Source organism: Hyperoodon ampullatus (assembly GCF_949752795.1).
Source record: "Hyperoodon ampullatus genome assembly, chromosome: 8".
Lineage (NCBI taxonomy): Eukaryota > Metazoa > Chordata > Mammalia > Artiodactyla > Ziphiidae > Hyperoodon > Hyperoodon ampullatus.
The window spans coordinates 3367830-3512008 of NC_136921.1; the positions used below are offsets into that span (position 1 = coordinate 3367830).

Consider the following 144179-nt stretch of genomic DNA (forward strand, 5'->3'; position numbering starts at 1 on the left):
TGGCCCGGCGTGCGGGCGCGAACGGAGTCGCCTGCTGGGATTTTGCATTTCCCGTGGTGGGGGAGGGGAGACGTCTGGCCCGCGGGCTCAGCTCGCAGCGACTCCCAGAGAGGCGTTAACTGCTCTGCAGCCCGCGACCCGTGACCTTCGACCCGTCTGGACGGCGCGGCTGTGCAAAGCCACTGGAGGAAAAAAGCTGGGCGGCGCTCCCCGCCACCGCCGGCAGGGGCCCAACTGGCCCCTGGTTCGGGCCCGGCGCCCGCCAGGTCCCGCGCCCACAGTGTCCGGACAGCCGGCCCTGGCTGCCCTCCTTGGACAGCTGTCCCCACCGACACGTGTCCCCTCTTCCTGTCTAACACAGCGTGTCCTCCCTTGAGCGGTCTTTTACAATATCATTAGCAGGGCCCGGGCTAGGGTGAGAGAATGAGGCATTTACTTGCCTTGGGCGCAGAATTTAAGGGGGCGTCAAAAATCTCGATAATCAAGATAAGTGATATTTTAATGCAGTCGTTGAAGGCAATCAAAAGTAATGAAAAAACCCCAAGATGGACAAAATAGCCCCATCAGCACTCCTAATTTTTCCTTCTGCCTCAGGCTCTAATATGGCTCCTCAACGGACTGTTATCCTGTCTTTAAAAATGTTCACTTTTTTCATCATGAATTTTTTGCATGGATTTTGACTTTTGCTTAAATCATGTTGTTTAAAATCGTTTCAGGTTGCATTAAAATCTTAGTTTTTTGATGCCATCTCCAGATACTCCCCACTAGCCCTGGGGCAGTGGGGTCCTTGCTTCTGGTAGTTTCTGGTGTCTGTGTGTGTAGCCTGAAGCACTGCGTTTGCTGCCAGGCAGCTCTTACATAATTGATTTGGGGCTTACATAGTTTGGATGTGAAGTGTGACGTTTTTCTGAAATCTGTCAATCTCTTTGCGATTTAATGCAGTGATTTTAATCCCATTTCAGGTTCAGAATAATGGTATTTACACAGTAGTTTTTACTTGTTTTTTTTTAAAGTCAGGACAGTGGTTACTTTTATTATTTTTTTGAAGTAAAGTCGATTTACAATATTGTGTTAGTTTCTGCTATACAGCAAAGTGACTCAATTATACATATAATATTCTTTTCTTATGGTTTATCATAGGATATTGAATATAGTTCTCTGTGCGATACAGTAGGACCTTGTTGTTTATCCATTGTATAGACAATAGCTTACATCTGCTAACCCCTTTACGTGCCTTTTATGATTTGATTATTTTAACATTTCCTTTTTTATATCTTTTAAATATTTTAACATTATTAAAGTCACATGTATTTAATGTAGAAAATTCAGGAAAATGTAAAGAAGAAAATAGAAATTCCCTATAACCCTACTTCTCCCAGAACCTCACTTTGGAGGCTACAAACGTGACATGATTTTGCTGAATTAGTCTTTTACTGTGTTGTAGAACCTGACTTTTACATTTTATTTATCACTTTTCATCTGTATTAAGTAAGATGGAGCTGTAGCAGGTAGTAGACCATGAAAATTGTCTGTATCCTCTGTTCTGTCCCCATTCTCATAAACACTGTCATGAGTTTGGTCAAAAACATGATGAAGGCTGTGATCAAAGTTAGTAACATAACAAGAAACATATTTTCATTTATGAAAGGTTTAGAATCAGTCTTGTTAGTTCCCCAACCAGTGATTTAACCCAGGCCCCCTGCAGTGGAAGTGTGTAGTCTTAACCACTGGACCGCCAGGCAATTCCCAATGTTACTCTCCTTTTGAAAGTTGGGAAAATCATCTGTTTTCATAAATTTGGATAACTGGCCTCTAGGGCTCTGAAAGAAACAGGAATGGTGGAACAAGGAAATTTTGATGAAGAAAAAAGTGAGGAGTGAGTGGTTCAGTGAATTAAGCTATGGTTTTGCTGATGGGCTTGTAACGTGGTGAACACGTTAACACCTGAAGAACACATGAAGACCCTCGAGGTTGGTCCTCTCAAGCAGAGATGAGCCTTAAACACCCAATTTTGCAACTTTCTGGGCCTTCTGTAGTAGGGGAAGAACGGAGTCTTTCTCTCTGGACTGTGAAGTGTCAAGATATTGAAGAGCATCATGGAAGGGGATGCTGGGCTCCCTCTGGAGGCCGACTTGGGAGCAGGGGACTCAGGCTAGGAACCCACACACTTGTGCCTGACCCTGTGGCTACAACAGTGATTCCTAAATTGTGCTCTGCAGAGTCGTCCCAGAAGGCTCTGAAAAAAAAAGACAGGTTCCATGATCAAACAGTTTGGGAAATTGTACCTGGTCCATTTCCCTCTTAAGGAATCCCAATGACATTCACAAGTAAATACTCCTCAACAAGCCAACCCATTGAGTGTTATAATTGAGTGTTACCGAAGAATATTTATTTATAGAATTCTCTTTACTAATATTCCTAGGAATTAGTAGTTATAGTTGGGAAACACTGGACTTATAGTAATAGTAGTAGAATAATGAAGAAGCAACATGTGCTACCATTTCTTGAGTGCTGTGCAGCAGACACTGTTGTAAGCATTGAACCTCTGGTGCTGAACAAGACTTTGACCTCCCAGCAGAGCAGAATGGTTACAGGGGCGGGCTGGAATCCTATTGCTAATTCTAATCTAGGGTCCTCCATTTCATAGTTGTGTCCCTTTAAGCAAGTTGCCTGATTTTTCTGTGCCTCGGTTACCTTAGTTATAAAAATGGAGGCAGTAAGAGTGCCCACCTCAATGGATTATTGCAAAGATTAAATATGATTGTAGATGTAGGGGAGGTAGTGACATAATCAGATTTTTTAAAATTTGAATAGATTGGAGGTGTGAAGGACACTGAACAGAGAAGACCAGGCAAGGGTACTTTGCCAATGATAATGGCCTGGTCCAGAGGAATAGCTATGGTGATGGGAAAAAGGATGGATTTGTGAGGTATTTTGTAAGTGGAATCGATAGAGCTGTGTGCTTGAGATCAGAGTGGAGGTGGGTGAGGGAGAGGAAGGGATCAAAAATAACGTGGGCTTCGGACTAGGCTGGTGGCATGGATGCTGCTGCCTTCGTAGTGGTAAGGATCTGGGGAAGAGAATCATGCAGCTGGGGCTGGGGAGTGGGAGAAGGACAAGGAATTCCGTTTCTATCAGAAGACTTGGCTTTGTAAGCTGAACTGGAGTTTGTACTTCTATACTCTGCTTATTGTCTTTTGTAATCTCTCATCAAGTAACCCTTTCCTGATCCTCCTCAGTGCCCTTTGCTGGGCCCTCCTCCTTCACCCAGCCCCTGTCAGGTTGTTCTTAGCTCTTCCTGTGCCCTCTAATTATTTACACTTTCTCCCTAGGCGAGTCTAGAAAATCCCCTCTTTGCTGATGACCCCTAAATCTACATCTCCAACCTGGGTCTCTTCCGCGAGTTCCACGCTCAGTTCTCTGCCATCCTGGAGGGATGCAGGATGCCTTCCAGTGGAGGATGAGAGATGGTAAATAAAACAAAATCTCTTGTGTGATAGACAGTGATAATTTGAGAAAAATGAATCAGAAAAGGGAATGGGAATTGTTGAGGGCTGGCAATTTTAAATAGGGTGGTCGGGGAAGCACTCACTACTCCATGCCACAGCTGTTTTTAGGTTTCATTAGCTTCTCAAACTTGATGTGGCCTAAATGGAACTCCTAAGCCCTCCTCTTTGACTTACTGTTTCTGGAGGACTACATTTCACTTTCACTGTTGCATCAGGTAAGATCTTACTGTTACGTTGTAGTGTGCATCTCAGGCATGGGGGTCGTTTCTATTATTACACATGAACCCATCTGCTAGGTGTCAAGAGATTGATTCTGCGTGAATGATTTTTTCCTAGGTACTCCTATAATATTTTAATGTGTTTATTTGACTATTCCATGCAGATAGCGTAAGTTACATTCATACATATTAAATCATATTTGGTAAGTAAACTGAAATGCTTAGGTTTTTTAAATTATTTTTTTATTTTTTGGCCATACCATGTGGCATGTGGGATCTTAGTTCCCTGAAGAGGGATCGAACCCGTGTGCCCTGCAGTGGAAGGGCAGAGTCTTAACCACTGGACCACCAGGGAAGTCCCGGTTTGTTTTAATTATACTTAAATTATTTTTCTAATTCTAAAATAAGCATGGACAAACTTAGATTTAAAACAAAGACATGCTACTGATGCAGAATCGAGTGGACATGTAGAAGCTAGTACTATGACTGAAAAAGTAAAGAAAAAAAGAGACTGGGAGGAGGTGTGGTGTGAATTTCATAATGAATATTGATTTCAGTTTTCTGGGAAGAGCAAAATGAAAGCGTGCTTTGTTACATAAAAAATGTTTAAAGGGCTTCCCTGGTGGCGCAGTGGTTGAGGGTCCACCTGCCGATGCAGGGGACACGGGTTCGTGCCCCGGTCTGGGAAGATCCCACATGCCGCGGAGCGGCTGGGCCCGTGAGCCATGGCCGCTGAGCCTGCGCGTCCAGAGCCTGTGCTCCGCAACGGGAGAGGCCACAACAGTGAGAGGCCTGCGTACTGCAAAAAAAAAAAAAAAAAAAAGTTTAAAGATAAAGATGACAATATTAAGAGAAATTTTCAGCAAATACATAGTATGATGGTTTAAAAAATATGTCCACAAATTCTTTGATACTCTTTCCTCTAATATCTAGGGATGCTGCTCTACATCCTACAATGCTCAGGACAGACACCCAGCACCCAGGAGTGATGTGGCCCAGGACGTCAGTGGTTTGAGGCTGAGAAACGCTGCCTTACAGGAATGAAAAAAGCAGCAACAATTTCCCAACAGCCACAGGAAAAGTTTTATTCTATGAAAGAAATTTAAAAATTGTGTTCTAGCTTCCTCTGGATGAGGAAGTTTGTGCAACATGGATTTGCTGTGTCTGTAAGGATTGGCACAAGGGGTACCAAACTAAAGGTTTGACTTCCTTCCGAGCCACTGATTTGATTTTTTTTTTTTTTTTTTTTTTTGCAGTATGCAGACCTCTCACTGTTGTGGCCTCTCCCGTTGCGGAGCACAGGCTCCGGACGCGCAGGCTCAGCGGCCATGGCTCACGGACCCAGCCGCTCCGCAGCATGTGGGATCTTCCCGGACCGGGGCACGAACCCGTGTGCCCTGCATCGGCAGGCGGACTCTCAACCACTGCGCCGAGCCACTGATTTGAGAAACACCATCTTCCCGGGGCTGGTGAGACAAGCAAGAGTCGCTTCTTCACCAACTGTGAGACTTCCCTAGGCTCTGGTTTCCTCATCGGTGATATGGACTTAATAATAGCATCTACCTCTTTAGGGTTTTCATGAAAATCAAATGAGTGAAAATATGTAAAAGCATCTAACTAACTGCCAGGCATGTCTAAATGATATATAAGTGTTTGCTGTCATTAGTGTTGTGAGCCAGATGGATATTTCACTGGTTAAACATGTTTGTATTAAGATGTGGAAGGAACGTTAGAGGTAAGACAATGGAGTAGACGTTTCTCTTCTGCTGGCTGGAAGGACACTGCAGGAAGTGTCACTGCAGGAGCTCCTCTTTCTGGTTCCTTCTGTTGTGCTTTCTTCCTCCTTGTTCACGGGGCACCTGTGGTGAGCAATTCAGGTCACCTGGTGGTGCTACCCTCAACCAAAATTTCTCCCAGTCTCCCAGTCTCGGCCCAAGTTTTCCTGTCTCCTGATGTCAGCCCTCTGTCACCCTGTAACCTGTCTGCCCCTAGTGAGTAGTGGCCCCAACCCCTCCAATGAGGTCTCAGTCCCAGTTTGTCGCATTCTCGGGTTCTTTGGATCCTCTTTCATCCGTAGTAGTGAATCCCCTATTATGAGTTAATCATTCTTTATATTACACTTTCCCTGTTCCAATTACTGGGTGGTTGCTGTTTTTGGAGCAGACCGATGCACTGCATTCTTGAAACAACTTGGAACGTTTAATGCTCATTAAGTAGAATTTCAAACTAAGTCTTTTGAAACCAATCATCCTAAAATGTGTTCTAACAAATCTTAGGTAAATATAGAAACCTGTGGGGAGTTGGAGCTGTCCTGGGGTTAATGCAGAGTAGGTTTCCACATACAAACATTGTTTTTTGAATATGCAGCAGCTATAGCAGGTCTGTGGCACTGACGTGTGGATTAGTGATTGGATAGTTTTATGTACGGAACACTCAAGAAGAAGATCTGAATACCCTCGGCACGAGGAGACCGAATTTCTCTTACCCAGTGACATGTAGCTTTGCGTATCCCAGCTCCAGACAGTGCTGGGGGACGGAACTTCGTGACCTCTAGCACTCTGCTGGGAATGTTCTCTTAATTATATATAATTAAGGAAAATGGAATAATTATATATTCCAATTCATGTCTAGCAGTCCACAATGGGTATAGTTATGGATGATGTATGTTATCTTGGTTTGCACTTGCTAATATCCTGAAAAGCTGGCCTGCTGAGCCAGCCTTATGTGAAGCCCAACGTATACAAAAGAGTAACTGAAAATCAGCAAGTAGCCCAACATCCTTTACTTTTGTCCTCGGAGTTACTGCCTCTACTCTGGTCTGTAACTTCTTCAGTTTACTTTTTATTCTAAGAGTGCTGATTCTTATAAGTGTTCTATTCTTATTCACTGTGAATACACCTTTTTTAAATAGAGAAAGAAAAGTGCATTGATTTGATATGCTAAAAAAATAAAAAGATGATCCAAAATATACAGAACAATTAGTATGAAATAAAGATATTTCTCAGTGGGAAAAAATAAAAACCATATTGCTGAAGTCTTTCAACATTTCACTTTTTAATTTTTCCAACAGTACACTCTTTAAAAGAAGTTAACAACTTCCAATTCCAAATATAAGGATTCAATAACGCAAATGAAAAGCTGTCATTTTCAGTGAAGCTGTTGCCTAATTACCCTGGAAAAAAGTATTCTTTTGATTGAACTGATGCAAAAATCCCTTAGAAAAGCTTCATTTTTGCCTGTAAAGAGTCTTCTTAAGGTCACTTTTACTTCTAGACCATTCCCTTGTTTCTAATGAAAGAGTTTTGCTTGGTAATGGCTTGTGGTTCCACAGTGTTTTGTGTATGAAAAGCGTAGACTAAGAGATACTACTGAAGTCGCTCAAATTGTAGATTCTGCCACAAAAGGAAGTCCCAACACTGAAACATTTCCCCTTAATGTTCAGCAAGACACATGAAAAGAAAACTCAAGTCCCACTTTCATCTTTACTTTGATCACCATTTAAAATGGCGTGAAGAGGCTGCTGCACCGTCGGAAACAGAGCTCCACGGCCCAGTGTGCTTATTAAATGGCCTGCAGGTTCGGAGCGGCTGCCCCAGCCCGGGTTGCGGTCTGCAGACAGAGGCATCTGGTTGCTGCTGGGGGTCCCGGGGTTGAGCCGGGTGCTCCCCGGGGGTGTTCTCTCAGAAGCAGGGGAAGAAGCAGTGCTCCCAGACAGCAACAGAACAGCGTGCGAAACAATGCTCTCCATCCACCCAATCATTTCCTGTTCAGAACTGGCCTTTACTGCTGGGACAAGAGGACACTCCTGTTGGCTTTCATTTTTTCCAGACGCTTCACTAAGTGGCCATTGCTCACCTCGAGCTCTTCTGTTTTGTCCAATGCAGAGCGAAGCTGGAAATAAAGGCAAAAGGCAGTGAGCTTGGATTCCAAGCCTACTGAAAAACAAATTACGACCCAGACCCACCGAGATTCTAAAAATACACATATACCGACACGTGTGTATACGTATATTTCTTAATTTAAAAAGGAACACAAGGCACAAGATTCTGGCCTCATGAGTAACTAGGGAAGTTTCCTCTTCTGAAATAGTTAGACCCCAGACAGGGCACAGTCTTGGGGATCCTGATGGTCTCACAGAAGGTGAGGCAAACAAACAAACAAGAGCTGAGCCAGACCAGCTGCGGGAGGTGATCCCCACAGCCCTGGGCAGCTGGGTGCTAGGGCTCTGCAGCCAGAAACCAAAGTGGGAATGCCTGAGGCCAGGATGATCATACACGGGCCAGGGCCACAGAGCCTGGGGTTCACAGCAGGAGCCACAACAGCAGAGAGCTGCATGGACCGTCAGGCAGTGAGGCAGAGTGGGGGTGCCCTAAGGCGGGGGTTCACAGCCCTGTGACTGTGGAGACGTGCATCATTAGAACAGAGTCTACAGTTCTGCTTCTGATCCAAAACCCTCCAGGAGGGTGGGCAGGGTCCTGGGACAGGTTAAACGACCCTGCCCTGCCTTTTACCGGCAGAGGCAGAAGCAGAAGCAGAAGCAGAAGCCCTTTTTGTAGAAATTTCCCCAAGTCAGGCCTGGAGTATAAATTCAAGTATATAAATTCAAATCAAGCATAATCTCATAAAACACCAAACACATGGTGGGACAAACCATTTGAGTCAATAGAAGCAATAAACAACAGAAATAGACCCCAAAGACTGAACGTGTTTCAGTCGTCAGTGTGGAAAACAGAACAGCTGTGTATGAAATCTTTAAAGAAATAAGGATGCAATCAACAAAGGAACCATAAACAGGAAACAATCAGGAATGAGAATACGAAACAAAAGGGGGTGAAATGGAAGATCTACAAAAACTGTACATTATGCAACATGGGGAGGTAAGGAGATGGGAAATGGAAAAGACAGACGGTAGAGAAATGCAGAGGGTCCATGAGAAGATCTGGTATCCTCTGATCAGAGTCCCAGGGGGAGGGTGGAGTCTAGGGAAGAGGAGTTACTGAAGGAGATCGTGGTTGAAAATTTTCCAAAATTTATTTAGAAAAACGACCTCACAGGTCAAAGAAACACAACATATCCCAAGCAGAACAAATATCAGTAAACCCACATTTTAACACATTAGAATGAAATGTAGAAAATCAAAGGCAAAGAGAATGGCAGAGCAGCTAGAGAGGGGAAAAAAAAAAGATCACCTAAAAAGAGTTAGAATGACAGATTTCTTAGCAGAAGCCAGAAGATGGTGGCATGATAGTTGCAATCACCATAGATAGAAAAACCACTGACAGGTGATTCTGGCCCTAAGCTCCTAATTGGCTGAACTACAATTTCCTTTATGGTGTGAGCACAGCCCTTCAGAGAGGTTTGGGCAGATGTGACAATGAATGATTCGGCCGCAGATTTCCCGGCGGTAAATCCTCCCTCTGCTCTCCCAACTAGAATATCATTACCCATTCTTTTCCTAGAAATAGCCTAGAAAATTTACCTCTCTTTGAAGTTTCCGTTTTTCAGCCTTAAGTTCATCTTCTATCTTTTCAGCATTTTCAGCAGCCAATTTATAACGTGATACTTGGCTTTCTAACCTTATGACCTGAAAGGAAAGGAAAAATCATGTGTATAAATTGATAGGCCTGTTTTCTTTCCCCGATTGCTTTACTATATTTGAGATCAAAAGGTATAACTTAATAAAATGAGAGAAAAATAGTTATGATCTAGCATTTGGGACTATTACAGAGGTTCTAGCCACGCAAGCTATTGGTTCATATTTATGAGCAAGCCAGTACTGACACCTATCAGGGACTCATTTCCTCCCTGACCCTTGTCCCAAGTGTGGTTCCTGCAGTGCAGATCCCATGACACCATCTCTCCCCGATGTGGGTCGATCCTGCAGAACCAGGCTGGTGAGGCAATGGCTCCACCAGGACCTCAGCTCCAGTCTAATCTCTCCCAGGGTTCGTGGGTGGCGAAGCAGGAAAGGGAGGAGAGAGGCAAGGGGCTCAGAGAGCAGGGTGACGGAAGGCGGCTCTGGGGTGGCATCTGCGGCCAGAGACTCAGCCTGCCCTCAAAGGCATGCTTCCGAACACGCGTCGCTTTCTAGGTGCGCGTCTCATCTTCGTCTCTACAAAAATTCCAAAAAGTTCCAGCCACATATACCTACAATGGAGGGGGTAACAGTACCTGCTTGTATCTCTCCCTTCGGTTAGGACACAGTCGGTCCCAGGGCCCAGCACGCTGGAGGCATGAGCGCCCCAAATCTAGGGACCAGAGCGAGCCGCTGGGCTGGGAGGGAAAGAGGGAAAATCCAGGCAAAAGGGACATCCCTGCATGAAGCGTTTTGTAATTAACCGATTTTTTTTTTTATTATTAGTTTAAAGAACAAACTGTCAAAAAAAAACCTAACCACATTAGGTACTTTCTGCAACCAACTGTGTTTATGAAGGATTAGTATCGATTATAACAGCCCAGATCCTAGTTATGACCTCTCCCTCCTCACGTCCTCTCCTTGTAGGAAATACACGAGAGACTTGCTGCCTTGTTTATCCCCCTTAGGACCTTTTTTGGTTCTAAAATTCTCGGCTTCTTTTTGTCCTCAGCCCTCAAGCCTTTCTAGCAAATAAAACTTCAGTTAATCCTCAGTTGGGCGGCCAGTGATTGCTTACAAGTGTGCACGTACATTTTGTTCTAATGCAGTTATCTCTTGCTCAGATTTTGCAAGTTTAAATTTGAGGTCGCTGATCTGTCTGTTGGCATCCCCTAAAGGTTGAAAGAGAAGGAAAATCTGTTAAGCTCTTGGGCTTTGAAAATGTTAAAACAATAGTTACTGGGAACCAAGCCCTTACTTTATAATCGTCTTGCCAATCTGTAAGTCCTGGCCTGTGGCCTCACAACTGAGGAGGCGCTCTTTCTCCACAGCAGGGAGAGCGCCCTTGAGCAAAGAAGGCAAAGAAATGGTAGGGGGAAGGGGGAAGGGGAGAGAGATTGGGCCTGCTTTTGTCCCCGTAAGCTTCTTTCTAGTTTACTGGCACAGAAAAATACCTTCCGATTTCCCCATACAACCAGCAGATCCAAAGACTGCATTCAGCGTAGTAAACGTGGTTTCTAGCAGCACGTCAGCTGGTGGCACCTGTTCTGTTTCTTAGGCTCAGACAGAAACATCCTTGCTCTGCCCACCTGCCCATCCTTGTTCTAGCCCACAAGGAAACATCTTTGTGCTTCTGTACTCAGGGCTTTTGGGGGGACGTTGGGAACACCGGCTGTTCCTTGCCACGATAGTTTTTCTCCTCCCGCATTAGTGCAATAAAAATCGCGCATGGCAAAGGGATTTCTTCTACACGAGGATTGACATTTACTTTGTAGATCCATCACATGCACGTCCGTCCCGTTTTGTAAGACCCCATCTTCCGGGTGCAGACTGTCTAATCTGATATTCCTCTGTCTCTCTTCCAGCTGCCCTCTGAGTTTCTTAATCTGAAAACATCCACCAATAAAGCACGTTAATTTCTCTATTCTAAATGAGACGAGAGCCTATCAGAAAGGAAGCTGCATGTAACGTAAAAGCCCACACCCCCTAAGTACAATCCCATGTTGCCTTGCAGTTATTTCGTGTGTCTCAAAGGGGCCAGAGAGACAGGGGTTCCGTAACGAAGCAGGAGAGAAATGTAGTAAAGACATCACGATCCACCAGGAAGACGGGGGAGTCTCTCCCGTTTCATAAAGGAACAAACGCAAATAAATAAATGAAAAACCTTGTGCCAGTTAGTACTCTTCTTAGAAAGTAATAGTAGTATACAGGATGAAAACGGAATTCTAGTTACTGTAACAGGCATGCATTATTTTGTAACTCTGGGCGAGAAGTTATTTCTAAGGTTGAAGTTCCTCTCGAATTCAGGAGGAGATTTTCCATAAAACAGTTCTGAGTGTTTATCTACAAGTTCATACATCAGTACACGATTCACCTTTGCTTTATTCACTAAAAAGCCAGGAAGGGCCACCCGGAGCCTTCCAGGCACAGCAGTGCTGTCCCCAACAGAACCCAAACAGGTTGTAGGTTTGCCACCTGCAGAGAGCTGGCCTCTACATAGCTTTCTTCCCTCTGAGAGAGACACACGCACACAGAGTAGCTGGAATTGCAGTTAACAGCCGTGACTGTAGAATCTTCTGCTACGTAATGGGGTGTCTCCCAGCCCTTGTTCTGTGAACCTCTCATCTCTGCGGACTTGTTGGAAGTCCCTCCCCACACCGACAGCAGCAGAGCAGACCCCCAGTGACATACAAACCATCGGTGCATATGCTGCTTTAAGAAAACAAGTACAGAAGTACCATGGACATATGTGTTTAAAAGATCACAGGCACTTCATGAGAATCCTCCCACCACACTGAGTGCCTTATCCAATTTTGAAAGAAATCTTCAAATCTTGTAAAAAGCGAGGCAAATACCTTTGATTAGGCTTACGCGGGAAAATGAGAGACATCGAGCTTCCTTAGAAAGTGATTGTGGAATAATTTAATACTACCCTGCATACGAAAAAGACCAAATAGGACAACTGTGTAGTATTTCTTGAGGCAGAAGAGATCAAGGAAGGTAAACTATAGTTGAAACAACTTGGGTCAGCTGTAACAAAGAAATACCTGCTGGACAGGGGTACTGACCACTGAGAGATTACAAAGGTGACTTTTACAGGCCAGTGGAAGAGGAAGGGTGTTGGAATGTCTGGGGAACACCCTTGCCACTCAATGCTTAATCAAGGCCTTCTACATAAATCTTTATTTTAAGCAGCAATTCATGCAGCATGTACCAAATTCAGACCAAGGCCTTGAATCTTTGGGACATCCTCTCTAAATCTGATATGATTTCTGATGTTTTACTTGGGTAAGAACACTAAGAACACTGGTTGGCTTGGTAATTATTTTCAGCCACGATGCATCAGGGGTTTCCTGATGAAGCAAGAAGCTAGAATGGGAAGGTTCCCGGTTTCAGGCGCCCCGTTCCAGAACCCGTAAAGTAATAAAAAGATCCTTACCTGTTCCAATAAGCATTCCCGTTCATCAACAAGCTTTTTCAACCTAATATCTAAAGAAATCAGAAAGATACAGGTTTAGGTGACTCCACGGACTGCCCCTTTCAGCAGATTGCTAAACTGAAGAAGGAGCATTGGGGTTAGTGAAACTGATGATGAAGGTATTATACACGTACCACAGCGAATGAGGCCACAGACAGGACGGGGGAGGAATTCAGCCAAGGGGGGGTGAACTGCGGCAACCTCCCACACATGCTTGTCTCGTCAGGGCAGCATCCGGCTGCATGCAAACAGGCTAGTCTTCTACTCTGGGTTAGCATGCAAGAGCTCTAGGACCAAACCACACTGCAACACAAGATCTCACAAGGCTTCACGGTTTAACATCATTAGCAAGGTACAAACACACTGAGCATCGGGATCCAATATCACCAGCATTTTCGTTAGCCTTGACTTCCCAAGTTTCCATCCCACGAGTGTGGATCTTCCTCATTTCTCCCAAAGACTCACCAGTGTCAGAGTTCTGACTCTGTCTATGAACCCTAAGTGTGCTGAGAGCACATCTGGGAACCTACTTTGCTGCTATTCTTTTGAGGAAGAACGCAGCAATAACTTAGGTTTCTGTCATTCTTCCCACCCCAGATACAGAAGTTTGCATATACATAAGCACCTAGAAATCCCCCAAACAACTCTCTGAAGGGGCATTGAGTGATACATTCTCCAGAGTACAGAGAGGAAACCAAGACCCAGGGAGGATTTGAGGGGCAAAATCCTACCCCAGTTTCAGGGCAAAATCAGGACGACGTGATGGTGGCGGGTGCTCACGTGTGCTGTGCCCTGTGTGCCAGGCGCTGTCCCAGCCACTCACACCACCTCCCGCGAAGCCCTCCAGGTGGGCGCTGCTGCCACGTCCCTCTTCTACAGATGAGGACCCAGGCCCAGCAGCTTTCCTAAAGCCCCAGGGCTGCACCCCTAACCCCTGCACCCACTGTTTTCCTAAACACAGCCCTCTGAGTCAGACCGGACTCCTGGCCGGAGGCTCTTCTTCCCGAGGCGGCAGTGCTCTCACACTGCCCAGGTTCTGATTAGCCGTGTGAAATGGAAATAATTCATACAAAACGCACCTTTGTTTTCATTAAAAAATCATCTATCCACATTCTAATCCAAGTTACGTGTTTTCGCTAATTGTTTTTCCAAACATCCTAAATTGCTATTTTGAAAGGCACAATAACACAATAAATGAAAATAGAAAATGTTACGCATAAGATACATTGATAATCCTTCTGAGTTCCGTTCTAATTTCCATACAAACTGCTTCTGACAGGTGTTTTATTCTGTCCCTTCCATAAATGCACCCAACACTGAAACAAAAATTAAAAATAAATTGAAAACCTGGCTCTCTTATTCAATATCACTTTTCATTTTATCTTGTATATTTTATATTCCTATATACAAAAACCACAGGCATCATAAGAAACATTGAATATATCAGAAAGTGATTTGAGGCTCACATATCTATTTACAATTTTATTGTTTTTTTCTATTAGAAGACTTCAGATATCTTAGACAGCAAGTGAAAAAATTGTTAAAATGTAATAATAGTGCTAACAATAAAAAACAAGAGTGGGCTTCCCTGGTGGCATAGTGGTTGAGAGTCCGCCTGCCGATGCAGGGGACGCCGGTTCGTGCCCCGGTCCGGGAGGATCCCACATGCCGCGGAGCGGCTGGGCCCGTGAGCCATGGCCGCTGAGCCTGCGCGTCCGGAGCCTGTGCTCCGCGACGGGAGAGGCCACAGCAGTGAGAGGCCCGCGTACCGCAAAAAAAAAAAAAAAAAATCTGACCTTTAGTCTTATAGTGAAAATAGGAAAAATGGAGAGCGACAAATGGAACTTTTAAGGAAGAGAAATTTTAAAGCAGAAGTGGAGAAGATTAAAACTAAATAGTTTCAGGAAACTGGAAAAAAGAGAGAAGCAAAATTGTTTGCTATAAAGAAAATAAGCACTGAAATAAGTCAGAGAAAGACAGTATATGTTATCACTTATATGTAGAATTTGAAAAATAAAACAAACGAATGAATATAACAAAACAGAAACAGACTCACAGATGGTAACTAGTGGTCACCAGTGGGGAGAGGGAAGGAGGGAGGGGCAAGATGGCGTAGAGGTACAAACTACTATGTGTAAAATAAATAAGCTACGGGGGCATATTGTACAGCACAGGAAATACAGTCACTATATGATAATAACTTTCAATAGAGTGTAATCCATAAAAATATCGAAACACTATGTTATACACCCGAAACGAACATAATATTGTACATCAACTATACTTCAATAAAAAAAGAATTCAACAAAGAAGTGAAAATGAGTACTGCTTTTTTTTACAGTCTTAAAAGTCATCAAGTCTGACCTGTGAAGTGAACAGTGATGCATGACTGGCAATTACTGTGATACTCAGCAAGAGTGCTGCAAACCTATACTCACTAAGCAGCCTTGCTCATCATTGGTCTCTAACACCCAAATGATAAGCATTAAAGAAAATGAAGTCACACTGTCTCGAACTCAGAGTTTTCTTTTACACTGGGAAGTTCAAATCAATTGGCAATTAAAGTTATTTTAGTAATGTTGTTAAAGGATTACATTTTTTTAAAATCTGTTTTTTATATATTAAATTCCACCACACTTTCTGGTGTGAACTTTAGAGACCCGTAGAACAAGGAACAAAGTGGCAAGGCCATACAGTCAGTCACAGGGGCAGCAAGCAAGCACCGGGACCCCCAGCCCTGCTCCAGAGGGGCTTGCGTGTTGTGACCACGTCTGTCCAGGCTGTAAAGGTCAACCACCAGCAACAACCATGGTCACTGAGCACTTACTCTCTAGTGCTTTACTGGGTCTGATCCTCACCACCACTCTAAAAGGCAGGTTCTAACCCCAATTTCAGAGAGTAAAATGAGACACAGTAAGGCTAAGTAGCTTACTCATCATAATATATTATCAGCAGGATAATTTTCATTCTGTGGGTTAATTGCACCCAATCCTGGGCCTCAGGCCTCCTCTCCCCATTGCAGAGCAAGTCACCTCCCTCCATATTCGCAAAGATAATGATCAGAAGACCGACATCTCAGGAAATCCACTGAGTGTGGTCCTTTCTCTGCTCCCTCCTTGCACTGACTTAATTTGATTATAATCCATGTGGTCAGTTTTCAACTTCCCCAGGGCTAGCCTCCCACGCCAGGATCGCCCCTCCTTCCTGTAAAAGGCAGAACAGGGACAGGCTGCTGAAGAGGTCTGTACAGATGGCAACTCCCTACGGCAGCTGCTGCTTCAGTTCAGCAGAACAGCTGAAGCCTTTCACGTCTCAAAAAATACGTTCGTCTTTGATGTAAGAGGGGCAGACGGGGTGAAAGAAGAGAGCAAAAGGGTTTTTCTCCTGAAAGACTGTCCTCCCTGTATAAGGTCAGCACACTGAATAAGCACATATTCTGAATGGAGCACACTCACAAACGCCCCTGCCTTTCCTTCTGGAGCCCGGACATTTGGAATGAATCTTACTGTTGTGTTCCCTTGTTTCGATGGCCATGGTGGCATGTCATACAAGGCGGTCTCCTAGAAAAGGAATCTATCAATGGAAGACAGGGACCCTAAACTGTCTAAACACCCAGAAGCAGCATTCCAGGGTCCTAGTGACAGTGGAAATTTAAATGTTCAGGTCATTAGGTTTTCCATTAATTGGAAATACTCAATGTTATAGAAAGTAGTCAATGCAAGATATCCCATTCTTAAGCACTCTTTTCAAAAATTTTACTGCTTCCCAACCTTTGTATGTTATAAAATAGCCTATAATTCAAAATGCTCAGGTACCTTTCCCTATTTTTTACAGAAACTCATAGTTATACTTACATACTTTGGAAGGAAGATTAACATTTTACATACAGTAGCCATGTTCTGGTTTGGGGTTGAAAAATATCCCAGCTTTTTGATTTAAAGTATCAGTGATCGATGCTTTTCTCTGTTCTGCATTATAGTGAAACCTCAGTGGTCCAGGTTCCTCTGGGGTTGCGGCTGACAGGTCACCTTTTGATTCTTTTCTGAGTCTGAATTGTTTGACATTGCGATCTTTCCAAATGGCCTTATACACTTCCACGCCTTCCTACACTGAATATACCAAAGGTAACCATTTCTTGATAATTCAGGGGCCTTCACATGCACATTAATTAATTACTATGTGGGGCTGTAATAGCATCTCGCCCTCGGAGCAGAGTAACTGATGTCCATAATGAAGGCTCTTAGATTATCAGGGATGGTTTGGCCCTTCAGAGTCCTTACCTTCTTTTTTGCTGACTTTCCAATTCTCTGCTGCTTCCACTGGAGGTTGGGTCCTACATGCTTGTTCATGGGCAGAGCGCCTTCCATATAGGAAGTGATCTACGTGTTTATTGATTAAATGAGGGATGGACACTTGAGACTGCTGGCTGGCTGGCTGGAGGGATGGGAAGCCTATAATAATGCCCTTAAATGTGCTGTTGAAAAACATGGGAAAGAAAGGAAAGAACTTAAAATGGTTTGATGATCTCACCACTGAGTGAGTTTGGCTGTTGAATCACTTCCCCAGAGGCCTTTAAAAGTAGGAAGGAGAGCTGTTTCCCAATGTGCATTCCGGTATGAACGCAGCTTTGCTAAAGTTAGAGATACCAACTTTAAAGTCCTTTGCAGCCCTTGGACTTGATTCTCTAGCAAGCCCCACAGTTTTCTATTTATATGGCACAAGTAGAGAGAACTGATCAGTCCCACTATCCTCTGCTTCAGGACACTTATGCAGAAATAGTCAATGTTTATTTGAAATTCTCATCATTCTCTTCAAAACATTCTAAGTATTGGCACCTGTAAGCAAAGCAACAAGATGGAGACCTTTCTCAACTGGGCTCTTCATCAGAACCACGGACCACAGGAGATTCTATGAGGAAAGATCTTACTCAAGGGTGGTCCAACACTAGTCCCAGTCTAGACGCCGGGAGAGAAGCTATTCACTACTGACGATGGATATTACGCAGGAGGCCTCCATAGAACCCCAACTGGGAATTAGCAACCCAGAAGTAGATAGAAGTAGATTAAAGATGATATTATGTAGCCACAGTCAGAATTCAAGTAGCACAAGAGTGATCACAGGCTTGTAAAATTATAACATGTTTTTATTTCAAATTTTGTTGAGGTATTGGTCATTTTTGCACTCAATTGTATCTTGTAACAATAATACAAAGTCATATGATCTCATAAAGTGTCAACAGCATTCAAACTGTACATTCCTCTGTAATTTTAATATTCTATAATGGTTTTTAATTTAACTTTACAATTATTTTTAAAATGTTTCTTTATATAGAAAATATATATCTTGTTCAGGAAGATCAAAACAAGAAATTTCTGGTAAGAATATACTGAAAAACAACAAATGAAAATATTTATACCAGAATACCAAGTGATTCAACTATTTAAAATATCCTGTTAGAGTCTAACCAGAAGTTTGCACAAGAATAGCATCCTTTTGTCTTGCTCTACTGAATAATGATTAGACAAATACAAAGAGAAGTAATTTTAAGGTTAAAAAAAAATTTTAGAAATGATTCTCCCTAGCCAAATACTGCAGTAGGAAATGCAATTACAACATGTATCTCTTCCAGAAAAAAAAAAAAGAAAAAAAAAGAAGTCTTTGTATAAAATGACTTTGGTACATAATTGTCATGAAGTCAAAATCTCCTACAAAATAAATTCAGGTATCCTCAAGAATGAGATCCAAAAGTATTGGTCTGAGATAAAATACTTATATGAGGTAAAGGCAAGTAAGCTATCCCTAGTGCTGTAAGATGTTTATTTGCTATCCCTAACATGATTAATTATTGTCCTAACATGCAAATCTCATCACTCAGTGACCTATAAGCTGTTTGGCCGTTTATGTACTTTTTAAATAAAATACCATACAGGTTATATTATACATATCAAGATCAAATATGAAAGCACATATATTTAAATGAGACACCTTCATTTAAAGCATACTCATAATGTGGAAATCTCAGGATACTATTTGGTCACTTCAATTAGATGTTGATACATTTGGTCAAGAATATGCACATTCATATCAGCTTAAGGCAAAAGCTAAATATTTTGATGCTGATTTCAAGCAGAAATAAAACAGTGTACATTATTGTTTGATGCTCTTGGAATGCTCTCCATTAGAACTAACTCCAATAACAGAAGTGTCCTTCTCATCTGGGTGATAACCTTAGTGATGAAACAGAAATCTACAGGTAACAGTCTATAGCTTCAAGGATTAGATAACTTGGTGGTGGATTGTCATTTGGTGTGTCTATACCAATCTAGAACATTTTCTGGGTCTCACCGGTGGAGTCTCTCACGGTTGGACTTGCTGTGCAGTCCTGGTCCCTCCCCAAGACCCTACCTCAACCTACGACAAGGTACAGTCCTCTTTGTTTCTGCCCTTCCCGTGTCCACCTCTCATCTCCTCCCTGCTTTCTGAATTAAAGTCCCCCACCTCGCCTGCTGGTGCCACGTCATCATTTTCTAGACTACTGCTATCTGAAACCTTCCTGACTGTCTGACCTAGATTTTCTGATGTCACATGCTCTTCTGTGCCTTCTGTTTGACAGGCATCGTTAATGTTCTTTGAGGGACCTTCATCTTGGAGCAGGGTGCTGCCTGGCGCTTCCTCACTGTCTGGACCTGGAGGACGGCTGGGAGCGGTGCCATCTTCTTCAGCATCATCTTTTACAGCACCTTCCTCTAACTCTTTATTACTGGCACTGGTGCCTGATGACTGAACTGTATTATCGGCAAAATCCAACGTGTCTCCATCAGCTACTGCTTTCCTTGTCTTAGTGTTTACACCAGAATCGTCTTGGTTAAGTCCTCCATACAACTCAATTTTAGGATTTTCTGGACCATCGGCATTTTTACTGCTTCCTACCGCAGTGTTCTGTTCTGGGTTTTTAGTGACCTCATTTTGTGCTTCTACAACTGGTTTTTTGTCAGTAAACTTTACCTGCTCTTCTTTCACTTCACTTAAATCTGGGTTGTGAAATGTTAACTCTTTCTGAACATCTTTGGTTTCTACAGGTGCTGGTGATTTTTTCTTCTTGTTTTTCTTTTTCTTGTTCTTCGTTTTCTTGTGCGACGAATCCAGTGCCTCTCCCTGTGGGTCATTCTTTTCTTCATCGGGCTCTTTCACATCTAGGGGTTCACTTTCAGCATCTACCGTACTTGGACCTGGCACCTCCTGAGGGCTGCTTCTGGCTTCTGGAGAACAAGGAATGGCTTGGACTTCCAGCTTGGTTGGTTTCTCATCCCTTAATTTTCTTCCCTTACCCTCCTCTTCATTGTTCTCCCCACCTACCTCTGTGCTCTGAATTGGGACCTCCTTGGGCTCAGCTACTTCCTGGTTGGTGAGTTCTTTCTCTAAATCATGCCCTGAGCTTGGGTCCAAGCCTTCTGGAGCATCTACCTCACATGTTTCATGGTGACTCACTGTGTCATCGATACCCCTTGGAGGACTTGAGGCCACTATGCCCACCTGCTCCCCCAACCCAGTGGGCCCTGCCTCCGGCACAGCCTCTGTGGGGCTCCCGCCCTGCTCCCCAGGGTCTGCACTGCTCTCCCCTCCAACTCCAGGTATTTGCAAAGCAGCAACCTCCTGACGTGGTTCTACGCTCATCTCTTCCAAGCTGGTTTCAAAATCTTCCTGTTTTTCTTTTTCCCACTCTTCTGCAGATTCTTTACTTTGGTTTTTGATATCCAAGGCATTACTGCTGCCCTGCCCAATCCTAGGACCTGGGATTTCACCATCTAGTTCACTGTTTATGACCTCACTTGACTCAACCTGCTCTGTGTTTTCAAAGAAGGAAGTGTCCTCCAGAATTTGGCTTTGAACCTGTTCCTCATTCTCAGAATTGACTAACGTTCCCGGGGAGGGGGCACTGTCTTCAGAGGTTTTCTGGTCCTCGGCAGTGTCACCAGGATGTAACACCTCTGTGTCCACACAGTCCTTTCCTGGGTCCTCTTTGGGCTGTCTTTGCTCAGTGTTCTGCAAGATTTCTCTTTTCCCCTCATTCTCCACCATTTCATTTTTCACCTCCACTTCATTGGCTCTTCCTAAAAGACCATTGAGAAAGTTGAAGGGACCCCATGATGTGGTTGACCACACAACATATATTACAACGTAAACACATGTTCTCTTTCCCAGCCAACCCCGCTCCTAAAGAGAGAGAGCCATCAGAGAAGCACGCGGACAGAAGCCTCTGCCAGTTCTGTGCGGCAAAGCAGCCATCGCGTTAGCAAATGTTGGATCAGCGGAGGCCACTGCCACCATGTCAAAGGCAAGAGTGGCTGCTGGTGCCAGCTGGGGTGAACTGACTTTCAAAGGTGAAGTTACGTTTTAACAAATAAGAAAGAGCTCTGGATCAGGCAGCCAAACTCTCCAAGATGAGGGGGTTCAGAAGGACGGAAGGCTCGTGGTCCCCATTCTCATTTCTGGATGCACACGGGGACCCCACTCCTACTCTTCCAGCTGTCAAACTGCACCGAATATCACGCAGCTCTGAGAGCAGCTTTCAAATAATTTTTAAAAGAAACATTCAGTTCACCTTAAGAAACTCAGCCTCAAGGTCAATCTCAAGGGAAGCCACTTTTGAAACAGCTCCTGGAGGTAAAAAGAACTCCACCCTCCACCCCCCCATCACTGTCTTCCTGGGGAAGCAGCCCGTGCCCTCAACACCTTGCTCCTTTCCTGGAGGGAAGGGGGCCGGTTACAGCAGGAGGGGAGCGTCTCAGATCGAGAGACCGCTTAATTAGATGTAAATCAATCAGCGATCAAAGAATTATGAATGAAAGAACCTGCTGCTGCTTTGGAACGAACAGTTACAGTCAGTTACATTTTGGATTCTCCACACAAACAACATCGCAGCATATGAGCTACCACCACGATGCTGAAAGTCAAAGCTCGGTGATTTATGACCAGCGGTCTCCAGGAAGATGGAGAGCCCGGCAGGATTCTATTCAGAGTCAGCTTTGCCTCACCCCTTAAAAATCTCTAGTATTGCATACGTTTTATAATGTACATTTTATGTTAACTAAATATTACACAAATATAAATAAAAAAATAAACATATATCTTGGGAAGTTCCTGCAATTCTTTACAGGGATATGTGATCAAAAAACACATGGAGGGCTTCCCTGGTGGCGCAGTGGTTGAGAGTCCGCCTGCCGATGCAGGGGACACAGGTTCGTGCCCCGGTCCGGGAAGATCCCACATGCCGCGGAGCGGCTGGGCCCGTGAGCCATGGCCACTGAACCTGCGCGTCTGGAGCCTGTGCTCCGCAGCGGGAGAGGCCACAACAGTGAGAGGCCCGCGTACCGAAACAAAAACAAAAACAAAAACAAAAACACATGGAGACTACTTACAAAACCGACGTTTCTAGCTCTTTAAGTGTTCATTACACAACAGTTATCAAGGATTTATAAAATGTATATTTGAACAAGAGCAGCATGATAAATTCTAGCTGCTCAGGTAGGGAACGTAAAGGTAGGATGGACATTCATCAGTTTATCTTCCCTCAGCAACTCTGACACAACGAAAAGAGCTGTGTTTCTTGAATAGTCATCAAGGTAATGAGGCACCTTCCCGGAAAACCAGTCCTGGGAAGCTGGGGCCTACAGGTCCTCTTCATGTCCATGAAGAACCTTCCAAATGGAAACTACAGCCATGGTCCCTGACCTTATCCCAGCCTCACTGTGAAAAGCTGGAAATGGTTGCAAGCAAGGCCTTACTTGCTGGCTACAACTTCAGGCCGCCCACCACATGCAGAAGGTTTATCCCAAAGCCAAGTATATTATGACAAATATTAATTGGTGAATCTTTTCAGATATTTGAAAACTGTGTAAAGTATTCCTACAATATATTGGGTTTCCCAATTTACATTCTTTCAGAAGCAAAAATGTGACATACAAAGGAACATCACCTCTGACAAAGGGGCAGACGTTTTCAGACTCTTGTTGGTAAGGAAAGCCCTCCGCAATGACCACACTCACCACCCAGGGCTCCCCGTCCATCTCCCCCACCACCCAGGGCTACTTGTACATCTGCTGTCCACAGGCACTTCAGACTCTCAAAAAGCTTAATGGTGCACAGGATTTGCAGCACTGGCTTGCAAATACAGTCAACTAACTTACTTTACAGCTCTGCTATTCTGATCTTTTGACAATTCTGTAACAGAATAAGTCACAACGCCGTGTTTGGCACATAACTGAAGAAAACCAAATACAACAGAACCGTCAACACGGTCACTTAATTTTGAGATTATTTTCCTTGTATTCACAGTCTCACTGGCAGCTTTGAGAAGCAAAAGAAATGTATTCTTAAGCCATCGGTGGTGAGCACTGAACAGAGGTACATGCCAGACAACACACGTGGGTGATGGCATTGTTTGACAAGGAAGTTCCCATGAAGTGACAGAACAAAGGGCATGCTGGGTGATTGTTAATCGATCAGTGATGATTACATCAACTCCACCAATGCATGGAAGGTGAACCAGTGCTGACCGGAAGATGCAAGGATCAAAGGAAAACAAGTACTTACCTAGCGTCCCATCCCCTGTTGTCTTGAGGGCATTTAACTCTTCCTTTGTCATCTTTGTAGAACCTTGATAGCCAACATTATTTAGAGGGTCTGAAGTCTCTCCATTGGTAGCTATTTCTGAATTTAGGATTATTCCATGTTTCTGGGAATAAAAACAGGCTCATCGTAATACTCACTAAGTGATACTAGGTTAAACTTTATTTTATAAATCATAATTTTAAAAACGCCTATTTTTCCCTAAGCAGAGGAAAACTCTACAGAGACAGAGGAGCGCTAGGCTCCACCCCTGTAAATATTCTATCAACACACGCTGATCTGGGATGTCTTCCTCCAGGGTCCTTCTTCCTTACATGATCCCAGCCACGTATTAACGTGCTGGTGACAGAACACTTTCCTCGGGCGTCCTTTGTCACTGTAGGCTGCCAGGAACTGGAGCATCAACCAGATCACTATAAAGTGGTCTTTACCTCTAAACCCCCGGCTGTGTTCTTTAAAAGGACAGAGAAGTATGTACGTGTTCTGAAAGGAATGACGAAACTTGGCTGGAAGGTTTGTTATATTCAAAAGAAATACAATTCGTGCTCGCGACACAGCAAAACACTTTAAACCCAGCGACGCTTCGCAATGCCAGGAGGCCCCTTCACCCGGGATCACCCCCTCTCTTATGCCCTCTTGCCGCCCATAGCTCTTTCTCTTCTGCTTGGAGGAATTCCCAGCCCTGTACTCACACCCTGGCGAGGAGAAGCACTGTGAATCTGAGCTCTAAGCCTGTTCCCTGCTGGCTTAACTGCTCTGGCCTTGACCCTTCATTATAAGTAGCTGACACGGATGTTTCCATTGGCTGACGCGCCAGCCCATGGCCATACCCCCTAGACTCAACACCGCCTTCCTCGGTGCCGAGGGTCCACCCAGAGCTCTGGCCCCCGCTGCTGCCCGTTGGTTTATTTTACTCAGTTTCCAGCCAGCAGCTGAAGACCCCTTGACATGGCCCAGACAGAACTTTCCTACCATCCTCGGGGTCTCCAAGTCGAACTAGCGTCAGCCACGCCACTGTTCAGCTACAGAGGTCCTTACGTTCGAGACTTTAACATAAGAAAGAAATACATTCTCTAACTTGGAGTAATGTCCTGGAGAATTTACTGGTGAGTTTGAGAAAAAATTTAGACAGCCTATCAAAAAAATTCTTGGAAATCAGAGTTGCTTTCAAGATCAGATACGCCTATAAATATCTAAAGACAACCAGCCCCACGGAATCCACGCTGACTTCACATGTCTCTTTGGGGTCAGTTAACCCGAGATGTGATTTTATTAACAGAACTAAAATCAACGACATAAAATTAATGAACACCACTATCCACACACATTCGTCCTTGAGAATCCTGGAATTTGCTGTTGTCGCCTGGATTTTTTAAAACTGTACTTTGGCTTCGTACCTTTAATTCCTCTTTCAGCACGACTACTTCTTCTCTAAGATCGTCTCGTTCACTCCTTATGGAATCAAAGAACTCTTTCTGCCTCTCTAATGCCTGAGTGTGTAGCAGAGCAAAGAGAGAGAAGATTCGCACAGGTGAGCAGACGACTTCAGAAGCAGGACTAGCAAGGAGGCTTCTACTATGTAAAAGGCTAACATCGGCAGGGCATTCGACAGACTTTGCTTAAAGATATAAACACAATGCAGTGTTAAGCTCTGCACTTAGTTTACGCCAGCCAAGAAACGTCGCTGTGCATGCTCCCTGAAAGACCTTAACGTTCTGAAGTATGCTCTCTGTTTTACACCCTCTCCTGGCTTCGTCTGCGGTTTCACGGCATAGTTGGAGAAGGAACAGAAGCCATGCACCCATTTAAGTGAGGGATAAATAAAGGAAAAGAAGAAACGTTTACAACCCCCCAGTGACAACTATTTTAGGAATTTAGACTATTTTTGTACGTTGATTCTCGGTGTTTGTTGTCACAGATAAACATAAAGTGGTCCTGAAGCAAACACAACGCACACACAGACATGCACACAAAATCTTAAATAAGCGTCGGTGAGCATATCAAAGTGAAGGCAAGGTGCAGCTTCACGATGGAAAGGCGCTGACGTTTGCTTCAGCATCTAGAGATTGTTATCAGAGCCGTGTGGAGTGAGTCGCCGTGTTTTGGAAGCCATTTGGCATCGCGGAGCACAGCCGTCACTTTATTAAGCGTGTTCTTTCTCCCTACGCGTCACTCCTAAATGCAGATGGGCTGCCTCTTCTTTCCCTGTGGAGGGAGAGGGGCTGACAGCTCCCTGGGGAGGCTCAAGGTGGGGATGCGTGAGGCACAGCACCTGCCACCTTGCAGCTTCCTCAAAGCCCTTGGAGAAAAAGCCCAGGCAACAGGGGACAGGGAATTCCAGCAGGTCTGAGCCTCCACGCATGAACTTGCCCAGCGTGCCTTCCTCACTCCTTTGATCTCTGCGCCGCTGGCTGCTCACAGGCAGGCAGGGAGCCCGGGAATGCTGACCAAAGGAGAATCTCCACGTTGGAAGTCCACTTCCAATTTGGAGTTAATGTCAATTGGGGTAAGTTCGTGTAGTCTCTCTTTTATTCGTTTTGTGTCCCACGGGGGTCACATGCAAACTCATACAAGCCATTTTGCAAACCAAAGATTCTGAAAGCATTCAATTTTCTAAGCAGACTGCCCACTTGAACAGATTTCAAAGACTTGAGAATCCTACCCCTATCTTTTTGTCTTTCCATTCTATTGTTTCCTGAAGATCAGAAATCTCCCTGATATAACTCGCCTGTTTCTGCTGTAGCTGTCGGATTTCCTGAAGAATAGGAACAGATAGAAAGAAAGCAGGTACAGGGTTAAATGGGAAGAAACTCTGCAGTGTAGACAACCCCTGAGCCAGCAAGCGCCCTTGGAGGTCCCAGCACCATTTTTCCTCATTGATCCCAAGTTCGTTCTCAGGATGCTGGGACTTTATCCTTGTCCTTTTCCCCAGCTCCAAGTGTAGGAAGAAAACCAGCTGGAGTGAAATTCTCACTTACAGGCACTAGAGTTCTAACCAAATTAAAAAAGTAAAAAATCAAGCCTGTATTAGTTTCTTTTTGTCGCTGTAACAAATTACCATAAATTCAGTGGCTTAGAACAACACAAACTTATTTTCTTACAGTTCTGGTGCTCAGAAGTTCAAAATGAGTCTTATGGTAACCCCAAGGCATGGGCAGGCCTGGGCTCTTTTCTGGAGGCTCGGGGCAGGGGAGAATCTATTTCCCCCTTTTTTTAGTTCCTAGATGTGCCCACAGTCCTTGGTCTGTGGCCCCTTCCTCACGTGGCTCTGATCTCTGCCCCCGTGGTCACATCTCCTATTCTGCCTTTGACTTTCCTGCCTCCTTCTTGCAAGGACCCTTTGGATCACTCTGGGTCCATGCAGATGATACAGGATAATCTCCCATCACAAGGTCCTTAACTTAATCACATCTGCAAAGTCCCTTTGTCTGAGTAAGGTGACATAGTCACAGTTCCAGGGATTAGGACATGGACATCTTGGGGGGCATTATTCGGTCTGCCACACCTCCTCAGACAAATAGAAAACCACCAAAGAATGAGAATCTTCACTAATAAAAGGAACTGTCTCCTCAAGCAAGGCATAGAGAATTTGCCTAAACTCAATTTTCAAGAAAACTGGTAGCTTTAGTAATGACCCAACAAGATGCTCCTAAGTCACACACAAAGAAAAAAAAAGAACAGAAAAGAAAAACAGGAAAAACTACTCACCTCAAGCATTTCTTCTCTTTGCTTCAGGGCCTCTTTCACCTCAGCAAACTGAAACTGGAGGATACTGTGGGCATGCTTTTCCCTTTCAAATTCCTATAAAGGAGAAGAGCATTCAAGTTCCAGTGGAATCACATTTTTCTGTCACTCTAGTTCACGTTCTTATGATTTACCTTTACCTGGAGCAAATCACCTGTTACCATGTCATCACAGTTTTCAAGGCCTTTTTTAAAAATAAATTTATTTTTTTTGTTGTTTTTAGTTTTGGCTGTGCTGGGTCTTCGTTGCTGCGCACGGGCTTTCTCTAGTTGTGGCGAGTAGGGGCTGCTTTTCGTTGTGGTGCGCGGGCTTCTCATTGCGGTGGCTTCCCTTGTTTCAGAGCATGGGCTCTAGGTGCACAGGCTCAGTAGTTGTGGCACGCGGGCTCAGTAGTTGTGGCTCGCGGGCTCTAGAGTGCAGGCTCAGTAGTTGTGGCGCACGGGCTTAGTTGCTCTGCTACATGTGGGATCTTCCCGGCCCAGGGCTCGAACCCGTGTCCCCTGCATTGGCAGGTGGATTCTTAACCACTGTGCCACCAGGGAAGCCCTCAAGGCCTTTTTAACAACATGAACCAGTTTCTCTGCATTTTCTAGAAGACACCCCTACGATCTACTGTAAAATTAACCTGAGGACAAACATATGGACACCAAGGGGGGAAAGGGGCGGGGGTGGTGGTGGTGTGGGGTGAATTGGGAGGTTGGGACTGACATGTGTACACTGATATGTATTAAATGGATGACTAATAAGAACCTGCTGTATAAAAAAATAAATAAAATAAAATTCAAAAAAAAAAATTAACCTGAGGAGTTGATGCAGCTGACAGTATGACCCGATTTCTTTACAGGTAAGCCGTGCCCTGGGAAGGCCCCCCAGGCTGTCTGCTGAGGGCCTGGAGGAGGCAGCTTTGCAAAAGAGCGGTAATAAAATCATCCGAGTTTGAAATACGCCGATGAATACTCTTTGGGGCAAAAAGGGATGGTCTACCTTGGCAAGTTTATCTCACTAACAGTAGGCGGTCAGCTGTGTACCTCAGAGACAAAATAGAAACAGGCGGGGGAAGCAAAGCCCTTGTCAGCACAAAGTCGCTCCCCCAGTCCAACCCTTCCCTGCATGAAACTCATCCCTGCGCCCGGGCAACACACTCTTCTGGTCTCCCACTCAGCTCAGCACAGGAGCGCAGTGCCTAATGATGGTGTGGTGCCCACCTAGCTGCCAACAGTTTAGGGAACAGTAGGGAACACCTTCCCTCGATTCGTTACCAGTTTTTTAGAAGGGATTTGACCTTAGCTCACCCTGGCATCATGTGCTCACCCACCTTCTGAAGTCTGGGAGTGACTGGACCCTCCTAGCTGTGACAAAGACATGTCTGTCAGGCTTTGCTTCGCCCATGGTCCCCACCTTGGGTCAACGTTCCAGGATCACCCCATTTCTCTGAAATTAGATTTGGGGCTTCTTGGTCTACTTCCTGATGCCTAAATGAGGGCATTCTAGGAGTATTTAGAATGCATTACAGTACTGTTCCACCCAAGTGGGTTCAGAATATGCTTTCTGCTCCTAAATTATGAATTAGTTTCAAAGAAAGCTTTCATGACATCAGGTCTCATGAAAAGTTTCTCCTTTGTTTCAGAGGTCAGTTATCAGGAACTTCATGGACAAAATTCTTCTTTAGCTTCTAACTCAACTACAGTAGTGAAAGAAGGAGGCCCTTGAGTTGTTATGGTATTTGGCTTTAACCCTTGGGATTTAGAGGATATAGCTAGTTAGAAAAAAAAAAGATAATGATACTCACAAATTAAATTTTCTATTTATCTCAGCAACTCTGAAAAATTGGATAATATTCTAGGATTTGACAAACCAACTAATTCCTTAAAACATGAAAAACAAGTTATTCCTTGCTGTCTCACAAACAACAGCTAAGCCCAGCCTTCACCAAATCAGCCTACTGTCATTAATTTCAACACACGCTCATGCTTTTTGTTGATATCGTAAGTTAACATATTAATTCCAGTGGTTCTTAATGAAAGCCCAAATAAGATTCTACCCTTTTCTGAGGTTAATGAAGGTTTTTAATTCTCAAGTGGAGTAACCGTGTCTTTTCCCAATCAGCAGAAAACAAATGATTATAATTTTCTTAAAATCCTTGATACTTGCAACTATTTCTCTCTGGTGTTGAGATAACAAAATAAGAATGAAGAAATGTATATTAACAGGAAAATCTTGAAGCATCTAATTGTGCTTTGTCCAAGCATGCTGGGTCTTTCGTAGGCACGTTTTTTCACGGTTATGATTTTACCTTACATGCAAAATGCACAAATGTCCTCCTAGTAAAATTGTCTCTAGTTTACATATTGAAATTGTGCATACCAATATTGCAAGTCCCTCAGCAAAGAGCATGGTATTCTTATTCTTATATGTTTGGGCTTCCAGGGCAAGTGGAGAACTATTGTTTTTAAAAAAACCACACACACACAAATATACACATACACATGTATAACATGTATATACCATATACCAAATATATATACATACACATACACATATTCTACCATTCTTACTTATACCATACGTATATCCTCCCATCCTTACATATATCATTTATATATATCGTCTACTATAATTACATATACCATTTATATACATATGCCTGTGTATATATATATTCTCCCATTCTTACATATACCATTTACATGTATATTCTCCTTTTCTTTTCTTTTTTTTTTTTTTTTTTTTTGCGGTATGCGGGCCTCTCACTGTTGTGGCCTCTCCCGTTGCGGAGCACAGGCTCCGGACGTGCAGGCTCAGCGGCCATGGCTCACGGGCCCAGCCGCTCCGCGGCATGTGGGATCCTCCCGGACCGGGGCACGAACCCGTGTCCCCCGCATCGGCAGGTGGACTCTCAATCACTGCGCCACCAGGGAAGCCCATCTCCCATCTTTACATACACTGTTTATATATCTATATATTCTCCGTCCTTACACATAGCGTTTACACATATATACACTCCACCCTCTTTCTCGCATGAGCACATACTTTGCTTTTCTCCTCGTACTGCCGCCTGGACTCAGCCAGCTGCTCTTCAAGCTCCAGCATCGTGTCCTTTAGCGTATCGACCTGGTACATAAAGTTTGTCTTCTCATTGTCTAGCTGAGCGTTGGAAACCATGGCCTTCTTATATTTTTCTTCAACTTCTGCTAGTGAGTCCTGCAGAAAATAGGTCATGTTATTGAACTTGTAGTAAGGAAACAAAAACACAGATTAGTTCAGTATTTTTAACAAAACCTCCAAAAACGCAGCCCTAAATTTAGACTTTATTTCTTAGAGCAAATGAGTAAGAAGAAACACATGGCAATATGAAATGCCCCAAAAGTTTCCCTTTTCAATTTGCTCCAATTCCCATGACACAGGAAATTAGTTATTAACTGTGTGTAGGGATGAAGATAATTTACAGTCATTAGGACAAGGGGGACGCTGGGTGCAAGGGGCTCTGGTCACAGAGGCAGCAGAGCCCTGGCTGTGGGAATCTGATTCTGTAGCCCATTGTACAGCTGTCTGAAGTAACCACTCAAGACTCGTGACCAGAACCTGGGACAGAGCCAGTGCTGGGGAGGGGGAGTACAACACCTGCCACCAGTGGCCCACTGTCCCCATTGGGGCTTATGAACCAGGAAAGGCTTAAGTGGAAGTTCATATGTTCAACCCATAGGAAAACTCAACAAGGTACACAGGCCTCACTGGGTAGGTCCTGGAGAGACAAAGCTCATTCCTTTGAAAAGACAACCAGGGAAAGAGGCCTGCAAAGTAAATGTGCCCCGCTCAACCCAGGGGCTCACACACCGGCAGGGCAGGCAACAGAGTACTGCAGCGTGTGGATCCCGGAGCACAGACCAGCGGGAGACGACTCCGGGAGAACAGAGAGCAGCATCCCAGGTGCAAAGGACCCTGAGCTACAGAATGGCGGGCACTGGCAGGTCAGGCGTGCGTCAGGTGCTCCCAGGAGGCTCTGCGGAGACCAGCGCTGCCCTCGCCTGCACTTGCAAACCAGGGCAAGGATTTCAGGTGGGACCAGTGATTCCTGTGCTGCTTCCATGGCTCTCTTTCCAACTCCAGTAGGACTTGAAAGCCAGAATCTTAATTTTCCCCCCTTTTTAAAGAGCGGTGACAAATAGGAAACTGATTAATTAGTCATGTGATTTGGCGCCCCTGGGATACTGAACTCAGACTGGTTTGGGGGTACTTTCTCAGGAGCTGAAAAGGAAGGAACAGATTTACCATCTCTTGCTAGACTCACGAGCTGCCCGAGCTGCCCTGTGAAGCCAGAGAATAAAGTCCCTGACACCCCACCTCACTTCCAGGGAGCCTGGCAACTCAATTTCCTGGTCGGCACAATGCAGTAATTCCACATTCTACAAGTACCGTGTATTTACTCAAATAAATCCAAGAAGATACACATTCAGACATTGCTTCGGTTAGTAAAATGGCACAGTATGCAAATAATTTGTGTGTTTCAAAAGCACAGCAACAGAACTTCCTTATCGGGAGACATCAGGTGTTTTGAGAAGCAAATTAAGTTGAAGTGCTCCTTGTATGTAAGGACTGCGGAAAGTGAAGAAAACCAAAAACCCTTCTTCAAGTGTAGGGTATGCTTCTGTGGGAAATGAGAAACTGGTTTGAAGCCAGGTGTGGTGGGGAGGTGAGTCCAAGACATGCACCAGGAAACACGTTAGTAACATCTGCTAACGAGGAGTTACAGTTCTCGAGTCTTGGTTTCAAAGCTGCCTTTGGGAAAACCCTGAGCACACACCCTCGTGCTACTAGCATTCCTGCCACTTTGAGGTCTAGAGTCTGGGGCCTCTTTAGAGCAAGCATGCAGTCTGAATGCCTTCTGTAGGATTTTTTAAAGTTAAGCTGGGTTAATATCATGAGTCCACACTTCCGTAAGCTGGTACCTTCATCTCTTTCAATCCCTGCTTGTATTTGCCTTCTACATCCTGAATCTGGTCCTTTAACTCATTGAGTTCCTGGGGGAAATGGCAAAAAAGGCAAATGATGTCAAAGGGAAAAATGGACAGAGACCACAGAGAAGGAGAGGCGATCCTCTGATTCTTTTCTACTTCTGGGCGGTTTCCTTATTTGAGTAGTTGGAGCAGCAATCTTCTTTTAACTTTTTTAAGTGTTAAAAGGAAAATAAGATGAATTTCAACACTACAAAGATGAAAATTTAGGCGTATCTCATATGGTATTTTCACACAATTTTATCGAAAGTATGTGTCTTCATATATTTTTACACAATTTTATAAAACAGGCAAATGAGCTTCTGAAAATGGAACAGGTTAATTTACTCACATTTAACAGTTCATTCAAGCTCTTTTGAGTTCTGCTCTGTGCTACATACAGTAAGATACTGAAGACAGAAATCAGCAAAGCCTTGTCCCTGCCCTTACAGAGCCCAAGGACTCTACTTTCCCATCTCGTTCACCACCACATTCCCAGGGTCTGGTGTCTGGCGTGAGCTGGAGTTGCAATAAATCCTTACTGAACGACTGAATCATGCTCACAACCCAAGACCAGACAGATTATGACTGCAGCGAACTCTACTTCAAGGCGGGAAAGGATGACCAAAGGGCTGCAGGAGGCCGAGGGACCACACAGGGAGGGACATTTCAGGAACAGCAGTCAAAACATCGTTCTTATAAAGCACAGGAGTTGGAAGGCGTCTGCAGGGGGACCTAGTCCCACTGGTCCTGATGCTTAAGCTCTTCTCTGGCCTCCCTGGCAGATGTCATCCATCTGTTCAGGTAGCACCAACGGAAGCTGGTTCCCTTTCACCAGTTTTCATTACTAGAAAACTTGTCCGTAAATGAAGCCCAATCTGACCCGGAAGCGCCTCCCTGGCCTTGGCGCTCTCTCCAGAGGACAGGAGGTCTGGTGACTCAGCCCTCCCTCTGCACAGCCTCCTTTTCAGATGCAACGTCCCTAGTTACTTTAACAAGCAGAGGCCTATTTCTCTGTCACACACTCAGTGTTGAGGATGCAACAGAGAACAGTGTCCACAGACCAGTGGGAGAAGGAAAAGTCACTAAAATACCATGATGGGGTCTACTGAAGGCATATTACGCATATCACAAAGGGAACGGAAGGGCACGCTGCAGGCAGAGGGCGGGGATGCGCGAGGGGCGGGGTGGTACCTGTCGGGGGCAGCGAGTAATCTGTGTCCAGCACCTTTCAATGCTGTGGGTGGAATGTCCACTCCTGCTCTGTGTACAGAGGTGGCTGAGCACCTCAGGGCAGCATGGTGAGGGGTCTCGCCCAGGTGTGCTGGCCCTACCGGGGCGGGGAAGTCAGGGGCGGCTCCCTGCAGGAACCAGAACCGGGCCGGGCCCGACTGTTACTAGAACACCAAGCTTAATGGGAAGGAGGGGAGACCAGACTGAGAAGAAGGAGCTGGAACTTTACAAATTAAATCCTATTTCACTTGAAGACTGATTTTCACAGGTTTCTCTAGGTCATGCGTAAGTAGAGAGCCTTACCTTGATTTCCCTAATGGAGGCCTCAGTGTCAATGGAGATGGAGGTGTCCCCGCTGCCCCTTCGAGAGGAGGTCCCACCCAGGGAGGCCAGTGTGGCTGCAGACAGGCTGGGCAGTCCACGAGACCCCTACAAAGTGGCAAACAGCAAATGGGATTTCAGCCCAAACCAAAATTATTTCTTAGTCTACTATGATGGTACCTTTACTTGAATTCACTTTCCAAATTGGAAAAATCTTTGGTGGGTTTATTATGGTGAGCAACAAAAAGGGGTTCATCTCGAGGGGCCTCACGGATCCTCGGGGTTTGTCTGGATTAACTGTAAGCTCCATGGCTGGGCCCATTGTGAATTCCTTCACTGTTCTGCAGGTTTAACACACTGGAAATGACCCCCCCCGGGGGGCCCTAAAGGTTGTGTGTTGCCTGGTGAGCCACCCACTAGTCCTGTTCATTCCATGGTGAAATTCTTTATTAAAGATCAAGCAATATATTTTCTTGTTAGTTTCATCCATACATTTCGGGACCCTCATAGTTTATAGATGACACAGTATAAAGCTCTACAGAAATTCCTTACCTTCTCTGTGAAGTCTTTTTCTGGTCTCTCTTCAACCTGGAGAAGAAAATGGATAAATATTAAATACTTAAAAGCATTAAACGGAGAATCTGGATTTAGGGGGTAAGATAATAATAAAATAAAGCATCAGCTTCCTTTGTGATTTTAAACACTCTTTTGCCATGAGACTCTCAGATACGCTGGTGTCACAGCGGTGGCCCACGGGCAGCTCAGTGAGCCTGGTTGAATTTCACCGCGTGGTTTTTCAACTTTCACAATTTCCACAGGAAGATGATTTGTGAATGAACTGAATCTGAACAGGATGACTTGACCAGTTTCTACGTGTGTGCAGGCCACAGTGTGGGACAGGACAGGCACCAGCCTCGTTCACCCACCACAGTCACTATGATCGGAACGTGAGAGTATGACCAGGGTTCTGGGGGCTGGAAGACACAACCACACAGAGTTTTAATTTTGACTATCACTAAACGTGGTCTCCAAAGCAAGAGAAAGCAGTGGAGCCAACTGCAGCTTTTCCACTGCTCCTGAGCAACTGAGTCAATGTGAAAATTCTAGTTTAAACATTTTGAGACAGACATCCAGATGTGGGGAGCTGGCTGGGGATGGGTGACGGTACAGGAGAATTTGCTGGGTGAAAAGGGGGACCCTAAGAACTTGGCTTTTCAAAATCTTTCCTGTTTTGACTGCCTCTGAACCCTCTCTTTTCCCTCCTGTAAGCAGGGGTCTCTGCGGGACCCCCAGCAGCCTGTGGAGCCCCATGACAGCACATCTGCTTCAACCCTATGGGAGACCCCTGCCCTGTGAGTGTCTGTTGGGGTCAACAGTCTGAGGCTGCACTGGTGCTATTTCTTTCTTTGCTTAGCATCCAACGAAAGGCCAACTTTCTCTTTTTTTTTTTTTTTCTTTTTTTTGGACACATTGAGGGCTCCTTTCCGAAAGCCCATGGGAAAGGTCCCAGAGGGCGAGAGAACCCTGCACCAAGTTGTCTCCAGACTCTCTGGATTTTCCCATCATGCCTCCAATCCCACCTCCTGTAGCTCAGAGGTTCTTAAATTTGAGGGCCAGGGAGTCAACTGAAGATGCCCGTGACGGGTGGGATCACACCTTTGATTCAGGAGACCTCACGAGTGAGCTGGGATCCTGCAGTCACCCTTGACTGCTTACACCACAGACCACCCAGACTGCAGGTGGACGGGTCTGGGTCCAAGGCCACCGCAGAGCGGCTCATGAACAGGTCAACTGCCCACAACGCCGTCATGCACGGGGCATGTGGGTGCAGGCGCTAAGCACAGGTCAGGATGCCGTAATGGCGGCGATTTCCTGTAAAAACGAGCACTTCCTGTCCTCTGCCCACCCTGGGCCCGTGCTGGGCTGGATGCCCACATCCTCACCATCCTGTCCCCCACCAAGAAGGCGCACTGACTGCCACCTTCTCTCCTTCACGCTCCTCAAACCTTCTTTCCAAGGGCAGGATGCCTGAAGTAACCGCTAGAATAACACAGCAAAGTGTGAGAGCTAATCAGCCGACCAAGGGGATCAGATGGAATCATACAAAATACTTAATTCAAAAGAAGGCAACTTCTGAAACCAGCTCTGAGCTCAGGAGAGTCAAGCTCAAGGGTCTTCTGCTCGACAGATCCAATTTTGCCCCCGGGTCTGGCTCCCAAATCCACTGCATCTGTTCTCATGCACCCAGCTCACATCTGGGTCTTCAGCAAGAACTTTCTACTCTCAGCTAACCAGTCTCCTTCTTGTCCTGAGGACAGGGCGTGAAGGAGCTGCAGCCCCCAGGCCAGCGGGATGACCCGAGCTGGCCTCACTCCCAGCTTGCTAAATAAGCCCCTGGGCGGGTGGGGCTTCGGATTCTGGCGTTGCCTCCGCCCAGAGGACTCTCCTCTCCACTGGGCCACAGCCGGCTGGCCTCCAAGGACAGGAGATTTCCAGACACTCTTGGCCATGTGCATCCTTTTTCACTCTCGATGTGGCAGTCACAGCCTGTTGGGTAAAGACAGCTCACTCACTACCATGTTGCACACCGCCTGCCATTTGTTGGCACTTGCGTTTAGTGTGTGTAAACTTATATATTTATATTTTTTCAGATGTGCATGTCACACCAGTCTAACTAGATATTCTGGAACATCTGTAGATGGCCTACAATTGAGATGGTTCTATCTCATCCTCCCTGGCAGAGCCCCAGGGAGCCCCCGAACAACGTTCTGAGTCATGAGGATGATTTTAGCATTTCAAGTGTGGGTCTCCTCTCCACTTGGGAATACAAATATTCCTGAAAATTTCAAACAACGAAGGAAAAGCTAACTGTCCAGCACTTGCTCTGCTGCAGAATCCATTCATTAGATCTCCTGGACACAAGGCCTTTATTCCCTAGAATAAGTTAGTTTGCAGAACAAATATTAATGAGATGAAAATAAAGAGGCTAATTTAACTGTTGGTGCAAAGGGAAGATTCAGTTGAACAGACTATCAAGCTACCGTGTGAGAAGCCTGTTGCTGTTTTGCTCTGCAATTTAAATAGTGTCTTTCCTGACTGTTCATCAGCAATAGATAAATATTGCCTAGAGAAATGAAGCTCCAGAAATCCTATGTTCACCTACAAAGATATCTGTGCCCATAAAAGAAGGACCCCACTTTCTTTTTTGTAGTATTTCTTGTGAGAAAGACGAGAAGAACTATACACCAGACCCCAAAGCACTGGTTTTCTGGGGGCCTTTAGCATAGCTTTGTTCTGCATTGTTTCACCACAAACACAAACACTGCTTTCGTAATTTGCAAAACACCAAATAAGGGAGAAAAACCCTAAAACCATAGCTTTCTCTCTAGTTTAAAAGTAGTTTGAAAAAAGCCTTTTTTCTGAAATAGATATCGAACTCAGAATGTGAAAATTCAGGACATGTTTTTAAGTAGAGACCACGGAGGGAAAAATTAAGCTCTCAATGAGATTTATAGCCAATCTATGCTTGACTATTGTTTCCAATCTATATTTTACGTATCAGGGTGACTGACGTTTGTCTGTTTTCTGAATGACAAGGGACACATGTATTTGCCAGCCTTCCTGCAACCTAAGAAGTACGCGGAGCCCCATGGAAAGTGGTGCAGTTTTGGTTGGGGGAGGGATGGATTGGGAGTTTGGGATTAGCAGATGCAAACTATTATATACCGAATGGATAAACAAGAAGGTCCTACTGTATAGCACAGGGAACTGAACTATATTTAATATCCTGTGATAAACCATAGTGGAAAAGAATATGAAAAAGAATAACAACCACTCTTCTGTACAGCAGAAATTAACGCAACATTGTAAATCAACTATATTTCAATAAAACAGAAGGAAGGAAGGAAAGGAAAGAAGGAAGGCAAGGCAAGGCAAGAGGAAGGGAGGGAGGGAGGGAGGGAGGGAGAAAAGCCGCGCAGCAGCATGGAGCCATTGCAGCCCCACCGGGTGCCACTAGATGGCAGCCTGCGTCGAGCGGAGTGGGACCGGCCCAGGGAGCCTTGGTCAGGCAGGGCACCCCTCACTGCCCCTAACAAAGGAACAGATAAGTAACCCTGACGGTGAGTTTAATTTGACATAAAGCATAGTACTTTATCTCTGAAAATAATATACAAAGAAACAGAATAGATGGAAGGGTTTTAAACACTGTCGTTTCTGCTGCATGATGTGACCCAGGGCATGCAGTGGACCACACGTGCCCCAACATGCTGCAGCCCACGGCAGCACGGGACCCGGGACGAGCCACAGGACCTCGGGGACATCGCCTTCTTATCCGAGGAAAGGCGGCAGCACCACAGACCTTGCAGCCTGTTAGCCTTCTTACTCTCATTTACCGAGCAATACTAAACGTTTTAGGTCAGTGCGAAAACTTTATAGTAACAGGCTTATGAAACATGCAAACCAGTATTTTAGAATCACAATGGAGTGTATGAAAAGGCATCTTTTAAAATCTACGGGAGGTAGTCACTTCCAAAAAATTTCTGTGAACTTTTAAATTATGGCAACTCTTCCTTTCAGAAACAAACGTTTAACGTAGCACGTTAAATATTTTATTAATTCCAACCTTCTAAAATCGTGTCTAAATGAGCATACTATTTAGGCCCACTTAAATATAATGTCTGGTGAGGTTTCAAATTCCAAGTTTTCCGTATCACCACCTGGCTTGCCCACCTTCCTCGAGACAGAGTACAGTAGGTGGGAGTGGGAAGACCCTAGCAAGGGGGCCCGGGACAAAGGGACTTTTCCTCACGGTGCCCCAGGCCCTAGATGGGAAATGGGATCACGGAAGCAGTGTCATCAGGGGCCCCCCTTGAGAAACCAAGTGACAGTACTGAACGCTGCTCAGAAAACACCCATTTTAAGGGTAATTTTCCTTCAGATATAAACAGCAGTGGAGGCTACCATCAGAATGGAAATTTCTGGTTTTAAATCCAATAATATTGACCTCATCCTGAATGACTGGTCCTTGAACTCCTGTATTTATAATTCAAGACCTGTTTTTCCACCTGGTTCCTGCTTCCACTTCTTCCCACGACACAGAACATGAGTCATTAGTCTTTTGTTTTTCTAACTCAGATGGGGCTGAGATTCCTGTTCACCACCAATGCTTCTCTGAAAACACACTGGCACGTGAACCTGGGCGCCACGCAGGACACCCCTGACCGGTGCTTCCGTGACCCGGCAGGTTCGCTGGGTTCTGAGGCCTGGATGACACAGCTGCGTCGGCCCCTCCAGGAGGGGCCCTCTGCCGGTCTGTTCTCCGGGCCTGGATTACCCAGACGCCCGAGTCCAGCTCCCTGGAAGCACCCTGCCTTCTTCCCTCAAGCCCGTGCTCTGAGTTCTAAACTGTATTGCGCCCATTTGCTGAGGTCTGCCTCTCCAGCCTGTGGGTCTGGGAGGGGAGCAGGTGTGTTCCTTCACCACTGCAGCCCTGTGTCTAGAACATTCGATAAACACTGGCTGAATGAACGGACCCCAACTTCCTCAAGAGGAAGATTCTGGAGAAGAAAATAGGGCTCATCTACAGAATGTGAAAAATGAGATGAGGTTCCATAGTGTCTGCCCTTCTGAGATGGGGCGGGCACCCTCTCTGCTCCCCACGAAGTTGGAGGACCCGGGGGGTGGGGCACACTTCGCGTCTTTGGATGCTGAGGTACCTGTATTTTCTCCAAGTGGGGCAGGCTATCACCTCCCTCGCTCTGGTTACTTTTGTCCTTGGACAGTGCTCCCCTCGCCAGCCCCCTGGGGCACCAGCCTACATCCCACACCCACAGCCTCCCAGGGCTGCCCCTGCCCCGGCTTGTACTTCCTCCCGGAGAGGCCCCTGCCCCCTGCCCTCGCCGTACCACCCCCTAGAACCATATTCCTGATGGACCACCAGGATCATTCTCCCCGAGCCACAGTGGACAACACTCACAGCCCTGGAAAACTCGCCCAGGAGAAGCAGGTTATCGACCCAAATCTTTTCTTGTTTTTGTTTTTCAAGCATATCATTACTCGTCTTTCCAGGTGGAGTTCAGGAAGTCTACGTGCCTGGCCAGGTGTCCCCAGCCAGGAATGAGAGCTGTGACATCTTGACCTGGGTCTTGGAACTCCCTGCCCCCTTCCTGCTCTGCGTCCTTCTGAGAGGCCAGGCGGGGAGGGTCACTCACCCCACGGGCCTCTCCCTGGGCACCGCCTATCCCTGCAGCTCCTCCCTCCCAGGCAGGAGGACCAGGGGAGTCTCAGCAGAAGTTTCCTGGTCTCTTTCCAATCAACAAGGCCAAATGCATCCACTTACACTGTTCGTCTCGCAAGCCCAAAATGCAAACTCCCAGCCCTTTCCAGTGGTGTGACTGTCCAGGCTCAGAAAATAGAAATGGGGCAGATTCCGTGGAAGAGGACTGAGGTTTGGAAGCACAGAGCAGAGGGTTCACCCAGCTCTGTCCTCCAGACTCTCTGCAGAGGCCAGGAATGCTGCCCGTGCTCTATCCTTCAGATGACCGGGAGCCACCATAACTGCGTGGAAGTGCCCTGTGCGGTACACAGGTGTCTCTGCCTTCTGAGGGCCACACCCAGAGGCGTCCTCAGCTCTGACGCCCCACACCTGCGTGAGGTGCCCGGATGCTGACCTCTGCTCACTAACCGTGCCAACCTGAGTCAGTCGACCTTTGTAAATGAGCAGCTGAGTCAGGGGAGAAAGGAGATGGAACCGATGACCTGTGTGTAATGAACGGAAAAATCAGCTCAGTCAAGCCCCTGGGGGTCTTGCAAACCCAGGGCTCTCAAGGGACCAAGGGACGGTGGCGGAGGTCTTGCCAGGCCCCCCAGTTACCAAAAGACCCCCGCCTCTCGTCCTCAGGCCCCAGGGACACGGGCACGATGAACGCTCACCTCTCGTGTCCACTAAACTCACTTTGCAGGAGTAAACTGTTGTCAGATTTAGGAAGCAGATGACAGAGGAATTCGTATCTGGTTTCAGTCTCTTCCGTCTGGGGAACTAGACTGCGTTGCTATGCTGTGACTTCATCCTGATGCCCGAATAAACCCAAAGACATCAGACCATCACGAGCTCACAGTTCCCTGCTTCGCTTGAGCTGCGCCAGGCAGGGAGCCCAGGAGGGGTCAGGCCTCAGCTTCTTCTGACGACTGTGAACTTTCGTGTTCCCCAATGCTCGCCAGAGAGCGAGCATTACGCCTGAGGACGAGCGGCTCTCCACGTCGGATCTATCGTGGGAAAACACCGATGACGTGCATCGGAAACACGCAAGCGAGGGCCTGAAGGCGGAGGCAGTCAGGCAGGCAGGTCCACGCAGACGGGGACTGCTGACCTCGGAGCAGGGATCCCTCAGGTCACAAACGCTGCGCTTCAGTCCCGTCGGCCACGTGCAGAAGAAGCGACTCGCCGGGTTGTGAACACTGAACGTACATGATATGGAACAGCTGGATACCTTACTGTCCCTGCTTGACCGGTCCTGGCTGGAGCGGTAAGCAGTGGACTTTGTGGGGTGTCCGTCACCCCCCGTCTCCTGCCCCACCTGAGCGCGGTCAGGAAGCGGCTTCTCCTCTTCCCCTCATTGCTGGGGGGCGAGGAGGGCAGCTCTCAATTCCACAGAGAAACAGGCTCTCCTGTTCTAATACTCGCCTGCCTCATCTATCTTTTGTTTTCTCACCCTCGACGTGTAAATGGCGGAGAGAACGTTCCTCTACTAGCAGGAAAGCATCAGGGCAAGCCCAGTGACGAATGGCTCTGGTCTTGGCCTTGGAGTCAGGGAAAGCAGGGCAGGCGTGGGGGGGACCGAGGCCCCCGATTCAGCAACACGGGCTCAGTCTGCAAAAGGGATCCATCCCTTTGTTTGCGTCGCCAGAAGAAGCAGATGTCTGCATTTGGTGTGAAGCCTCCTGGCTTTAAAAGGCTGCATCTAATTTCAAAAACAAATCAGCAGCACCCCACAGGTGCACGTGTGCATGTAGGCGACTCAGCCCCACGGCCTCTTCTCTGATGACCAGGAACACTTCCTGAAGTTTAGACATCGAGGCGTCTCACTGTGGTGTTGTGTGAGTGAGTCACAAACCACAGTCAAGCTCCAAGTTCAACTTTGCCCATCTTCGCCGCCTTCTGCCCAGGGTCTATCAGGAGGGGTCCTGGCCCTCGGTGTGGCAGCCCCCGTGGTGCAGGGCTGGCATGCACACCGCTCGGCACACAGCCCAGCCCCTGTCCACTGGATGTCCTTCCCTGGTCACTGTGTCAGCCCCCCTTCCCAAATGTCCCCCAGGCAGATGTGCCCTGCCAATCCCTTATGGTCAAGAGAACAATACAGTTGCCTCATACAAAGCATCAGATACGGTCAAACTGTCCAAAATACCAAAGACCACGGGAAAACCACACAATAATGAGACTTAAATGATGGAGACTAGGTAGCAGGACCCCTTGCTTTCTGAAGCAGAACTTGGGTCATCTCAGGCCGGGTGACAAACAGGAGAGCACCTCTGTCGTTTGTTTCACAGGCACCGAACAGAGGACCAACAGGACAGTGGGGGATGGAACAGAGCTAGGGACGCTGTGGCACTCGCAGGCCGATGCTTTATCCTAAAAAACTGTTGGGCTCCAATAACAGATAACGTTCCAAACAAAATGTTTAAAAGTGAACCCTTCAATCTAAAAGAATGGTACAAATGAACTTACTTACAAAACAGAAATCGAGTCACAGATGTAGAAAACAAACTTATGGTTACCAGGGGGGAAAGCGGGGAGCGGGGGAAGGAGGGGTAAACTGGGAGATTGGGACTGACAGACACACACCACTATATATAAAATAGCTAACTAATAAGGACCTACTGTGTAGCACAGGGAACTCTTCTCAATACTCTGTAATGGCCTATATGGAAAAAGAATCTAAGAAAGAGTGGATACATGTATATGTATAACTGATTCACTTTGCTGTACATCTAAAACTAAGACAACACTGTAAATCAACTACACCCCAATTAAAAAAAATAAGTTAACTGGGACAGATACAAAAAGAGCCTTCAAATTTTTAAATCATTAAAAAACGCATCCAGGCACATGGCTACATTTCTCCCGCACTGCGCAAAGTTCCCGTCTCCCAGTGAGACCGCCATCTCTTCAGCGCTGTCAGCAGCTTCCTAGATGGTCCTTTGCAAACTGAGCAGTGCAATTCTCAGCTCACTGAATAGTCATTTTCTAAATTTGGAAGCATCTTCCCCAATCCTGCTTTTGCTTAGACCTGAAATAAATCATGGAAAGCCTTCCTACTTTCTCCCGGTTCAGGCGTTTGCAGGTGCAGGGGGTCTTCTTACGGGACAGAGGAGTGAAGGGTCCAAGGGGAGGGCGGGGAAGGGAGGAAGTGGACAGCAGCAAGGGCGAGAGGCCCACTCACCACTGGGCTGGCCCGCGCCGAGCTGCCTCTCGAGGAGCTGCGGGAGCTGGACTTGAAGTGGCCGCTGTGCTCCGAGGGCTGCCCACCCAGCTGGCCGCGGGACACGCAGACGGAAACAAAGGAACAGGTCAGCGAAGATGCAAGGAGGACGGAGGCCACGAGACAAAGGCTCCGGTTAGCTGTGAGGCCAGCCAGGCGCAGCCCAGAAAGGAAGGAGAGGTTAGTGCGGCCGCTGGCCGACCCTGGGAAAGGAGGCTGTGTCTTCCCAGCATCGACATGTGGCCACTCAGAACACAAAACTTAATCACACTATCAAAAGAACACAGATTTCTTGGTTAGTAGGAAGAAAGTAACACAGAGCATCTGTCCAGCTGGGGTGTGGAGGACACCTAGTTTCGGCGCAGAAAAGCCTCCACGATGTGGAAGAGACAGGTCTTGAGAAGGTGAGCTGCCTGCCGGCACAGAAACTGAAGAGCCAGACAAGCGGGGCTGGCTTCGGGGCAAAATGCAAAAGTTTGCTTCTCTACTATCTTTGCAAGTGAATACAAAATAAGATTTAGGGTTAATACGAAATCAGGCAAGGCTTTTTTAAAGTGCCACAGGACCTTCTATCTGGTGGCCTGCGTGTACATCTGTCTGTCTACCCATCTACCTAAACTTTCTCTCTTCTAGTAAAGGAAAACACCAGCAACTCGTGTATCTGGAGGCTATGCCCTCTTAACTTTGATTTGTATTCACATTTGTGATAGCCCTAAATGCATTTTCAGTTTAACAATAACAACAAAATCTTACCTTCCTATATGTGTACATATACCCCTTATCCCCGCCCTCCCTATCCCACCCCTCTAGGTAGCCACAAAGCACCGAGCTGATCTCCCTGTGCTATGCGGCTGCTTCCCACTAGCTATCTATTTTACGTTTGGTACTGTATATATGTCCATGCCACTCTCTCACTTCGTCCCAGCTTCCCCTTAAGCCTGCCCCGTGTCCTCAAGTCCATTCTCTACGTCTGCGTCTTTATTCCTGTCCTGCCCCTAGGTTCTTCAGAACCATTTTTTTTACATTCCATACATATGTGTTAGCATATGGTACTTGTTTTTCTCTTTCTGACTTACTTCACTCTGTATGATAGACTCTAAGTCCATCCACCTCACTACAAGTCACTTTGCTATACAGCAGAATCTAACACAACATTGTAAAGCAATTATACTCCAATAAAGATGTTAAAAAAAAGTATGTACCTATCTGAAGAATATCATAAAATAAAAGCACTTCATGAGACCTTAAAAAGAAAGTCTTACCTTCCTCTTGAACAAGGCAGGGTGGGGGGAGGGTGGGAGGGGAGGCGGAGCTCGAGCACCATTTGGGACCACAGGCACTGGCCGACTGAGAAGCTGGTCTTCGAGGCCTGTGCGGACTGGCCTCTCCCTGCCCCCAGGCCCCCTGAAGACCCGCAGGCACCATTCCTACTGCAGATTATACGGGGCCACAAACCTTCAGGGGTGCTCTAGATCCTTATCGTAAATACCATCTCAGTTTGCCTGTTTATCCACCAGAGAGGAATTCCCCAGGGCAGAGTCTGTGTCTATTTTGTTCCCTGCTGAATCCCCAGCGACCAGACAAGGCCTGGCACACAGTAGGTACTTGAGCAATACTTGTTGAATGAACCATTTCAAGTTTAGGCTGTAAATAGCCTTGGTCAAGATGAGCGAATTCCCCAGACCCATCTTGCCTGGACTCATTCCTATGCTGGATAAATATTTATTGTATATTTACACTTAGGTGTAAGATGCTATTTCAGATGCACAGGTAATACAGCTGTACACATACACTGTAAGAATCACTGTCATGTATGGCACATACAAGAAATCTACCAGCATTACTAGGCTCACCTTTTAGCTTTATTGTTCAAAATAAAGGAAAACACCTAACGTCAGCACTTTAAAGCAGAAGTATTTCGCCTTCGGGTTTGCTGATACAAGAGAGAGGAAAGCTTCCTCCTGTAGACAAATCCTAGTGTATCCTATGTCATTCGAGTCCTGGTTTATGGTGCTGAGATGTGACAGATTGTTGTTAATACGGTTTATCTCTGACCCAAGTTTCCCCAACTCCTGAGTCTCAAAATCATCCGATCTGACTTGATCATGCGGAAAAGAATAAGTGTAAAGTCTGTGTCACTGTGGTCCATGTGGCACCTTTGAAGTCGCCCATACTTTGGAGTCAGCGTGGCTAATGTGGGCTGAGGTAAGTTATTCAATAGCAAGATCTGAGTCCAGGGTCCATCTCTTATCGGCCATGAGACCTTGCGAAAGTTACATATCTTGTCATCTATGTCATGAAGTAGAGACACTGACCACACAGGTTCTGAGGATTATGCAAGAGAATACAAGCTGGGCTTTTCTCAAGCTGTCACTTTCTGCTAGAAACAACTTTCACGGCTCCTGGACCAACTGGCATCGGTGGTGATGACCGCTTCCCAGAGGGTCAGAACTAAGAAGGTCACGTCACACACGGCCAAGAGTCCTTCCTACAACATGCACACAGCTTACTAATGGTAAGGAAGGTACAGAATAGAGAGGTTTTGAAGCAAAACCGTTCTACTTTCAAGAACCAGTCATTTAATCATTTAACTGTAATTGTAATTAGTCCTTTAATTGTAAACACATACTGTGTCTGAGGCTAATTTCTTGGGAGAATGGAGATGGGGACAAGTCTTTGAAAGTGGGCTCAGGACTGTCTTGGGCAGGCCTGGGGTCAGCCTGGACTCAGCTCACAGTACTACAAGTCAGGACAGGAGGGACCCCCAAGGCACAGTGTCCTCACATTTTTGTATGTGTATTTGTCAGCGGCCACAGCTCCTAGCTGCATAGAGAGCCTGGGGAGACAGCATTCCTGGGCGTGGGGAACTCTGCATCCCCTTGCAGGGCTATCCTGAGGGCTGGGGGTGGGGTGGACATGGGAAAGGATGAGAGGTCAGTGAACCTTCCCTCCCACCAGGCCTGCTGATCTGTGGCTGGCACACAGCTGATGGCCCAGAGATCTCTTCTGAGGGATTTTATCCTGGGGTTCAATTTGTCCCGTTTAATCCAGCAAACGCATGCTGTGCTCCTTTTGCAAGAGAGTGCAGTGTTAGGTGCAGAAAAAAAATATCTTTTGATTCTCTTTTATTTCTTCAGGCTGGTGTGAGACCAGGGACGTGAGCCCTATTTTAGGCATTCTGCTGTCGGGACAAGAAGACCTTTTACTTCCTAACTCCCTAAAGCCATACCTCCCAGGCAGTTCCTACAGGAGGGTTTAAAGCACCAAATAACTGCTACACAAAAGAGCAATCAGCGATGCCAGTCACAGTGCCCCGAAGGTCAGGAATCAGCTACTTGAAAAAGTCCATCTACAGAGGCAACATTTAAAGAGAATCTATGAGACGTACATCCCGCCAGACATTAGAAGTTCTGCTTTGGTGCTTGGGAAGATCCATTCTCTTAATGAATTAGGCTGCTGCCTCTTACTGATAAAAGAAAATCATTTAGTTGCATTTTATCCATCCTATAGGCCTGAACTATTTCATCCATTAGGTATGGTTTATGAGATTTTTAAGGGCCTACAAAAATATTTAAGAACTTGGAAAAAGATTTAATATAGCGGGTTCCACTGCATTAAAATTTTATGCAATATAAAATTGTTCAATGCAAGTGTTTAATTAGATGTCAACAAAAACTCATGCTACGTGGGACTGACACATACACACCACTACGTATAAGACAGATAACTAATATGGACCTACTGTATAGCACAGAGAACTCTGCTCAATACTCTGTAATGGCCTATATGGGAAAAGAATCTAAAAAAGAGTGGACATATGTATAACTGATTCACTTTGCTGTACACCTAAAACTAACACAACACTGTAAATCAACTATACCCCAATAAAAATTTTTAAAACTCATGTTACATCAATTATTATAATTAATATTTATTAAAACTACATTCTGAAGAAAACTGTAGGCTACCCTGGCTTACTTCATAAGAATTCCTGAATATTCATGACTGGAGAAATATAATAAATCATAAAGCTGGATCATTTAGCCAATTAATTAAGTAGTCAATTACTTCCAAAAGCAAAATTATAAAAGCACTTTCAAGTATTTCTTAAGCCATCATAGTTCATGCGGGGCGTGGATGAATCTTTCTAGGATTTGTGCAGGAGCCTCAGGATGCAGAAGCATCTGCCCCTGGGGAGGGCTGATTGGGTCCAATGCCCAGTTTCAACTGATCCTCAGGACAGGTCAATCAGTTTCCTCACTTCCATGGGCTGATCCCATTTTGTTTACCTTTATCCTTCATTCATTCACTCATCTTTTTCATTCAACAAGTATTTCTTGTACAACTACTACACCCTTATTGAGAAACCCTATCACTTCAAATCCTTCAAAGAGGTGAAAAGACAACAAAATAAAAAAAGGAGATTCCTTTTGTGTAATATTCTAGTCCTTAAATTTGTTCATCTTCCTCGATCATCCAGAAGTGAGAATAATTTGTGGCCTGTTGAATTCCCTTTTGACTCTTTGACTCCTTTTATTATTATAAGATCACTTCATCCCTTGTTGCAGGCAAAGAGCAGATGAAACTCAATTAACATGAATTCTCCCTTTGACCTCAACATAAACTGATGAGTGAGGACATTAAACTAACCACCAAAGGCTATATGACTTACGTTATCCACGACCCTTATTATCATGGAAAACTGGGATGAGACACTGTTTCCTCCCTATAACGCTGGTTAGTTATCTCCCAGGGCTGAAGCTGTGCTGAGAGTGACTCTCCCCAGGGTCATGCAGCAGAAAGCTCGGGAAACACAGAAAGTGCCTTACAGCGTGGGAACCGCAGGCACTGCTCCGCCGAGCCCCACCGAGACTGCTCTCATCCGACACAGACGCCTGTGACGAAAACAGACTGTCAGGACAGGACACCTTTCCTCTCTCCGTCGTCACCCAGGAAACACTGAAATGTAAGCTAAGGAAGAGTGACACAGGCCAGGAACACGTCCTGAAAAACATCACAATGGAAGACATGCAGGAAAGGCTCAAAACCACCTCCACAGGCAATGACTGTGCAGCAAAAAAACAGGGTCGTGCAAAAGTCCAAGTGAGAGAAGTTTTAGTTGCTGTCAACCAACTGGCATGCAATGGAATCTCCTTTAAATCTATGACTCTGAAAAATATTCCTTGCTAAGTAAAAACTTGTTAATCTAGATTTAAAACGAGCAGATAGTTCAAATATCCTGAATTTTCTCATGGCATCCTCATAGTTGATGCTTAGAAAGTTACTCCAATATGAAGTGACTTTGTAATAAAAATAGCATGTTGATTATAGCTCAATTATTTTATAATTCTTTAAGAATTGCTAACTAGAGAATAGAACATTTCATTAACTTGAAAATCCTATGTAATTAATCACTGAGGGTAAATGAGGGTAAACAGGAGCTTACAATACCATGAATGGAACTTTAATTTTCCCTATTTCTCCTTGAGGACACAGCGGGTTTGCTGGACCAGTTATACATCTAATTCATAAGTGTGCAATCTGATGGAAATTCAGAAAGTTATTAACAATAAGAGTATAGCTACTTTGAATACTTAAGTTTCCTGCAGGGCATAAGTACCTGGTACTTAAAACTGGGAATTTCCAAGATAATATAACATAATGGAGTAGTATCTGTTAAGGTTACCAAAGCAATAAAAAGCTATCTTTCTTTTTTGCCAATAGATTAAGTAAATGTTGCCAATACTTTATTCCTGCTAACAATCCTATACAAACACGTGTCTTCCCCAGCTATTGTCAACTGTCGGGAGAAATAAACCCCAGATCTGGCCAAAGGGGGCTGCAAGTGTAAACTCCACATAAAGGGGTAATTCACCCTCAGAAGGGCTGCAAACAGGTAAGTCCACCGCACTCAGAGCAGGTGTTCGGTGGGGGAGGGGCGCGCATGCGCGCTGAGGGGGGGAGGTTAGGCGGAGTGGGGGGGTGATGGGCGGAGGGGGCAGGAGCGGGCAAGGGGTTGTGGGAAGCACACGCACCCGGTAACTCCCAGCCGGCCGGGCAGCGCCGTACATATAGGAGGGCTGGAGGATGAAAGCAAATGGCAGGTTTTTAAACCCTTGAAAAAACAGCAACAAATAATAGTGATAAGGTAATCATGATGCTTTTGGTGATCATGACAGCCAAGTTATTGTACGGCTGTTAGAAGGAAAAGAAGTCCACAAAGGCACCATGCCTTCAATACCTCTGATAGTTAGAAATCCACACTTACAAGAAAAATAAACATGAGATGATTTTTAACTTTAAAAATAGTGAACTTCCCCAGAACCTCTGAAATACGGCTACTTTCGGGCATCTCTTTTCAGGCATTCCTAGAAGAAAGGGTCAGGGAGCGAGATAGAACGGTGACAATGTCAACGACACCAGCAAGAGCCCAAACCCACGACTCAAAATCCCAGGTGAAGAAAGCACTTGGGGGTGTTAATACACAGACTTCCCCACAGCAACAGTGCGGCAGGAAGAGCCTGTTTGCTTCTATCAGAGGATCCCAGCGACAGCCTCCAAGATACACAGGAGCTGTAGCGGGGCTTCAGCTGCCCAGGGCTGGCACGTCTCTGGCACGGGGGAACCCACACCCGAACAGAGACCGAGCCTGTGCGGGGTGTGCTGGAACACAAGGGCAGCTCGCTGGTGTGACCTGAGCCTCACCTCCGAAGAGCATCATAACCTGTTTACTGGCAGAGGCCACGGAGAGCCCAGGGCAGGGGGCGCACAAGCTGGTCAGGGAGCATGCAGGAACAGGGATGAATCACTCAGCAACGCAAGGGACACGACAGTGCAGGGAGATGGCAGTTCAACCTCCATAACGTGATGTGTTCTTGGAGCTCGGCCTCCAACCTCCTCCTAGGAGAACAGGACTCCTATACCTGGAGCTAAAAAGGCCAAGCACCTCGGGGATGGCCTTGTACAAACAGGAAACACAGCGGAGAGCGAGCCAGAGAAATAACGCCGTTCTCCCCACTTTCCAAGACGGAGGAGTTAGATTATGCACAAAAGCCTTCCAAATTGCTTCCTGGATACATTTACAGGAGAAAAATGTGTTTTTAAAAAACAAAGGAAACCCCAAATGGGGAACAATTGCTGGAAAAGGAGGAGAGACCCAAGAGACCAATTTTTTGGACTTGAGATTTTGAAAATATACATTTAATAGAGCCTCCTTTTCCCTAAACTCCTTTTTTAAAAAAATTGTAAGGTCTTAAATTATTTTGGGTTTGCTTTAAAAGAATGAGAAAAGTCTTAGCCAGTTAGTCAAGCCAATTGAAACATCTACTAAGCTTTGCTCTTTGGACTTCACATGGGAGAGGCTGAAGTATCCACGTCCATTTAATCAGCAATTCAAGTGACAACAGAAGGAAAGAAGAGGGAAGAATGATGTGAAAAGGAGGACAGACTCGGTTTCCATTCTGGGCAGACGGGGGTTTGGGAGCAAGGCCACGACTGAGAAGCCCGAAGTCGGAGCGGGAAAGTCCCTGTAATCAGAGAAAACGGGCCGGAGGGGAAAAAGGCTCACAGCTTTATTTCATCTCAAAGGCATCATCAATTCACACGAAACTGACTTCTGCAACAAGATCGGTAAAGGACATGCACTTGCCGGGAAGAGAGAATGAGGGGAAGGAAATAAAGACAGTCCAGTTAACTGACAAAACTATTACCTGGGACTAAATTAGGACTTGTGAGTCTACACATAGGCAAAAACAGGTTGCATTAATTTGAATTGATAGCAAGGTCAGTGGGGTTTTGAAGGTCTTTCTAATGCAAATTCTAATTTTTACAGTTTGGTGGGAAAAACTCAACATCAGGAATTTGCAGAGATAGTAACCTCTATTCTACGTAATAAAATATTTCATTGGAGATGATCTTGGGCTTGATTAGGTAGTTACACAATGCACATGTGTTCAGTATTCACAGAAGACATGATAGATTCAGTGGTACATTTCTGAGACCAAGAGTCTATACGAGATTTCTGGGGACTACTACTATATAAATTAGCGGTTTCCCCAAATAAAATGTTCTATCCACATTGAAGGACCCTTGAAGAGGAGGCTAGCTGTTTCAGATTTCCATGTCAGCAGTATTCTACTGATCACACAAACCCAGGGCAGCCCTTTAAGGGGATGAAGTAGCTCTGCTCAGGTAACTTGGTGGCACCCTAAGACACTTCCCCGTCCTTTCGAGACCCCGTAACTTGTGCCTGTCTTTCCTATGCCTTGGATCAGGTGCACCAGAATGACCTGAGGGGCAGGCAAGCGGAATCCTGGGGTGGGCAGGGAGAAAGTTTCTAATATTTTAACACAAACCCTGAAACTTGTTCCAGTGGTTGGGAGAATGCCCTGGGTAGAAGCCATGTTGTCAATTAATTTCGGTGAATAAATTCACATCCAAGTATCAGATAACTAACACCATGTTCTATTTTACAGAAAGTATCTACGCTTGGAAGTAAAGTTTTCTGAATGACGAAGTGCTCTTTTCAAAAGCAAAATCTCCCGCTGAATTAAGAAAATGCACACAATACACAAAAAACTCAAGGTGTCGAAACCCGCCAATCCTTTGGTGCTTACCAGATCTTATATTCAGCCAGAGTTCACATACTAGGGGAAGGAAGGGTTGGTGTATTTATTATTATGGGGGGCAGCGGTGGGAGTTTGGGGCGTGGGCAAGCTGATGGGGAGGCGGAGAAGCTGCGGCAGTGCCTGGAACGCCCCCTTCCGCCCTCCCCAGGCAGCAGGAGTAGAAAGTTGGGGGCGGGGCTGAGGCACGACAGGGGTGAGGACGAAGGGAGGACTAGGGTTAGACTACTGTGGCTCTACCTGGTTAGTTTCTATTTATTCTTTCTTTTCCCCTACGTATTCTGTAAGATTCAGTTGACATTCTTTGTTGTGACACTTCCTGGCAAAATCAGTTTCTGTACTAGTGCGGGGGGCGGGGGGCGGGGAGGGGGTCTGTATTCTGTTTTAGACGTAAATGCTTCCGGAGGACCTAATTCACCTGCTTGTCTCTGTGACTTCCCTACCTGAACGAGTTCCCTAATATTTGCTGAGTGAATACAAATCTCACCGAGGTAGGATAAACAAGCCTTACCTATTAGGGCTCTTAAATAATTGAGAAATATTTGCCTATCAAGATTGGTGTATGTTCTTAAAGTATGGGAAGGAATGTTATTGTGTGGACGTTTGGATTTGATTTGAGTTTCATTCCAAGTCTATTCCATCCTTGTGAAATTGCCCCAAGTATGCATGTACCCTGCAAAGTAATTCTGCTTTCAAGAATTCTCAAGGAAAGAATTTCAGGGCTTTCTTCTTTCCCTTTTGATTAATTCCAACTACTAAACAGCCACATACTTTCTTTCACCATACCTAACCCAACACCACAATTTGTATTCAAACATTTGAATCTGAATTCAAATGCAAGAGAATGGGCTAAATCTGAATTAAATATATCATGTTAATTACCACCCCAAAATGGACTTTAACAGTTATCCAAATGAAACTTCATAAAATAGACATTCAAAGAGAAAAGAGAGTAGAATTTACACATATAGGATTGCATGCTACAAAACCTGTAGTTTCTGCAGAGAGGATGTGAAAGATTTAAATGGAAACCAACCAAGGTGTCCTCTCTGGATGATGACAAAGTAGAGAATCTGCTGTCACCGCTGTAGCTGGAATTCTGAGCAGCAAAGAAGACAAGGTAAGTGATGAGCACTTCCTTACTCTCCCCAAAGCACCACCTGTCCCAGTCAAAAGGCAAATATGGAATGACACAACCAAACCAGTATTAGTACTCCAGGAATGCAGAGGCAGCTAGAGAACTGATACCCGCTACTACAGCAGAAACTCTTAACCACTAGGGGTTCTAAGCTGTGTTTTACTTTTCAGTGTTTATATCTCAGTGAGGTTGTGTGATTTAACTATTATCATTATTTAACTATTTATATTTAAATTTAGCTATTATTATCTGTAATTCCTTGCTAAATCTCATGATGGACCATCTATAACCTTAGTCTAGACTTTCCATATGACATCTCTTCTTAGGTAACTAAAATTCCATTTATTGCACAATTTTCACTCTTTCCTCAGCCCAGCACGTCTGAGGGCTACAGCTCAGCCCTGAAGCTCCAGGGAGGAAACAAACAGCATCAGTCTGGGCATCTTGTTCCTGCCCACAGACTGGTACTTCTGACGTCTATGAAATTTCTCATTCCCATCCAATTTTTCTCCAAGCCCATCCTTACACTGTTCCTGGAGTTTTCTGCTCCTATATAAGATGCTACATTAGAAGTACGTTACTTGGTCCTTCAATCATTGTATTGGGTTGGCCAAAAAGTTTGTTTGGGTTTTTGTAACCCGAACGAACTTTTTGGCCAATGTAGTATTTCTCGATTATTTATTAAATCAATTTTATATCCAATTTCACTCTGTGGTGAACAGTTTTATAATCAAGTTCTTTTGCATCTGATTTCTAGAGGCATTACTTAATCTTAACTAAATCATAAGGCACACTTCTACCATTTCAACGTAAAAATCAAAGATTAAAATATATGGATATATGTACAACATAAAGCTTGATGCCACCTTGTATGGTCACAAACATGCTGGCAACTACATGTTTGGGATGCTCTAGAGAAGAATGTAATATTGGGTAGAAGTTGGACTAAAGAACTTCTAAAGTAACTTCCAACTCTGAACTGTGATTCTTTGTGATCAATACGGTGAAACTATGCATTTAGGGTGAAAAGTTACTAAAGTAGTCAATTTAACCCCAACAAGCAGTGGGAAGCCATCAGAGCTCCTGTCCTATAAAGCCAGCACTAAACAGCCCTCAGGGCTGCTGAGCACAGGAAGCAAAACTGTCAACATCCTGTAAGAACGGAATGGATGTTGCTTGCTTCTGTCCCCGGAGTGCTGTATTACCTTAAAGAAAAACATAACAGAGCTTGAGAAAGTCCAAAGGCTGTCAGTGCAAAAGGCAACATAAATAGGAAGACACAGCCTTTAAACTGGGAGGATTTTTTAGTTTGGAACGAGAAAAGCTTAGCTGAAACAGAAGTGTATGCAATCCTTAATAGGAACGAGAAGGTAAAACCTGACTACCCAGTTTCAGAATGCTAAGAGGGTGTCCCGTTACCCCTTTGAAACCTGAAAATATAATTTAAATGTATATATGATATTGCTTAATATAATTAAGGCAAATGAAAAGAAATACTGTTTTATACAGCTAGTAAAATTTATTACTACAAGAAAATAAATGAAGCAAATGCAGGAACAGGAAGATTTTAGATAATTTAATGTATAAGAGATCTGCAGCAGGTCAGGAAACTGAATTAAAATGTATCTGGTTTAACCACCTGAAATCCCCAATGACTTCCTTAGGAAACCCTGAGACCTCCCTCACTTCTTCCTGACTGCCCTGCTATTGGTTCATTTCTTCTTCTCTCTCCCCCGGGACAGCATCCCTCAGCTCCTCTTCCGCTTCCTACCCTGGAGCTATGAGCACTGCGAGCATCAGTGTTCAGCAAAACACAGGCTCTAGGGTATGTGTCTTTGAAATTACCAATGAGAGAGGTGGACAACAGTGGAAATGTCGAACTTAAGTATATCTGAGAGTGGAATACACTTCATATGCACATTACATACATACACCCAGGGCAATAAAATAATGAAGGAGCTAGTACTTAATTTGACCTTTTAATACCTAAGAGATTCCTTTCAATGTCCATCTCTTACCTTAACACTTAGAATGTTAGAAGACGAACAGTCTAACATTGGTAACCAACTGAAAAACATTAGTTTTCATTCTATCATGCACGCACACACACACACACACACAACTACTATAACACAGAAAAGAACCAAAGAAGCTAAATTTAGCGATATTTTAAAAAAGCTTTGCAGCAACCTGTTTGAATTTTGTGTCATGCAAATTTACTAACCCTGCCAGATCTTCTATTCAGGGCCTGTGATCCATATAATTCTCCATCATAACCATTTGTCTGTTTCAGCGAAGAAAAGGAGAAAAACGGACATCAGTATACAAATGCAGACACAGGTACAGACGAGCAGGGAAGAATTCGCCGGGTATAAAGTGAGTTTCTGGAGTGGAGCGGATGGACACGGCCAGGGTGGCACACATCCCGGCAGGCCCCCCGCTGCCTCCACGCTCCTGATCTGCTCGACTGCACCTCAGGAGAAACCAGCCCCGTAGGCGGATCACATCACCCTCTTAGTGTCACCGGTAACTATGGGGCACTCACTCGGGGACGGGAGGAAATGCCAAGTCCCCATAGAGTGAGGCGCACGGGCCTGGGTGCACTTGCTTTCCTCGGCAGTTTTTGGTTCTAGTTTTGTGCTGATGATGCGGGAATCCCAGCCTGTGAGGAGTCTGGATGCCAGGCAACGTGGGCTGATGACCTCCACCTGAGTCAATTTGTCTTGCTTTCTTGGTTCAGCATGAAGTCCTTAAAAACCACAGCTCATCATGAAACTGAATTCAGAAGATTCAGAGAGAGCTTCTACTCAATTTATAAATGCAAATGTTCATCATGGAAAAAATGTCTATCACGGCAGTATATCCTATCAGTTTTTCATTCATCCAGTCCTCCTACTTTATTTTTCAAAGTGAAATCTGAGCACATATTTCATGATTTCATACTTTGTTCTCCAGAAAAAAAGAACGACTCAGTTAAGCATAGGCTTGTCTCCCTTCTCTTCCTGATTCCCAGCCTAAGCTCGGGCTCTAGAACTGCTCTCATTCATCTGTAAGGAAATTTCGGCTGATTCAAGATAAGAGCTGCCAAGTGTCAGGGACATAACCAGTTCCTGAGACAGAAAAAGGAGGAGCAGTCCCCACAAATGCTAAAAATGGAAGGAGATGCCAGGGGATCATGGACCTGAGTCGAGATTCCAAGTAGAAGCTTCGTCATATGACTTTAGGCAAGTTATTTAATCCACTGGAACCTCTACCTCCTTGGCTGTGAAAACGTGCATGGTAATAAATACTTTACAAGGCCACTGTGAGGATTAAAGCTGATTAAAATGAGTGCCCAGATCAGTGCTGACTGTATGGGTAAGTGCTTGGTACTGAGGAAGGACAGGATACGTTTCCTTGTTAAAAGTTCGGGGGAGGGGAGACGGTTCAGCACATATTATGCAGTTGTGACGTTGATGAAGAATAAATATATGGATTTCCAGGCAGATTATAAATCCAGATTCATGAAACCCTGACTATAAAACTGTGTACTTGTGTTACAATTCAAAAGCAAGTCTATTCGAAGTTTCTAAATGAAAAATAGTATGTAGAAATCCTTCAAAATTAAAAATTAAAACTATGAGTACATTAAAACTTTTTTTTTTTTTTTTTTTTTTTTGTGGTACGCGGGCCTCTCACTGTTGTGGTCTCTCCCATTGCGGAGCACAGGCTCCGGACGCGCAGGCTCAGCAGCCATGGCTCACAGGCCCAGCCGCTCCTCGGCATGTGGGATCTTCCCGGACCGGGGCACGAAGCTGTGTCCCTTGCATCAGCAGGCGGACTCTCAACCACTGCGCCACCAGGGAAGCCCTAGAACATTTCTGAAATAAATTTGATAGTAAAAAACCTTTGGAGATTGGCAGGAATTTTATTCAGTCTAATTTCCTTTTTTTCTCTCTCGAGAGAAATAATCTTGCATGTCAAGGACTTGTACATTTCAGACCTCAGTCTTATTCCTTTGATATCTGTTTAGAAGCTAGTTTCTGGAAAAAATTAATATTGAAGGCTAACATCAATCAATTTTAGATGATTTTTACCTTGCTAATAAATAAGGAAGAAAAATGTATTACATATATAAACCCTCTGGCTTTCCACAGTTGCTTATAAAATACATACTGCTGTAAATGGATTTTTTCCTTTTTGATCTTCTCATTCTCCTATTTAGCCTGCAGCGTAAAGCAGAGGGTGGGTGAAGGTTGGGAGAGCAAATGCCCTCCTTCAGTTGTCCCTTTCTCTTCTGGCCTTCCACGAAAATGCAGCAAAAACCCTTCTTTTGAAGGCTTTGTGGAACATCCACACTTTTCTGTTGTAATGAAACTCCGTCATAGAGAATGTATCCCTACAACGTATTCCCAAATCTGTAGACCTCACCAACAACATCTCTGTAGTGAGAAGTACTTTGACCTTGTTAAATAACACACCAACTTTCTCCTCTTGGGTAGTTTTTCTGTGTTGAATTCAGATGGGTGGAGCTGTTTTTAGTGGCATAAGAGGGTAATAAGGAGAGTTGAAAATTAACTGTAACAACATTAGAATAAAAAGTCCACAGAAGGCATATATCACCTTCATCTTAAGTCAGGTCTCGGATGTTCACCTAGCTTTGGTTTACAAAATTTTTTTCAACACTCCTCAGACCACCTGAATCCTGGTCACGGGGCGTGCTTCCCATCCCAGGACATCGGAATACCCAGAGGCCTGGGAATATGCATTTTAACAAGTTCCCCAGGTGAATCTTACATATAGTAACATTGAGAAGCACTGCTCTAAGACAGAACAAAATAAAGACATTCACCAATCAGCATTTTCTAAAAGAGGATAAGTAAGATATAAGAATAAATGTCCCATCAAAACCAATTATTCTGGGCTTCCCTGGTGGCGCAGTGGTTGGGAGTCTGCCTGCTAATTCAGGGGACACGGGTTCGAGCCCTGGTCCGGGAAGATCCCACATGCCGCAGAGCGGCTGGGCCCGTGAACCACAACTACTGAGCCTGCGCGTCTGGAGCCTGTGCTCCACAACAAGAGAGGGCGCGATAGTGAGAGGCCCACGCACTGCGATGAAGAGTGGTCCCCGCTTGCCACAATTAGAGAAAGCCCCCACACAGAAACGAAGACCCAACACAGCAAAAATAAATAAATTAATTAATAAACTCCTATCCCCAACATCTTAAAAAAAAAAAAAAGTTTAAAAAAAAAAAAAAACCAAAAAAACCAATTATTCTAATGGTAACTTGTGATTAGTCAGAATGCTAACCACTACATGCAGTGCTGTCAAAGCATAACCAGCTTCATGCGTGACCATGCAAAAGGCAACTGTTATTATTTTAATGAATAGTTTTAGGTATTCTACTGAGTCAAAAGACAGAGCACCTTCAAGGGCATTAGAGATGGGAAACAAAATAAGAAAGGCAAAATCAAAGCTCTGACGTGCAATCCTTGATGCACTCAATTTAGTTTTAAAGTGGAGAACAGCAGCCTCACTGGGAGACTCTGGGGACAAGTGTGCTGTGCCGATGTATGGTCCTGTTAATTATCATCTTAAGGGTAAAAATATATTTTAAAAACCAGAGTTTGCTAGGTATTTTTTCAATGCAATGGAATGAATGAAGCACAAAATCCTTTTGGAAAAAGTTCTTCAAGTGAAGAAGTGTATAATCCGCTATAATAATTTCAGTGCTGAGTCACTTTAATGCTGAGTGTGATTAATGCTGGTGAGATTACATTTTTCTTCCTTTTAGTGTAATTTAAGTTTACAGGTTTTCAGAAAGCATAAGGCATACAAACTCTTCTAGATGGATGTAAGAAGGGAAATTCTGAATTTAAATCTAAAGGCTTCGTTTTTGTTACTGGGTTTGGGGTCTTTCTCAAAGAGCACTTTCTGGCCAAAGAGCCAGCTGGGACATTTAATTTGAAAGGATACAGATTAGAAAATAATAAATTTTTCATTAGATAAAATGACTTTAAATTCAATCTTTTAAAGGAAATGTAGAGGCTTGGGAATTCTTGATCTGATTTGAGTTCCCTGAAGAAGACACCATCTTTCCCATCTGGTGTCTGCAGCTGCTACCCCAAAGCCTGGCAGACAGCGGTGCTCACAGGCCGCCGGGTGCGGGAGATGGTCAAGCACCCACACCTGGGTTCCAGACCCACCCATGAGGGTCAGAGCTGTACCCAGGAGGCCCTGGGAAGAAGAGAGCTCACTGTGGTGTGTGCACCTGCCCTCCGGCTCTCAGTCCCCAGGTAAGAACAGGTGCGTGGCATGTGTGTCTTTTAAAACAAAGGTATACAAATGCTCATGAGATTAGTGGAAAGCCACAGGTTATTATCTCCCACGCAACACTATTAGGATCAGGCCACATGTCTGCCCAATCATCTCACCCAAGCGTAGGGACCCCCGTACTCCACGTCAGGCTGCGACTGTCAGAGGTGGGATAGGAGAGAAAAAGAACAGAAAAGAGTTGCCCAAAATCAATTAAAAAGCTACGTAAGGCATAACAGAAACATAAAACAAAAAACAGGCAATCTTGAAAATCTTAATGAAATTAAATTTTTTTCATGACTTCTAGGATCTCATATGTATTTACAAACGCAATTACATTAGCATTACCATAAAATCCATTAGCATTAAATAAAACTTCCATGGCAGATGTTGCTCTAATTCATGGAATCTGAAGCAGTCTGAGCAATCCTTTCTCCTCCTCTACCTAAAACATTCTATTTATATTAGGCAAAAGGTCAACAGATGTGTCACTCTCAATTTTTAAGTAAAGAAAATAAAGTACTAATGATATCTAAATCTAGGTTTTCTGAGAATGTCCATACAAACGCTAGAAAAAAAAATTTCTTCCATTTTTAAGGGTTTATCATCACTGTCAGTGGAGTGAAGGCCTGTATTTTGAGAAAGTTAAGAGATAAAAGATAGGGTCTTTGAACTTTGCAAACGAAAGATTTCCAAATATTAAAATATGAAAAACAGCAGAAACTGGCCCTACGCAGAGATGGACTAGGATGAGCCCCCCTGGCGGGGGAGGCGCAGTGGGGAACCCTGCTTGCCCACTAACCAGGAGAGGCCATTTCCGGGCCCCCGAGGGGCTTTGGGATTGATGCTGTCACAGAACCCTGGCCCTGAGCAGGCCTCCTCGCTGCTCTGGGCTTGTTGTATGTCTGTAAAAATTAGAAGGTTTGACTCTTATCCCCAGGATCCAAGTTCTCAAGGTCTGTGATTTTTAACGAGAGTTATTTCTTTAGATCAAGTGCATCACGGAAAACAGCAGGGGACCACGCCACCCGGCTAACGACGAAAACCCATCCACTGCTGACTTTCCACCTTCTCCCCGTCTCTTACTCAGCACCCTAATTGTGGAGCTCCTCCCTAAACTTTTATATCCTAAAACAAATAGGCTTGTATCTTGGCAAAGAATGGTGTCCAGCACAGAAATTTAGCTCATTTCTGGTTAAAATCGTTGAAAATGATATAAACGCTATAAACACCCAAACAACCACTAATAATACAATAGTTTTAAGCTCTTTGGGATCAGGGAACCCTCTGAGAATCTTAAGAAAGTGACATTATTTTCCTAGAAAAATGCAAGTACAAACAAAATCTTGAATTTCAAGGAGGATCGCAGATGGAAAATGCTGTTTTGAAAGAGAGTTTGGGTTCTTTCTCCAGTCTCTCTCCTTTTCTCTCTTGAGCCCAAAACAGTCAGGTTTTGCCCTCACTATTTCCATCAAAAGTGCCCTTGTCAAGCTCACCAACGTCTTGGCCAGTGGTCATGTGAGTCCTGTGCTCACATGATCACGCCCCTTCTCCTTGAAAAGGTAACTTCCTCACTTGGTTTCAAGGACCCGACCTTCTCCTGTGCCTGCTGGACAGCTGTAATTTCCGACCCTTGTCTACAGATTCTGCAAACTGAGTTTTGCATTGATAATGTTTAGGTTACATAAATCTTACTTCCTCTTGCGTGAATCATGTCAGAGGGTATGTGAGGAAGTTACAACTACATGGCTAAGGAGAAAGTTTCAAATAGCAAGGAAGCTCTTTAACTGACTTCACCTTTGAACTGTAACTTTCTGGTAAAACCACGATGGATATGCTTTTGGCACCTTCAGGACAATGACAACTGTTAACAGCAAAGCGACAGTGTACAGCTATCCTTTGGTATCTGCGGGGGGTTGGTTCCAGGACCCCCCCAGATACCAGAATCTGCAGATGCTCAAGTCCCTTATATAAAATGGCATAGTATTTGCATATAACCTACGCACACCCTCCTGTACACATTCAGTCATCTCTAGATTACTTGTAATACCTAATACGATGTAAATGCTACATGAATAGTTGTAAATACAATGTAAAATGCTATGTAAATAATTGCCAGTTCAAGTTTTGCTTTATGGAACTTTCTGGAATTTTTCCCTCCGAATATTTTTAATCCGTGATTGGTTGAATCATGCCAGAACCTGGGTATATGGAAGGCTGCCTGTATCACCTTTATAGTTTATTGTTATAAACAGCTAAATTAAATGTACATTTGGTGCGTATATAAGAAGGCTAGGAGTTACATCACGATTTAATTGCCACGGTGGTTAAAAACAAGCCTTGTGCCCCATACAGTCCTTCAGTAAAATGGAGTGGCTGCGTTGAGACCGAATTATTACCAGCAGAGAGGTGCAGCTTTAATCCAGTGGTAAACTACACTGACACGCTCAGATTAATTCACTGACTTAAAGGACTAAGCAAAACACGTTTTTCTCTACTTCACTTCCCAAAGCATGCCATGTTTTCAAGTATAATTATGAAGATTTTTGGAAGGTTTAAGGAAAAATGTGTATTTGTGTTTATCAACCATCAGGCTGTCAGTGATGAAGAGATTTCATTATAGTTGATGAAAGGAAAGGCTCCTGAGGCCCCAGGCTGGATGGATTCAGTGTGCTCCGGTTTTCCACCGGCAGCCTACAGCAGCTCTCAAGGAGCTATGGGAAACATCACTGAATAACAGTTACTTTAACTTGTAGTTACTTTAACTGAGATTCCAATTTGCTGGCGAGCACGTGGACTTCCATTAGGGCAGAATGAGCCTCCATGCTCCCCTTCACCGCGCTAGCAATGAGGCAACTTACTCTAAATGGGGCAGCTTTGTGATGTGGACCAACATGAAGAAATGAGGACTTCCTCTCGGGGGAGAAAGACAACAAAACTGCTCACGCGTATCAATAATCTCTCTACGTCACAAGGAAACATCCCACCACTGAACAGATTTTAAATAAGCACCTTAGTTAGATACTGACTATAAGGCTACAGGGATAATGAACAAGAACTTGGAATGCAGGGACGGAAGGGCCAGGGACGTGGACACAGACTGTACCATGCAAACTCCACCATCCTGGTTACTGACCCTCAGACTTCCACGGCTACCCGCTGACATGCGCTCATCTTCATCAGACGCCTAGTAAAAAGAAAGGATGAAAACAACCATGAGGCGATGCTGTAACAGACACAGAGAAACCAATGACCAGCTCTCAGGGGGAAGCGGCTGAGCCGACCCATGGCAGATCAGGCCCCTCTGAAAATCTCAGTGCACGTGAGCCTGGGTTTTCGCCAGAAGGGCTTTGTTTGTGCACCTCTGTTTAACAGAAGACTGTTTCTGGATAACACGACTTTAATTTCACTACAGTGATGCTGTTCACTTCGCCGGTAACCTACCAACATGTAGCTTAATGCGTATTACTCTGCAAATTATTCACGGGTATTCAATAGTGAAACAAGCACTAAAACTGTCCTGAATGTATTAATACTCAGAAAAGTTTCAAACACCTTCCCCTCACCAAAGTCGGGTCACAATGCTAAAAGCTGAGTTCACAGTCTTCGTTTAGGTAACAGTATAAGTGTTAGTTAATGTCTTTCATAAGTATCATTAAGGTATAGATATAGATACAGATCTATAGATAGATGTATATACATATATAGATAGATGGATAGAGAGACAATTTATGTATTTCAGCCATTAAAACTGCAAATCAGACTTCAGTCAAAGCGCCGAGGTAATGAATGAACACGGTACTAACCGACGTGTTTCTTCTGGATCTACGGGAGTAGCGCTCACTGTCTTCCTACCAAAGCAACGGAGGAAACAGCACAGAAAGGTTAGGGCAGACGCAGGAGAAGGCTTAGATACTCCATAATACAGTACTTCTGATACAAATGTCAAACAAACATTTTCTTTGCTTTTGCTTAAAGGCTTCAATTAAACCACTGGGGGAAAATGTTTTCTTCTAAAAGTGGGTGGGGGGCTTAAGCACACAAATAATCGGCATATTTCATTTTGGCTTTAAAAACAAGTGCGTGTTGAGTGAAAAGCAGAGTCTTAATTTTTTCCGAATTGAATGTGGTCCATTTAAATCAGCCTACTTTTCTTCTTACGTTCAAAACCTTACTCACTTCTCTTCAGGAATCGGAAGAGAAATCATTTTCGTAAGAGACCCAATTCGGATGCCACCCTATCGACTGTATTTTGTGCATTCTGAGGTGCTCCATTTTGCATCTGGACGTCTCTGAAGTTGGGGCATATCTTATCATCAAAGTTGCTCACGATTATAATTAGCAAATTTTTTTTTCTTTCTCAGTGGTATATAAAACACTGACACATCTTTTAACCGTGTCTTACGATTTGATAAACATACATCTGCCTGTGCCATATACACTTAGAATGATGGTTTACACGTGACAGAGGTTGAAGTTAATAACTTTTTAAATAGAGGAGTTGTGTGCTCTTTATATTTCAACAACTGTTTTCTTTTATATTGTACACAGATCTCTAAATGTTAGGTAATTTTATACTCCCTTAGATTATTTTATGTGTAAGGGACATCTAATAGGACAGTTCCATACTGGTCAGGTTCTCAAATGCTACAGGTATGTGATGATGTCCATGAGGCCAGTCAGCAAGGTGACAAGGACAGGAGGAGGTGGGGAGTGCTCAGGTGGATGAATTCATGAGAGAAGGCATGAAGCTGTGCTCCCTCGGGACCAGTGGACAGCTCTTGGAATCCCCCTCTTCTAGAACCTCCCGCCAGGAGGCAAGATCTCCCCCTGGGAGGGTCGTAAGGACAGGGGTATCGTGAGGGGCGGGCCAGCTCTTAACCGACTAAGGAGGACAGCTAAGTCGTGCCAGGAAACAGGGTGAGAAGGTAAAGGAATTTTCTCACCAGAGGACAGTGGTTTCTCAGGCACAGCGGATGAGGTTGGGGGGGGGCGGTACCCAGCAGCGAAGTAGAGAGGTCGGAATGGGGTGACCGGGCAGCTGACTGCAATCGTGAGTGAAAGAAATGCAGCATCACGCATCCCCCTGGATTCCAACTAGAGCTGGCTGGCTGGACTGGATGCTCATGGGAAGGTTCTCGCGCCGGGGGCACACGCCCAGCCTGAGTGTCCCTGGTGGGGAGTCCACTGCAGAGGAGATCGGGGTCATGGTCGGGGTGGAGACCCTCACAAACGCTGGCCTGGAAGCTCCAGGAGTCAGCTGCTACTGAACAGACCTGACACCAACCCTGGCCAGGGCACCTTCTAACCAGGCTTCACGTGGGCTGTAAACAACCAGGCCAGATGCAAGCATGCCCAGCAGGAAATCGCTCAGTATCAAATTAGGGTGCAACAGGGACCTAGCCATGTAATTAAACTGTGGAAGAATCCAATTACAAACCATTTAAGCTTTTAAAAATCAGATTCAAGGCCTACCATCCATTGCTCGATGTCGCCCCACTTTGTATCCAGCCCATAATATTTCTACAGACAGAAGGGAAAGAAAATTAGGCAAGAAGTGCAAAGGTAATCGCATAGGACACTGTTCTGACATGCATTTCCAAACCGTTGCCAAGCCTCAGGGTCAAGGTAGCATGCCAAGGCAAAGCAGGGAAGCACATGGTCAGGCTCGGACCCCCACGCAGCCTGTGAGCCTGTGAAGACAGACGCTCCCAACCCGCTCCCTGGGGGAAGACAAGAGAGCCCAGGACGAAGCAGTCCTGGAGCGAAGGGGTGGCCTCTGTAGAGACCAGGAACTCAAACGGAGCCCAGCAGCTTTCAAGCCCCTCTGTAAAGCTGTCCCTGCCTTCGGAGCAGGTGTACTGCAGGAATAAAGCACGACTTAAGAGAAGCCAAAGCCATTCCCGTGTTGCTACAAAAGGAATGAGAACACCAGAGCAAAGGGGGAGAAATGGTGTGCTGCCCCTAGATTTCTGGTACCCTTGCTCCAGCTATCTGATAGCCAGGTTAAATTCAGGCCCTCGAGAATTTCTAGGCTGTGGACGTCTTTATAACATGCCACTGACGGCAAGATGACCAAGCAGGCTGTTGCAGAAGAGGTCTTGGCCCAGGCAAGAAAAGTTCTGCTTGGTGTTTTCTTTAGCCAACACCTCCATGGTTTCAGCTTGCCTGTCTACACCGCAATGGCCCAAGTTAGAAACAGAAAAGCAGGTTCAGGGTGGCTACTACTGTTACTAAATACAGCAATTCCAAATTCAGGTGGGAACCCAGGTAGACTCTCAAATAATGGGGCTTTGCTGTCCTCCTCACTTTTCCCTCAATTTCCAATAAGAAAAACAAGAAACAACCATCCCAACCTCCCTATTGTATGACACAGATGGGATTTTCCTCTTACACGTGAAAAGCTTATAATCAGAAGAAAAAAACTGGATGCTAGAGTATACGACAATTTTTGACATTGTTTTACAATTACCAAAAGAGGCTGCTGCTAGGTTTGGTTTAGGTTCCATTTATTTTGAAGGGCGGCCAGATTTAATATATATATATATATGGCTCTTCGATGGTCTTGCCCCTTTCTCTTAGAGGTGGCAGCAAGTAGAAAATTGGAAGAAGGAAATCAGGAGGGAGAATTTAACAATGCTTTAAAAAATTCAAACAATACAGAACCCTAGTATCCGAAGCACATAAGCCAAATCTTTTTCTGTAAGTTCCTTTCCTTAGACTATAAATCGGGAAAGGAAATAAACGTAAACACTTCCTAAAGTCATGTTTTAACATCAGTTTAAGTGAAATGCAACGGCTTAAAGCTATTCTGCGTTCAATTCATGTTAGTCCCACCCACTCTCACTGTCAAATTCCAGATATGAAAATTTGATGCCATCAACCCTCCTTTATCTCATGGCTTAATTGCAAAGACAGAAAGAAAATGTGGTTTTTAAAAAGGAGGGGGCCTATAGAAATTGACAAAAAGTAAATTCCAAAAGGAGTCTGTGTTATCCGATTTTCTATTTCCATATTTCCCTTTTTGGCCAATTTTATACCCATATCAAATACTGCATTCTACCTATTGCTCTTTTTAGGACAAAAATAAGAATCAGTATTTAAAGTCTTTCATCGAGTCCACAGGTGGCCTTATAAACAGCTGCTGTAACTCTACAGCTGCATCTCCACGCCATTCCACGGAGGGAGGACACCCCTGCCAACAGTCAGTGTGGTTAACGAGTAGTCCTGGTGTTAATAGCTGGCAGTGACAGCACAGCAAACTCTAGAAAGTGTACGATGTTGCACGTGTAAACTGCTATGATTAGCCAGCGAGTCATGCAGAAGGAAGCAAAAGCCAGATGAACGCAGAAGTGCTTGACTTTCAGAAACAGCTTTGATTCCGCAGGAGAGAAACCGTGATGGATGTAGCTGATGGGCTGGGACAGAGACTTACTGCTTCCTTTTCCGTTTCCTGAGTCTCAGTGACAGGGAAAGCCTTCCCTTCCCTTGGACACGTCTTTATGATAAAAATGTGTATCTGTTTTCCCATGGAGGGCTTCCTGTGCTCCCTCTGGTTGTACTTTGTATACAAATGACCGTTCTGACCAAGTTCTAAGGGTGTATCCCTGGTGAGTTGGTAAAAGGAAAATAATCTCGATCCAGCACCAGATGGGAATGAATCAAAGTGGAAATGACCAGAGAGGAGTCCCTTGTCTAGGTTTTAGGCAATTATGTCCTGCTCCATCGGATACTGCGATGGTTCCCAGCCTTGTCTTTTACCTATGAAATTCTTACCTAGATCCTCTGTGTATGGGTTGGAACTCTAGCTTCAATATACATTTCCAAGTGGACCCTGCAAAAACTAACAAAGTCCAAATAGATTCTGGCACCTACTTAACTGGTTTCTTAACACTCTGGGGGACTGTAGTTATGCAGAGTGAGGGGGGCAGGAAGGAAAGGCAATTTGGAACTGTAGCTGGTAAAGGAATCCAAAAACAGAATTTTAAAGTTACTGATATAGGGTATTTAAAGGGTCGGCACGTTCTAACCTATGGAATTAAGTCACCTTGTTTTGATTTTCTTGGTTGCTCTCAAAGACAAATATAGTCCTTCTTTATCTATAAACTAAATAAATTTGTAAACACGAAGCTATTACAGGTGTCGTAAGTAACAACAATTCATTCTGGGGAAAGACTCACCGTGAACACTTTCTGTAAGTTCTCAGGGAACCGCTTACTCCTTCCTTCTTTATTGCTGGATCAGGAGTCACTGACTTGGTTGTTTTCCTCTTTATTTTCTGTGTCTGGCCTGCTCAGTGCATTTATTTCTAAACCTCGGCTGCTTTTACAAAATACTAGGAAACAGAGAATATTGGGGATAGAAGGCAGGTGTGTTTTAAGCTGTTGGATTTTACTGTTATATCATCATTTTCTTTTTTTACTCAGATTTTAAATCAGTATGTAATAATCTCCTAATGTATGGTAACATGCCTTGATAGCTTAAACCCTTTCTAATAAAATTATATGAGAGGATAATCTTTCTTTTTAAATATCTGATTTCAAAAGGTTTTCCAAACTCTGAGGTGTGATTTTTATTTTGTCTTAGAGTTAATTTTTCTTCTTCGACAATTTTCTAATTTCTTGAGAAAAGGGAGATGGGAAAAGCTTTCAGTACACAGAAATGTGTGCTGACGGCTGCTTTGCGTGTGGGCTGAAGTGGGGACCTAGGCGTTCTTGTTCAAACCGACTCATAAATAAAGCAGTAAAAGAAGCAGTGAGAACTTGGATGAGTTTTCAATCAAAGGTGTTATTTCTGAAAGGTGACCAGGTCCTTGGCAAGGGAAAAAGAGTACATGCAAATCAGAAAATAAAGAAGGAAGAGCCTACCTTTTGAACCTGGTAGATCTATAGAGAAGGGCAAAAGAAATTGGGAAAGAAATATAAAATACAGTTACAGAAATATAAACATCAGAAAGAAAGGTTCTGTAAGTACCTAGAAATATGAATAAAAGCCATACTGGAAAAAAGGTGAAAACTGGTAAAATACGAATGAAAAAAACCTCTGGAAGTCTCACTGAAATAATCAGTAATTTCATAACAGATTTTACATTCTATTTTAGATATATTGGTGAAACACAGGCATGTCCACACAAGCCTACAAGAATCCTGCTACTATTCTAATGCAGAAGTTTGTATAACCTGTTACTGTTAATGGGAAAAAGAACTTCATCTTCAATTTAAAATTTCTTTTCACCGTGATCAAAGTTTAACAAAAAAGTACAGAAATTTGATTGGAAAGTCAACTGGTCAAATTCACACAGAGCGAAGAAAGAGGCTTTCATGTTCTGATTCATGCAGAATACATGGAAAATTCAACAGATACAAACAGAATACCAGGAAAATTCCAGCCAAATGGAGTGATCACTGGAATATAACTGAAAAAAATTTGAAAAGCTTATTATCATACCTTGACATATGAGTTTGCTCTAGAGCTTTCTCCTAATTTTGTAGTAATCTCTAGGTAAGACTGAGATGTCTACTCCACCCATCCGTTCATTCATCCATTCAACAAAACTTTGACTGCGTCAGGCATTGTCCAAGGCACTGCCACAACTACAAGACTTGAGACTCTAGTGCTTCTAGTCCTATGTGGGTGAGCGCAGATCAATATATTCAACACTATGACTACTGAACATTTTTCCTCCAACAGAAATGTTTATCAGGTCAGTAGCAACAAGAGATGCACTCTGATCATCATGAGATCACCTGGGCATCATACCACCATTTTTTTCCCATTAGTGTAGGTTCTCGAACAAAGTAAAAGGTTCACTCAGATTTCCCAAAGAATATCTACATATTCTCCCTAATAAATCCATTAAAAAGGAGTTCGTAATCCTTTGAAACAGCCTCCAAGCACAGCTAATGTAGTCGGTTCTCACCATCCACACGGGTGAAAAGAACCATTCTGGAGGGTGCAGTGGGCGGCTAGGAGGGCTGTGGTGCCTGGGCCATCTGGAGAGATCTGCAGCCAGCTCGAGGCCCCCCATGGCCTCAGGGTCTGCTGGGGCTTGATGACAGGTCTACACTCCTCCAGCACTGATGACACTTCTCACCTCTCCTCTGTGCGCACTCTCACGCTGGCCTTGGAGGGTCCCAGGCACTAGTGTGGCTTCAACCACGACTCATCTCTGACACCCCCCAGTGGTGTGGCCAGCTTCCTGCCCTCCTGAGCCCCCAGCGACAGTCACTGCTCTCCAGGCATTCACAGCCTACGTCTGCCTGCAGCCGAGCTGACCTCCCTGTTAAGGAAAGCCTTGGTCCTGCTCAGAAGCACCTGTGCAGAGGTAGGGTGGCTCGCCAGCCGGTGGAAACAGGGATTGTGTTTCTCAATTTTTACACCAAAATATCAACCCTACTAGTTAAATACGAGTCTTCCAAAGCATATTCATTTCCACTTAATCAACAACTTAAAATGCCAGTGCCTGGGCTATCAGATTGTATAACCTCAGATTGTGGTGCTATTTCTAATAATAGGCCCGGAGATGTGATATGCAGAGGGGAGACCGAGGGATGTTGTCTGTACACCATCCTCAGTCCTAAAAGCGCGTCCCCAAACCTGCAAGCTTGTCTGTCTCCTCTCTCTAGATGTGCACACGAACGCCCATGCACACCCACGGGCCCACTCGTGTCCACTCCCCCAGCCCGGGACACGGGTCACGTCAAGACTCAGCTAGACGAAACAGCTGCTGCTCCCGTGTTCTCGGTAACACTCAGCGGACACAAAGGTCCGTTCTGTGTTTATATGACGAGCCCTGAATCAGCACCAAGGAAAAAAACTTGTTTTTCAAGGTGCACGTCTGCTTGCAAAACGGCGAGGACTTCGTGGATCTTCCCCCGCCTTGGTGGCGAGTGGCAGCGTGCTCTCTGCCAAGGTTAATCCCAAGGGTAACACACTGACGCCGCCCTTTGTTTTCGCTGTTGGTTATACACTTGATCTGGAGGCAGAGGATGTACTGGGAAGACTACAAGCTTTGCAGCTTTTCCAGGTCCAGATCTGAATGCTGGCCAGCCACTCGCTCAGCTTCTGGGAACACTGTCTAATTAAGGTCCGTCTTCCTCGCCTGTCAATAAAACCCGGACAGACCCCTCTCCAGACTGTGACAGCACCCAGTCCCGGCACCGCCACACGCCAGGGGCTCCAGGAGGTCCCTGCCAGGCCCCCCACCCTACCCCAGATCTCTCTGACTACGAATAAAAGATACGTGTATTTTATTTTAAACCTTTCAAATGTGTTTTGAGGAAGCAGACATACGCTTTAAATGGCAATGCGCTTCTGTCCCAAGCACACTGAATTTATGATAGCAAAACTGTCCTTTGTATGAGTCAGTGCTCCTGGGATCACACATCGATACAAACCACCGGGCAGAGCCAGGGCCCTCTCTCCATCCTCCAGGCCTCCGCCATCTGACTCTCATCACCCACGGGGCCTTCTTGCCCGTCCTGGCTTTCCCCACCTGCAGCTTCCTCGTCCAGGGTCTGCACTCACCCACCGTGCTGCCCGGAGTTACTTTCTCTGCTTCCTGCCTGACCGATACAGGCCCCCCACCCAGGGTGTCATTCTGCACCTAGATAATTCACAGCGTGGGGCTGGGCCATCAGGCACACGGCCTGATCCTGAGAAAGGTCCCTGGAAACATGTTCCCACGTCTGAAAGCATCTCCGCGGTGGCTGAATGCTGAGGGCACCCAATTAGCAAACTGTTTCTGTGTGAGACCTTCCATGGAACTTGAATCACGACAAAACATTTTCATCCCTGTCAACCACCCAAGTGTCTTTACCGCAAGAATAAAGAATTTCAATGCAAACTATTATATAGAGGATGGATAAACAACAAGGAATACATTCAATACCCTGTGATAAACCATAAGGGAAAAGAATATGAAAAAATGTTGGTATATGTGAATCACTTTGCTGTACAGCAAAAACTAACACAACACTGTAAATCAACTATACTTCAATAAAATAAATTTTAAAAAAAGAATTTCAAGATTCTAATGCCATCTACTAACCAACGACACTGTGTGCCTGACCGAGTGAGGCAAATTGTGGCATTTTTAATCAGATTTCCCAGGTTTTAATCCAATTTTCTCTGCAAAGCCTGAGGTCCTTAGCAGGCACCAGACACCCCAGGGCAGGCCACGCTGCACAGGAGCTGGACTTGAATCTCAGCTCCCGCCAGGCCAGGTTACTCCAGTCCTCCGGGCTCCCCTGTCCTGAGAGCACAGTGGGGCTCCCACGGCCTGGCGAGGCTGCTGTGAGGGGCAGGGCTGTGCCTGGCGCGGCAGGCGGCGGGGGACCCTCCACACGGTCCCCCCTCCCCCCACCGACATCCAATGCCCACTTAATGATACCAAAATTAAATGGCTCTGACTTAGTCTCCCATCTTTGGGTAGCAACTGCAGTTTGTCTTTGTTTTTTGTTTTTTGCGGTACGCGGGCCTCTCACTGCTGTGGCCTCTCCCGTTGCGGAGCACAGGCTCCGGACGCGCAGGCTCAGCGGCCATGGCTCACGGGCCCGGGCGCTCCGCGGCATGTGGGATCTTCCCGGACCGGGGCACGAACCCGTGTCCCCTGCATCGGCAGGCGGACTCTCAACCACTGTGCCACGAGGGAAGCCCTAGCAACTGCAGTTTTGCGACTTGAAATATTGCAACCGAAGTGCAGGAGTTCGGCAGCAGGTCACTCTGCAGAATTAAATGCAATGGGAGGGGACTTTCTGTAACTCCAAGGGGGAAAAGGGTGCTTTGCTTTGAAAGGAGGCCCTTCAAATAGTGGTTTCTTACTTAGCCAAATTCCTCTTAACCTTCATTTTCTAAATCAAGAACTTCTGCCAAAGAACTCTGTAATAGGCTGCTTATGTTATCAACTATATATTTAAGTCAATTCTGCCCATAATTAAGGCTAGAATATATTATAACTTGGAAGATAGATATGTATGTATATACTATGTAATTCATTTTGGCCTTGATTTTGTAGAAATTTTACCTTTGTGAGAGTAACTTTCTCTCACTTGTGAGACAAATGATAAAATGATTATCATTGATAACACCACCAACAATACCAAAGGCAGGCCCCCTGACAGGTTCAAGGTCATCTTTCCCGAGTCCAGTGGTCCAGCTCCAACAACAGAGCAGAGGGGACAGCCACAGGCCACCAGAAACACTACCAGGCGGCCACTCAGTCAAATGTGGCAAAACCTGGAGGGGCAACAATGTATTTTGAAAAATTCTTCTTACAGCTCTTTTAAGGCCTTAATATGAAAAAGACTGGGGGCTGGAGGGAAAGCAGGGGAAGCAGAGGAAGGAATGAGCCTCTGCTGGCTCTGGAGAATGCAGCCTCACCCTGCAAACTGTGATGAAGCCACTGCATTAACCCCCGAGCTTCCCTGCCAGTTGGTTTCCAAAGCAGAGGGGAGGGGCTGGCAGTGTCCTGCACACGGGGGCTTTGCAAGTAGCTACTGAATGGACAGGAATATTCTAAACAGACATCAATGCCAGGCAGTTTGAAAAATCAATTTGCTATTTAAAATCTCTAACTGGCGGTCCAGTGGTTAGGACTCGGCGCTTTCACTGCTGGGGCCTGGGTTTGATCCCTGGTCAGGGAACTGACATCTCGCAAGCCACACAGCTCGGCTCAATCAATCAACCAATCAATCAATCAAATCTCTAACTTGAAAACCAATCCAGGCTAAGAGAACTATTCCATTAGGTGGCCTCCAACAAGTACTCTTTATGTCAGAGTCTGGTGCCCGGCTGTTGGCTGCTGTCAGGGTGATTCCTAAAGCCCAGGTGACACTGTCTCAGACAGGTTAAGTGACAAAGATCTACAAAACAACAACACCTGTCCCTTTTCTCCACCTTCCAGTCCAAATACTCCTCCCCATAGAAGTATTTCTTCTTCACATCCCCAAGTGATGCCTAAAATATGGTCGAGGTGTGGCTGCCCCTCTGCTCGGGCCACTTCCCAACATCATCGCTGGCGTGTTGTGTGGCCTTTCTCTCAGGGACATGTCCCCTCCATCCCCATCACTCTGGGGGCCACCTTGGTGGCCCCCACCCTCCCGTCATCAGGACCCAGGTATGACTCTCCTAACTAACCCCCTGAGCTTGAGTTTCTAGTAACCTTCAACAGATTCTTGGAGCCACGTGGGAGAGGTTTCCTCCTCAAGTTCAAGCCTGGCCACACCCCTCCCCCGGAGTACACACGTCCACGCAGAGTGGCAAACCCCGCAGTCAGGCAGGGAACGACAGTGAGCACCTCGCCTCTACGGGGAACGTGACCTTGGGAACCTGGCAGAAACTGCAGTGGTTTTATGAGAAACTGGAAATCCAGAGTTTCATCTGAGACCTCACAAGTTTTAAGACACTGGTTTGACTTTGAAAATTTGGCTACATGAACCAAACCAGACTCTGAGTATGAAAATCATCCCTGGGGAAAGCAGCTGGCTGCCTCTCCAACACAATACATTCAAATCTTCCAAACAAGCAGAGCCGCCGGTGGGCCTGGCACCGCTGCTCCCTAGACCCCGCAAGGCCAAGGCCCACGGGAGAAGGCGGAGACCACGGAGAGGGAGTCGCTCATTCGCTGCGTGGGCTTCAAGGTCACAGGAAAGCCCACCCCTTGAACTGCGAGTGAGAGAGCCCTCACGCTGCCCACGTGGCTTCTGGCTCCGGCTCAAGGTGGTGAAAGAAGGTAGCAAACAGCATTAACAGGTGTGTAAACACATTACTATCCACCTTCCCAGGAGGGCAGTTTCTTTCCTGGTTATTTCATCCGGTGTTTATTCTGTTCTCTGTATCACACACAGGCTTCAGGCCTCATGAAACCTATGAAAAAGTGTAAAAACCACAGGGGAAGTATTTTAAATGAGACTGGTTAGCCTAAATAAATAATAACCTGTTCTTTCACATTTTAATTCAGAGGATGGGCATTCTAGCTCAACAGTTAGAACCTCAAGTCCAGAGCCAGCGTCTCTTGGTTCCTTCCGGCCAGAAGGCTGGGCCGGGGAGATCCACGTGGGCAAGTGCTCTGTGCGGAGGCTCGTCCCTGGATCCGACAGGTTGAGTGTCCAGGGTGGGCCATCTGGCATCCGCATGCTATGCCATGCCCTGGCCTGACCTTGAACCAAATTCACAGGCACAGGTGCCTTCAAATCGAGAGCAACATCAGAGGGGCAGGTGCCCCCACGCGGGCCCGCTCTGCCTGGAAGGAACCCTCCCGCAAGAACCGACGAGGAGCCCGGCGTTACCTCTTTCTGCTGCCGCTCCAGCTCCTTCATCCTGATCTCTCGGGCCTCTGCTCGTGCCGCGCGCTTTGCCGCCAGCCTGGCCTCCGCCTGCAACAGACCCGGAGATGGCATTAGGAGACAGACCAGAGGCTCCTGTCCAGGACACGGCCAACAATGATGCTCTTGTTCAGAGGTTAATACATAGTAACACAGACTTGTAAGCGTTAAAAGGGTCCAGGAATCACAGTCACCATAGTTACAGTAGTCACGATTGCTCCCTTTTATTGACCCCTTACTAAATGCCAATGGGTGCTATTCTGAGGGCTTCATGTATATTATGCCACGGACTCCTCGTACCAGCCCTACTGGGGAGATGGTGTTACCACACCCAGTTAACAGACAAGGGAACTAGGGCACAGAGAGGGTAGGGCGCCCACGGTCACACAGCCCATAAGTGGCAGGGCTGGGCGGTCTGCCTTCCTCTGGAGCGATGACAGATTAGTGCACGGAGCAAAGCACTAGAGCTGGACAAGACCCCAGGTCACTGGTTGAACCCCTCCCTTTACAGACGAGGAAGCAGAGGCCCGGAGAGGCCGCCAGACCCGTCCAAGGTCACAGGGCTGAGACTCTGCCCCTGCTTTCCAGAACTCCTGTCCAGTCACCCCTCACTACTCCCCGCTGCCCCCCAGCTGCGCCGTCAGCACCTGAGCACTGGGAAGCCCATCTTTTCTCAAGCAAGACATCTTCCACCAGAGCAGAGTGGTTCCAGCTGTTACATTAAAACAAAATCTGGCTCCATTTAACTACCTGTCAACTTGCAGCTTATTTGCCCTATTCTACTCAGGAACATCTAAAACGCTTGACCAGGACCAACCAATGTCATCGGACCTGGCACTTGAACCCTGTTTCGCATTCTACAAATATCGAGCTTATTCATTATCGCAGGTGATAAAACGGCCCAGTGAGGTGAACGGTGCAAGGGTACCAGGATCCAGGTTTTCTGGTGTCAAACAAATCCATCCTTTCCACTTAATTTTTTTTTTTTTTTTTTTTTTTTTTGTGGTACGTGGGCCTCTCACTGTTGTGGCCTCTCCCTCTGCGGAGCACAGGCTCCGGACGCGCAGGCTCAGCAGCCATGGCTCACGGGCCCAGCTGCTCCGAGGCATGTGGGATCCTCCTGGACCGGGGCACGAACCCGTGCCCCCCCGCATCGGCAGGCGGACTCCCAACCACTGCGCCACCAGGGAAGTGCCATGTGGTTTCTTTATCAACCCAAGCCCAGGTCCTTCAAATCAAGGATGTCAAAAATCACAACTGCGTCAGAACTTTGATACCTCATTGCCATTTTCAATTTTCTAACCCATGTTACATTGTGTGATGAGCCACTCGCTCAGGGTCTATAAAAAGATCCAGCCAAAACGGAGGGGAGGGGAAGGTTTGATAGACTGACACCTGGGTACACTGACTCCCTATAGCCCCATCAACGGGCCAGGAAGAGGTCTGTGTCCATGCTGAGTGCAGCTGCCTCTCCAGCCCTTCCTGGGCTCCCTGGCTTTTGGCCCAGGTTCTAAGCCGGTGTGGACCAGGCAGCCACAGCCCATCAGCTTGGGGAGGGGGCGGTGAGGAACAGCGAGGGGATTCAGGAAAAGAGAAGGGAGGGCATGGAGGAAGAAGAGGGGGGTGGAGGAGTGAGAAAGTGAGAAAGAGGCTGGAAGAAGGAGGGGCTGCCAGAGGGGGACAGGGGAGAGAGACGCGTGACAGGCAGAATTCTAGGGTGGCCTCCGAGATTCCCGTCACTGCGGTACACGCTCTGCATTCTCCTCTCCCCTTGAGTGTGGCCAGAACGGTGAGTACGACAGATGTCACTCCTGTGACTGGGTTACATTATACTGCAAAGAGAAACGCACTAGTAATGAAGGTCCCTCATCAGCTGACTTTGAGTTCATCAAAACAGAGCTCCAGGGTGGGCCTGACCTCATCAGGTGAGCCCCGGAAAAGTGGGCCTGGAGGTCAGACAGAGACTCCTGCCGGCCTCGCAAAAGCAAGCTGCCACGTGCCAGAGGGCCTGTGAGGGGTCACATGACAAAGAGTGAGAGTGGCCCAGCTGACAGCCATCAGGAAAATGGGACCTCAGTCCAACAGCAGGAGGTGAATGCCACCAACAACCATGTGAGTCGGGAACAGGACTGAGCTCCAGAACGGATGCAGCCTGGCTGAGACCTTGACCGCAGCCTTGGGAGACCCTGGGCAGAGGGACCCACCCAGTAGGCTGTGCCCAAACTCCTGACCCACGGGAACTGTGAGATAATCAGCATGTGTTGCTCTAAGCTGCCACATTTGTGGGTATCTGTCCCACATCAGCAGACGACTGACACGAGGCGGTGAGGCCTGGGATGATTCCTGCTCACACGTGGGTGCCTCTGTGACTAAGGAGCCCGAGCCCCTGCACGCCCACCTCCTCCCCAGCCTGTCCGGCCAGCCCCCTCCTCTGCTCGAGCTCCTCTTGGGACCGGAGCAAAGATCCTTGAAAAGACTACCTCTCTGAGCAGGTGGTCCCTGCCGCCTGAGATGGCCTCCCCACCAGACTGGCAGGCCTCCAAAATCATGTCCCATCAGACCCCAGCTACTCTGGTGGGCCTCTACCCACCAGCAAAGGGCTCCCGTCATGGCCCACCTCCTCTCTGGTCCTCACGTCCACCCAGCATGTCTGTCCTGTCCATGAGAACAACCCCCGACCTGAGGGACCTGGGCTTGGGTTGACAAAGGGACCACATGAATGAATCAAGTTACAGGACAAGCTCCCTGTGAGGACACGAGCTAGCCAACCCTGAAGACAGATCGATATGGTCAAGCTTCACCTCAGATTAGAATGTGGAAAGGAGATAAATAATTCAGTACAGTTTCAAATGCTTGCAGTCACCGCCATATGAAGCACCTACATCTCACAGGATTCTGACATGACTCATATGTGGAGAACAAGGCTCTCATAACACAGGAAGTGGTAACAACCATGCTTGCTTCTGGGACTCTGGCTAAAAGCTAACAGATGCATAAGCCAACGTTTGAAGGGGCACAAAACCTAGGCACAGCCAACTTCATTAGCACAAAACCAGTATCAGCAGAATAACCCCAACACAACCTGAGATGCCTAAAAGAAAAACCACACAGAGCTCTGACAACACAATTCACTCTAAAATGCCGACATTGCCAAGAACACAAAACAGCCAGACACAGAGCATCACAGATGATGCTGATTTAAGACAGCATCAGAGGAAACGTTTGATAAGATCAGTCGTTCAATGAACAGAGAGTACAAAATAGCGATGGTCCACCCTGGTGACCTGCAGGCATGAGTTCATTCCCCCCAAAACTTCCAGGGAGGCCCAGCCCTGCCCTCCAGTTGCTGACCATCAGGCGAGCGGTTCCAGGGGTCGGTGTGCCCCTGGCCAGGGCTTCGGTGATGCAGGACAAATCCGCTGCAGACTGACACTTTTGTAAAATATAAACTCACACGCTTGAGGGCACAGCCAGGTCGCACTGTTTGAGTCTCCAAATGCACACTTTCACTTTCTGTCCCTCGCCTGTAGGGGACTGCAGCTTCCTGGCCATCAGCACTCCAGCCCAAGCCTCGCAGCACTGCCGAGACTGCAGGGGAAGGACTTTCAACGTGCAGTCTGGGGCCCCAGTCTCAGGGGGTGCACACAAAGCTCTCGGGGACCACGTACAAGTGACAAGTGCTACGGTGGGTAAGAAACCGTGCTGGGGCTGCTCTGGAGGAGAACGTAACCCGTCCGGGTGTCGGGAAGGCGTCCTGGAGGACGGGAGCCCGAAGCCAACGCCGAGGGGCAAAGAGGAGAAGGCCAGGCGAGGGGGCAGGCGGCAAGGGGCCAGGACGGGGCGGCGGAGTCCCGAGGGCCCGGCTGCCCGCGCCAGCCTCAGCCCCGCTACCTGGAACCTCATCTTGAAGGAATGCGGAACCACTGACGGGTCTGAAGAAGGCAGAGCACAGCGGGGTCTGACTTTCGCTTTAGAAACGTGGCTCTGGCTGAACGTGGGGACCAGGAGCGGGGTGGGGAGGGCGGCGTGAGACCCGGGAAGTGAGGAGAGGCTGCTTCTGAGCGGGGGGTGCGGGGGAGCCCGAGAACATGAACCACGTGCCAAGGACGAAGCCGGGCGGAGAGGCGAGAGGGCCCTGGAGGGAACGTCAGGAGCCCAGGGTCCCAAGGAGGCCCACGCGGCCCCAGGAGCCAGCCCGTGCCCCGATGGATGCCACTCCCCCAAACCCGAACCCAGGCACACGGTCTGCTGACGCCTCCGGCCTCGGAGGTGGGGCGTTTTTCCACCCTGACCCCCTCCCCGCCCCGCTCCCAACCTCAAGGGAGACGACAGTGGCCGAAGGGCAAGGATGGAGCCAAGGAGACGGACCTATGGCATTTAGGGTACAAACGATAAAATGCACAGGGCTGTAAAGCAAGGTTTGGGAAACGAGGCTTCCCAGGCTCCCCGTCCCCCCACCCGCGATGGCTCTCAGCCGTCGTCCTTCAGCTCCCACTGGAGGTCAAGGTCCGTGGGTCCTCCACTGGCTACTAGCCCCCGGCCTGCTCGCTGTGACCGCACGGTGCTGGCAGGCCCGCGCTCCCACCCAGAGCTTGGTGGCCGGGCCCGTGCAGCTGCTCGTCCCTCAGCCCACTGTCCTCGAAAGGGGCTCTGGAACAGGCGTAGCTCCGGACCCGAAATCCTCCTTTTTTGGTCCAAGAGCATCTTTGTTGAGATACACGCTGAGACATTCAAGGATGACGAGATACGACCTCGCTCAGGTGGGGAAAGTTTGTACCCTCAGGCTGGCAGCTGTGGGGCTGGTGGCAGGAAGCGGGGCCCTTGTGCCCCAGCGGCAGCCCCTGGGGCTTGTGAAAGATGCAGAGTCTCCAGCCCCAACCCAGACCCGCTGAGTCAGGGCCTCGGATGCAGCCAGTCTGGGCTTCAACCCGCCCCCAGGGAGCTGGCTGCTCCCCCCCAGTGCGACGACCTCTGCTTTCTGTTATCCCATCTCTGCTTGGGTATGTTTGACATTGTTCATAATAAATAGCAAACATTTTTGAAGGAAGGAAGGCGGTGGGGGAAGGGAGCAGAGGCTGAAAGGGAGAGAAAGGGAGGGAAGGAAAGAAACGAAGAAGCCCCAAGGCCAAGCTCACTGCTGCGAGAAGGTCGCCTGGCGCCCTCGCTAAAAACCCTGGCAGCGTTGCCCCCCAGCCCTCACCATCGGGCCCCCCCTCCCTGTTCCAGCACACCTCCAGGATTAGGGAGGGGAGACAGCAGCTGACCCAGCCAGGCCTCCTCTGACGAGATGCAGGCTCCCTGGCCTTCTCAGGACCGCCCAGTGTTGGTGGGGAACGAACGCCAGAGTCCCAGCCCCCTCACAGGGGACACAGTCCCCCAGGATCCTACCGTCCTGACCTGGAACCTCATAAACAGAGATTTACAGACACGGGGCTTTCAAGCAAGGCACCCTTTGACGGTGGAGATGGTTGGGAAGAGAAGATTCCTTTTATCACCAAAGTTGCCTCCTAATAATTCTAAAAAGCTGAACCCTTGATTCCAAAGTTCCACTTTCACAGTTTATTTTACCAGAGATAGATAAGACAACACGCTCTGACACTAAGGTGATACGTATGGTCTGAGAGATGCTAAAAGCACACAAAGAAGCACGAGTCTGAGCCCCAGGGCCTTCTAAACAAATGGCTAAAAACAGCCAGGCGCACCCAGCCAGGGTCTGGGACACCAGCCCTACAGCACCCTGCAGGTCCAGGGGTGGAAGCACGGAGGCCACCGGCCAAGGGTCCGGCCACAGGGGTGCACAGGCTGGCTGAGGAGGCAGACAACCAAAGTGATGCTTCTCTCTGAAATGCCCTCTCTCGGCGGCCCAGACCCGGGCTGGGCTGGAGAAAGGCTCGAGGGTTATGTGAAAACGTCACCGGCAAAAACAGCAGTTACTTTGGTGATGGGTCTCTGCACTAGGCCGAGGGCTTGATCAGCTCTAGTTCTAGATCGGACCACAGAGCAGAAGTGGATTCTACCAGAGCGGGACACAAAAGTCAGCGGATAAACAGATGCACGCCTCTTCTAGCAGTGACCCTGACGGGCCTCCTGCTCAGAGCACCAGAAACTCCCAGCTGCAATAAAACTGTCATCCAGAGACAATGGCTGCTCCTTTCTTCAGGGTCAGGGAACTCAGGGACAGCCCCCTGCTTGGCCTGGGGATTGAGCAAAACTAGAGAAGTTATGCGCCAGGACGGGAGGAGAACGCCCTGGGTGAGGCGTGCCCTGCCCTCCGAGCCCGGCCCCTGCACAGCTTCCTTCCTCCCTGACCTCCTGTCTGTGCTGGAGGTTTTGTAAGCAGTGGTGGACACTGCCCGAGGGTGCAGCAACCACACACCGCCCCCAGTACCCTGCACCCCAATTCCAGTGACGTCGGGGGCTCTAAGAGCTCTGATAATATCTGTATCCTTTTGTGGCTCCTAGCCGTTCAGCTCCACATCATGATCTTCGAAAAGCAGTAACGCGATAAACATTGATGGAACCGAAGTCCTGCCTACTTGGAGACGACAGAGGTGCCCAGGACGTAGTCTCAACAGCTTTCTAAAAAGCCCCACACGACTTCCGGAGTCCTGACTCTGTCTGCATACTTCCTGAGCATCGAAGCTTTCCTGGGATTCAAGCATGGTGTGGAATTCTATATCCCAAGACCTCTCACCCCGCAGTCCCAGAAAAAGTTCTTATTCTGTTCTTAAATTCTCCTGGGGTTCCAGAATTCTACATGGAACCTGGAAGGGGTTTATGAGCCATAACTCTAGGATGACTCTTGAGAAATGGGCCTGAGCTGCGTCATCATTTCCTCCACCTAGAAGGAGAAAGCCCTGGAGCCTGGAAAGGCACCGAGATGATGCTCTGGGAGCCGCTCCCAGTCTGCCCCGCAGAGCCCGGGGAGACTTATTACTCATTACTGACGTGCAAATCAGTGACCCTAATGCTCTGTGATGGCAGAATTTTCTTCAGGCCACGTGATATGTTGCCACTGTAGTTTGTAACCTCTTGGGAAAAGTTAAAGGATGTATTTAAGGTTCACTCGTGAATATAATAGGAATATCATGCAGTTGAAGCCTGCAGTGTGACAAAGAACTGGTTCTGCTTAGAAACAAGCAGGGGCCCTCTGTCTCCACGTGTGACTGTTCCTGGGAATGAGGAAGGACTACAGCTCCTGTTGGGCAAGGCTGAAGTCTCAGAGTCGCTGGTGAACACACACAGCCCCGTGTTAAAGTGTTTTACAACATGCGGCAGACAGTGCACAGGAACCATGAGGCTGTGATACAGAATCCCTTTCCTGACTTGCCTTTTTTTTTTCCTTTTTTTCTTGAAGTAGAACTGAGTTACAATGTTGTGTTAGTTTCAGGTATACAGCAAAGTGATTCAGTTATTTTTTTCATATCGTATTCTATTATAGGTTATTACAAGATATTAAATATAATTCCCTGTGCTGTAAGATATATCCTTGTTGCTTATCTATCTTATATACAGTAGTTAGTATCTGTTAATCCCAAACTCCTCATTTGTTCTCCCTCCCTCCCTCCCTTTCCCTTTTGGTAACCGTAAGTTTGCTTTCTAAGTCTGTGAGTCTGTTTCTGTTTTGTACATAGATTCATTTGTATTATTATTAGATTCCACATGTAAGTGACATCATATGGTATTTGTCTTTCTCTGTCTGACTTCACTAAGTATGACAATATCTAGGTCCCTCCATGTTGCTGCAAATGGCATTATTTCATTCTGTTTTATGGCTGAGTAATATTCCATTGTGTATATATACCACATCTTCTATCCATTCCTCTGTCCATGGACATTTAGGTTGTTTCATATCTTGGCTACTGTAAATAGTGATGCTATGAACACTGGGGTGCATGTATCTTTTTGAATTAGAGTTTTTGTCTTTTCTGGATATATGCCCAGGAGTGGGATTGCTGGATCATATGACAACTCTATTTTTGGTTTTTAAAGGAACCTTCATAGTGGCCGCACCAACTTACATCCCCACCGGCAGTGTGGGAGGGTTCCCCTTTCTCCACACCCGCTCCAGCATTTACTACTTGTAGACTTTTTAATGACGGCCATTCTGGCTGGTGTGAGGTGATACCCCATTGTGTTTTTAATTTGCATTTCTCTAATAATTAGTGATGTTGAGCACCTTTTCACGTGCCTGTTGGCCATCTGTATGTCTTCTTTGAAGAAATGTCTATTTAGGTCTTCTGTCCATATTTTGGTTGGGTTGTTTGTTTTATTGAGTTGTATGAGCTGTGTGTATATTTTGGATATTAAGCCCTTGTCAGTCGCATCCTTTGCATGTATTTTCTCCCAGTCCGTAGGTTGTCTTTTCCTTTTGTTTATGGTTTCCTTTGTTGTGCAAAAGCTTTTAAGTTTAATTAGTTCCCATTTGTTTACTTTTGCTTTTATTTCTTTTGCCTTGGGAGACTGCTTTTGGGAGATCTAAGAAAATATCGCTATAATTTGTCAGAGAATATTTTGCCTACGTTCTTCTCTTCTAGGAGTTTTATGGTGTCATGCCTTATATTTAGGTCTTTAAACCATTTTGAGTTTATTTTTGTATATGGTGTGAGGGAGTGTTCTAATTTCACTGATTTACATGCAGCTGTCCAGTTTTCCCAGCACCACTTGTTGAAGAGACTGTCTTTTCTCCACTGTATATTCTTGCCTCCTCTGTTGTAGATTAATTGACCGTAAGTGTGTGGGTTTATTTATGGGCTCTCTATTCTGTTCCATTGGTCTATATGTTTGTTTTTGTGCCAATATCACGCTGTTCTGATTACTGTAGTTTTGTAGTACTGTCTGAAGTCTGGTAAGGTTATGCCTCCAGCTTTGTTCTTTTTCCTCAGAAGTGCTTTGGCAATTCTGGGCCTTCTTTGATTCCATATAGGATTATTTGTTCTAGTTCTATGGGTATTCTCTCATGGGTATTTTGATAGGGATTGCATTAAATCTGTAGATTGCTTTGGGTAGTACGGCCATTTTAACAATATTAATTCCTCCAGTCCAAGAGCATGGGATAGCTTTCCATTTCTTTGAATCATATTCAGTTTCCTTAATCAACATTTTATAATTTTCAGCAGATAATTTTTTTGCCGTATGCGGGCCTCTCACTGCTGTGGCCTCTCCTGTTGCGGAGCACAGGCTCCGGACGTGCAGGCTCAGCGGCCATGGCTCATGGGCCCGGCCACTCCGCGGCATGTGGGATCTTCCCGGACCGGGGCACGAACCCGTGTCCCCTGCATCGGCAGGCAGACTCTCAACCACTGCGCCACCAGGGAAGCCCCAGAAGATAACTTTTATTATCACCTTGGTTAAGTTTATTCCTAGGTATTTTTTTATGTGATTTTAAACAAGATTTTTTTTTACTTTATCTTCCTGATACTTCCTTATTCGTGTAAAGAAATGCAGCAGATTTCTGTGTATTAATCTTGTATCCTGCTGCCTTGCTGAATTCATTTATTAGTTCTAACAGTTTCTGTGTGGAGACTTTAGGGTTTCTCTATATAGAGTGTCATCTAATCTACAAATAGTGACAATTTTACCTCTTCCCTTCCAATTCGGATACCTTGTATTTCTTTTTCTTGTCTGGTTGCTATGACTAGGACTTCCAATACTAGGTTGAATAGAAGTGGTGAGAGTGGGCATCCTTATCTTGTTCCTGAATTTAGTGGGAAGGCTTTCAGCTTTTCACCACTGAGTATTATGTTGGCTGTGGGTTTGTCGTAAATGGCTTTTATTATGTTGAGATATGTCCCCTCTATAACCACTTTGGTGAGAGTTTTTATCATGAATGGAATGTTGAATTTTGTCATATGCTTTTTCTGCATCTATTGAGATGATCATGTGGTTTTTGTCTTTCCTTTTGTTGATGTGGTGTATCACACTGATTGATTTGCGTATGTTGAACCATCCTTGCAACCCTGGAATGAATCCAACTTGATTATGTGTATGATCCTTTTTATGTATTGTTGTATTTAGTTTGCTAATATTTTGTTGAGGATTTTTGCATCTATATTCATCAAAGATACTGGCTTGCAATTTTGTTTTTTTTGTAGTGTCTTTGTCTGGTTTTGGTGTCAGGGTGGTGGTGGCTTCACAGAATGAATTTGGGAGTGTTCCCTCTTCCTTTCAATTTTTTTGGAATAGTTTGAGAAGGATACCTATAATAAGTTCTTCCTTGTATGTTTGGTAGAATTCCCAAGTGAAGTCATCTAGTCCTGGACTTTTGTTTGCAGGGAGGTTTTTTTCTTTTTTTTTTAAATTACAGATTCTATTTCACTTCTAGTAATCAGTCTGTTCAAATTAGCCGTTTCTTCCTGACTCAGTTTTGGCAGGCTGTATGTTTCTAGAAACTTGTCCATGTCTTCTAGGTTGTCCAATTCATTGGCATATAACTGTTCACAGTATTCTCTTATAATTCTTTGTATTTCTGTGGTCTCAGTTGTTATTTCTCCTCTTTCATTTCTTATTTTGTTTATTTGGGTCCTCCCTCTTTTCTTCTTGGTGAGCCTGCCTAGAGGTTTGTTGATTTTGTTTATCTTTTTAAAAAACCAGCTCTTGGTTTTATTGATCTTTTCTATTTTTTAATCTCTATTTTATTTATTTCCTCTCTGGTCTTTATGATTTTCCTGAGTTGACTTTGCTACAGGAAGCGGCAACCGCTACCAACTTTTGTTTTCTATGTAAACCCCCAACTCCTCATATGCAGTAGATTCTAAAAATGGTTTGCTATTCAAAGCAACCAAGCAGACTGGGCAATGTGTTCTCCTGCACAGGCAGGAACAGGAGAGGGAGCGTATACCAGCTGGCAGCTCAGAAACAGTGGCGATCCTGGCCTGTGTACCACATGTGTCCACGGCCCCCGTGTCCCTCAGCTGCCACGTGCATTTTACTCCACTCTCGACATCTCATCTTTCCAAACCCCTCGCTCAGGCAATCACAATAAGTTCCCCCACGAGGGGGCCTGCTCTTTATAGCCATGACTGTAATTATGATGGCCACGGAGAAGAAGGCACTTTGGGATGACAGTTGTCAATGGGGGAAGTGCCAACGCTTGAGAGGGCATTCTGGAACTGTTGGGGGCGGTGCTGGGAAGTCACAGTGACTGGAGGAGGGGACTAATGGCATTTAGGGGCAGGGTGTGGTATGCCAACCATCCTGTACTCAGACAGGCCCGCACAATGAGGAACTTCCCCATTGGCTACTCAGGCAGATAGAAAAACCACATTATAACTTTCAGACCTACAAATTCATTCCAACTCACTTATAAATTCAAAATACATTCTGAGTAGTTTTAACATACACTGAATATTCCAGGAATGCAATCTGCATGGAAATCAAGGGAAGATCATACATGGCTTTGTTCAGAACCTTCCCAAGAGTTACTCTCAATATTCACATTCTATCACTGCAATTTACTTTCATTTTATTTCTTTTTAATGTTACAGTTAAAACATTATATTGACTTGAAATTATGTGTGAAGGGAGATTTTACCACCTAGGAACTTCATTTCAGGTTAGTAATAAGGATGTTAAAAGCTTGTTATAAAAAAGGGGCATTGGGTCTGACAGAGCTGCAAACCACAGTTTTAAAACTTCGGGGTGGGATGGGGGGGAATGAACCCCTCTACGGCACAGCCATGATTGTTGAAACAGCCCAGGCACAGGTTCAGGGCACAGGTCTGGGGGCCAGTGCTTAAGCCACAAAATAAACAAGACACATTATCAATTTTACTTGACAATTTGGAGGACATAAAGTTAAGGACTAAAGTTTAACTGGTTATTTAAAACACTATGTTTCCATCAAAATCAAATCAGATGAGTTATGGACTGTAAAATGATCATGGAATTTTATGATAAAACAGCAGCCTTCAAAGAAGCCTTTACCTCGCAAGGCCACTTTACGTCACTGCTTGTGACGGGCTGGCTCGTAGGGGACCAGGTGGAAAAGCTACCTCTCACGGCTGTGGCTGTGGTGTTCTCAGCGGGGCCCTGAGTTTCCAAAGACAGAGACTGTCCAGAGAGGGGTCTCGAGACCAAGCTACCAGCGCTGGCTCTGTGGCTGACCCATTATGTGAACTTGGACAAACTGCATCACTTTTGAACACTAGCCCTCAATACCGGGGGCAGGGGGACCAGGTGACGTGATCTCTGGGTGCCCCCTTTGCCTCTGAAATGCTATGTCTCTACACTGGGGTGAATTCTTTGCACCCTGAGACTGTCCATCGAGTTCTCTTTCCCCATTTTGCTCCTGGAAATCTCCTGACTTTGCTTCTCAGAAAAACATACCAGAATAACAAACATTTTAATCAGGAACAAAATTATTCATGTTCCTTTATCGAGAGCAGACTAATAACATTTACCTATTCAAACTTCACAACACAATCTTTGGCTTAACAACGACCCACACTCAAGCTGATGAATAAAAACAGTGCACAGTATCTTCCATGCAAATAAATTCTCCTCTTGTTGTTAATACATTTAAAATTTTTTTCTGAGATGAGTGATGTTCACACTTCCTTCAACAGTCTCAACATATTGGAGTTACAAGCAAGGGTGTGATGGCCACAAATAACCTTGTGTGGGACCGACAGGACCGACGGGTGGCACGTAAGAGCAGCCTGGCCTCACCTGTGCAGCTCTCCAGGTGACAGGTTCCCTCCAGCCAATGCCTCTGGGCTCCATACCCTTCACTTCACCTGCTCCACTCAGGGTCTTCCTTGCAAACTCCACACCTTTAAGGTGACACAACACACTAACACTGCTCCTTCTCAGCATAAGGCTGGACCCTCCAGCAGCTCCACACTTTCCCATGTAGGCAGCACACAACAGCCTTTCCTATGCTCAAGTGATTCTCCTGGAACCAGCTAGGAAAGAGCCAGAAGGCATCATTTCCATCCTCAACAAGTTCGTCTGTCTGGATGGTGGTGAGGAGCTGTACAGCACGCGGGAATGAGGCTGCTGCCCAGCAGCTCCCAGCGTGGCTTGACGCAAGTGACAGCTAAAAAGTGGGTACAGTATGAAAAAGAGAAAAATAAAAATTTCTGCAGCTCTGTCATTTCTACTATTCCTCTCCTTATTTAGAAAAAATACAGTTCATTGAGTGTTCTTTTGTCTGAAAAACTACCAGAAATAGAAAGGAAACGTTAATGAAATGAAGACTTCTCAGTATGCACTCCGGAGCAAGGTCTTGTGTCCTAACAGGCTACCTTAGTAAAAAGAAACCCTTCAGCCCTGATACTGGGGTTGTGAGGCCCCAGGAGAGCCTGGCAAGAGCAATGATACTCGCTGACTGCCTGCCAGCCCCTGCCCGAGCATCGTGTATGGTGGTGACATCATCAGCACCAGCTCTGAACCAGCAGGGCTGGGTCTGAACTGGCCCCCACTGCCTGCTGGCTGTGTGGCCTTGGGAAAGTCCCCTGAACTTTCTGAGCCCGTTTTCTCTTTATGTGTAAGTGGAAATAACCAAACCACCTCTGAGGTTATGCAAGGGGGAAGGGAAGACTTCTACAGAAAACACTTAACAGGGCTGACACGGCAGGGGTTTGGGAGATGCTACCTACTGTTACTACCTACACAGCGTCTTCTATGACGACAGTGTGAATTCAGCTCACAGGAGATTTAAAGCAGCAGGAGAAGACAAGCGTGCTGAAGCACTCACCAGGAGAAAGAGTGCTGGGGAAATTTCAGAGGAGGCAGGTGGAGACTACCCACCCACAACAAAAGCCCACTCCTACTTCTCTTCCCACAGGAAGATTACACATCCACTGGCCAGAGATAATAAAACAGATGTGAGGATCAGAAATGATGTCGCTTTGATAAGCTCTATTACACAAACATATAAATGAAACATTTTAGTTAAAATGAAAAGTCAATCTTCCTTACAGTAATTTAAACTACAACTAGAGTAGTTGTACTTTAGCGTCCAAACAAAACTATTTATATGGCTTTAAAGTTGTCAAGTTACAGTATTCAGGAGAAAACCACTTGAAACTCTGGCCCTCCTCCAAATGAATACATGAGGTGCAGAAAGGGGATTTTAGTGGTGGTATGCAATCAAGCACATGGCAATTCTGAATCACTTAATCTTGGATGTAGTCAAAATTGTGCTTTGTTTAACTTAGAAGAAGTTCATTTACTTAATTTTATCTAGACTGTCTGAATAATGAAAGTTCTGGTAAATCCATTCCATGAAAATATGGAAATAAGCTGCTTTAAAACACACACACACAGAGTAAACTTTGGGTGGCCCAGAGTAAAAGCAGTAAAGTAATAAAAATTCCTCTTCTCCCTGACCCACGTCTAACATATAGTGAGATGTAACAGGCTTACTGCCTTAACAGGTTAGTATTTCGAACCTTATGGCCAGTGGGGCTCCAAGATTAAAACTTTTAAATATGATCAGATATTTTGGAAACACTGGCATATGAGTAACTAGTCATAAACATTTCCTTTCAATAAAGATGTTTAATAAATAAATAAATAAATAAAGTCTGTGGGTTCTGGGAAAAAAAAAAAAACACATTTCCTTTGCTGAGTCACACAGCCTGATTTTTCAGGGATAAGAATTTCCTCTTGAACATTGCCTTTTGAGGAGCAAACACATCGCACCAACATGTAGCCTCATAATTCTGTAGAAACCAGATAAGAACCTCACTCTAATCAGGTAATACACCAATCAACTTTGCCTGAAAACACTTCAGCCGCTATAAATAACTCGACTTCCTGTGCTCACTGTAAGTGGCAGTTTAGACGCAGGGTTTACAAAAAGTTTGCTAAGGAGGCTTCCACTACTTTGATATTAGTTCAGGCTGAACAGAAACTAACCCTTAAAGAAAAAGGGAAGTTGCGTCTCCATCTTTGCCCTAGTGGGACACTCTTACTATTATAAGAAAAGACCTAACTTACTGTTTTTATATCTTAACTGTTTGGGAAAATGATTCGTCTAAAGCAAACCATGATTCCAATGCTCAAAGGTCTCCTGTTGAGCCCAGCAGGGTCAGCCCCCCAGCACTGGGTTCATCCACCCCCGTTCATCCACATGTCCCCTGGCCACCAGGACCTGGGGACCTGCGCACTGGTACCTACAGCAAGATGAGACTCGGGAGTCCACGTTCTACCCTAACAGCCTCTCTCAGAATGGGGCTGGCCGTCTGTGAGGACTTAGTGCTAATCGGTATGTGGAAAACGACCAGAGGTGACACAACCCGGCACGAACATGGGGAAGTTACAAAAGTTAAAGAAACATGGTATCTACACTGTCCTCTCCTGCAAGGAGCCTGGACTTCCTGCTTGGATCCTGCTTTTTTCTTTGCCCCGTGAGATGGAGCTGGACAAATCTATCTCCTCCCGCCAACCCAGCTCTGGCCTCACACCCAGGTGGCCCCGGCCCTCCTCCTCCTCTGGAGACCCCTGTTCCCGGGACACAGGGTCTCTGGGCACAGAACACAAGCCAGCACAAGCCAGTCTGAAATGCCCACCGTTCTTCCGCTGGAACACTACCGCCCAGGATGGCTGCTGGGCGACTCCTTCTGACACATCCCACCCCACCCCACTGGTCCTTCAGCAACGGTTTCCTTTTCTTTTCTTTTCTTTTTTTTTTTTTTTTTTGCAGTACGCGGGCCTCTCACTGTTGTGGCCTCTCCCGTTGCGGAGCACAGGCTCCGGACGCGCAGGCTCAGCGGCCGTGGCTCACGGACCCAGCCGCTCCGCGGCATGTGGGATCTTCCCGGACCGGGGCACGAACCCGTGTCCCCTGCATCGGCAAGCGGACTCTCAACCACTGTGCCACCAGGGAAGCCCAACGGTTTCCTTTTCAACCATTAACCTCAAAAAACAGTCCTGCTCTAAAAAAGTTTTTGCTGCTATTTACTTGAGCAAGTTCACAATTGATTACTGAAAACCCCTAGGACCAAATGTGTTTCAGAATTCAACATTTTTGGATTTTAGAAAGGTAACAAGATGCATACACCATATATTCTGTAACAACCCAGAGTAACAGCCCTTAGTCAAGAACCTTAACAGGGCTGCAGAGAAATGTACGAATATTCACACTAAGAAGAATAAAGACTGAAAATAGCCTCCCATCAGCCAAATGGGACCTGGGGACCTCGGCACAGATCCCTACAATAAGATGAGACTTGGGGGCCGCGAAGAGCCTCCTATCACTGCTAACAACTTACAAAAAAAGAGAAACAACTTCTGATTTTCAGAGCTTACTGGATCCCGGAACTCGGGGTAGGAGAAGGTGGGCTGTGCCCACCGAGCACCTCCTCAATCAGCAGCTGTTCCGGTCTCTCCTGTCACCAACTCCCAGCAGCATCTCTGTGACGCATCTCAACCAGATCCAGTCCCAGGGTTAAGTTAAGGGTTAATGAGACCGTGCAGCCAGCGCCTTCGGGTGACAGGTGTTATTTCTACTCCTGCCTCTGACGGCCTGGCGCTCCCTTCCTCACATCCTGTTCTCCATGGTCACTCTTTTCTTCTCCTTGCCCAGCAGTTCATTCCTCTGAGCTCAAATCTTGCCCAGGATTAACATCAGCCTGTTCTTGCCATGTATGGTTTGCCCAGGCGGCTCCTGGGGAGCTTGGGCATCTCTCAGCGGCATTCCCATCCTTCTTTCTTCCAAGGGCCCTTCCCTGATGGTGATTCAAGGATCTCTCTGTAGGTTCCCAGGTAGGTTAAGGGGTAGAAACCAGCTCCAAAGGTCTGGTCCAGGGGTGGAACGTTATGTCAGGTCAGAGGAGCACACTAAGGAGGACCTGAAAAATATCCACCCACCTGTCCTCGGCAAGGAGTGTAATTTTCAAGTGTGTATTCATCAGAATCTATTTCTACACCCCTCTCTGGTGTTGACCGGGAAGCTCTGGGCAGGGCAGTCTTATTCATCTTGAATCTTCCACAAACACTCAGTAGGTGATTAATTCCTACCTGGTGAAGGAGTGACTATTTGGGGTTCACACTTTTATCAAGGTTCCACACAGGCCGGATAATGTGGAAATCTAGGGTCTCTCTCTCCCTGTCTGTAGTACTAACTTAATGATGTGCTTCTTTTCCAGACTACGCCCTTTCACCTTTAAATATTCCCATCCATCATCAACCACAAGCCACGTGAAAAGCGGTAGTTACAAACCTTCCCCACCTCACCCCCTGCCCGATTTTAATGCCAAACGACTCCCACATCCACGGTTCCAACGCTGGGTGCTGAGCCGGATAACTGCAAAATCCCCCAGAGGGAGGATCCCCTCCGGACCCGGCGACCCCAGGAGACCGGCCAGAGTGGATCTGGGAACTGGGGTCCTTGGGGGAACTAGAGAAACCGGGTGCAACCCATTAGTTCTAAGGCCCAGCGCAGGGTAAGTGCTCCAAGCCACCCAGCCACTGGGGGTGCCAGCCTCAAAGTGAGGGCACCGCCTCTGGGCACCAGTTCCTAGGTGCTGTATTTTGTAAAACATCAAACTAGTAGTTCTGAGCGAAACTCTAGACCACGCGCAGGTCTCACACCTCGGCTGGATCCACGGCCGAGTCACGCAGCTGGGCAGAGCCCGTCAAAAGGCCGTAACTGCGGGCAGAAGGGACCAGACGAAGTTCCTTTCCGTCCTGCTGAGGGGCGTTGCCCAGGGAAATGTGCTTTCCAGGGCGCAAGGGGGGGACAGTGCACACCGAGCCGCGAACTGAACCGAGAGCAGGCCACCCCCCCCGCCCATGCTCGCGTGGGGACGTTCGTTTAAGGGGGTCCCCGGCCAGGCGAGGCAGCCCCACACCTCCCCGGGCACAGATGATTGCGGCGGAAGGTGCCGCCTGCCCTTGGCTCCTAGAACATCAACAACGACCAAACACTGGCAATCAGAACCAAAAGTTTCGAAAATGTGTTTTCTTCTTACCAGTCTCTGAGCTTCTGGGCTCAGACAGTCTATTTCCTGGTTCTGCGCGGCCGCAGGGTTGGTCATCCTGCCGGCTGCAGGTCCACCTTCTCACACAGCAGGGAAAGGGAGCCAACGCCCGGCTCCCCGGATCCGCGGGCAGGCCGGCTCTCAGCGCAGCCACATGCCGAGAACTGCGGGGCTACTGCCCGGACACAAATCCGCGCGTCGGGACGGGAACCTCGCCCTTCCCAAGGCGGGGTCGCGCCTCCGCGGTTCCGGGGCTGGAGTGCGGCCGCAGGGGCGGGGCGCAGGTGACGGAGCCCGGGAGCCCGCGGGCCTGGGGTGGCGGCACCCGGGAGAAGAGCAGTTGGTGCCGCCCCCAGCCCTCCACCCACGAGGGTCCCGCCCGCGCTCCACCACGCACCCCGCCCGCCCCGTTCTCAGCGAGCGCTCCTCCCCGCGCCCCAGCGGCGCGGTTATTAATCACCACCCAGCCCTCCTCCGCCCCCCTCCCGAAAGGCGGGGGGGAAAAAAGACCCCAGCCGGCCCCGCCCACAGCCCCGTCGGCCGCCCACCCGCCCTCCGAGAGAGGGCGAGCTGGGGAGGCCTCGGAAGACGGGGGAGGAGTGGGGAGGCGCCCGCGCGTGGCCTGGGTCGCCCTGGGGAGGAGCCTGCGCGGGGGAGGGTTCTGGGCGAGGGGCGGGGTCCTCTGGTGGAGGAGCCAGAGCGGGGCGGGGTCCCGGGGGCGGGGCCCGCGCGGGGGCGGGGCGGAATGCCCCTCAGACCCCGCCCCCGGCCCCCTCGCCGTCGGTGTTGCGCGCCCGCCCCAAGGTGTTCTCCAAATTCAGGCCGAAGTGAGCTTCTAAGGACGCGACTACCTCGCCCGAGCCCCGCGGCACCTGCTGGTCGGGGTGCCCAGCTAACGCGTCACCCGGAGAAAGGGCCGGCTTCCAGGGCGACCACACCGCGCGGCCCGCGGGGGTAAGAGCAAGCATCCGAGGGCTGGGTGCGGCCCCGCCCGCCTCCCCTTCCGCAGGCGGCGGCAGAAGAACGCGGTTTGGCGCGGATGCGGCGTCTCAGAGCCGGGGGGCTGCACCGGCCAGGGATCCGGCGGGAGGTCGTGCGGTGCAGGGGCCGATCCGAGGTCCCCGCCGGGCGCCGCGCGGGGAGGGCGTGGAGAGGAGCGTCCAGCGGTGGGACGGGGCCCCGGCCGCCCAGCACGCGCCTCCTCCAGCCGCAGAACTCGCGTCGCTCGTTCTTTAGCAGTTCTACATGCAAAGCAACGAAACGTCTCCTGACCTCGCCAGGCGAAGCAGAAGCGACGGGCAGGAAGCGACGCAGATTTTCATCGGAATGCCAACCTGCCCTGGCCCAGCCCGCTGCCTGTGGCGCCTGGAAGCTTTCCGCGCCCCCCCCGCCCCGCCCCGCCCCCTACCCTGCGTCCAGGCGGCCCCGGGCCCTTCCTGCCCATGCCCTGGGGGCACGTTTTCGGAGGCCGTTCTCAGAAAGACCACCTCCCCGCCCCCGAAACGAGAACTTAAGAATAGAGCGGCTGGGCCTAATTCTCTGCGAAGGCGGCTCCAGCGAAATCCTCGACAGACCGCAAATATACATTTAAACGTTACAGTCCCCCAGTTCCCCACTCTCTGCCCCACTCACCTCCTCCTCGGTAACACGTTAGCTCAAGGCCCGTGTGCACTCGCCTTCCCGCTCTGGCTTCAGGGCAGGGGCTCTGGAAGGAAGGGTGTATGTGTTGGGGGGCGTAGGGGGGTGGGGAACAGAGAAGGTTCTGAGGGACCGAGGTCCTAACCTAGGAGAGAGTAGGGAGAGCAGAAAAGCAAGGCCGAGTAAAGACCGAAAGTGGCCTCTGCGGGAGAAACAGCAGGTTTCCACTTTGATGAGCTGGAACACAGCGCCAAGCCTTGTTGGATAGCAGCGTTAGGTTGGCAAGAATAATTTTCAAAGATTGAAATGCATACCTTTGATACCTTGTTTTCTTGCTATAACACTTTTAAAATATGTCAGTGCGTTACAGTTCTTGATTCTATAGAGTTAAACTGGTTGGCAAAAATAATTTTAAGCTGTTCTACATAAACAAGTACGGGACTTAGGGAATCTTTGGTGGAAAGCAAAGATGATTTTGGTTAAGAGCTCCACAGATGAGAATGATAGCCAGTTAATAAAATCGCCTTCTGGGAGTCTTCAGTTTGAATATTCTGATCTAGATAAGCAAATTCTAGAGCTACTTGCCATCTGGAACCTTATGACCACATCTCCCTGAGCAGGGCACAAGGAACAGGCTTCTTTTGTCCTGACTGTCACAGGGCAGTGCCTGTAGACACCTGCACCCTCCCCAGCTCCCAGGTGGCCGTCCAATGGCTACTTACCAGTTTTATGAAAACCACCTAGGGAAGGGGTTAAGTGGCTCCTGGAATTAAACCATCGGGCTCAGTTCTTGCTCTGCCACTTACTGTGGGGTCATGACTAAGCTATGTAGCCCCTGTGTCTCGAGTCTCATCTGAAACATGACAGTGATAATGGAAGTGCCCAGGGCGGAGGGGAGGACCCCCAGTGAGCACAGTCAGGGGAGCCGCCTTGCTGCCTCTCAGCCCGCTCTCTTCTCCTGGCCTCCAGGCGCCCAGGCCTTCCTGCCCTTCTCCGCAGCAGGAAGGAAGCTGGGCAACAACAGGTTTAAATGGCTGAGGACTGGGAGAGACTGTGGGTAGCCCCAGAGAAGACACCAAACGCACAGCCTCCGCAAAAGCTGGGAGAGGGCCTGGCTGGAGGACGCTATCATGGAGGAAGAAGCAACTGGTTGACTAGTTTTATTCCCAGGAACAAACGAACAATACCAACATTAAAATAGTGATAGTAAAGGCACAAGAGATTTCTGATTCTACTAAGCAGTAGCAAATCAGAGAAAACTGCTTTGCTAACATCCTTCTAGATGAGAGGCCTCTATGTTCTGACATGTGTTCCAGCCCAGCCATACCGTGAAGATGGCTCAGACCCATCCCAGCTGTAGGGAAATGTCAGTCTGTATTTTAAGTGGTGCTGAATTCACACTTCTTGGTGTTACTTAGACCCCGGGGCCCCAGAACAAAGTGTAGAGGGTCTAGTTGCCTTCTGTTCATTTTGACATAAGTAGCTCTCTAGTGAAAAGTGCCCCTTAGGAAGCCCCTTCCCAGGCAGTCTCCACCTCCTTTTTTTTTTTTTTTTTTTTTTTTTTTTTTTGCGGTACGCGGGCCTCTCACTGTTGTGGCCTCTCCCGTTGCTGAGCACAGGCTCCGGACGCGCAGGCTCAGCGGCCATGGCTCACGGGCCCAGCTGCTCCAGGGCATGTGGGATCTTCCCGGACCGGGGCACGAACCCGTGTCCCCTGCATCGGCAGGCGGACTCTCAACCACTGTGCCACCAGGGAAGCCCCCCTTTTTTTAAACTCAGCAAGGCCACTTGGGAGGATGATTACTGAGTGACTGGAGCCTACAAACTTGGTGCTGGGAAAGTCCACACGGAAGTCAAAGAAAGTGACATTTTGTAGAACGGAAGCCATGGACGTGCACTAGTATATTTTTACCCCAGTGCTCACAGCTCTAAAGACCACTCGGCTGAATAATCTAAATCCTTTAGCTTGAGGAAGACAAAACTAAAACCACCTAAGAGTGTCAGGTGAGAAGAAATCAGACAAGAAGCCCCAGGTTTTAAGTGTCCATCAACAGATGAAAGGATAAAGAAGATGTGGCACATATATACAATGGAATATTACTCAGCCATAAAAAGAAACGAAATTGAGTTATTTGGAGTGAGGTGGATGGACCTAGAGTCTGTCATACAGAGTGAAGTAAGTCAGAAAGAGAAAAACAAATACCGTACACTAGCACATATATATGGAATCTAAAGGAAAAAAATGGTTCTGAAGAACCTAGGGGCAGGACAGGAATAAAGATGCAGATGTAGAGAATGGACTTGAGGACACAGGGAGAGGGAAGGGTAAGCTGGGACCAAGTGAGAGAGTGGCATGGACATATATACAGTACCAAATGTAAAACAGATACCTAGTGGGAAGCAGCCTCATAGCACAGGGAGATCAGCTGGGTGCTTTGTGACCACCTAGAGGGGTGGGATAGGGAGGGTGGGAGGGAGACGCAAGAGGGAGGGGATATGGGGATATATGTATATGTATAGCTGATTCACTTTGTTATACAGTAGAAACTAACTGTTGTAAAGCAATTATACTCCAATAAAGATGTTAAAAAAAAAAAAAAAAGAAGCCCCAGGTTTCCATCCTCAGAGAGGTTGGCGGAAGAAACCCAGGGCACCTTTGAATGGTCTGAGCAGCATGCGGGCTGGGGAGGCGTAAGGAAGAGGGTGGACATCCATCCGGACTGCACCAGTGTGGGCCCAGGGTCTTTATATAAAGAGCTGTGAGGTCAATGACAGGTTCAGCGTTCCCTTCTTTAGGTCAAGATCCCACTTCTAGCAGGTGGACTCTATTTCCAGCCCCTTCCAAGCTGCTGGGCAGTCACTGACCTGCAAGCACCTAGTCACTGTTTAAACCCAGGGACTCTGTCCTGAGAGGCACCTTAGGTTTTGTGGAAGCTCTGCCTCGGGCATTCCTAAAAGCCACCATGGTTGTGGTGCTCTGAGCCCTCTCGACAGAAGTGTAATGTCGAAAATCTCAAAAGCAGTTCTCTGATGTGCAATAAGATTACACGCAGGAACTTAATTCCTTAAGGGAGCCCCTAGAAGAGAACAAAAGGGAAGCAGAATGATCTAATTTTGCTCTAGGAACCTCAGACTCATAGCTAACCAGCAAATGCCACAACATTTAACCACTTTGGGGTCACACCCGAACTTGGTTTACTGGTCTTCATGGTGCTGGGCTGCTTCTGGGTTCACTAGCTTTGCTTCCTGCTGTGGCTGGTGCTAAGTGCTAGAGCAACGGAGACAAACCCTTCCAGGATGTAGCACAAGGCAGAGGGCAGGCAGGGGAGGGCAGAGTGGTTCCTGGCTGCACCCCTGGTTAATAACCCACACAAAACCATTTTCCACATCACAGCCACAACAGCTGTTTTTCATGAACATGAATCCCTAGCCATACTGATTACAGCAGAATAAACATCTCTATATTACTTCTACAAACAGTGAGCTTACATGTATGTTATAACTTTATATGGATCCTTCTGACTAATATAAAAACCACTTCATATTATAAAGCTGGTTCATGAAGTGACTACCCAGATTTGCACGGCACCTGTCAGTTTACAAAGCATTTTACACAGGCACACCTCAGAGACATTGTGGGCTGGGCTCCAGACCACTGCAGTAAAGTGAGTATCACAATAAAGGGAGTCACACGAGTTTTATGGCATCCCAGAGCATATAAAAGTTACGTTTGCAATACACTGTAGTCTTTTAAGCATGCCAGAGCATTGTGTCTAAAAAACAATGTACATACCTTAATTTAAAAGCACTTTATTGCTGGGCTTCCCTGGTGGCACAGTGGTTGAGAGTCTGCTTGCTGATGCAGGAGACACGGGTTCGTGCCCCAGTCTGGGAAGATCCCACATGCCGCGGAGCAGCTGGGCCTGTGAGCCATGGCCACTGAGCCTGCATGTCCGGAGCCTGTGCTCCGCAATGGGAGAGGCCACAAAAGTGAGAGGCCCGCGTACCATAAAAAAAAACTTTATTGCTAAAAAATGCTAATTATCATCTGAGCCTTCAGCAAGCCGTAATCTTTTTGCTGGAGGAGGGTCCTGCCTCTGTGCTGGTGGCTGCTGACTGATCAGGGTGGTGGGTGCTGAAAGCTGGGGCAGCTGTGGTGATTTCCTAAAATAAGATAATGAAGTTCGCTGCATCGAGCGACTCTTGCTCTCACGAACGATTTCTCTGTAGCATGCAATGCTGTTTGATAACATTTTACCCCCAGTAGCACTTCTTTCAAAATTTGGAGTCCATCCTCTCAAACCCTGCCACTGCTTTATCAACTCAGTTTATGAAATATTCTAAATCCTTTGTTGACATTTCAACAGTCTTCACAGCATCTTCACAGGAGCAGATTCCATCTCAAGAGACCACTTTCATAGCAAATCCACAAGAAGCAATCCCTCAGTCATTAGCTTTATCATGAGATTGCAGCAATTCAGTCCCATCTTCAGGCCCCACTTCTAATTCTAGGTCTCTTGCTGCTTGCACCACATCTGCAGTGACTTCCTCCACTGAAGTCTTGAGCCCCTCAAAGTCACCCATGAGAGTTGGAATCAACTTCTCCCCAACTTCTGTTAATGCTGATATTTTGACCTCTTCTGGTGAATCACACATGTTCTTAATGGTGTGTAGAATGGTGACTCCTTTTTAGAAGGCTTTTAATTGACTTTGCCCAGACCCATCAGAGGAATCACCATCTATGGCACCTATAGCCTTATGAAACATATTTCTTAAATACAAGGTTGCTACAAACCTTCTATTTGTAAAAAAAAAAAACACAGTATCTTTGAAACACAATAAAGTGAAGTACAATAAAACGAGGTCTAGGCAAGTGTACACACGTGGAGGCCCACAAAGGTTGTATAACTTGTCCACAGATGCACATTGGCAGAGTGAAGTCAGGTGTTTTTTTTTTTTTTGCGGTACGAGTGCCTCTCCCTGTTGTGGCCTCTCCCGTTGCGGAGCACAGGCTCCGGACGCGCAGGCTCAGCAGCCATGGCTCACGGGCCCAGCCGCTCCGCGGCATGTGGGATCTTCCCGGACCTGGGCACGAACCCGTGTCCCCTGCATCGGCAGGCAGACTCTCAACCACTGCGCCACCAGGGAAGCCCTGAAGTCAGGTTTTTAACCCAAGTCCCTGCTAAAAGTCCAAGCCTTTAGCGTCTGGCGCACTGCCTGACACAGAGGTGCCCCCTCCCCCCAGCCCCCCAGGGATCCTCACTGGGAACAGACAGTCACCAGACAGGCTGTTTCCCTGGGCTGAACCTGGACCAATAACCCCATCTCCTGCTCCAAGGGTGCTGGCAAAGCAGTGCGCGTACCGAGGTCCAGGCCGTAGCTCGCTCTCCTGGTAAGACCCAGGGCACTGGTAGGGACATCAAATGAGGGAGCCAGTCCCTGCCTGCCATTCACAGAGAAAACTGTACCCCACAGTCAGCCGGCCCAGATCAGGCCCACGGTGAACTTGACACTCAGGCCTGGGTCCTGACTGCCGCCAGTGGACAGAAATATTGGGGGCAAGAGTGGCTAGAAAGCAAGAGAGCTCGTTTCTAGCATACAAACAGCTCCTGCTTATGGAGCAGCCACCCTGTGTTGGGTGTCCTACAACCACATACTTCATACTCACCGCTGCCGTGACTCAGTCCTCACTCTCCCCAGAGACTATGAGTGGGCTCTTCCAAAATGGGAGCAGGTGCTCACCTCACAGATGGATGGATGGATGGATGGATGATTCTCCCAGGAAATGCAGGACTTTGATAGGTTATCATTAACTCTCATTGATCTTAAGTATTTTATATTTTTGGTAGCAACTGAGAATAGAAACTCTCTTTTTAAAACGGCATGACTTTTGGATTTCTTTTTCTTTTTTTTTGCATAACTACCTGGCACGCAGCAATTCACCACACTTTTTTTTTCATTTTGTATATATTTTGGAAATCCCTTTGGATTTTCTAAGGAAGGTGATGAGCTTGAATTTTGGTTGCCCTGAACCTGAAGTGGGGTAGAAAGCCTTGAGGAAGGTGTCCAACGGGCACTTGGGCACCAGAAGTATGAACTGGTTTAAGGTGGTGATAAAAATGGTAGCATGCATATAACAGAAAAGAGGCTGAAGGAAGGAATCTGGGGACTCCTACATTTAACGAATGAGAGAGTGTCAAGAACAAGCCAAGAAAGACAACGGGTAGTCAGGGAAACAGAAAATTAGAGGCGCCTTCTGGAAGCCACTATTCAGAAGGCTGGCGTGAATGCTGGTGTTAAGGTAGATGGAGTGAAGAGGGCAGGGTTGAGAAAGCCTTTAATTTGCAACTAGAAAAACACCAGCTATTGTATCCTCTTATTGAAATTCTACATTTAAGCATTTTCAATGGTTCGTGCACACAAAATAAATGGCATGTTACAGCCTCGGAGGAAGACAGAATCAAGAAGAAGGTTTTGGGTGGGAAGAGATTTGTTCATGTGTCCATCTGTTTTTAAGGATGGAAGAGACTTGAGCCAGTTTGGAGGCTGGAAAGTGGGAGTTAAAGGAGATTGAGCCAAAACAGGGTGGGCGTGTGGGAGACTGCTGACTAAGGGACAGTGGTGAGGGCATTTCTGGACTTTCAGGATTTGGACTGATTCTGAGCTAAATGGGGATGAGAAAACCAAAGTAGCCAGGAGAGGACAGATAACAAGAAGCACAGTCCTGGTGCAGAGACTGTGGACACAGAACTGAGGGACGAGGAAGGGTGGGAGGAGCAGAGATTGAAGGACCCGCCAGAGAGCCACCTCTGGTCCAGCCAGGGTGATGCTATTTTCAGTACCTGAGCCCAGAGCCCTTCCATGGGCTCCAGAAGGCCCAATAATGCTGCCGCAGGGTAAAATCTGTCCACAGTTAAAATAATTTCTAATTTATTTTACCCTGGAATTAAGTTCATCTCCAAAAGTGTCCAGCAATAAGTCCATAGCAATCTTGGAGGGGGGAGGGATGTAGCCATTTTTTCAATCCATTCCTCAGAACTGTTGACCCTTAAGACCAGACCAGAAGATCACAGAAACCCCCCACCATATACTGTGCCCAAGGAAATGGCCACAAACACCTCCAATAAAGCACCTCTTAGGAAAACCAGTTCTGCTTTTCATGAACACAACACACTGCAAATATCACCCAATTATTTTCTAAAAATATTGAGAACAAAACAACTCAAATCCATTACATATTTCTCAATCACATAGGAAAAGACTTTAAGTCAACCCTAATGCAAAGAAAAAATATCTATATATGCACTCAGAATAGTCCATTTAAGAAACTTTTGATTGGGCTTCCCTGGTGGCGCAGTGGTTGAGAGTCCGCCTGCCGATGCAGGGGACGCGGGTTCGTGCCCCGGTCTGGGAGGATTCTGCATGCTGCGGAGCGGCTGGGCCCGTGAGCCATGGCCGCTGAGCCTGCGAGTCTGGAGCCTGTGCTCCGCAACGGGAGAGGCCCGCGTACCAAAAAAAAAAAAAAAAAAAAAAAAACTTTTGATCAAAATAGATAGTAAAATAGGGAAAATAGGCTTTACTTTCAACAATTGTATTCACTAGCTAACAGAACACCCCACTGATAAGAAATAAATGAAACGCTTCAAGATATATTTAGGAATATAAAATGATGGTTAAAAAACAGAAGCAAAATTTCTTCTAGATTCTCACCGATTTATTTGGCTCTGGCCTTAGTAATCTTACCTATGAGTTTAACATTCTAGGAGAGATAGAATGTGCCTAACAATCAGAGCCATGAAACAAATCTTTACCCTGCTAGCTGAAAAATCCAGAAATCAATCAGGCTACAAATGTGATTGACAAATGTCAGTCACAGAAAGGAAGTGTGGGGAACACAGGAGTTTATAATCTAAATTTAAACAGTACCCATAGCAAATAGGGAAATTTGAGGGCACATAGGGTGAATTCAAAGGTTTAAAATCCAGGCACTCTTACTAAACAGCTTGACTTGAAGACAACCTGACTTCAGGACAAAAATATCAGAAGTAAGCAACCTTCCAACCTAAGGTACAGAAATTTCTGAAAGAGCATCCCTAAAATACTCCTTCTAAGAAAATGAATTTTCCTAAAGGAAAATAAAGACTGTAACACACTTTAGCACAGCACTAAAAACACATGCCCACACCCTAAAATAAGGGTTTTCCCTTCTGCATTTTAGCCCCTGAAACAAAGGGCAAAGAAAAGTCATCAACTGTTAGCCTCCAGGAAAGTACCAGATTATGGGCACCTTTTTATCATCAATCCGTATGAACCAGATCTTTCCAGCAGACTTAACATAGAACATAAAAGCCTCACCTTTGAAAAATGAAGATTTTAGATCAAGTTTAAGGAAGAGTGAAGAATAGCCATCTGGAGAGACATGTTTAGCGTGAGAGTGGAAATTCTGGAATAACAGGAGATCAAATAGCCACTCCTGACCACGTCACCTCTGAGTGCCAGCCGAGAGGTCAATTAAAGGCACCTTTATACCCGCCACCTCACTGGGCAGCTTTGACCCGCCTACCTTAATGGAAGGCCGTGGTTACCTAAGCCCATTGTGGATTTTCCAAAGCCTCTTCTGACCCGTGGGTTTGACTTTAGTTAGTCAGATTACACTGAAGCCCCTTCCTCTTATCCCCACTTCTGTTGAGGCGTTTGTATTAAATATGGGGTGAGACTTTATGAGGAAACTCTAATATAAATATAGAGCAGGGTTTCTTAATAGCGGCACTATTGACATTTTGGGTGAAATAATTCTTTGCTGGGGTGCCGTCCTGTGCATCAGAGGATGACTAGCAGCATCCCTGGCCTCCACACACTAGATGCCAGTGACACTCTGCACCCCGCCTGAATGACCAAAGGTGTCCCCAGACATTTGCCACATGTCCTCTGGGAGGGAAAGAGAACCCTGTTGAGAACCCCTGATCTAGAGGGTTTGAGCCTTCATCCAAGGCACTCACACTGTAGAAGGACACTGATTTATCAACTTACATAGACAAGTCACCTCAACAAATACACAGCTAAACATGCACAGAAATAATGATCAAGACAGAAATATTTCAACACGTTCTCTAATGTCCATAGCCCTCTTTTTTTTTCAAGTAAGAACTCAAAAGCAGGGCTGGGTGCTGTAGTCAGGAAGGAAGTCAGCACCAGACACTGAAAGGAGCCACAGGGTGGGAAGTTTGAGGCTGAGATTTCAGATGTGGTACAGTCATGCCAAGACCAAGGGTGTAATGGTGGAGGTGGGCTGGAAGGAAGAACGTTGTAAGTGAGAAGGTCAAAGAACTGAGTTTTGCCTCCTGACCCTTTGGGAAGGCCCAATCAAAAAGGGGCAAGTGATGGAGCGCAAAGCCAGAGCCGGGGCGCGAGCAGCCGGCACAGTCAACACAGCACAAAAGTCCTCAAACCTCCAAAGCAGAGGTTTGGGAGAAAAGCTGGTTGGAATCCCTGCTCTGTCGCTTACTAGGTTGTAGTTTCCGGCAACTCCTGTGACCTCTTCAGCTTCCCATGTGACACAGGAGAGACGCAGCCACCAGGCAGGTGACAGATAAACGGTGGGACCCCAGGCTGGCACCTGCCACACACTCTGCCTGTTATTCTAAAGAACACAGATTAGTTTTCCTGCAGATAAGAGACTCTGGAATTACAATTTACATACAGGTTTAGACAAACCATAGGTAGAGTCCCGAGTCACTTAATTGGCTCAGATTAGGTTTAAGGCTTTAGTGTCTGCATTTTTGAGCACTTGGAGCTTTGCCCTCTTTCTAGAACCTCCCCCCTCCAAGCCCAGAATTTTGGGCTTATTTTGGCCAGAACCAAGCTTCTGGCATCGTTGGTCCTTAGACAAGTGTATTGTGAATACAACTCTGTACAAATGTACGAATGTAGACAAAGACTGGAAGGAAATGCAGTAAATGAAAGAGCTGCTCTATTTAAGTGATGGATTCGTGGGAATTTTATTGCTTTTCAGAATACCCTTAGATATTGTTTGAATGCTCTTTTTTTATATAATAGTTTAAGGAACTTGAACTTTATTCAGGAGGCAGTAAAGGACCCACTGAAAGTGTTTGAACAGGGAAGTAGGATTTTGTTTGAACAAAGAACCTGTAGGCTACAAAAAAGTTAAAAATCACCCTCATTATTCTTTTGCAAAAATTTCTTGGCTGGTCTCACTATTTATTCTTCCAAGTTAGCTTTTAACTTTAAGCCAACCTTGTCCCTTAAACTGGGATTTTATTTGAATTACGTTATACTTATAAATTATTTGGGATGGATTAACATCTTTTTAATACCGAGTCTTCTAATTCAGAAACAAGGTATCTCTCTCTCCATTTTTTAATCTGTGTCCTTCAGTATATTGTTATACTTTCCTTCATATAGGTCCTACATATTTCTTTATTCCTAAATGCTCTTTTGAATGGGATCTTATCTTCTGGCCGTTATTTAAAAAAATTATTGTGGCATATGGGAATGCTATGGATTTTTTTTTTTTTGGAAGTAGGGAAACTTGTTCCCTGAACATATTCTTTTAATTAATTAATTAATTAACTTTACCTTTTTATTTTATGTATAGTTGATTAACAATGTTCTGTTAGTTTCAGGTGTACAGCAAAGTGATTCAGTTATACATATACATGTATCTATTCGTTTTCAAATTCTTTTCCCATTTAGGTTGCTACATAATATTGAGCAGAGTTCCCTGTGCTATACAGTAGGGCCTTGTTGGTTATCCATTTTAAATATAGCCATGTGTACATGTCAATCCCAAACTCCCTAACTATCCCTTTCCCTCACCTTTCCCCCCTGCTATGGATTTTTGTTTATATCATCACAAATTATTTCATTGAACTCTGTTTTAGACTGATTTTTTTGGATTAGCTATGTACATTATCTGCAAGTAGTTACAAATTGTATCTATTCCTTTTCAGTAGTTATATTGTGGATTTCTTTATCCTGTCTGAACATCAGAACTCCCATCATTATAATGTTACAGCAGCCCTGGTCTGCCATCTCTTCTTAAATTGGATACTCTGCAATTAGGGAAGTAATAAGGACTCAGCAGCTTTGTGGGTTTGTGCTTGCACTGTAATAATACAGGACAGGACACCAGCCTTATTAGCATTTAAACAGCATTAAAGTTGCCTATAAAGTAAACAGAGAATTTGTTGTCAGTCACCTGATAAAGCCCCTGAAAGGAAAGAAATTATAAGTCTCAGAACAAGACACTCTTGCCTAAAGGCCACAATCTAATTTTGACCAATAAAAGATAAACAGGCAAAGCGACTTGAAGATTAGTACTGAAGTCAGTGAAAAGTTTATTATTGTGAGTGTTACCATACAATTGTTTTCTGCAGGGAGAGGCCCTGTGGAGGGATGACACTCAGATTCTGGGGCCAACACTGCGTGGGCGGGAAGCCGCACCCCTGCCTAGAACTTGCTGTTGGTCTCGGGCCAGTTAACCTCTCTATGCCTTGGTTTCCTCATCTGTCAAATAGGAGTAACAATGGCACCCAGTTCATACCATTTATAAGGATTAAATGAGTGATTATTCATAATCAGTATTTAAATAAATAAAATGCTGGCTGTGAGCATAGCGCTCGGTTTACAAAATGCACAATGTTAAAAAGTACTCCAAGGCGCATTTCACCTAAATCTCATGTAACCAGTCACCATTTACAAAGGGATGTGGGAATTAACTTTTGTCCCAGACCAAGGGCCCCTCCCTCTTGCCTTCCGGCCCCACCCCACTGTGGCTTCTATCTCAGCCTGCATCTCTGCGGCCCGGAACCCACAGCCTGCAGGGCACACACTGGTGCAGGGGAAATATATGAGCTTGTTAAGCCCATGGAACTGGAAGACTAACTGGAATTCTCCGTCGTGAGGCTCTAGTAGGAGCAAAACCATTATTACTTTTCTAGAACAAGTGGCGTGAACTTTGGGACAGTTACTGTCTTTCAGGCACCCAGTCACTTCCTGGTGGAGAGCTCTGCTTCAGATGGCTGGACTGGACTGTGTCTGCAAAGAGTGGAATTAGGCAACAGAAGCCCAGAACTTCTCTTTTTGGGCAAAGAGACTCTCTTACGGTACAATGTTTGAAAAAGAAGAAATTGGTCCACAGTGAAGCAACTGAGAGTTTTGAATAAAAATATTCAAAGTTTTCAGTTCTAATATTCTACGGTTATTTAAAATACATTTAAGGGGCTTCCCTGGTGGCGCAGTGGTTGAGAGTCCGCCTGCCGATGCAGGGGACGCGGGTTCGTGCCCCGGTTCGGGAAGATCCCACATGCCGCGGAGCGGCTAGGCCCGTGAGCCGTGGCCGCTGAGCCTGTGCGTCCGGAGCCTGTGCTCCGCAACGGGAGAGGCCACAACAGTGAGAGGCCCGCGTACCGCAAAAAAAAAAAAAAAAAAAAAAAATTTAAAATAAAACGTAATAGAACTATCTCTGTCTTTCAGCATCTTTATCTCTGGAAGGAGGCAAAGGGGAGTAGGCAGTGAAGAACGGGAGAAAGCAGGGAGACACAGACACACTTGGGAGAGGGTCGGACGCCAGCGGCTGCCTCTTGGTGGTCACCGGCAAGCATTCCCGAGGGGCCTGCGCTAAAGGTTTCATGTTGGCTTAATAATGTCAGACAACCTGAGGGTCCACTGAATGGATAAATACATGTGGTGTATCCATACAATGGAATATTACTGGGCCTTAAACAAAGGAAATTCCGATACATGCTTCAATGTGGATGAAGCCTTGAAAACATTATGCAAAGTGAAATAAGCCAGATGCAAAAGGACAAATATTGTATGATTTCACTCACAGGAGATACCTAGAATTGTCAAATTTATACAGAAAGTAGAAGGTGGTTGCCAGGGGCTGGAGGGGACACAGGAGTGAGATTTAGTGTTCAATGGATGCGGTTCCATTTGGGAAGATGAGAAGAGCTCTGGAGATGGGTGGTGGTGATGGCTGCACAACAGTGTGAGTGTACTTAATCCTACTGAATTGTACACTTAAAAATAGTTAAGATGGTGAATTTTATGTTACGTGTATTTTACCACAATAAAAAATAATTTATATTAAAAGTTTTACACTGTAAGAAAGTGGCCAAATCGACCTTGGGATATCTACTTTATGGCATCCCTTCTGGCTATAAAAATGGTGTCTATGATGAGTATGTAATAGAATGCAAAATGCTTATGACAATGTTGAGGGCACACACACTCAATACACACACACACACCAATAACATCTATGAAAAAATAAACAACAACAAAGACCTTAAGGAAATAAATCAAAATAGAGCCATGGTTGTCTTTATGTTATAATGCTTTTTGTTTCCTTCTATTTTCCAATGATTATTTTGTTATGCATGTACTACTTTTAAAGGGGGAAAATAACACAGAATTTTATTTTTCTCTGTAACTTTATTTGAAAAGAAAGGAAGAATGAAAAGAAAAACCTTTATGCCTTTTGTTCCTAGAGGCTTTTAAACCTAAAAGGAAACTGAAATTAATTAGGCTGCCCACCACTTTCACTTCTTTCCTATTTTTGGACCATGGATGCCCCTGGCAGGCTGGTGAAGCCTGTGGCCATTCTCAGAATGGTATTTTTTTTAATTAATTAATTTTTGGCTGCGTTGGGTCTTCGTTGCTGCACGCGGGCGTTCTCTAGTTGTGGCAAGTGGGGACTACTCGTCTTTGTGGTGCGCGGGCTTCTCACTGCGGTGGCTTCTCTTGTTGCGGAGCCTGGGCTCTAGGCAGGCGGGCTCAGTAGTTGTGGCACGCGGGCTCAGTAGTTGTGGTGCACGGGCTTAGTTGCTCCACGGCACTTGGGATCTTCCCAGACCAGGGCTCAAACCCACATCCCCTGCATTGGCAGGCAGATTCCCAACCACTGAGCTACCAGGGAAGTCCCAGAATGGTATTTTTAAATGCTTAAAACACAGTATATAGGGTTACAAAGGAAAGTGATTATTCTGAAGCATATTATCAAAATATATTTTTAAATTGTGATATATCGTATCAATCACAGTCCAGACAGGAAAAAAGGAAATTACACCAGTTCTATTAATAGGAGCAATTTAATACAGGTGTTGGATGACTGAGAAGGCAAAGGGGACTCGGGTAACACAGAGGTACTACTTTGTGGAACAGCTAGGGCTGGGGGAACAAAGGGCTCGGTTAGCATACCCCAAAGGCTCGGAAGGCACTGTGCTCCAGAATCTCCTATGTGGCTCCATGACGGTGGTTTCTGAGAGCATGAAAAATACTAGAAATGGAACCGACCGCGGCTGCCTGGGTGGAGGCCGTTGCTGGGGTGATGCTCACAGAAACAGGAGGCAGACAAGGAGGAGTGGGTCCTGTCTCCTTCCTTGGCCTCACAGTTGCCCTCTAGGGCCTGGGCAGAGCCCGGGGAGATGAGGTGTGTAGGGCTCCAGCCCCAGCATCACAGGGCTGGGAAGAAGGGGGGTTTGGAGCAGAGAGGCAACAGCTTAATAACTAGCCCAAATACGAGCTTCTTTCTTAGTGTACTGAGTGACAAGAGCTCATATCCACCATGATATCGACACGGTCCTGTACATTTCCACAGCTGTCTGCAACGACCGAAAACTGACATAAAAATAGTTGGTCCTTGGTGATGAAATCACACACACTTCTAAAGTTTTGGGCCTACATTCATAATTGGAGGTAATGCTGCTTTTTTTTTCCGATCCAATTTCAGGGATCCTTTGAAACCTAAACAAAGACACTTGGAGGACGATTGGACCCAAAGTTAAGAATCCTTCTGGTATTTCAAGATGTCGAATACAGTTCTTTTTCTTCCTTAATTTTTGCTTAAAAAAGTCACATGACTGGGCTTCCCTGGTGGTGCAGTGGTTGAGAGTCCGCCTGCCGATGCAGGGTACACGGGTTCGTGCCCCGGTCTGGGAAGATCCCACATGCCACGGAGTGGCTGGGCCCGTGAGCCATGGCCACTGAGCCTGCATGTCCGGAGCCTGTGCTCCGCAACGGGAGAGGCCACAACAGTGAGAGGCCCGTGTACCGCAAAGAAAAAAAAAAAAAGTCACATGACTGATCGCATGATCACATGATTGATCATTGATACCAGGGTTCTTTTTATGCTTTGAAAGGGAAAATAATACTACCGCAAATTCACACCTTGGTGCATCTCTCTAACTGATATCATCAACCATCCTGCAAATAGTAAATAGTAATTTTTGCATTTTATTGATCATATTATGCCTATTTCTGAATGCCACAGAAAATAAAGTAGACACACAACTGTGCTTACATCCTCACCCACTCTCCTGGGGGACATGGATTCCTGGGTGGTCTTCAGAGCTCTTTCCTGTAAGGTCCCCTCTCAGCCCCACCACTTTGACTGTGACCCAGATGTCCCCCAACACCAGGTCTCTATTTCTTTTCTCTTGACTTATCCAAGTTTCAGCCCCCCTGCCAGGTGGACATCTCTACCCGGAGGTCCCAAAGTCACCTCAAGCTCGAGACGTATTCAAAACGGAACTTGTGTCACCTCCAAGGGTCTTTCCTCTGCATTTCCTCCTCCGAGGGGGCACTACCAGCCAGTGCCTCCTGAGAAGGCTTTCTCTAATGTCTCTGGGCTTCAGTTCCCTCATCATGAAGGAGAGGCAGTAACAGTCACAACCTCCGGGGCTGTTGTAAGGACTAAACGTGCTGCCAGGTCTTGACATCAGTAAACGCCCGCCCCTGCGAGGCTGGTGCTCTCCCCGCCCCCGCCGGCAGTGCATCACCAAGTCGGCTTCCTCTCCTAATGTCACTTCGATGTGCCCCCAGGGCCACTGCCTTAACCCGGCCTCAGCGTGACTCCTCAGAATGATCAGAATTGTCCCCAGTGCCCACCCCACCCCCCATACTGCTGCAGAGTCTTCTCATCCACTCATTCAGTCAGTCATCACGTGTGGGTGAGGGCTGCCACGGGTCAGAGACCACGGACGTAACAGTGAGCAAGGAGCAGCCACACCTCCGGGGGAGAGACTGATGTTAAATAATTGCCAACTAAGTAATTAATTGTCATGGTAAGTGCCATGACATTCAATGAAAATACGCAGACAGACGCAGACAGAAAATACAGCATTGTGTTTCTAAGGAAACAAGAGGTGATTCCAAGCAGGGAGGGGTGGGGAGGGAGAGCCCTCCTGTGAGACCTGTGAGGCTTCCCTCTGAGAGCCGGGCAAAGGGCAAACTCCCAGACATCACCAAGCCTTCTAGATGCCGGCCTGGCGTCCTGCCACCAGCCACTCAACCACTGCCCTTAAATCCCACAGACCAGCGACAGAAGACTGCCGCCTGGTGCTGACTTCAAACCTTTGAGACAGAATCCCCATGTTTCTTTTTTTCCACTTTATAAAAACGTAACGGTAATTGTAATCAAAGAGGACCCAACCCTCAGCTGAGGAACTTTGGTAACAAGCTCATTTATGTCAGAGTTTTAGTGAATATAGAAACAAGATCACTCTTCCGTCCCCCAGATGGAATATACACGCATTGGTAAGTCTACTCTTAATCTATAAAGTTTGAACAATTCCACTGACTGTAAAAGCATTTCATCATGCTCTATGAAGAAATGAAAAACTGTAACTATTTACTAGAGCCACTGAAAGTATTTTCTGGCTTATCTATAGCAACACTTGAAAATACAAGGTAAATCACATTGCAAGGTTTTATTTAGAGTTTCAAGCTAAGGGAAATATTTTAAAATATATATCATCAATTCTAAGATATTTGTAAGGTCTTATTTCAATATATGATAAAGTAGGTATTCTCTTAGAACAACCAGAATAATAAACCAAATATAAAACGAACTTAAATTTAGGTCAAATTTTTTTTAAGGGCAAGACAAAATTTGTGTTATGCAGGTGCAGAAAATTTCCTGCTTTCCAGTTTGAACAAGTAATATGATCACAATGGATACCTAAGAATTTTTAAATCTTTGATTTCTATCAATTTTTTATTTTTCAAATCTTAAATTTCTCATTGAACACAAAAGTCTAACTCTGTTGTCTAAGAACCACATTTTCCATTTCTATTTTAAGAAGTTTTATGTTGTCTACCACATTTAAAAAGTCACTAACAAGGGCTTCCCTGGTGGCGCAGTGGTTGAGAATCTGCCTGCTAATGCAGGAGACACGGGTTCGAGCCCTGTTCTGGGAAGATCCCACATGCCGCAGAGCAACTAGGCCTGTGAGCCACAACTACTGAGCCTGCGCGTCTGGAGCCTGTGCTCCGCAACAAGAGAGGCCGCGATAGTGAGAGGCCCGTGCACTGCGATGAAGAGTGGCCCCCGCTTGCCACAACTAGAGAAAGCCCTCGCACAGAAACGAAGACCCAACACAGCAAAAAAAAATAATAAATTAATTAATAAACTTCTACCCCCAACATCTTTAAAAAAAAAAAAAAAAAGTCACTGACAAGAAATTGAGGGCACTGACCCTTCCTCTGTAAAGGGTCCATCAGTGACTGTATGTCCTGAGACTGAGCTGCTTGTGGTGGGCTTCCATAGACTTCTAGAAACTGTGAGGACCTAATACAGTACCGTTCACACTGCTGCAGAGATTAGAATGAGAAGAAACTCTCAACCTGGTGAACAGTGAAAAAGCCTTAAGAAAAATGTTGCCACACCGGTCATTCATGTCACTCTAACTGTAATTTACTTAGAGAGGTGGTCTAAGATATTTCACAAGGGAAACACGCACACGCATGCCCAGACTCATGTAAGGCCTGTACTGAGCAGGGGCCCTAGCCCCTGGCCAGCTGGCCAGTTTCTCCGAGGGGACCACGGAAGTGCGGGGAAGGAGCAAGGAGCTGGCGGGAGGCCCACTGCAGCCCCTGAGCCTTGGCAGGGCTCCCTGAACCGGCCCCTTCCCCTGCCCCCAGCTCTTCCTGCCGCATTTCTCTGTGGTTGTCGTGAGAATACGAAAGACTCAACACAAATGTCATTGCAGTGGTTCACCTCTGATTGGAAAGTGTCTGACTTAAGTGTCTAACAGCGAGAGAGAATCTATTCTGTGCCATACTGGGTTTCTGACATGTGACAAAAAAAATAGCTTTTGTGGGACCATGGGCAGTGCCTGGTTTGTTTTCATAGGTTGAGGCTAAGTGCTTCAGAGCCCGAAGTGATGTGAAAAGTCTCTGGCTCTTGGATTTGCACCTCTGCATGGCAGCTTGGAACTACCCACTACCACTTGCAGGGTATGTGAGCAGTGCACGTTGTTACACGGTCCTCGGCTGACACCACAAGCTGACACAAGCTCACTGCTCATCACTTGCAAAGGGGGATACTGGTGTTACAGCAACAATCACCACGTGAACCAGAAGGGGTTCCCTTAGTTCAGGATCCCGGGACCCTTGTTGGATGCAATGGACTGGTTCTCCATATATGACCTGAAGATATTGTGAGTCTCTTCAGATACAACAAGAGGGTGGACGGGAACCTTGGAAGGGGAAGGTTCGCTGTAAGCACCCCCCTGGCACCCGTGTGCTACGCTCAGCACCTCCGCTGGACTCTCAAATGAAACATTTCTCCATGAGGCTGATGACAAAAACAAGTGATAACACTGTGTACCAGATGCTATTGAAATGCCTGACATGCTTTATTCTGCTATGTCTCACAACAGCCCCATCAAGAGAAAGGATCCCACTCTCTGATTTGGGACCAAGGCAGAGACGGGGTGAGTGGCTTGTCAAGGTCCTGTAACCAGGGGGCAGTGCAGCCGGATGTAGCCCAGGATGCAGAACCGGCAGGAACATGGTCCCCAAACCTTCACCAGATGGTCTCTGAACGCTGTGTCAGATGCTGCGTTGGCATTTTACGGGTTCATCTCATTTAAGCCTCAACAGCCCTGAAAGGTGGGTATTATTATTCCCGGGCATCTGTGCGAGAACCGTGGCTGGGGGTTGAGTGATGGACTCCAGCTGACACAGGTTCAAGACCGCACGGCCACACCAGGAGCTCAGCTGTGCTGCCCTCCCCATAGTCCTGGCTCTTTCCTACCCCATCCCTGTCTCCATCGGACAAATGTTTTCTTTCTTTCTTCAAACCACAGCTGGAAGGGGCCTCCAGACATGATCTGGCCTGGTCGCTGCTTCCAGCAGATGTCACTATTCCAGTCTTGACAAGTGACCTGTCCAAGGTCACACGGCCAAGTAGCCACACCTAGAACAGAGCAATCTCCGTTTCAACAACACCGCTTTCTGCCCTGCCAGTTGTGTTATAACAACGGCAAATAGCTTTACTGGGGACATTTCAGGCTTTTTCCTCTCAGTGAAAAAACCCAGTTGACAAATCATCCTTAGATAATGCGTTATTTTTTCCCTTTTGGAATTACAACCATCTACCCACCATTTGTCAAATGTCCAAGAACACAGGAAACGTACTCCTCCCAGCTGGTTTTTGTTAATGGCTCGGTGTCTAATATTCAGATTTGTCCAGACTCTCATGATCTCCTGCCAGAAGCTGACTCAAGCCCACTCTCCAGGCAGTGGTGAGCGAGGCTTTGTGTCCAGCAGACACATCTCACACAGGGGTGGAAGCTGAGGAGAACTTGTAGGCTTCTGCTCGTCAGCAACTGTTTCCTAGGGAACAGTGTGGTGGAACAGCCAGTCGGTGTTTAAGGGGATTGTGTTACTTTTAAAGAGAGGAGTGTGCGCGTATGCATTTACCAGAGGTGGAGTCATCTTTTTGGTCCCGCTTAAGTCCGACCTTCTGCTCTCATTCATCTGATCAAAGTACTGTGACGGCTTCAACATCTTATAAGATAAGCCCAGCGGAGAACCTATTTTAGGGCTATCAAGCACCTGGGTAGGCATGTTTCTTTCAGGCAATGAGGCAGATGTTCAACTCCTAATCTCAACTGAGAAAACATATTTGCAATAGCTATGAAATGGGTTAATAAGCAATCTACAAATCACCAAAAAAAAAAATTAAATAAATACTAATACTCCAAGACATGTTATGGCAATTTGAAAAAGAACTTCCAAGAACGAAAAATAAAAAAGCCACCAGCTTTTAGCTCTCAAATTTACAAAGGCTAAGAATAATCACAGCACTTAATCTTGTGGTGAGGAAGACACTTTCTTTCAGACAACACAGATGCCAACGTAAACTGATATAGCCTTTCAGGAAAGCAGCTTGGAAACAAATATCAGGGTTCTCACACATGTTTTCACTTTTAAAATGTATATTTGCACTTCTAATATTCTAATTTAAGGAAATCATTTGAAGTACAAAACATTATTTACTCTTAAAGACATTCACTGAAATGTTACTCACAACTGAGAGAAAAAAAAAAAGCCTGTAAAAAAACCTTTCCAAGTCCAAAAACAGGAAAACGAAGACATGATGGAACACCCTCAGTGCCATATTCTGTGGCCATTAAAATGTTTTTCAGAGCATTTGATACCAAGGTTGCACTAATTTCTTTCCTTAAGAAAGACAATAAAGAATGCAGTATTTCCAAATATACAATTGAGACTATGTTCAAAAACATCCATAGATAAAAGAACGGAGGGGAATAAAACCAAATGTTATTCTTGGTCACAGTAGGGGGCATAATTTTTATATTATATAATTGTCTGAATTTTCCTTATTATTTTCTATAATAAACATGTATTACAGTTAATGTAATAAATTAAACATTTCCTTTCATCAGCAACTATTAGCTTTGTTGGTAATTTCTTCATTTATTCAGCCAAAAACCTGTTGTAAACCAAACTTCAGGATAAATGCTGTCAGGAGACTATGCGGTGAGTGTGAATGCTCCCACCCCAGCCTGGGGAAGTCAGAGAGGGCTTCCTGGAGGAAGGGCGAACTGAGTCTAGAAGGATGGAAAGGGATGGGAGACACTGTTTGGCAGCTCAGTACGTTTGCAGTGCAAGGTGCTGGGGGAGAGAGATGGGAGATGTGGGAGGGGAGGGAGTGGGGAGGCTGAGAGGCCCCTGGTGTTATCCTAAGACTTGTAACTTTACCCTGGAAGCTACAGGGCGTCATTAAGGGTGGTAAAGAGGGAGACTGTGGCGTGAGGTCTGTGTTTGCTAGGGATCCCTAGGACACCAAGATGAAGACCGGTTTGAGGCGGGGGTCAGTCTGGGAAGCCCACAGGCCAGGAAGCTACCAAGGCAACCACGTGAGGTGAGCAGGCCTCAGCCAGGCCGTGTTCACAGCTCCACAGCGGGAGGAACATGGCGGGGCGGTCCTGGCTCAGGTGGCCGTGAGGGGTAGGGACGCGAGACACCGGAGGGTCAGCCGCATGGTTGGAGATGAAGAGCCTCAGAGTTGGGGGTCGGGGATGTCGGGTCGTCAGGCCGAGTTCAAAGGGGGGTCAGGTCGGGACGTGGAGACATCGTGAGGGGTGTTAGCGCCGTGAGTGTGGCCGGAGTGGCACAGAGAACAGCCTGGGACGGGGCAGAGGAGAAGGACCGGGGCGGGGGCGCGAAACACATGGTCGGAGGGTCAAAGGGCAGGAGGGGAGGCTGAGAGGCCAGTCCGGTGTCACGAACACGGCTCCCCGGCTCCTGGTTAGGTGGATTCAGGTCCGGGTCAATCCCAGGTGGAAACCGTGGGTACCACACAGCGGACGGCGACGGGCGCGTGAACGAGTCGTGCTCCCATGTATGACGTCAGGAAGACCGCTTCTCCGCCCGCTCTGTGGCCTCCGCAGAGCAGTGGGCTTGCCTCCCGCCCGCAGGCCTCCTGCCCATCCTCCCCGCCGCCCGCCCCGTCTCCAAAAGAGAGAAAATTCCCAGCGCCCAGAGACGGGCCGGAGGAATAAAGTGCCGATCAGCAGGGACTGCCCAGTACCTGTACAGCGGTAACGACGGCTGTGCCCTGCTTGCCCTGCTTCCCCGGCGGTGGCGATGTCCTTACACAGCCAGCCTGCCCGAGTGCTCGACGTGGGGGACAGGAGTCCGACTCCAGAGCTTGTCGCGTGCCTGGGTTCTCTTACTTAATTTTTACCGCAGCCCCTGAATTACAGCCATTTTCCAAGTAAGGTCGTGGAGGCAAAAAAAGGCGAGATAACTTGCCCCAAGTCATGTGCCTGGTCAGTGGTGTGGCCGGACCCTGCGGGCTCCTCCACCAGGAAGGCCCTGGCGCCTGGGTGTTTTGAACCTTGAACCAGAGACACACGGGGTCAAGGGCCACGGGAGCAGCAGGGGGGTTGCCGTGGAAACCCTGCGTCAGAGGCAGTCCTGTAAATCCAGCCCCAGGGGGAGAATGGGCCCCGAGGCCCCGAGAGCTGACCGCTGTCCCAGCTCTTCTGGACAGTAAGGATTGCCTGCCCCGCTTGCCGCGGGGAGATGCTGTCACCGACCCAGGCTTGGGGGCTTCTCTCTGCTGCACCAGCCAACTCAGCCTGCTGAAGGATGTCGAACAACCCCCCTCTGCAAACACACAAGATCGCTTCTACAGAGTTTTAATACTAACAAAGTTTATAAAGAGCATATCTTTGTTGCTGTACACCTGAAACTAAGACAACATTGTAAGTCAACTGTAGTCCAATATAAAAGAAAAGTTTTTTAAAAAGAGCATATGTGTGCTTTGTTTTTGTAGTACCTTTTGGCAGTTTCATGGCAGGAAATGAGTTGCTCAGCATAAAAACCCTCCTTTAAATGTTGTGCTGATAATCCGTGGTAAGGCATCAGATTAAGATATTTTGAGTTGCAGCCATCTCTGGGAACCAACTCATTCTTATGAGAAGAGTGGATTCCCATGCTGACTCTGAAGTCTGGGAGAAACGTCAGGATCCCTATGTTTTGTAGATTACAGATTACTTTATTTGTATGTTTTATTCAAAATCACAGGCTCTTAAATTAAAATTATTTCAAAATATAAAAACATCAGGAGAACAATTCACTCCAGTAAATAAGAAAATTAGCATTTTTTCTTTTTAAACTAAATTACTATTGTATTTTACCTTAATGTTTATTTGAAACCCTTAGACTTTAGTTTCGTTAACTTCAAAAAGCATCAGTAAATAGTTTATTCCACAATAAGAAATGCTGCATTATTTAACAGTAAGAAGCTTATTTAAATGTTTCATAAATAATTTAAATTGTATGCGTTCTTTATGATACGTGAGAAACTTAAAAATCTTTCAGCGTCAGCACAGTGCAGTGGGCTGATAATAACCCTCAAATCGTTTATTAGTTTCCAGAAAAAAACCCTACATGCAATTTTATGAATGGAAATTCTTGGCTGTCATGAAACTCTGCAAGGTAATGGAAAACTAAATCAAGGGGGCATGAAAATCAGTATGCTCCAAAAAATGCTCACATCATTTGAACCCAGTGATTTCACTTCCAGCCATGAACAGGGATGCAGGCAAAGATGATTAAATGTGAATGTTTCTCTCCATATTATTTATAGCAGAGGGAAATAGGGGCGGAAGGAAATAAACTGTGGTAAATATAGATAAAACACTATGAAGCTACTGGGTAGAAAAAGTGCATTTAGAATGATTATGTTATAAAATGATATTTTACCAAATTCTAGAATTTATCAATTTTAAAATTCTATAAAATGCTCAAAATTCTAGAATTCAAACAAAAAAGTTCAAAGAAGGCAGCAAAACACACTCCCAGAGACCAGACCTTCACACCTTCAAGGAAGTCCATTCAGTTTTTGAGCAGCATTACTCGCTGGAAAGTTCCTTTTTAAATAGAATGAAGCCTAGCTTCCTTGGAGCTTCTGAACCTTGTACAGAACGCAGCCTGTTTCTCCCAAAGGCGGCAGTGATGCCCTTGAACATGCTGTCTCATCACCAGACCCCAGCCCCTGGACATCCGCTCCTACAGGGCTGTCTGTTAGTGGAAGAGCGGTGCCCACCCTCTGGCCAGTGACCTGTCAGTCTCTGTTTTCTTTTCCCCTGACCACACCTATTCACAGCACTGTCAGGAAGGTGAAAGTAAAAGGCCTGGTTTGTAACAAGCACTCGGTAAAGTCCAGTCATGATTTTTAACAAGATTTTCAGCTCCTAGAACAGCCTTTTGCCTTGAAGTGATCCTTGTGGGGACAGTAGGTCTGATTATCCAACAGGAGATGCAGGGGATGCTGCCTGAAGCAGCAAACTGGTCTGAAAACCAAGGTACTTTCAGAGCTCGGGGCAGAACCGTTGTAACTGGACCAGGGGATCGGCAGTGGAGTCTGGGATTGAAGAGCAGCCATCAGCAAAGCCTTGGGCGGGCGAATGGCAGGCACACGCGGAGACAGAACCATGCAGGATAGGAATCCAGGGTCCCCGCCACAAGCCCGACCCTGATCTCTGCCCCTCCATCTCCACTCCTGGATCCCTGAGGTTCAGTCCACCGTGGTCCTTCACTGAACCCTCAGGCTCAGATCATCAGGGAACTCCCTACCGCAAGGTCCCAGTGACATTCTTCTACTTGTGCTCCTTTGGGTCTTTCTGCAGCATGAGACACTGCCAGCTTCCCTCACGAGTCTGGATGACTCTCCTCTGCCCCTGGCTCCTGGTGTGTGCCAGGGGAAGCTTCTGCTCCCCTTTGTCCGTCCAAGGCCCCCAGCGCTCCATCCTTAGCACCCCACTCTCCTGATCTCCTTAGGAGACCTCATGGGCCCATGTGGCTCCGACCATCCCTGAATGAGATGACTCCCAACCACAGGCCAATGTGTCTGAACGTTTGCTAGATCTTTCCATTCGGGCAGCCCTCAACTACCTCAAACACAACACTTCCAGAAGGCAACTGAACTCTTCCCTATTCCCCAACCTGCCCCACCAACCCACTGGCTCCCCAGTCTGAATAAATGGTACCATCACAGTGCACCATCCTCCCCCAAGCCCAGAAGTCAAGTTGTTCACTTCTTTCCCTCCTTGTCTTACAGAATGGCCACAATCTTTATCAATCATGTTTTAAAGCCAAAAATTCTAGTCATTTTAGTTAAACCAGTTCCAGGTGTTAACGGTAACCAGTGCATTTTAATTCAGAGAAAATAGGTTTCACTATAAATAGCCAGATGGAGAAAGGGGGCATAAAACTGTCCTAGTTATAAGGTATTATTAATGGATTTTACTGCAGAACAAACAAGTATTTCAGGTCAGCTTATGACCTATGGTTATACATCTTCAAGTCCCAAGAGAAAGGAAAAAAATACTTTCCGTAGTTGGGCCTGAAAAAAAATGTCTTTCCTTATCTTGTTGAAGGCCTTAAGAGCACAGGACACACACCACACACTTCAACCCCGAAGAACAAAATCATACATGTGACACTTAAGGACACTGTCCCTGGTTGCATACTCTCCTCCAAAAATTCATGTCCACCCAGAACCTGTGACTGTGCCCTTGTTCGGAAATGGGCTAAGATGCAATCAAGCTAAGACGAAGTCATCCTGGATGCAGATGGGCCCTCATCCGATGACTGGTGTCCTTATACGAAGAGAGAAACCTGAACACAGAGACACAGACAGACAGGGAGAAAGCTCTGTGAAGACGGAGGCAGAGGTTGGAGGGATGTGTGTACAAGCCAAGGCACCCCAAGGTTCCGGTGACCCCCAGAAACTGGAGAGAGGCAATGAACAGACTCTCCCTCAGAGCCTCCGGAAGAAACTAACCTTACTGGCACCTTGATTTCAGGCTTCTGGCCTCCAGAACTGTGAGAGAATAAATTTACGCTGTCTTAAGCCACCCAGTTTGTGGCAGTTATGGCAGCCTCAGGACACTGATACAAACACACTGTCATATGTTGCCCTGGGCACACCAGTCTTCAGATAGATTTTATATTTTGCCCAAAGGAATTTGGTGACTCCTATTCTGGGGACTCACAGGTACCTGGGTCGGGAGAGCCTTTGCCAGGCAGCCTGGCCATATAACTGCAGGTGGTGGACTCAGAAAACAGAAACACTGCCATCTTTCTTTCTGCACCTGTCCCTGGGCAGGGCACGCTGGATGTACTCCCCATGACTGGTATGTCTCTGTCACAGACCTCAGCTTCATTTTAAAATCCCATTGACGGCGACAAGGCCGTCGGTATCCTCATCACTCTTCTGCTTCTGCCCAAGAGGGTCAGCAGGAAGGCCAAAGACGGCACCATGGGTGAGGACAGAGGCACCCATACAGCAACGTCCCCTGGGCAGGGACTGCAGGTGGACCAGGGGCCCAGAGCAAGACAGAGGGGTAAGGAAGAGTGAGCGGCCAAGTCTCAGATTCAACTAGGATCTGGAAGGAGAGAGGGGGTGCTGGGGAGGGCAGCCCGACAGCTGAAGACCAACCCTCCTTTATACCAGGGCGCCAGGGCCGTGCCTGGGCTGGGGATGCAACAGAAAGGGTCCAACCCCACATCATGAGCTGGGTGTCTGACTTCCAGAAAGATGGAGACAGGGGTTCTCTCTCGGGAGTGGCCTCGATTTCTTGTGCTTATTCTTCTCTTATATTGTTGGTCTTTACAACTTCTCGGAGTTCTTTTTGTATCAGGAATATCAGCCTTAGTGATACAAGTTGCAAATATTTTTTTCTGTTGTTTGACTTTCTTTTGATCTATTTTTAATGTTGGCTTTCACCATAATGAATACACGTAAACATTCACGTTTACATAAGACAAATGTAAACATCTTTTCTTTTGTAACTCCTATGTTTTGTACCTTACTTTGAAAGGCTTTCCAATATTATTTCAAAATTCTCTCATTATTTCTTCTTGTAATTTTATGGTTTCATTTTTTTATATTTAAATCTTTGATTTTCTTATTTTAAGTTGTGAAGCATTAGCTGACTTAATCTTATTCCACATAATTTGCCATTTGTGCCCAAGCAATTATTTAATAATCTATCTTTCCCCAATGGTTTGAAATGCTCCTTTTGCCATATATTTCTTTATTTACTTCTGCATTTCCTATTTTGTACCTCACCTACCTGCCTGTTCTGAGATGTATGCCCAGGACCATATAGTTTTATTTATTATAGATTTATAATGTGTTTAATATCTTAAGGCTAATCCCCCTAGGAATTTTACTTTTTTGGAATTTCCTGGTTATTATTGCTTGCTAATTTTTCTGTACATATCTTAGAATCAGGTTGTCTAGTTCCAAAAGAAATCCTATTGCTATTTTGATTGGAACTGCCATTATGTAGATTAATGTGGGAGGCTTGATCTTTTTCTGAAGTTAAGTCATCCCATTGAAGAACACAGTATGCCTGTCCTACTATTGAAATCTTTGGCATCTCTAAGTAATGTTTTAAAGATGACTTCACATAAACTGTGCTGATGTTAACCTTACTCCTTGGTATTTTATGTATTCTGCAGCTATTAAATGAGGCTTTTTCTTCCATTATAGCTTCTAACTGGTCATTGCATGATTATATGGAGGCTACTGATTTCGGTGCAGTACTTTACAGCCAACCAACCTACTGGATGCTTGCATGGTTTGTAATCGCTTTTCAGGTGGTCCTGTTGGTCACAGCATTTCCACACTGGTTTTAACCTTAGTCCTACAGCTCAATGGGTACAATGTTCACTGACAGTTCTTTTGTGTAGTGTTTTACTTATTTCTTGGTTGCACTGATTCTCAAACTTGGGGTTTCAAAAAATACCAGCAACTCGGTGGAAACAGCAGAGCACCTGACTTAATTAGTATGGGGTGTGGCCTGGGCACAGGGATTTGTAAAGGATCTCTAGGTGATTCCATTGAGCAACATTACATGGAAGACACTGTCTTTAATAGTTTATTCAAGAGAGGCTTATGGGAGTGATATTCCTGAATTCTTGCATTTTCAAAACTGGGATTTTATTTCTGTACACATCCTTTCAGAGAAACTCTATGCATATATAAACAAATACAACATTTTTCCTCCTCAAATTTGAATGACAGTTTGGGGTATACCATTCTTGGTCATCCTTCCTTTTCTTAGCTTTGTGGCTATTACTCCAACTGTCTTTCACTTTGTTTTTTTTTTGTTTTTAAAAAAATTTTTTTTTGGCTGCGTGGAGTCTTTGTTGCTGTGCGCGGGCTTTCTCTAGTTGGGGCGAGCGGTGGCTACTCTTCGTTGCGGTGCGCAGGCTTCTCATTGCGGTGGCTTCTCTTGTTGCAGAGCACGGGATCTAGGCGTGTGGGCTTCAGTAGTTGTGGCACGTAGGGTCAGTAGTTGTGGCTCGCGGGCTCTAGAGCGCAGGCTCAGTAGTAGTGACTCACGGGCTTAGTTGTCCTGCGGCATGTAGGATCTTCCCAGACTAGGGATCGAACCTGTGTCCCCTGCACTGGCAGGTGGATTCTTAACCACTGAGCCACCAGGGAAGTCCCTTGTCTTTTACTTTGATTGTTACCATGGAGAAGTCTGAGGCCAGCATGAATACTTTTCCCCTCATGTGTGACTTGATCTTTTTGCCTAGTTTCCCATGGAAATCTTTATTATGGCTGTCTAGAAACTTTATTAGACTATGTCTTGGTATTGACTGTACTATGACTCTATTTTCTGGGTCACAGTGTAAATTTAAATCTTCTTTTCTTTCTGAGATGTTTTATTAATTTATATTTTGAAATATTTATGCTGTTCTGTTTATTTTGGCTTCTTCAGAGATTCTAATTTTGCATGTTAAATCTCCTTTGCCTGTCTTACTAATCACAGCAGCATCTACAAATGCTTAAAAAGTAAAAGTCTGTACAGGTATAAGGCATATTTATTTTTGTCCTATAGGCTTACTTCTCCAAAGTGAAATGCATACTCTTCTCATTATATTTTTTCTCATCCTTTTTTAGTTTCTATTTTTATTTGTACTGTACAATGAATTAACTTTCATTGTGGTAGTGCATGTATAATTTACGAATAAGTAACCATACGTGTGTTGGATGGATATTCCATCAGAAATCTGCTGCCGTCCTCCACAATGCTTGGTGTCGACACAGAAGTACTGAGCACTGTGGCTTTGAGGTGTCTGAGGCCCACAGCCAAGAACCACTGTTTTCAAAATCTAGCCAAAGTCTTGTACATATAGTTGCTCAATAAATATTAGTCGTTTTACTGATCTTGGAAGGTAATATTTCAATAATATAATAAACCATGTATCTCAACTTGGTCCTCCAAAAACGGCATAAATGTAATTTGAGTAAATCTATTCAAAGATTTCAAAATCCATGCCCCCCCCAAAAAAAATCCATGCCTCACTCCTGCCCAGTATAATAGCTAGTACCTTTCCTTTAATTATTCTTACTTTAACCCTTAACTGCATACAAAAGAAGGCTGCGATCTCAAACAACCAAAAGGGAAAATTATGTAGGTCGCACTGATTTGCTTAGGCAATTTTTGCTTTATTTGGTTTTTAATATATAATACAATTGCCACCAAAAATTGGTCTTCTTTTTTTTTTTTAAGGCTACATAGGTAATTCGTGCCAGGTAGATCTTCCTCCTCCCCATCTTCCCAATCCCTACACACAAATTACAGGTCCAGGGAGTCAAGGTCAAAAACCAAAGGAAACAAGAGAGAAACAACCTTAATAACAAAACTGACAGTCTACTGCATGAATAAATCTCAGAGTGGGAACCAAGAGCTTACATTTCAGAAAATAAGAGACCAGAAAGAGATGCCTGCCCTGTTGGAATTATGGGTTTCTTTCAATAATAATCTGAGGAGAAAAAAAGTAGTCTTTCTCTTGTTTTGTCTTTTATTATTTCAACTGAGGGTTTGGATATTTTCGGATATAAAAAGATATAAGGGCTTCCCTGGTGGCGCAGTGGTTGAGAGTCCGCCTGCCGATGCAGGGGACACGGGTTCGTGCCACGGTCCGGGAAGATCCCACATGCCGTGGAGTGGCTGGGCCCGTGAGCCATGGCTGCTGAGCCTGCGGGTCCGGAGCCTGTGCTCCGCAAGGGAGAGGCCACAACAGTGAGAGGCCCAAGTACTGCAAAAAAAAAAAAAAGATATAAAAATATCTTTGGATACTTTTCCTTTTGTTCATATGATTGGGTTTCAATCAACACTGAGCTGGTATGTTTTCTACAGGGAATACACAGAACTGTCTTTGGTTAAATCATATTATGAGGTTAAAAAGATGAACTATATACATACAATCACAACACAAGCAAGCAGATCAGCTTCCGTGGATTTAGATTTAGACAACCTTCCCCATGTGCTTTGGTGGCCTGGAGAGTCTTCTAAAATCACTGTAACCTTGCTAGGCAATTGTGATTTCAAAAAATATTATTTTTGTTGTGCCCTAGAATAGTAGTTCCTAAGTCAATCTGGGCACAAAAATAGTTTTTCAGTCGTCCGAGATGTCCACTCCCCAGCCCGGGCTCGCCCCCAGCTCTGAGCACCCCTGGCTGAGTGACCCTCCCAGAGGGGCCATGTCTCAAGCCACCATGTGCTGGTTTCTAAGCTACTGACTCACATGGTAAAAGAATAACTAACAGTTTAAAATGCCTTTCATGTGCCAGACACCCTTAACATTGAAAAAAAGTCACTTGTAAACAGAAACCAACTAAATATTATAAATACTGAAATAAATTGAAAACATTAAGATCCACTCGATAACAACTCGATCCACTGTTGGGGCCGATCTAAAGTTTGATCTGAAGTAATTTCATTCCAGATTAAGATTTTACTGCCACTGCATGTCACAGCCATTTGTCCATTTCCTAAAATTGTCAGGTTGCTCTAATGATGAACGTGTAAGTGATCTCCTCCCAGAACAGACAGGCCTTGTTGGGGCTAAAGAACTGTAAGCACCTCCTCACTGAAGCATTTAAATATAGTAAGAAGGGGACATCAGGCCTGATGGAGTGAGGTCAGCCCTGCCCGGGAGAGTTGCCAGGAAACCTGGCAGCAAGTCTGGGTCCTGATAGCAAATCGATGTGTATCCTTGGGCGAGTCCTAGGCCCTCTGAGTCTTGTTTTTCAAATGAAGGAGATGGGCTGGAAATAAATGATCTCTAAGACCCCTTCCAGCTCTAAGTTATTATGATGGCTTGATTTAATGCCATGCATCTAGGAGAGCACTTGTCACCTGGCCCTGTTTGATCTGAGCGGAGAGCTCGGTGATGCTTTATGCACCATTTTTAGAGCCAGAACTTTGGCGGGAACAGCTGCTCTCCACCAAGTCACCGAGCCCAAGTGCCTCCCCGCTAGGAAGCACCTCCGGGTCGGCCCGCCCTCGTGGCATCCGCAGGCCGGGTGACAGAATGGAAAGGAATGAGGTGATGAATGGCTCTCAAACAAAAATCTGGGCTCAGAGCTATTTGCAGACAGAGACTCAGGAAAGCCTGAGGTCGCCGGCCCGGCTTTCCTATCTGCTGACCCAGCTGCTGCTTCTGGGGCAGATGACAGCAGTGCGCCAGGCCAAGTGACAGGCCGGAGGCGTGGAGGAGCCGGGAGCACCCTCAAGCCTCCCCAAGGGCTGCCCACCCTACGGCCCGTGAGCGTGGCTGACACCCGAGAGCTGTCATCTGCTGGCGTCGTTCTGATGGTCCCCGACTGTGGGGTAGTCTTGATCGTGGGTGCCCAGAAGTGGAGCAGACTTGCCAGGTCCCCAGGGAGCCGCCTCTGATGAGGTCACACATCTAGATTAGAACGTTTTCCAGTCCTAAGACTGTGAAGGGACCCGGACAGAAGGGGAGGCTCACTGCCCACGACCACCTTCCCTTCCTGGTGAAATGGGGGCGACGGACAGGGTGCCTGTGGATAAGGCACAAGGGCGGGTTACAGGGAAGCACGATCATTTCTCTGTGTGTGTGTGTGTGTGTGTGTGTGTGTGTTTTAACAGCTTTACCGGGGTATAATTCACACACCAGTCATCTCCTTTGGGTGTACAATTCAAGGATTTTCGGTACATTTACAGAGCAGTGCAACCATCGCCGCACTAATTTTAGAACATTTCCATCACCCCAGAGATATCTGTTTTATATAATCTTTTTGGTATGATCTGTTTGTAGACACACTCCCTGGAAGCATATTTAGCCTGGCCTGAAAATTATACCAAATCAAGAGTTTACTGGATTTTTTGCTGCCTCCAAGGTCACCATGGAGAAGTGGCCCAAAGTGATCCCTTTCTCTCCTTAACTTTGTACATTTTTAATGTACTGCCCTCGATCTTCTATACAGCTAAACTCCTTCACAGAATGACCCCCATTTTCTCTTTTTTAATTCCTTTCCCATCCCCACCTCCCATCTGGCACTCCCCACCTCGCCCCTGCAGTCCGATCCTGCCTCAACTTCCCTCTCTCCCTACACCCTTTTCTTTTATGGTAAGATACACATAACATAAAATTTACCATCTTAACCATTTTTCGGTGTACACTTCAGTGGCATTACGTATATTCACGTTGTTGTACAACCATCACCACCACCCATTTCCAGAACTAGTTTCGTCTTCCTCAACTGAAAGTCTCTTCCCATTAAAGGCCAACTTCCCCTCGCCCTCCCCCTGCCCCTGGCCCCCACCATCTCCTTCCTATCTTTAGATTCCACCTCATATGAGTGGAATCATGCAGTCTCTGTCCTTTTGTGACTGTCCTATAACACTTAGCATAATGTCTTCAGGGTTCATCCATGATGTAGCATGTGACAGAACTTCCTTCCTTTTTTCCAAACTTAAGACTGTATTACCCACACTGTACATTTCATCCCTATGACTCATTTACTTTCTAACTGAGAGTTAGTACCTCTTAATTCCCCTTCCCTATTTCACTTGTCCCCTATCCCCCTCCCCTCTGGTGACCACCTGTTTGTTCTCTGTATCTATGACTCTGTTTCTATTTTGTTATGTTTGTTCAGTTGTTTTGGTTTTTAGATTCCACATTTAACTGAAATCACACAGGATTTGTCTTCCTCTGACTTATTTAGCATAATACCCTCTAGATCCATTCATGTTGTCACAAATGGCAAGATTTCATTCTTTTTTATGGCTGAGTAGTATCCTATTGTGTGTATATGTATGTATGTGTGTGTGTATATATATATATATATATATATATATACACACACACAAACACACACACACACACACACACACACACACCGCCTCTTCTTTATTCATTTGTCTATCCATGGAAACTTAGGTTTCTTCCGTATCTTGGCCATTGTAAATGATGCTGCAAAGAGCACTGGTGTGCATATGTCTTTTTTTTTTTTTTGGCTGTGCCACATGGCATGCGGGATCCCGACCAGGGATCCAACCCCTGCCCCCTGCGTTGGGAGTGCAGTCTTAACCACTGGACCTCCAGGGAAGTCCCACATATGTCTTTTTGAATTAGTGTTTTGGTTTTCTTTGGAAAAATACCCAGAAGTGGAATTGCTGGATTGTATAGTAGTTTTATTTTTAATTTTTTGAGGAAACTCCAGATTGCTTTCCATAGTAGCTGCACCAATTTACATTCCCACCAACAGTGCACAAAGCTTCCTTTTGCTCCACATCCTCACCAACCCTTGTTACTTCTTGTCTTTTTTTTATAATAGCCATTCTGACAGGTGTGAGGTGGTATCTCATTGTGGTTTTGACTTTCATTTCCCTGATTAGTGATGTTTCTCATGTGTCTGGAGCTATCTGTATGTATTCTTTGAAAAAATGTCTATTCAGGTCCTCTGCCCATTGTTTAATTGGGTTGTTTGTTTTTTGGATATTAGTTTTATGAGTTCTTTATATATTTTGGATATTAACCACTTACTTATTGGACATACCATTTGCAAATATTTTCTCCCATTCAGTAGGTGGCTTTTGTTTTGTTGATAGTTTCCTTAGCTATGCAAGAGCTTTTCAGTTTCACATGGTCCCATTTGTTCATTTTTGGTTTTGGCTTTTGTTTCCCTTGCCTGAGGAGACAGATCCATAAAACTATTGCTAAGTCTGATGTCAAAGAGAGTATTGTCTATGTTTTCTTCTATGAGTTTTATGGTTTCAGGTCTTATATTTAAGCCTTTAGTCCATTTTGAGTTTATTTCTGCATATGGTGTGAGAAAGTAGTCCACTTTAATATTTTTGCATGTCGCTGCTGGTGTTCCTGACACCATTTATTGAAGAAGTAGTTTTTTCCCAACTGTATATTTTTGTCTGCTTTGTTGTAGATTAATTGACCATATAAGTGTGGGTTAATTTCTGGACTCTCTATTCTGTTCCATTGAGCTATGTAGCTGTTCTTGTGCTAATACCATACTGTTTTGATTACTGCAGCTTTGTGGTATAGTTAGAAACCACAGAGCATGGCTCAGAGAGCAAGGTTAGGTTGTTTATTTGAGATTTTTCTTGTTTCCTGAAAAAGGTTTGTACTGTTTTAAACTTTCATCTTAGAACTGCTTTGGCTGTGTCCCATAGATTTTGGGTTGCTGTGTTTCCATTTTCATTTGTCTCCAGGTATTTTTTAATTTCCTCTTTGATTTCTTCCAGCGACCCACTGGCTATTCAGTAGCATATTTTTTAGCCTCCATGTGTTTGTGTTTTTTACAGGTTTTTTCTTAGAGTTGATTTCTAGTCTCATGGCATTATAGTTGGAAAAGATGCTTGGTATGATTTCAATCTTCTTAAATTTATTGAGACTTCTTTTGTGGCCTAGCATGTGATCTATCCTGGAGAATGTTCCATGAGCACTTGAAAGGAATGTGTATTCTGCTGCTTTTGTCTGGAATATTCTATATAGATCTATTAAGTCCATCAGGTCTAATGTATTGCTTAAGGCCAGTGTTTCTTTATTGATTTTTCTGTCTGGATGATCTGAGAAGAATTTCCTTCTTTTTAAAGGATGGATAATATTCCCTTGTAAATATATATCACACTTTGTTTATCCATTCATACTTTGATGAAAACTTGGGTTGCTTCCACCTCTTAGCTATTGTGAATAATGCTCCTATGAACAAGGGTGTACAGATATCTGTTCCAGATACTGATTTCAATTCTTTTGGATATGTACCCAGAAGTGGAATTGCTGGATCATAAAGTAATTCTATGTTAAAATTTTTAAGGGACGCTTTTCTCTTGAAACTACTCCAATCGGGTGTCCACCCCGACTACTCCACCGAACCAGCTCTCATCAAGGTCACTTCCAAATCCAATGGTCACTTCTCAGCCCTAGCCTTCTCCAACCCATGGGTGTTACCTGACACAGGTGATCCCTTCTTTCTATAGATAGTTTCCTCACTTGGCATCTGGGATAGCATTCAGCCTGCCTTGCTGGTTCCTTACCTTAGTGACCTCTCAACACTGGCCCTTGTTCCCTTGGTGATGTCATCTATACTCACACCATCAATACATTGGTGACTCCCAAGTTTATATCCCCAGCTGAGATCTTGCTCTTGAGTTCCAAGCTCACATCCACCTGCGTCGTTTACTTTCCCGTTGTATGTCAAATAAGATTTTCAGATGTTACATGTGCAAAAATCAACTCCTGACTCCCTGATTTCTCAGTTTTCCCCATCTCAGAAAGTGAAAGCCCCATAGCTTTTTGGATGGGCAAGTTTGCAGTGGAAGGACCTGTACACACAGATCACTAAAAGCGGGACCACCAGTGAGGAACTCCCGATGTGACACAACAGGAAGCACACAGCACCACCTATGAGGGAAAGGTTTGCCAGAATCTGGAGGAGCCCCTTGAGTTACGCTGCCCAATGCACCTCGCCACAGGTGGCTCCTGGGCAGGTGAGCTACCAAACAAGTGTGCCGCCAGTGCAAAAGGCACTGGATTTCAAGGCTCAGTGCCTTAGAAAGAATGTAAATCTAGACTGTAGGACAGGCTAATGGTCGAGTGACTTGGTTTCTGAAAGAACATGGTGGGGAGAAGGGAGCTTCCATGGATTAAAAGATGCTTAGGGGCAGCCCTTGATGCTGGACTATGTGTAGATCCTGATTTGAAGAAACTAATTGTAAAATGATATTTTTGAGATAATAAAAATCATAAATTTTTACTATGTTTGGGTATTAGATGATACAATGAATTAATGTCAGTTTTGCCATGTGTGAAAGCATTGTGGTCACATAAGAAAATGTTCCTGCTGTTAAGTTATGCATACTGACGTGTGTACGAGTGAGGCAACACAGTATCTGGAATTTGCTTATTATGAGCAAAGGAAAAAAGAAAAAGCTGGATGAAGCAAATATGGTGAAATCTTATTGAATCTAGATGATGGATGGATGGGTGCTCATTGTACTAGTCTCCCTAATTTGGGGTACGTTTGAAATTTTTTACATTAAAATTCATTTTTATAAACCTCCAACTTAAAGAGTGTGATACAACTTGTAGAAATGAACGTCAATGTACCCCTTAGGGACCATGAGTTAACCTCTGGGTTCCCTGCATCAAAAATCCACACCCCAGAGGGACCCGGGGAGCATTTCAGAGGAGCATGTGGGGGAGAGCAGAGTTGTCAAGAGAGGTAACTAGGTCTTCCCCCCTAAAACTGACATGTACTCAGCTCCCAGACTGGTTTCTGTCAGACCTCAGCATCCCTCTTCTGGTCGCTCAGGGCAAAACCCCTGGGGTCTCCTTTTGGTGTCTCTTTTCCTCACCTATCCCATGGCCAATCTGGGCTGCACAGGCATGTGGAATCCGACCACCTCTCACCACCCCCACTGCTCCTCTCTGGCTCAGCGACCATCACCTCTCACCCTGGGTCACTGCCTCCAGCCTGGTCCCTGCTTCTGCCCTCACGTCCTCCTGTCTGCTCCTCCTGCAGGGCTAGCCCTGCTCAGGCAGGTGATGGCCATGCATACAAGAGTCGGTCTGCAGGGTGTGCTCTGGGGTTCTGCGGTGCACAAACTGCACGGCCATCCACGGTGGTCCTGCACGTGGCACCATGAAGAATCCTCTTAAGACACAGGCCAGAGCAGGCCGTCTTCCACTGGAGCTGTCCAACAGCCACGCATCTCACGAGGAGAGAAAACTCAAGCCTCACCACGTCCTGGAAGGCCCCACAGGAGGTAGCCCCCAGCTGTCTCTCTCCCTGGGTGCACTGTGCTCAGCGCCACAGCCTCCCCACTCAGGCCTGCTCTCAAGCTGTGGCCTTCGCACCTGCTGTTCCGTCTACCTGGGATAATGCCTTGTCAGGGAGCCCCCCCACCGATAAGCCATCACAAGGGCAGCCCCATTTCCCTCCTTACACCTCTCCTCCTGCTTTTCTGAAAAGCCCTTTCAACCCCTGACATGTTGCAGAGCTGCCAGTTTGGAAGTTTATCTTTAGGGTTACAGGGGTGGGGACTTTGCCTGAGCACTGCTGTGTCTCCAGCACAGTGGATGTGATCAGTAAAATCGGCCCAGTGGCCGGAGGGCTATTTGTAAGTGAGGTTGTTGAGGTAAGCACCACATCTTCTCCTTCTGTGGCCCCAGCACACTGTACCTGCAGGGGCTAGTCAAGACTTGTTTGTCAGGTCAGAGAAGGAGTGAATACCTGAGGCAACAGGGACATGAACAAAAAGACAACCCAGGGTTCATACCAGCCCCGTGGCTATTCCACGGGGGGAGAAAGGAGACACTGAACAGAGGAATAAATAAAATGAAAAGTAAAAACTGTCAAGCTCCTTTGCAGTCCGCTATCAACGGTGGCCTGAAAAATACCATCTTCCTTTTGAAAATAAAATCTAAAAATACATGGAGAATGCCCTCAGGTTGACCCATAATTGCATCTACCATCACCGTGCTCTCAGCTGAGTACAGCTAATTAAATAGTGCTCATTCCATGGGTGGGGAGAGAGGGACCTGGTCCGGGGCCGGGCTGTCTACCACCAGCTCTGAGCCTAGTGGGGGTCCCCAGTGGGGGCCATGGATGTTCCCAGACTGTGGCCCTGGCTCTCCCCTCCAGCTCCTGCAGAAGCCACGGGCCTGGCAGCCACGCCGCTGACCACGGAAGTAAGGCAACGGGTGACAGCCTCCTCTCTGTTTTCAGTCCTGACTGTTCTGAGAATCCCTTTGGGGCAGCCAGAGTGGCGGAACAGATGTATCTCATGGCAGTGTGGTACCCAGAAGGGAGAAAGAGAAAAAAATCCTGAAAAGATGTGAGTCTTTCAGGAATTTGAGAAAATGAGGGGAGAGGTAATAAACTGCTTGATTTCAGTGCTTTTTCCTTCCTTTCCATGGCAGCCTGCCATCGCTTCCTGCTTGGTGGGGACCCTCTCCAGATAATTCCTCCCTGGGTCTACACAGCTGGGGTGGTGATGGGGGCACAGGTGGTTTCTAGGAAAAATGGTTTCAGTAGCTCATCACCAGAAAGCATGAGAGGCAAAGAAAAGTTGGAGTCATGTGACTTGTCCAAGTTCACAAAGCAAATATCCTGAGAGGCGAGATTAAACTTCAGGTCTTCTGAACTGAAGGTGTCTTTTTTTTTTTTTTTTTTTTTCTTTCGGCTGAGCCTGGTGGCATTGGGATCCTAGCTCCTCGACCAGGGATAGAACCCAGGCCCCCTGCATTGGAAGGGCAGAGTCTTAACCACTGGACCACCAGGGAAGTACCTGAAAGGTGTCTTTTATACCAGCCTGTGGTGGGCACTCTGGACACCATTGGTGAGCTGCCACATGCTTTCAGAAAAGAAAATCCCTGAAGTAGGGAAAGAGGAGAATTATGGCATCAGGAAAGAGCCAGCAGGTGCCAGGAAGATGTGCCAGACAGTCATGGCCGCTCCCAGGCTCCTGCAATCTTAAAACACAAGTGCCACGTGGGACTTGCAGGAAAAGGTCAGGCTCAGGGCTTGCCTCCACGCACATTAAGTCGTTCAAATGTAACTTTAACATGGGAACAAAATGAGGGCAATGTTACGATCCAAATGAAGAAAGCAAAACAAAGCAAAATGACCAGTGTCCTCAGATACTGCCTCAGTTTGAGGTCGGGACGCTGCTCTAGTCAGGGGCAGCCCTCAGTACTTCAGAATATCAAGGAAAAGAGTAAGTTCTTCCCCCAGGTTCTGGAACATTCAACAAGCAGAGGTGGCTTCTACATCAAGAAGAGTCTGAAAGGCAGTCTCGGCAGCAGCCCCGACTGCTCCTAACAATTCCTGTGAAGGCTGAGAAGAGGCAAAGGCCCATCCCATCTCAGCTGAGACGCAGGCCAGGGCCGGGCCCGGGGGGGGCCCTCCCGCTAACTAAACGCTGGCTGAGGGGACTGGAAGCAGCTCTCCGCGTGGTGCTCCCAGGCGCTGTCTTAAGGGACAGAACATGCTCAGAACCAGGGCCCCACGCAGCCCCTGCCCCCCACCCAGCCACACACCCTGGGGGCTGCCCCACCTAAGGGGAGGGGCCCTCTCCTGTCCCAGCAGCGCACCTGTGGGGCGGGTCTTCCTTCCTTTTCGGCTTTGCACAGAGGCCGTCCCATCAGCCAGGGGAGCCATTCAGCACGCTCCCTGCCGCCTGTGCCTGAAACATGTGCCATTTCAGGGCAGAGGTGTTAAGAGCCAGTGAACAAGTCGCTGTGGCCTCCGCCCACTGCTGTGATGACAGCAGAAGCCCTTGGGAAGGAAGTCACTAACGGGCAGTGTCCCTGCGAGGCCACAGTGAGCCCCTCAGACCTGTGATGGGTATCTCCTGTGGGCAGGAGGGAAACTTCTGTCGTTTCAGACCTCTCAGGCTTGCGGTGTTTGTTACCACATCGAAACCTAGCCTATCCTGATGACACAAGGGTTTCAACTATTAACACTAAAGAAAAGAGAATTCAATGTGAAAAAAGTCAAACATGGAAAATACTAGTATACTATAACTGGGTAGGTTTACAATTAAGCTAATAACTGTTGAGAACCTTTATAAACTGAAGATTTCACCAAATGCATAAAGCAAAATGATGAGAAGTAAAGGAAAAACCAACAGATGGATAAGGCAAGTCATTTCTCCTTTCTACGACCGTCTCTTCACTTTTGATATGGGAATGATATTACCAACCTTAGTCTGCTCAGGCTGCTATAACAAAAAGCCACATAAACGACTTAAACAACAGTTTAAACAACAGTTCTAGGAGGCTAGAAGTCCAAGATCAAGGTGCCAGCAAGCGTGGCTAAGGGTGAGGGCTCTCCTCCTGGCTTGTGGACGGCCGCCCTCTCCTGTGTGCTCACGTGGCCTCTTCTTTGTGTGCACGCGGAGAGCGAGCTCTTCATACAAGGACACCAGCCCTATAGGATCAGGGGCTCACCTTTATGGCCTCATTTAATCTTAATTACTTCCTTTGAGGCCTCATCTCCAAATACAGCTATACTGGGAATTAGGGCTTCAACATATGAATTTGGGGCAGGGGTTGGGGTGGGGACTGACATTCAGTCTATACGCGGCCTTACGGTGTCACCCTGAAGATCTAGTGAGTTAATCAAGGGGTATTAACCACTCAGTAAACGCTGCTACCACTCCCTCTGTTGTTGTTATTCTGATCTTACCACCAAGGGTGCCCGCAATGAGCAATCAACCTCAGGAAAAGAAGAAAAGGACCGTATCACAGGATGAAGAGCTAGGCCAGAGCTCAGGGAGAACTGCAATTCCGAACCCTCCCTAGAATCCGACGAACGCTGACTTGTGTGGATTTCACGCTGACATTTTCTAGGGAAAGGTTTATAATTCTCTGCCATTTAGACATTTCGTCTTTAATAGTCTGGTCTGCATTTTTTCATCTGATTTTTCTCACATTCTATGGCTCATTGTTATTTAAGATAATTTCTAAAAGACAGGTACTGTGTTTTCCCTTCTTTCCACTAGACTTTTCCCCTCAAGTCTTTGCTCACTTTAACAGTAGAAAAGCAGGGAACACAATTAGCAAAAAACATGTCCACTGAACCTCAGGTATTTAGGTTTAACTGCAAAATGAGCTTCAGCTGACTGAAGGTGATTGTTTTCCGCGTATAGATTTCTTTACAATGTCACATGTTCAAGAGCACTTCTAGGCCAGGCTTGTGCTTTGAAAAACTGAGATCTCGTCTCAAACTAGGCAATAAATGACTCGACTATGAAAAGTGACAGTGAGTTAAGATGAAAAAATCATTATTCTTTCCATTCGTCGTGTAAGACCTCCATTCAGTAATGACCCACACTTTAGTCTCCCCCTACCCCCTCCAAAAAAGAAAGAGAATTATCTTCCCAAGCATATCTCATCCCCACTGGGGAGGCAGCAAAGCCTCTCCTGGCTGCACTGTGAGAAAACTGGAAGATGGAGATGAAAACTGGAAAACGTCCCTTCTGGTGGGAGGTGGGAGGAGGGGGACCGGGTGTGGGGCAGGGAGGTGTCGGCATATCCAGGCCACAGCAGTGAGTGAGCAGAACAGTCAAAGGGGCTGGAGACCCAGAGACCCACCCCGCCGGCGTCCCCACAGCGAGGAGAAGCAGAAAAGGCCATAGGTTTTGGCCAGGAAGAGGCCGGGTCAGGTGCCACAACACCCAGGGCTTCCCGGTCTCTACTCTCAAGTTCACCGGATGCACCAAATAACTCGCTTTTTGTATTCACACTTAAAAAAGAATGACGCACCCCCCGATGAGCTTTAGGGTGACCCAGGATATCTGCATAGCATCAAAGGATCGCTCTCCGAATTTGCGAATGACGGTGATGGTTTCAACCTAGGACCACACATTCTTTGACACCCCTCCCTCCAGGACGTGGAACAGAAGTCCCCTCCCCTGAGATGGACTGGATTTAGGGACTTGCTTCCTGAGGACAGAGCAGGGAAAGGGAAAACAGTAACTCTGCTGTGGAGGAACCGGGCAGACCCCACCTTAGGTCAGAGATCAGGGTTGACGTCGTCAGGGATGTCATGCTGGTATCATGTGCCCCTGAGGTGATATGAGCCAAAGGGCACCTCTGAACTCTTCCCCAAATCCACAACCTCAGTCTAATCAGGCAAATCCAAACTGAGGAACGTTCTACTGAATGCACAGCTGACACTCTTCAAAAGTGCCTGGAAACCATCACAGATTGGAATTCCAGACAAAGGCAACAACAACGACAAAATGCAATGTGGGATCCTGGAATGGATCCTGGAACAGAAAGAAGACTTCAGTCAAAAAACTGGGCAATCTGTACAAAGTCTGTAGTTTAGTAAACAAAACATTGCTTAGAACAGGTTATGCCTTCTTTTAATTGTCAGCCTAGCTAAGCTTTCTGGTTTACAAGGCACATCTCCAACATTTAATCATTTTAATTTCCATCTGCATGCCCAACCCGCCTCCGACATGTTACACCGGCACCACTCTCCTCCTAATGTTTTCAGTTCCTCCTGGTGTGTGCTAGGCTTTTTAGAACCACAGCACTTAGGTGAGGTTAAGGTCAGGCAAAGACAGCTATTTATTGCACCTGGCAGGGTATATGAATACACCTAAATTCCTCTAGTCCAAACCCTGCTGCCCAACAGGGAAACCGCACAGGAGAATGTTCTACAAACCTGCTCCAAGTTACTTCAGCCCCTGGTAGAGTGCCATCAACCTTAGCAGAGCTTCCCTGGACACAGTGAATGTCTTTTTAGGGAGTGCAAGCTCGGGGCACTGGCAATGTGCAGTGGAACCCGATGGCCCACGTGCTGTCCAAAGGCCACCACTAAGATCACTCAAAGATTATTTCCAAGTGCCAACCTCACAAAACAAGTCAATGGAGAAACATGAGGGGGAAAAGTCTAAAAAGGAGGAGTTGGAAAAGGGAACGATTGTAAGCGTGATCAGGAAAGGATTGAAAGTTCTGCTTTATTTCTCCTTCCAGCTCCTGTTACATGAACGGTGGATAAGGTCACTGACCAAACTGGCCAAGGTGGAGGTGGGGGGAATCAGAATGGACACTTCAGGAGTCAACACCTTGCCAGATTAGATCCTGCTAGCAACAGCTTTCTGGAAAATCTTCATTGACACCCAAGCGACCATCAAAGATATTTAATAATCTTGTTCTAGTTTCAAAAGAATCTGTATTTTCAAACGTTACTGTGAAGTAGGGCTAATTCCACCCATTCATCCATCCATCCATCCATCCATCCATCCATCCATCCATTCATCCATCCATCCATCCATCCATCCATTCATCCAACCATTCATTTGTTCACTCACTCACTCACCATTAACCCCAGTAACTGAGCATCTGCTGTGTGCCAGGAGGCTGACCCTCAGGGCTGGTGGCCACAGCCAGGCTCTTATGAGGAGGGGACATGGGAGGGGAGCCTGTGAGAGGGGGCAGCTCCTCAATAAGCATGTTCACTCAGCCTGAAAGTTATGATAATATTCACATTTGTTACTGAAACAAGCCATTGACTCCTCAGGCATTTGAGGAGGAAAAGGCCTTACTATTCTAATCGGGAATATTAGTGTAAAGGGCATTCTTCACCTCTCTAATCAGACTCACTAATTGCATCGTTTTATCGAAGGCAGAGCTTCTCAAACTTTGGGGTGTATCAGAACCACCCAGACGGCTCTCAGGACAGAGAGCAGGGCCCCACCCGAAGGCTCGGACTCAGTCGGGTGTGGGAGGGCCCAAGAAGCAGCACTGCTAACGGGTCCGAGGGGTGCTGATACTGAGCCTGGAGGCCACATTTTGAGAACCGCTGATCCAAGGTACAATCAGCCACCCTCAGTTCCAGCCCAGCGTGCTTCGTCCACCCAGAGTAGGTTTGAATAACTTAACAGCTACTGTTTCAGAGAAGCTCTGTGAACGTCCTCAAGGGACCAGAACCCATCTGGGTGACAGGCTGACCTGATTCCACCCCATGAGGACCAGTGGTCCTTGCTGGTTTCCTGTACAGGTAACTCGGCAAAATGCAAGAGCAGGCACAGAGCCAAAGAGACACCACTTACTGCAAAGTCCAAGTAAAGGTTGAAGAGTCCAGGGCCCTCCTTTGTCCTTGAGGGCCTCCCGTGTGCCAGGGGCGGGGTTCACTAGCAACTGGACCAGGCGCGGCCCCCAGAGAGCACACAGTCTGCCGGGGAGGAGAGAGCCAAGAAAAGGACATAGCAACCCAGCCGACACATGAGACAGGAGGAGCTGGGGACACTGAGAAGGATGCAGGTCTCAGGCCCGGGGTGGGAGACGGGCAGGCCCGGGTCTTCCCAGAGGAAGTGACCTCTGTGGGGAGGGAGGCCCAGACCTCGGCTGCTGATGGGCATATACTCTCGTGAGTTCTCCCAACCACCACCATCCTTATCCTACAGCTGAGGAAGTGAAGCTTCAAGACAGCAAAGGACCCACATCCCAGATCCAGCTGGCGGCAGAGCTGGGCCTGCTTATACGTCTCTGGAAGAAATGAATCATCCACCACGGAACGCGGCCAGGGCCCGAGACAGGGAGCACAATGATCATCTAAACAATGCCCATGAAATCCTCTAACGGGTCAGGTGTACCTTCACCCGATAGAATTCAAAATTTAAAAAGTTGAATACAGAACAGTATAAACAGAATTAATTATAACTGTACAATATATGATGTATATTATATGTTGTACTTTTTACCTGTTACATTTTTCTATATTAAATCGTATTTAAAAAACAGGCTAGTATAGAGCACAATGCTAAACTGCAAGGCAACTCCCCACTCTATCCTGTATTCAGGATAATTCATTATCTGCCTCATGCTGTTTAGGGAAAGTTGGAAAAGATGTTTAGGAAAGAAAAAATAGATTAAAATTGTGACACTATTCACAAAACAAAAGTCTAAGTAAAAAAGATGTATTAAACTCAAAGGAATCCTAAAGCTGAATTTTCAAAGAATGAGAGGGATGCTGTATGTGTGCATTTTCCTTCGCAAACTATACATAAAAACAGAAGCAGGAGGCTTCCCTGGTGGCCCAGTGGTTAAGAATATGCCTGCCACTGCAGGGCACATAGGTTCGAGCCCTGGTCCAGGAAGATCCCACATGCCACGGAGCAACTAAGCCCGTGCGCCACAACTACTGAGCCTGCGCTCTAGAGCCTGCGAGCCACAACTACTGAGCCCGTGTGCCACAACTACTGAAGCCCACACGCCTAGAGCCCGTGCTCCCAACAAGAGAAGCCACCGCAGTGAGAAGCCCGCAGACCACAATGAAGAGTAGCCCCCGCTCGCCGCAACCAGAGAAAAGCCCGCGTGCAGCAACGAAGACCCAACACAGTCAAAAATAAAATAAATAAAATAAAAAATAATAAATAAATAAATAAATAAACAGAAGCAGGAGGTCTAAACGTGGGAGGGGAATATGATGGAACACAGAACATCAGCGTGGTTAACAGTCTCTTCCTGTCTCATCCCTGCAGCCTCAGTGGTGACTCACAGGCCTTCGGGCCAAGGGAATCCAGAGAGAACAGAGCCCCGGGATGGGCGAGGAAGTTGGGGGAGGGGGAGGGGGAGGTGGTGAGCCACTGGGACGGCTGATTTTTCCAGTTCTTTCCCTGGGAACAGGAAGAACGGGGAGATGGAGGCTGCACAGAACTCTCTAAAGAGCAAGCAGCAAGGAAAGGCAGGTGTCCTGCTGAGCGTGAGCAACAAAGACCCTGGCACGCAGTGGGGTCCTCACAGGGCCCAGGTCTGGTCATCTGTTTTAACAAGTTCAGCTACGAATGACAAAAGCAACATGCCTCTTAGGAGACACGGGGACAATTTTAACCCTGTGGAATTGTGCTGGTCACTGGTCTTCGTGTTGCTCGACACCCAGCCCCCTTGTGATCTGGGGGGCCTCTCCAGGGGGTTTGGAGTTTTAATGGGCTGCCAGCGCGCCCCCAGCGGTGAGGCTGAAGTGGGGTCCTCCCTGTCCGTCCACCTGCAGCGCACCTGGGATTCTGCACGAGCAGGTGATGCAGGCAGGTGCGCTACGGTCATGCCCGGCCTCAGAGACCTCCTGGCTCTTAAAGAACAAGGTGGCAGCTTGGACCCCCTCCCTTGGCTGTGGGGGGCCGCCCTGTCCCTGCCCTTTGGGGCACGTCAAGTCCACCAGAAGCATCACCCCAGGCCTGGCCACTTGCTGGCCTGACGTTTCTCCCAGGCTGCTCCTCTCTCCCAGGCGGTGGGCGTCCATATGGAAACGCCACCCTCAGGGTCACAGGATGGCGGGGCCACAGGCAGATGTGCTTAGCTGAGTCCAGGCAGCGCCCGGCAGTGTCTCTCCTTCCTCGGAGGCCTCTTGCTGACTCCCCAGAATGAAGCCGGAAGGCACCAGGCAAAGCCCGTGGGCTGTGGGGACTGGACCCTAGCTGGCTCGGAAGGTCAGGCCTGTGGCCCCCCGACCTCTTGGCAGAGCTGGCTCTCGGAAGTGCTCATGGGAGGGCCACGTGAACGATGCCACCATGGCCCTGTTATCCCTGGAGTACGCCTGAGCCGTCGGCCTGGGGCCTTTCCTGGAGAGAAAGACAACACAGAACTGACACAGCCTGGTGGCCTGCATCATCGCTCTGTGGTCCCAACGGAATCGGGCCTGACGCTGGCCTGGCCGGCCTTGAGCACACCCATGATCAGGGGGGAAATGGGTGTCTCCGATGGGCAGAAGGGAGCCACGAGGGCCCATAGGATGTCACGCAAAGGACCCCCTCTCACCAGCCCCCACCTTCACGTCAACCCATCTTCTGTAGGCCTGCCATTCAGGGTCCATTCCATCCCCCCCTTTTTAGCCTCTCCCCACGCTGCTCCCACACCACCGTCAACTCAAGCGCCCTCTGGCACACAGCAAAGTGTAATCAAATTTGCAGCTGAAGTCCCAGCTTCCTGAGTCTGCACAGCTTTTCCTAAAACAGCTCCACCATGGCCTTCCAGAGTACGCAGGCCCTTCCCACTAATTTCCGGGAGGGTTAAGTGGGGAAGCTCCAAGGAGAATGTAGTTTGGTCAGCTGGTGCTTTTTGCCTTCCTGGGGAGCAGCCACTGACAAGAGTTGAGAGCAAAGGATCCAGGTTTCTGGAGATGAGGCGTGCAGTTCAGAGCTAAGGTACAAACCCAGTGGAGATGGGGAACATACAACAAGGGTTCTCCAGGGGGCCATTTTGCCTCCTGGGATGCTGTTAAATACCCCACTATGTACAGAAACCTCCCGGCATCCGGCCCAATGTCAGTAATCCCGAGGCTGAGAAACCCCGACTTAAAAGTAAGAGGAAAAACCTGAGAAACTGGAATGAAGATTTGGAAGGCTGCGTGGCCACCACCCCATCCCAGCTCATGTGGCCATTTTATTCTGGAGCTGGCTCCAGGCGTGGGTGAAAAATAGGCAGGTAACTTAGTACCTTCTGAGAGGTCAGATAAGCCCAAAGATAAATGGTGCAGGACACGGCCTGGGTGACATGGCCCGTTATCTCCAGGAAGGCAACCAGAGGCACGACAGCAAGGCTTGGCCGCCTGACAGTGAAGAAGCTCGAAAAATCTGATGGCATCTTACTACTGGTTCTTCAGTTCAAGGCCAAGAAGCAAAGATACTGTTGAAAACAAGAGGGTCCTTTCCATCTAAATGCCAAAGAATTGTAATAAGCTCTAAACTATAAGAAAGGCCACAGAGGTCTGACACTAAAGAATACTTATCTACTGAGTGTATTTAAAGCAACAGCCGTTAGTGCGTTTATTCTGAGTTCACTGAAACAGTCCCAGGGGCCGCCTGTGTCCTCCTGACACACAGGAGATTGTCTTTCCTGTATTTTTCTCACAACTTTTGTACAGACTGCTCTCTTTTCTCTCCCCTTGACCCCCGCCTCTCATTCCAGCCCTCAACTTATGAGGGAGGGATTCACCCCTGCCTCTGCATCAGTAGTTCCTGAGGCACATCCCGGCCAGTCCAGCAGGGGACTGGTGTCCCTTGGTAGAGATGAAGGGAGAAAATAACTACCGTTGGGTTAGCACCTACCAGGTACCTGGTAGATGCTCTGCATTTCCCAGCACGGCTCATTACTACAACCACCAGATAATGTTTTTCCTCTGTCACAGACAAAAGAAAGGAGGCTCAGATACGCAAACCTGCCTACAGACACACGACTTCAAAAGGCTGACTGTGCTTCTCCCACTGCCCCGAACCTCCTCCCCACGCTGGACTGACTTCCGGCCTGTGGGACGCCAGCCCTGTGCACCTGCATTCCCATTTCACTCCTCTCCTATCATGAGACTCAATACCTTCTGCACTATAGAGCACACCTCTATGACAGCAAATTTCAACAAAGAATAAGTCATTACCCTAGAGCTGTGCTGCCCAATATGGCAGCCACCAACCACAGGTGGCTAATTAACTTTAAAGGAATTAAAATTAAGTACAATTTAAAATGCACTTTGTCAGCTGCACTAGCCACATTTCAAGTGCTCAATTACTCCACAGGGCTAGTGGCTGCCATGACACACAGCACAGAGACAGAACATCTCCATCAACACAGAAAGCCCTACTGGCCATCACTGCTCTGGGTGACTTAAAAGTATATCTGGGTGATTTCAAGCAATATCTTAGGGCATCCAGGGTGGAGTCATATTAGTTGTTCAATCAACATGGAAATTCCATCTCTCTGAGTGTCAGCTTGGAAAATTCCACATCTTCTCATGTGACTAAGGGACGTCACAAAAGAAGGTGAACAGTAAAAAGCAATCAAGGGTAAGGGTGGAAAAGCTGATAAACTTATGTGAGCAAGGTTAAAAGTATAATGAGCGGGCTTCCCTGGTGGCGCAGTGGTTGAGAGTCCGCCTGTCGATGCAGGGGACACGGGTTCGTGCCCCGGTCCGGGAAGATCCCACGTGCTGCGGAGCAGCTGGGCCCGTGAGCCATGGCCGCTGAGCCTGCGCGTCTGGAGCCTGTGCTCCGCAACGGGAGAGGCCACGACAGTCAGAGCCTCGTGTACCGCAAAAAAAAAAAAAAAAAAAGAAGCATAATGAGCAGCTTTAGATCTCCTGGTTTCTTTATGCTGAAATATTATCATGACCACTGTGTGATTTTTCATTCACTCCCCCAAGCCAAGAAGTGGGTGGAAACATTGCAATATAATACGTCAGTGGAGGTTCTGGACGGTTCTGGCGCCTCCATACTTGCTGATCCAGGGGTTTACCCACTGCCAAGACCATATCACATTCTGCCTACCTAAACTCTCCAGGTATTCTGTATTTGTTTCATGGAGAGTATATCTCACACCTTAGAGAATTTTCTGAACAAATAAATGAATTATCCTCGACGCCTGAAGCTATGAAAATCTTATTTTTTATAACTTTCTTTGTTTGCTCACCTAATTTGACATTGATTCCACTCTCAGTAAAAGAGCACTGTGATGACTAGTTCTCTTGTTTGGGCTGTATGGACATTACATCTTCCTTGGTATGTCTCAGATTATTTTTCAAATTTCTTCTCAATCCCTTCTACCCCCTTAATCAAAAACAAAACTCTATCTGTAGGTACCAAATTAGAGAGGTTTGACTTGCTAGCATTAAGCAGCATTTCCTCCCAACACTGACCCTGGCCTGGAAGGCACTGGCCTTGAAGACAAGGGGGCTCGGATTCAAGTCCAGGCTGTGTGCCAGTGTCCTGAGGGACGACTTAACGTCTGGTGCCAACACTTCAGCCACCCCACTGCACCCCAGGTGGCGTCCTGGTCGCATCTTCTGGCATCTCCCCTCCTGGCCTTTGCTCAAATTGTTCTCACAGTTTTTTAGTGCCTCATTCTCACGTCTGAATGGATCCAAGGATCACCACCCATCTGGGAAAGGCTCCAAGATGAAAGACAAAGGCCACAGCACACAAAGGGCAAAAAGAAAGAGACCATAATGTAGGGAACAAAAGCAATTTTCAGGAAAACCCAGAAAACCAAAAATGAATATTCCTCAGAATGATAAGAAAAGGTACTGCATTAGTGAATCAAAAAGGATGCTATAAAAATGGAACAAAGCCCCCAAACAAACAAAAATCTTAGCAATTAAATATAGAACAGGTAAGTTTAGTAGAAGGAGTGGAAGATAAAGTTGAGTTATCACCCATAAAGTATCACCAAAAGATAAAAAGCTAGAAAATGAGGGGGAAAGGGAAGTTATTTCCAACAACAGGAGTTCCTTTAAAAGAGAACAGAGAAGATGGTGGGAAGGGGACAATTTTCAGAAAATTTTCCAGAATTTTAGGATACAAATTTCCAGATTGAATGAACCCAGTGAATGCTTAATAAATGGAAAAATAAGATCTAGAATACTGAGGATCAAGAGAAGATCCTAAAAGCTTATAGAGTGTAAAACCAGA

At 46.4% G+C, this 144179-nt stretch overlaps 1 protein-coding gene across 4 annotated transcripts; it reads right to left on the reverse strand.

Moving 5' to 3' along the window:
* Window positions 1–7507: 7507 nt before the first annotated feature.
* LRRFIP1 (LRR binding FLII interacting protein 1) lies at window positions 7508–92559 on the reverse strand (the record flags this gene model as incomplete). Of its 4 annotated transcripts, XM_079710648.1 has the most annotated exons (25): window positions 92479–92559; window positions 74522–74608; window positions 68102–68119; window positions 64710–64757; window positions 63041–63085; window positions 62371–62421; window positions 59354–59392; window positions 55164–55223; window positions 52838–52900; window positions 50626–50703; window positions 48007–48072; window positions 43139–43216; window positions 34251–34286; window positions 33681–33806; window positions 32100–32171; window positions 30184–30354; window positions 27118–27210; window positions 26072–26164; window positions 24807–24899; window positions 23374–23515; window positions 12742–12791; window positions 11071–11188; window positions 10395–10474; window positions 9207–9311; window positions 7508–7618 (listed from the first exon to the last, which is right to left on the reverse strand). In XM_079710648.1, exons 1-25 carry the CDS (start codon window positions 92542–92544, stop codon window positions 7508–7510), a joined length of 1989 nt encoding a protein of 662 aa, XP_079566774.1. In that variant the 5' UTR covers window positions 92545–92559. The 4 variants fall into 4 exon arrangements, with proteins under 4 accessions (XP_079566774.1, XP_079566775.1, XP_079566776.1 ...); XM_079710649.1 differs by lacking the exons at window positions 52838–52900; window positions 59354–59392; XM_079710650.1 differs by lacking the exons at window positions 24807–24899; window positions 26072–26164; window positions 32100–32171; ... (8 more) ...; window positions 64710–64757; window positions 68102–68119.
* Window positions 92560–144179: the final 51620 nt, after the last annotated feature.